This window comes from Gobio gobio (genome assembly GCF_949357685.1).
Source record: "Gobio gobio genome assembly, chromosome: 2".
NCBI classification, from domain to species: domain Eukaryota; kingdom Metazoa; phylum Chordata; class Actinopteri; order Cypriniformes; family Gobionidae; genus Gobio; species Gobio gobio.
This window is the reverse complement of record NC_137098.1, coordinates 19,062,435-19,173,698: the sequence shown is the minus strand read 5'-3', so window position 1 is coordinate 19,173,698 and position 111,264 is coordinate 19,062,435. Positions and strand designations below refer to the sequence as shown.

The window sequence follows — 111,264 nt, the reverse complement described above, 5'->3', positions numbered from 1 at the left end:
GCAGGTACTTTTCTTAGTTAATGTTAACTAAAACAGATCTTATTTTCTAATATTACAGATGATGTCAAATAGCTTAAATCAAAAGATATAGCAACTCCGTTTGTTTGTCCGAGTTAGCAACAGTAACTAAGGGGGGCGGGGCTTACCGATAGGTCAATTGCGTGCAGAGGGAATTTGAAAGACAACCGTTTATCCCGCCCCTCGATTGAGCCCTGTCAATGGTGAGTTTCCAGACCCAACATCTTGATGTGGGTCTGGCTTGTCAGGCTAATATTGTTGTGTATTAACCTTCCTTTAATAAAACCAGATTGGGTTTCAAGAATAACTTTATTCAACCTAAATTTAACCATAGTTTGCCATAGCAGATCTTAATCAAAAAGAATAATCAAACCCTGTTAGATGGAAATAAAGGACCAGATTCAAAACACTCATTTAAAGCTTTCAACAACAGATATTGTATATCCTCCCAGAAGAATTTGTAAAAATGTGTAGTCAAACCATCCTGACTAGGAGATTTATCTAAAGGCATTTTTTTTTTTTTTTTTAAATAGCAGAATCAAGTTCCTCCAGTCCAATCTCAATTCTACACCACTGCTTTCTTTAAATTCAATATCAATCTGTGGGATAAAATATTTTCTTTTCAAGAAATTCCATACCATTATAAAAAGAGTAGGTATATTTCCTCAGATATTCCTTTTGGGTCTGTGACCTTATCATTAATAATTAAACTGCAGCATTGCTTTTGTGTCTCCTCTTTTATAACTGACAAAAATATGCTGTATTCTTCTCTCCTACTATCTTGCATGAGACCATACAAAATGCGTAAATACTGTAAAAAAAACACACAATACGCAATTGGATAGTGCCATGAGCGCCACAACCAACCAGAGCAAAGAAGAAGGGGAAGCCGAGCTAACGTTATTTGATAGACTTTCGCCGTATCTGGTAGGCAAATCTTCGAACATATCTTATTTTCTTAAGAATGACTTCAGTGCCGTTCTTTGTTCTTTTCTCAAAGAAAAGCTTAACTCCAAGTCTTCCAGAGTCGCGGCCAAAGCCGATTCAAAAGACCCATCAGCTTCTTTGTTTATGAGTAGCACGCAGAACCTACGCAACTCTGCCGTGACGTGCCGTCATTATGTTAAGCCCGCCCACCGACTCTACACACGCTGTGATTGGCCTGACTAGAGATTGTTTTTCCAGCTCTCATGTCTACCGAGAGTTGCTAGACTACACTCGCAGCAAAATAAATTTTCTGCCGCTAGGGTGCGTCTAGATTTCTAGGCTTCAACAATATAAGACTTGATTTGAATTTAATTGATTAAGGATGGTGGTTTGTTTAGTTTCTTGATTTATATAAGACATTCAATACTGTAGAACATAAATTGGTCATACATTTGTTAAATTGATACTTTCCTATTCCTTAGGAATTTAGACAAATTAATTTGGCTGGCAATATGAAAAATTTCAAAATATGTTAAATATGTGGTTACTCAGAGATATCTCTATCTTTGGCAAAAATGTATTACAAAAAAAATAGGCAGATTTTTCCTGTAAGTATCTCTGACAGGTCTTTTTAACTAACATGAACTAACAATGAGCAGTACATTTGTTATGTATTTCTTTTTGTTAATGTTAGTTAATAAAAATACAGTCGTTCATGTTAGTTCACATTGCGTTAACAAATACCTTATTGTAAAGTTTTACCAGTAAGTCAGACGTAGTGAAGCCAATTATTGAGGTGTCACTATAGTGCACTGGTTCTCCTTCACTGCTACACTCCCTCACTCACACTCTGGACTACACTTCCCAGCATTGGTCCTGGTTCTCACCTGCACTCATTTAGCCATCACCCACACCTGCAACTGACCATCACCTGATCAAGACACCTCGCCTACCCTCAGGGTCTCGTTTGAGCATGGACTACTTCGACTACCTGCACTCTCTAGCTTCAGCATCTCCAATGATTATCCTGTGTGTATTTCTACTCCCTTGTGTCTTCGGTCCTGACTACCTGTGTGAGTGTAAGATTACCTATTAGCTACATTACCACAGATGAGGTGTGTGCATTAGGGATGTAGAGTCCAAATTTCATTGTAATTTGCACAATACAATGACAAAGACTTTCTGCTCTTAATTTTTACATCAGACTTGTCTTTTCTCATATATAGAAATTTTAAAGGAGAAATATTATGCCCCTTTTCACAATATGTAATACATCTCTGGTGTCCCCAGAATGTGTGAAGTTTCAGCTCAAAATACCCCCCAGATCATGTATTATAGCTTGTCAAATTTGCCCCACTTGGGTGTGACCAAAAATGCGCTGTTTTGTCAAATCTCACTCAGCCAAAATGTCAGAAATGACCAGTTGTGGAGTGTAGTCTTACATTTTTGAACCCGAGTCAGACACAGATGGAGAGCCTCAGGAAGAAGTTACAACTTTTAGACTGCATCTGGTTGTTTCTGAATGGTTTGTGGATACATTTATGTAACGTTAGTTGTTGTGCCGTTACTTTGATTCAACTAATTGACTAGCATGTTGGCTACCGTCATGTTAATCTATAAATTGTTGTATGTGCTTGTGTGGGAATGTAAAAAAAGTCTGTCACCTGACTAATGACTATACAATGCATAATAAATGTGCGTTTATGAATTAAGAAGACGGTGAGCGGTTTCAGGATAAAACTAATGACATCGTTTCTGACTGTATTCACAGAGACTTGAGCTATGGTAACTTTAGCTATATTAGCTGTACAGCATTTAGGAAAGCTCATTCAGAAATTAAATTTGCAAACATTCACAAAATTTGAAGTGCCATCCTTACTTGTTCTGGATATGAAGTTAGAGCACAAATCGTTGGTATTGACCCATCCTTCAGAAACAATCTTTTTACAAATCCATCATTGTACTGACCCTCGTTGCTGAAGCAGTAAAGCATAAAATAATTAAATAGTTAAAATTAAATTCAACCACTGTGTCCTCAGTGGCTCGGATGCCAGGAGTTTATGGAGACTCGTATGTTGGCACATCCAACAAAAGGAACATTTGTAATGTTTCTTGGTGCAGACATTGTAATACTCTAGTTAGCTGATACAGCGAGTAAACATAAATGGCTGTCTCTATGCTTCTCACTCAGGGGTGTGTCTATGCTAAAAGCCAGATCATCAACAGTCATGGGTGGGGTTTCCCTACTCTTACGTAGGAGTAGGGGGAAATATGAAACAGTGCATTATGAGAGATCAGTAATGATTAATGGGGATTGTAAGAAAAGTATTGGGTGGATTTTTACCATTAGGCTGGCACATCTGTGTTCAACACACCTTATAAAAGTGAATTTTGCAGGTCCTCTTTAATACGCCAATACATTAGGCCTATGTCAGGGGTCTCCAATCCTGCTCCTGTAGGCCCACCTGAGTTTAGCTCCAACCCCAATTAAACTCACCCATACCAGCTAATCAAGGTCTTATTAGGCCTACTAGAAACTGCCAGACAGGTGTTGAGGCAAGCTGGAGCTAAACTCTGCAGGACAGTGGCCCTCCAGGACTGACTTTGGACACCCCTGGCCTATGTGATTTTTTTTTATTTTATTTTTTTAAGTGCACCATTTTTGTATGTTCCTTGCAAAACAACACAAACGTGCACATTGTTAAACACAAATGCACAAATTCAAATGCAATTGCATATGTTCATTCAAGAATATTGTTTGTTCCGCTGTGCTGAAGCTGAAGCGGCTCTTTATTTTTTTGCTTATCACATCCCCAGCTTTAGAAAATAGTTCACACAGAACAGATGTGGTTGTAATTGCTAGATATTTACTGGCCAAAACATATAGATGGGGGTACACTTTATGGGCCTGCCAGTATTTGAGAGGGTCCTCACTTCGAGGGAGGTATGCATCATTGATGTATCTCTTGACCTCTATGGTGGCATCAGCATCATAGCAATGATGCCGTTGTGTCTCACTGATCCGTCTATCCAGGAGCTCCCACAGGACATCTGAGGATGGTGGATTCTGAGCTGCCTGAGATGATGATGATGCCTCTGCTTGTGAAACATGCTCATTGGTTAGCTGGATCATTGAAGCACATTCACCCGTCAACAGCCATTCAGCTTCACTGGCATTATCCTGGTTGCCAAGCCCAAGGGTCTTAAATCTGGGATCTAGCAATGTTTCCAGTGCAAGCACACGGATTCAACATTACTGCATCGCTTGTTGATGTACTGCTAAAGAGCCAACCCTAAGGGTGAAGCAGATACATTTCTTCCCAGGGCTGTTTTTTTTTTGCCACCTTGTGCTGAATCATCCTAATGAATGGAACGGTCTTTGAGGCTGACACTCTCTTCTCCCTGGAGAGCTCTTTATAGTGGCATACCTGAAGGATGCTTCAAGGCTTTCAGAAATTGTCAAAATCAGCACTTGAAAGTGGCATGGTGTCGCTTGACAAACTAGCCAAAGCAGCACCAACAGGCTTTCTGAGGTCAATGAGTCTTTGCAGCATATCATGCGTGCTGTTCCACCTGTTGTCCACTTTCTGGAGAAGCTTCAGGGGCTGCCTGCCCATCCTTTCTTGGGCAAGGATTAGCTTTTCAGTGGCCTTAGTGCTGCTCCTGAAAAAAGATACCACTCTCCTGGCTACTGCCCTCTTAACAATGAGGTTGATGGTATGAGCAAAGCAAAGGAGATGGCGTAGACCACAATCTGTACACCACTTGTAGTTAAAATGGTTACAATATAAAGTGTAGACACAATTCAAAAGTGTTTGTTTGGAGTTAGCCTCAAATCCAACATAGCCTAAATGTATACCGTAAATATAATATAACAACCCACTCAACTGTTGGATACTAAAATACAGAGGTTGGCAAAGGACCCACATTTCATAAACACAGGCTATTTGAGACAAGTTGGATTTTAAAAAGTAACAATTATGTGTATAAAGGTCGGTGTGAAAGGCATGCGTGAATATGAGAAATAGGTTGTTGGTTGACTTCGTCAAATGCTAAACTAAGGTTAATCTAGCAAATGGCTTTGAAACTTTGGCTATGCTATTAGTGATTTGTTTATTTGTGATACTCAGTGTTCTTATTTTCCATCTATGAAAACATGAATTCCAAAAGGGTGACTTTTCTTGTATTTGAATTACTTTATCAATCATTCTTTGTGGGGAGTAATTCGTCTTTATTATCCCGAAGGAAATTTCTTTCATTAGTATTTTTCTTTACCTTTTCCAGTTGGTGCAGACTGCTACTCTGTTGTAGGAGTCTTGTTGGCCAGAGCATTTGGATGTTTGGAGCATAGATGGCAAAGCATTGAGGATGTGTTATTAGAATAAGTCAAAGTTTGGTCACATATCAGGCATGACTGATGTCTTCCCACACTTGAGAACATTGCGTGTACACCTGTACATTGGGAGCTCTAGCCAATTTAGGGAAATGGAGCAGCTGTTTGTGTGCTTCAGAGGCGCTCTAAAGGGCTGCCAGTCACGAGGCAGAAACTATCCCACTAGATAGGGGATGCAATTGCTCTAGCTTACAAGTCCTTAGACTTGCAGTGCACTATTGGGGTGATGGCTCATTCCATCAGGGGAATGGCCTCCTCTTGGGCTTGGTCAAGTGGAATATCCATCACGGACATTTGTGCAGCGGCCGGTTGGTCCTCGCCATCCACCCTTGCCAGGTTCTATAACCTAGACATTCCTGCCCTTCAGGCATGGATTCCTTCTGCCTAGTCACCCTCAACCTTCAGGGGTTTTCTCTAGGAGACCTCCTACCCACAGGCTCCGGCCCAGAGCCTGCATTATTGGACACATTCTAGATCCTTAATGCTGGTAGCCTGGCCTCGCAGTACGGCTTCCGTTCTAGCACAGTGTTGTGCAGTGCGTTTCCCATAGTGTCAGGAAAACTTTGACGGAATGCTAGTGAACCGTATCGAAAAAGAGAACGTTCCGGTTACTAATGTAACCTTGGTTCCCAGAAAAATAACGGAAACGAGCATGCAATATGCGCCAGGCAATGCTACTGCTACTCAGTTGAAAAATTCGGACTTGAAATGGCACTTTTAGCACAACGTAAATAGCCAGTCGACTGTTTTGCCGGGCTGAAAAAACAGGCTTCAGTATTTGGAGAAAACAGAGTTTCCCCAGAGTGACAGGAAAACGCAATACTCGTTATCTCAGGGAACCAAGGTTACATTAGTAACCGGTTCGTTCCACCATTTCTCCATTAACAAACGTACTGTTTGTGCTTGTTTTTTCTACAAAAATGCGATTATTTTGGATTGATTAACATTTTTTGGTTTGATTCATACTTTTAAGGTGATTTCGAGCTATCAAAACTAAAGTGTAAATTGTCATCAAATAGGTATTATTATATTGGAACCTGATATACAAACAAAATTTTTCCCCACATAGTTGTTCTTTGTGGAATAATACCCTTATTAATAGGAAATCTGTGTTCTTTCAGGACTGGACGTGTCTGGTCCATACACATTATGGGGAAGGAAACTTGGTTATGAGGACTTTTTGTGAAAAATTCCATATTATTTGTCTTTGTTAAAAGCCATTTCTGATTGTTTAGTTTAGTTGGTTAAAGTTGCATTCATGACATGTGCTTTTCAATATTATTTGTCTTTTGTTAAAAGCCATTTCTGATTGTTTAGTTTAGTTGGTTAAAGGTGCATTCATGACAGTTTTTATTATGCCCTTCACTTGCTAACTTCCCTCCGTCTCATTCACTCAGATGTACGTCATTGCTTACGTTGCACAAGTACTGACTACTGCCGGAACCAGAACTCGTGCAAAAGGTTTAAATGGAACACCCTAAAGGCCTGTACACACCGGGACGAATATCGCACGCGCTTATCGCCAGCGTTTTTCGTGACGTTTTTCGGCGCGTCTTGAGTGTTCACACCCAAGCGATTTTCACTGGCGATGCCCCGCGTGAACGTGCACATTCAGTAGATGGCGCTCCCAGTACACAAGGTGGTGCTGCGGCACTTTACGCTTCTGACACTCGCTTGTCACACAGAAGAAGAAGAGACAGTATTTACGTGCTTGCCAAAACCACAGACATATTATGTCTATGGCCAAAACCATTCACACACTTTTTGCTAACTGGCAAGCAGCATTAGCAGCCCATCTTCTTCTTTGTCTACTTATTACCTCTTCGTCGTATCAATGTGTGCTCGGCAAGACCGATTTTGTGCTTGAGCGCCACCAAGTCGTGTTTTACTGTCACTTCAGCAGCCCCAGGCACGTGAACAAAAGCGCTGATCTCATTGGTCGGACAGTTTTTAATGCGCCGCGTCAAAAAAAAAAAACCAACCCAAGGCGTTTTTTTTTTTTTAAATGACACTTTTACGCCTGGCGTTTTACGCGTCGGTGTGCACACTCACATTGGCGGCCATTGTTTAGTCACGAGGCGTTAAACGTCGGCGATAAACGTGCGCAAAAATCGTCCCGGTGTGAACAGGCCTTTACTTTCAGAAACATTAGAGTGAAAAAGAACCTTAGTTATAGCAATATTACACAGCAGGTGAATTGCAAGAATTAAGGAAGCTGGAATTTGAAGCCAGTCTAAATAAATGAGTTTTAAACTTAGCCTTAAAGAGGCCCAAGTCAGTAATTGCACGTATATCAGCAGGGATCTTGTTCCAGAGTCTGGGCCCAGCTACAGAAAAGGCCCGTTCACCCCAGTATTTGTACTGTGTCCTTGGGACTTCCAGCAAAAGTTGATTTGCTGATCTAAGAGCCCTGTTTGGCTGACGCAAAGCCAGCATCTCAGTTATGTATGGTGGTGCAAGGCCATTGAGAGCTTTAAAAACAAACAATAGAATCTTAAAATCAACTCTAAAAGAAACTGGAAGCCAGTGAAGCGAAGAGAGAAATGGAGTTATATGCTTATGTTTGCGTGTGTTGGTTAAAAGACGGGCTGCCGCATTCTGCACCAGCTGAAGGCGCCTGAGTGATGACTGTGGGACACCAGCATAAAGTGCATTACAATAATCTAATCTTGAACTAATAAAAGCATGAATAGCTTTCTCAAGGTCAGAACGATTTAAAAATGGTTTGACCTTGGCCAATAGACGTAGCTGAAAAAAAACTAGCTTTAACCACACTGTCAATTATCAAAAGTCACACAGAGATTTCTGATAGTCGGCCTAAGCTTTGAAGTTAGCGTATTAAGGTCAGAAGTTGCAGACTCACCAAATAAAATGTATTCGGTCTTTTCTTCATTCAAATTAAGGACATTTTGCTCTAACCATAATTTAATATCATCAATGCAAGCAATTAGTGACCCAACTGCATCAGTGTTTTTTGGACTCATAGGCAAATAAATGTGCAAATCGTCAGCATACCAGTGATAAGCTATGTTATGCCTGGCTATGATGGACCCGAGAGGCAGCATATAAAGCAAAATAAAACCATCCCGAGAAAAGAGCCTTGTGGCACCCCACAGGAAAGAGAATTAGTAGAAGAGGACGAGTTCCCAATCACTACAGAAAAGGTTCTGTTGGTCAAATATGACGTGAACCACTGAAACGCAGTACCCTTAATGCAAACGAGACAGAAGGATTGCATGGTCTACTGTATCAAAGGCCGCCGTGAGATCAAGTAGCACTAAAATAACAGGGCTCTTGACATCAACAAACCGAGCAATATCGTGATGCACCTTTAACAGTGCAGACTCAGTACTATGTCGCGATCTGAATCCTGATTGAAATTTCTCAAACAGGGAGTTATTTTCTAAAAAAGAATGTAATTGTTTAAAAACAACTTTTTCTAACACTTTTGAAAGAAAAGGCAGGTGAGAAACTGGTTTGAAATTAGACAAAACTGATAGTTAGACTGGTTCAAACTGTTCAAACACAGCAGAATGTGCTGCAGTGACAGCTAAATCAGCTGCAGAGCTCTTGGTCATGAGTTGTCTGACAGACTCTACTTTGTTAATAAAAGAGTGAAGGAAATTTTCACAAGTGGAGACTGAGGCATCTGTCGGAGAACAGGTATTTGGGTTCACAACAGAATTAATTGTGTTAAACATCACCTTTGGACAATGCCCACAATTGGTAATAATATTTGACAAATATTTAGATTTAAATTTTTGTTGTTGTTTTCTTTGAGTTTTGTTACAGGAGCGGGGGGTTCTGGAGAGTGAGGTCCAGTTGCCATAGTGTGGTGTTTACACCTAGTGCTGTGTGTTTTCTTGTATCCAATCTTAACTTGTGGCATGGGCGTGTGTATTGTATCACGGGGGACTGTCTAATTGGACTGCTGGCCACCCTCCAGATTCCTCCGCTGCTGGTCACTTTGTGTCATTTTGTTTATTTTGTTTGTGTGCGCCGGATACAGATTGGTGCACGTTACTGTATAGCCAATTTTGCAGAAGTTTATTTATTCAACATTGATACAATAAAGTTGTTACTCCCTTTTTCTATATACGACCTACGTCTCTTCACCCATTCTTTAAAAAAAAGATAACGAACCTGTGCGCCCATAGGGCATGATTTCCCCGGTTTTCTGGGGTGGCGTAGTCGACCTGTGTAGGTGCCAATCATTAATATTAGATAACGAGTGTGTGAGATTGGTCCTGTGTTCTGCTTCTCTCCAAATTCAGGGTCTTATCAGTGGCTATAAGAAGCGACTACATGCTGTTATTTCAGCAAAAGGGGGCTCTACTAAATATTACTGTGATAATTCCATTGGGTGCCCACATTTTTGCACCTGTCTGTTTTTGTTATGACTCAAATTGTATTGTTTCTGTTGATTCAATAAATGTTATTTCAGAACTGAAATGTTACTGTTTTCATAAGGTATACATAATATCCAAATGAATGTGTGGCTTCGAAAGCCCAGCAGATTATAAACTGAAATTATGATGATTATCAGGGGTGCCCAAACCTTTGCATAAAACTGTATATGCCTTGGGGTTGAAGACTTGGAGGATCCTGGACCTGAGGCAGCAGAAAATGATGTGGGACCACCTCATAAAATGGGTCCTGGAGACCTGAGTGGAGTGGCTGTGAGGAACACACTCGCTCGCCAGATTTCGGCACCCAGGACCAATCTAGATGACCACAACTACTTGTTGGCAGGAAGCTGTATTTCTTTCATAATACATTTATGACATTTTTGTTTATTTAAGGAAATAATTTGCTACACATGTAAACAGTTAAATGTTTAAAACTGTAGTGGTAATTATACATTCAGACTTTTTTTTTGTATTCTTTTTATTGAAAACTTTGCAGTGTAAATAGTGAAATGAATTCAAAATATTTCTAATTCAAGAAAACATGCAAAGTCACAAATTAAATGAAATAATTCACTTAAATTGCTTTTTTTTCTCTCATCAATAAGAACTGCAATTACTGTAACTAGCCAACAAATAAACCATAATAAAAAAAAACATCATAAACCTCCTTTTTATGACAGTTTGGCAACACATCAATTAATAAAAACTAAATATTATGCAAATACAGTATAACGGCAACAATCCTTTTTTCTTTTTTAGTATTAATAGTGCTTAGAACTGTCAGCCAGCCTCTCTAGTATGTCTAAGAGGCGGTCAATCTGACATTGCAGATTCTGAAACCTCTCTGCGTCTCTGTCTGTCTCCCTCTGCATAAAATTAAGCAAATGGTCTTTCCTTCGTCTTTTGGGTGTGGGTGTTTTGGGGCTGTTTCCAGAGGAAGCAGACGGAGAGGCAGGCGAGAGGCAGGTTTAGGGATTCTGGGGCCACAGGTGTAGGTGGATCTGATATGTAAAAGGATGGCACCGACTGGTTAGTTGAATTTGGTGGGGTTGCCAAAACAGATTAAATTAAAACAGGGGGAGTAATGCAGGCCCTTGCTCCAATAGTGGAATGCATCAAATCAAACCACTTCCCCCCTGGAACCCAGTGCTCCTAAATAAGGTTTGAAAGAACAGAACACTGTTACAATTTGTGAAACTGTACCAATATAATTTCAAAGTGTACAGCAGCAACTCAGCACTTAAATGTCAGCAGCATAGATTACAGAACAATTGTATAAACATGATAGATGCTACCTTTATATATTTTTCTTTACATTTCCCAATTTTTTTTGAAGCCTGGACACCTGTCACCTTTCCTTCCAACATTATTTCTCTAACAAAGAGAATCAAGGAGAAAATCAACAGTCTGCAGATATGCTTGATGTCAGAGATATGGCCTTCATAAATAGCACACTAGTGTTCTCATTTAAGAATCTCTTTTTGACAGACACAGATCTAGCTTTAATGGCAGGTGAGATCAAGAGATTGAAATAGAATATGATTTCTAACATATACAATTGTTGGAGAGTTCCCTTTCGATTTCGGTTACTTCGACATTGCGTCGGAATATGACGCTTTGGGGAAACGCCTTTCACAGAGAAATAGTGAAACCTCATTGAATAACACCATTGTTCAACGGCCAATGACATTCAAGAGTGCAAAATAGGGGTGGGCTTGCTCTGTGACGATCCCCTGCGCCAATATCCTTCAGCGTTCCGGTGAGAACTTCGTAGATGACATCAAGCAAGTCTAGCAGTGCCTGTGCAGGTCCCGTGATTTCCAGCCAGGCATGACACTTGCATCTTCATTTTAGGCTGCACCCACAGAAGTCGGCCACAATATCTCGAGCTGCCGTACCATGAGCATGAGGATTTTCTGCCTTTGGACAGTCTTGGTAATAGGAAACACTCAAATCTTCATGTAACAGCCCTGGCTTCTCATGCTCTCCTCATGGTAGTAGAGATGCATGCCAAGCGTGAAGATAAGAGCAAGGGGTTCATACACCTGACAGCCTGGCACAGATCCCACATGTCCCCCACTCTCTGAATGTGCTCCCGATGAAAACAGACCATCAGCTGTGTTCTGTCTTGTATAAGCCCAAAGTGTTCCAGTCAAAGTGCTTCAGCCGCTCTCACATGATCTAGACAGCGCCCCATCCCAGCACAACGTTCTGTCTTGTATAGAGCCCAAATAGCTCCAGGTACATTACTTAATGGTAACATTACCTAATGGTGCTTTATATGTCGATATAACTATATAAACAGATCTGGAAAAAAGTTTTTTTTTTTAAAGTAAGAGACCACTGCAAAATTAGCAGTTTTTCTGGATTTATTATTTATGTGTATGTTTATGTAAAATCATTTTTGATTTATTCTACAAACTACAGACAACAATCTACAAACTACTGACTACTCCAATCCACACAGCCAGGTCAATCAAGGTGTGAATGGAGGACCTCCAGATCAAAACCCTGTCCTGGCCAGCCCAATCTTCAGACCTGATCCCCACTGAAAACATCTGGTATGTAAGCAAAAGGGCCACCAGCCATTAAATAAAGCCAAGCTGCTTGAGTTTTTCCACCAGGAGTGGTATAAAGTCACCCAACAGCAATGTGCATTATTCAAAGTCTGAAAACATGGCATCTTTTTTCGTTATTTTGACCAGTTGTCACTTTCTGCAAATAAATGCTCTAAATGACAATAATTTATTTGAAAGTGTATTCAGTAGTTTGTAGAATAAATAAAAAATGGGGGTCAGTGTCAAGGTTCTGTCACTTTGGTCTGTTAATTGTTGTTTGGTGTCAGAGCTCTGTTCTGTGTAGCATGCGGCTCGTGTTTACTTCAGCCGTGTGCTTTCATGTTATATTTTGTAAGCTGCATGTTCCTGTTTTGTTTGAGCACATGGCTTGCAATTGTTTTTGCTGGCCATGTGCTTGTGTTTTTGTTTTGTTAAGTGTGAGGATGGCTTATAATGTCTGCTTCTTTGTGCCATGTGTTGTCTGATCCTGTCTTGTTGTTGGTCAGGTCAAATCCAGCTGCCGGTCCTGTTTTCCCCCTCAGGGTGGCTTTAGTTGGTGTTTCGTTTTTTTATTAAAGGCGAACTATGTAGGATTTTTGCAGTAAAATATCCAGAAACCACTAGGCCAGTGTTATATATTTTGTTCAGTTGAGTACTTAGAATATCCCAAATGTTTTAAACTATTTGTAAATCGTGAGAAAATTGCTATTTTAACCAAGGAACCGGGACGTGTGAGCTATGCGTGTGAGGGAGTCGCCTGTCGATTGCGTCATATCTGCGTCACCCTCGGTCTCCGGTTTTATTCAGTGAAACACTTTACTCTCACTGCATTGTGAACAAGTGTCATAGCAGCCGCCGAGCGAACGTCATAACTTCCTTTTCAACACACTCAGATATATCTAATACGATAAACAGAGTTGGGTTACCTCAGACTCATGACTGGAAAAGAGGAAGTAGCGCCGGCAACCGTGTCATAATAAAAGTCCCGCCAGCGACTATGCCATAATAACAGTCCCGCTCTTCAATCGCTCCTGCGGCCTTGCTCAGCTCCACAACACTCGCTCCTGCTCTACTTCAGACTACAGTAATGTTAATAATCGCATCCATGAACATGATTTCTGCCCGAGTCCTATCCTGACTGTTTTCCACCGGCTGTGAGGTGAAGACCACATGTCCCGAGATTCTGCGCTCAAACGTGCCGTCATCAAACTACGCCTTTGTTTTGAACAGGCGACCTCTAGTGGACGGAAAAGTTACATAGTGTAGCTTTAAATAAAGCCCATACATTCAGCATAATACAGAATAATACAGTCGTCACCTCATCCCTCATCCCCCAACCCTGACAATAATGTATTCCTGTGATGTAAAGCTGAATTTTCAGCATTATTACGCCAGTCTTCAGTGTCACGTGATCCTTCAGAAATTATTCAAATATGTTGTTTTGCTGCTCAAGAAACATGTCTTATCAATGCTGAAAACAGTTGTGCTGCTTCATATTTTTGTGGAAACTATACATTACCATTCAAACATTTAGTAAGATTTAATAATAAAAAAAAACATTTACAAGACATTTACAATATTAAATTCTATAAGAAAAAAATGAAGCTGTTCTTTTGAACTTTCTATTAGTCAAATAATCCTGTATCAGTTTCCACAAAAATATTAAAGCAGTGCAATTATAATATTTATATGATTATAATAAGAAATGTTCCTTGAGCAGCAAATCATCACATTGATTTGTGAAGGATGTGACACTGAAGACTGGAGAAGTGATGAAAATTTTACATCAGAGGAATAAACTACATTTTACAGTATGTTTTTACTTAATTTTTGATCAAACAAATGCAGCCTCCGGTGAACGTAAAATACTTTTAAATATTTTTTTTTAGCTGATGAGCTCTGACTGGTCACTTTAGATCCACAGCAAAATTTTTGTTAAATCCTCATTTTTAATGCAACTCTGGAAAGCAAAAACAAATATTATTACTATGAATATGCATTTGTGATGTTGTGCATTTTACATTATCAGAACATTCTGCTGTGGCAAAAACTTTTCATTGTGAACTTTATCATTGTGTGTGGCAAAGAACTGGCTTGCACAGATCTGTAGGTTAGCAAATATATTTTAATATATAATATAATATTTATATATTCATTTAAGCACAATGACAAAACGGCATCATTTTGGTTTAGCTAAATTTACTCCAATAGAGAAGCCACATCTGTATATTTAACAACATTTTTTTTTCAAACTGTCAATCACTTTGTTGTTTTCACTGCAACGTAAGAAAAAAAAAAGAAGTAAAAAGAATACAGAAGAAATGCTAACAGCACGCTGCCCATGAAGGTTTAACGTTTAATGTCAGAAGAGAAAAATGAGATTCAAACATCAGCGATTTGCAAAGCGTTCCAAGCCAAAGTGTCTTGTGAAGCGATAACTGGCTGCTGACTTAGAAAAAGAAAAAAAAGAGAACAACACATCAATAAATAAATATGCAATAACCAAAAAATGCCAAAACAAACAAGTTCTTTAACAAGTGTCTACAATCAACCAAAGTTCAGTATCTATTTTCCCTCCCAAGCAGCTATTCTACCCGACCTCAGCACAGCATGGCAATCCCACTTCAGTTTACACGTCACTGCATCTCTAAAATAACTGATTTGAGCGCCTAAACACTAAGCTCAGCAAAACGTCTAGGGAGCAAACAATATTTAAATTGTATGCAAGCTTCTTATCACGAGATTCATAAATAATTCTGCATATTTAAGTCTGTTTTAAGCTTCTGAACAAACCAGAATTCAGTTGGCACTTTGTCATAGCATGAGAGCATGCTTTAGTCCTCAGTGTAAACGTTACGAGAATAGCTCTTATGCGCACAATCATTTTGCATGTGCTCTATATTTTAATGTTTTTTCTGCTACGAATGTGCATTCTATTATCAATATATGAAGTCTCTCTATTTGTCTTTCTTAATACCTTTCTATTTCTGCAGTAACATTAACTTTTTTTTATCATGAGTTATTCAGCTCAAACATTCTCTACAAGGTCTATACATTTACACCCGAATATTTTAGGAATGTAAAGTCAAGAAAGAAGGAAAAAGAAAAAGAAAGTTTGAACCAACACCACTTAATGAAGCATGTGTGAGTGAATCTCAAGAATGTGTTTGGGCTGTATTTCACCCTAAAGTCTTTTATGGTCCTAAAATACATTTCATGTTCTTCATATAAGATAATATATTTTGGGTTAAAAAATGTCCCTAACATTTCTCTGAGATACACCGTACAGAAGTTAAACCCACCCTATTTCTCTTTCATCAGTTCTGTTATGATCAATGTTCCTGTATTCATTAAAGCACAGTACTACAATCCACTCCCTCAAACTACACCATATTTCAACACCATCAAAATCACTGTCACAATCCTTTGACCATCTCATTAACAGCATCACATAAATTACTGACAAGTGTTGCCATCTCTACGCAAACCAATTCAACATTTCTCAAGAGCTCAGTCTCACATTCTGATGGGGATTTTGATACGTACATAAACGAATGAAGGAATAAAGGTTTTCTTGCATTTACAGCCAGTGACCTCTCATATAAACATTTCACAACATGACAAAGGCATGGCTACTACAACACAGTCAAAACTGTCATATTATGCTGATAAGCATTACTAAGAAAGAGAACAAGCATTTGGAACAACACTACAATAAAAATACAAAAAAGAAAGAGTTGACAAAAACACATGTAAATGATGCTGTAAAGTTATTAAAACAGAAGATTATAGAAAAGGATCTTGAGCCCAGTGTCCTATGTTAAAACCATCAGAACAGACCTCATCTGAACCATCACACGTACATTTACAATTATGAATAGACGTCCCAATTTTGTCCAGTTAGTAAACATACATCAGTACACCAAAACAAGATACAATTGCATTAAATAAATTAATTAATAATAAAACACTTTTATAAATCCACAATATTTTGTATGTACAACTTAAGAACAAAACATCAGTCATAACATAAAAAAGAAGAAAGAAAATTATGTTTTGCTAAAGATAAATTAGCCGATTTTTAGCTTTAGTTTTTTTTTTTTGCATTGTGGCATTATTTTCATGACAAATAAGCACATCCTCCCCCATTGTCATTATCGTAATAGGAAAAAATAACTATTACAGTAGTGAGAAATAATTCTATCAATCCATATTGTGTGCGTGTTTTAAGATGACCAAGTGAAAACAAGAACTGGACGTTTTAAATGTGCTGTGTTTTTTTGTCACAATGTCAAAAATCTAAATGGCCCAATCTTATATTTTTATTACATTTATTTTGAGGAGTACTTTCCGTGACAGTTTTCAACAGGTTTTATGTTTTGTTTGGCTAGATTCAGTGGCTTATGAAATGCTTGTTTTGGACACAATAAGTAAAAGTAGGATAAAACACCTTGAGTTGTGTTTCTTTTATTTATGTTATGCCAATAGTGATGAATCTTCAGCATTACAAAGCTTTTGCAGCATTATCAAGGCTGATATGTTTTAATACTGACATCCAATTTGACAATCAAATGACGTGTATATGGCTTCAGTGGTCTGTTAGTTTTTACAGTATCATTTCATTCGGCCGAACACATTATACTCTTGAGAACTGCATGTAGTGGTCATTAACAACATTGAAAATGTGTCTAGAGTTGACTAGTGTGCACAGTGCCGAATATATTCTCTGCATAGAGGAAAGGAAGTGGCATTAAACTAGAGAAAGACGCTGCAAAGAAAGTTCTTATTCCATTGAGCTCTGCATCATTTTCTGCTGGCAGAGGAAATTCATCTGAATACGCCTCTACTGTTCAAAATGGAAACATGGAAAAGGGCAAGCAATAATAATATGGCTTTTCCATTGTTCTCCAGTTGAGGCGCTGTTTTTAAAATACACTTGGTAAAATGATTTAAAGCGCAAAGCACAGTGCTTAACAGAGGCCCTTGATATGGACAAATCTATCAATCAACAAAGGCTAACCTACAGGTGCTCATAGACATGCACACAATATGTGAGCTACAGAACCACATTAAGTACGCGATGAAAACCACTGTAAATGACGTGAGGACATCTGAAGCCCTTGGTTGCTGGTCTGGGGACGTAATAAAAGTCTATGCTTGGTTGGTAAAACTAGCATAAACGTATAGAGAGCTGACCTAGAATCAGATATCACAGAGAATTCAGTCCACGGATGAAAGGACTGAGGATGCACAAAAAAACCCCCAAAAAAACATCCAACCAACCACAACGCCGCCGAACAACTAAACCAAACGAACAGAAAAACGAATCAATTCAAAGACTGATCATGGCGTGCCCAATGAGATTTGAGCATTTGGCCGTGTGTCCACAGAGACACTAGACAGGGAACATCACCAGAGTCACAATGTCACATACCGCAAAATTCACAAGATGACATTTGTACACAATTGAGAAACATCAATACTACAGCAACAACAACAACATAAAAAAAATCTAATAAATAGAATAATGTACAATCAGTTTTTGACAGGATTTTTTTGTGACTTGTCGCATATATCTGGATTTTACACTTTGAAAAATGACAAAAATGAACATTCTGTCATTTACTCACCCTCAAATCAGTATGACTTTTATTATTTCTTGGAACAAAAAAGGAGAACCGTTGCATACAATGAAAGGGGATTTGCGTGCATTCAAATATGGTACAGTACATTAAGAGGCATCATGCCAGGTTTGAAGTCATTGATACTAATTCCCAATGGTTACTGCACGACTGCTGACAGAATGCGTGGCACCACGCTTAAATATGCAGAAGTGCAAATGAGATGCTTGTCTTGTCCATTTGGGGCCTTGACCTGTCCCCATTCACTTTCATTGTATGGATATGGACATTCTACAAAATATCTCTTTTTAAGTAAAAGCATGGGTTTGAAACAAATAAACAGGCTGGGTAAGTAAATGATACAGAATTGTCCTTTTTGGGTGGCAACAACAGAAATAGAGAAACTGATCTGACTTTACAGTCCTCAAAAATCCACAGTAGCCATTTCAAGTTTGAAGTGCGACGAATGTTAAGGATAGTTGCAGTCTATCTTTTCAAAATGTTCCAGACTTCAACAAATACGTAGTTTCAGATTCGATTTAAGGTTTTGCTGAGGCCTAAGAACTTGTTTTCTTAGACTTAATGAAATCGCACAACAGAATAATAGTGTTGCAGAAACAGCTTGTAACTGAACGATGCATCCTGCCCTCGTGCGTGGGTGGAAATGCAGACGCATAAAAACACGCATGGCATGTCCTCAATAACCGTTCTGGCTTTATAATGTGAAAACAACAGTCTGCAGGGGCTAAGCAACAACACAGTGATCTAGCAAATTTAGTGTTTGAACAGTCTTTCAGCAGATGGTGTCAATAAAAGGCGTAATCTTACAACCAACGCAAAGAATATCACAATCATAATCATGATATTAATATTTGTAAACGCAGCATGATCTTAATGTGCTGTGTAAGAATGATTGGCAAAGATGTGTGTATTTCCAATCAATGTCTTATTAAAATATAGCCTACTTTTGTGAAACAAAAGACAAGTTAGAGAACAAATAGAAGAAAACAGCTAAAAATGATGCGCTGTTTAGACACACAATGTGTTCCATACAGACTTTTGGCCACATAGTGCTGCATTTAATGGATATTTATTTACCATTTCATTAATATATATTTCTTTTTACCACATCCTTGACGTAAATATCCCTGTTTTAGTCGCAGCTGTTTCCTACCCTCTATCAGTATACAAATTATAAACAGAAAATATATGTGATATCATTCTAATGTATACTGAGGCATCTGAATAAATAATTCACAGTAGAAGTAGTCGAATTTAAAGTTTTAAAAAATATATATGCCTTCTATTTCCTGATGCAAATACTGCAGAAATTGAGCTAAAAATGGTACTAAACACACATTTTTAATATATATTTTTTCATAATTTTTGTGTTCTACCATGTTCTGTTTTGATGGACTCTTCCTGTTTTAGGCTAGTTATACATTTAATAATATAGGATATAAATGGCTAATTTTGTCTCCCATATGTACTAGGATTCTATTATAACAAACTCCACTTATGTTGATATACAAGACTGCTGTGGTTTGATAATAAACAATGGTTATAATATAACTGATAATTTAATAAACTACAATTCCTAGAAGTATGATATACAGAAATATAAAAAGCAATATTAATTATCTACTAGGTAATTGCATACCCTGCAATAATGCATTTCATTTCTAAAGAAGGCAAATATTGGCTTTCTAAGTGGCAATCACACAAATTCAGAGAATAATTCTCTGTAACACTGTTAAATGTTGATATGAGTTTGTTTTTTTAAAGGGAATGTACCGACCTCAAGTCTACTCACATTACTAACAAGGGAATAAATGTGTCTAAAGGAACAGTGATCCAGTAGCTAAACCTGTTTCACAACTAGATTTACACCTTAGGCCAGTGGCACATTAAGACATCAACTGAAAACTCCCTATTACGTTGGTCTGACCAACTTCTGACAATCCCACTTAATTCTATCAAGGGTCTAAATAAACTCTCTCTCACACATACAAAATTCCACACAAGCGTCAGCGAACACAGAATGATTGTTTTTCATTCCGACACACAACCTGACCTATGACCCATTCACTGTACAATTTTGTAACCGGACTACAAGTCTTTTGGTCGCTGCCTTTTTGTCCATATCTTTGTCTTCCGTTCTAGTTTTCCATGCGTTCCATGCCTCCGTGGCGTGGGCGTGGCTGTAAAGCATCTTGGCAATCTGATTGGCTGCTTGGCTTCTGTTTGGTGGGAGGTGAAGTGGGCGGGGTGGTGGGCATGGTTTGGTGACTATGATGGGCAAGATGAAGTGCCGGGGATGAGAAGCAGGGGTCATGAACTTTGACCTTATGCTTTTTTAGGGGGAGGGGCCAGTTTGATTATCTCATCTTCTGACGGTTGGCGAATGATATCTACAACATAGAAGAAAGACACAAAGAGAACTATGTTACAGATGACATTACACGCAGTACTGGATTACGTAATCAGATTCCAAAAATTACTTGTAATTAGATTATATTACATTTTAAGATACTCATAATCACACTACAGTTACTTTCCTATTGATTACATGTTATTCTCACAATGGCATTACATTTATTCATAAATCATAAATTCTACTTTTGCTATATTTAAAATGTTCCTTTCGATAACATTCTACTGCTTATATTATACGTTCAGAAGGTCTTCCAGGTTTGTGGAATTGCACACACAGACCAGTCACTAGTCATGTGCCTATCACTGAAAACTGGGATCCACACAACATTTGATCACTGCATTTACAGAAATCATTTCACTTTTAAGATTCACTTAACATTGCAACATTGCATATCTAATCAGCTTCTAACGAACACATTACTCAACATTTGAATTATCACTCTGTGAGTCATTTAAACATGTATTACTGGCTATTATTGCTTTTATACTCAAGAGCGCTCTGTGCACTGCCATCTATCAATGATTATTGGCTTTTGTTTACATGTGCCTCGGACACCAGTCATGCTAATGGTGTTCCCCATAGTGTTAATACGAGACGCAGCATCAAAGTTGCACTGTGTGACGTTATGGACTGCCATCTATCAATGATTATTGGCTTTTGTTTACATGTGCCTCGGACACCAGTCATGCTAATGGTGTTCCCCATTGTGTTAATACGAGACGCAGCATCAAAGTTGCACTTCGAAAGGGAAAAGCAATTTGGTCAAAAAGTAAGATGCAATTCTGATAGCTTGTAATATAAATAAATGAGATTTTTATAACAGTATAGCAGACTACTAACATAAAATGCATATAAATATTAGTTGTCACTATATATCTCCCAATATAATGTCTTAGTAGGAGATTAAAATGCTTAATTTTATAATCAAAACTCTATAGTTTTAAAACATATAATTATGATTGAGTGATGATCAAATAAATGTTCCTTAAAAGCCTGATGGATCATATTTGATACTCACCTTTTTTCCTAAATAATGATTTATGGATAATAAAGTAAACCTAAGTTGCTTCAGTTCAGTAAGTGTTTTGAAATATTGCTAATATAAAAGTTAGTCTTACATTTATTTTATAAAAATCTGTACTTTTTTAAAAATTATACTAATAAGCCTTTTACTATTATTTTACTAGCTGAAATATTATAAACTATCAATCAGACCACAGAAGGCATGTAGTAGATTGTGTGCAACAGGTTTTTCAGCCAAGTTTTGATAATGTAGAGGCCTTACAATTTGTGTATCAAATACAGTAGGCTTTATACAGTTAAAGTAACGTAAGAGGTAAATGACTGCCTACGAAGCCTATCTAGACAGCAAGACTAACAGTAAGACTGTCTCTCCTTCAGAAGTAAATAGGATGAAACTGGGGAGCAATGTCAGAAATAATGTTGATTGTGTTTATTTTTATAAAGTAAAAGACACAGAGACTGTTAAATGGAAGTGATTTGTACCCTTGTATTTCTTTGCAGAGGGAATGCGTGTGAGTTTAGTGTCGATCTCGTCGTCTTCAGAGATCTTTAGCACGGTTGTGCGGTACTCAATGACCCGGGTCAAGAGGTCAGGTCGCCGTGAGATCTCAAAGATGTGCTCTATGTAGGATAGGTTATCTGTGCAAGAAAGACAAATCACAGAGATGTCATAACGGAACAAAAGCATGGAAACATATCTGTACAATAAATTCAACTGTTATTTAATGGAATGGAAAAGTCTGTCATCAATCACTCGCCCTCATGCTGTTTCAAACACATTCAACATCATTTGTTTTTTTTTTTGGTTACATAGAATGCTTGAGCATATTCATGGTGCCTCAACATGTTTCACACCTTTGTGAAAAAGAAGTGCACTTAGTTGTATTGAATGTGCACTTTTAGTACACTTCAAATCTTAACCCTTTCACGCACAAGTAAAAAAAATTCTAGCTGACCCCCTCAGAGTTATTTTAGAACGTTTCACCTTACTGTTTCCATGGCGACGCATCATGCTTGTCACGTGACTCACCGTAGCCAAAATAGCGCTGTATGACAGATGTATTTTTTTTTTTAAATATTCACAAACTTGCTTGCCATGTCATAAATTTTCTGATATTCCGATTCTCAAATATACGTGTAAAGCTTGGTACATACCAACAATGAAATGTGTTCGTTTTCTCGAGGTGGCAAGAACAAGAACGAAGTTCGTTCTGGCCAGGACATTCCATACTTCACGAGAAAAGCAGGTGACAAACATTTCCGTTTCTCTGCATTAACCCCGCCCACTTTTCTGACCAATCACACAAGTTCTTGGACACCCACAAGAAAAAAGTTCTGCTCAGATGATGTGTCGAGAACAAGCTGCGAGAACTTCCAAACCAGGGCTGCGAGAACTTTTTTCTCTATTCTTGCGGTGTATATTATGGCCTTAATTGAGTGTGTTTTGTCGTTTAAAGGGGTACTTCAGCGCTGGGAAGATGAATCTGTATTTAAATTGGGTCATTTATGTAGTAGAAATTATTTTTGAATTTGGTGCCTTCTAGACTGAGAAAAGCCAGAAAATGCTCATATGGATGAAAGACAACAACTCCCAGAATGCGCTTGCTTCACTTCCCTACGAGGCCTTTCCCAAGCCCCGCCTACCGGTTCTAACGTTAGTTGACTAGAAACTAAAAAGACACCGTTATATCGCGAGTCTCCGTGACGAGCTAGTTCCTAAAATAACTTAAACTACGAACCGAATGTGCTTGGAATGAAGAGAGCCACTCTGAAGGACACCGTGATTCCTTCGATATTCACCTTCCCAGATGACGAACAGCATGGGCAATCGGGTACTAAACGCCTAGAGGTAAGACTCTCGCTAATACTTGACACACGATTTCTGATCACACAGTAGCCTATACATAGTGATATAGTTGTTAGCAGTAAAACAGCAAAGTAACGAGCTAACTTACTTGTCGTGTTATGCTAACGTTACCACGCATATGCGCTGAGTAACTCTCCACTCTTGTCAATTATCTGAACGTGCTCCTCCTGAGCTTTGTTGATAAAACATTATTTAACGTAGAGATCCCACCCACCTACCCACCTAAGTTAGTAAACATGCGGAACTAACTTCTACTACTGGCTGTAGTCTGGCCAATTTTTTTTTTTCCAGAAATAAAATGCATAATTCTCTCGTCTCAGGGTGATATGAGGGGGGGAAGTACGATAATTTGAATATACTACCAGGTTTCTACTGATACAGAGCTTAATGCTAATTGCTGAATGTGGCGAACAGCGAGGCCGAGGGACCGTGAGGGCGGGACGAGGAGAAGTGAGGGACTATAAAGGAGGAGCGACGACAGTGAGGGACGAGAGAGGACCAGGCCTGGATTTTATGTTATGTTTTATTTTGTGTTCGCTGCAGTCGTCCGTGAGGGGCTGCAGCTTTTTATTTTCATTTGTGTTTGTATGTAGGCGGCAGTCGACCGCGAGGGGCTGCCGCCGCCATTTTAGTTTGTCTTTATTTTGATTAAACATTTTGAATGTCCGCCGGTTCCCGCCTCCTTCTTCCCGTACGAACAACGTTTACTACAGTGGTGCCGAAGCCCGGGAGGAAGGAGGGACACGCTGTCGAAGAGCCCTCGCAGCTGAGGGGGATCGCGGTGCCGCGGAGTTCGGGCAGCGCGGAGGAGAGAAGTCCGCGAGCGGCTGCCCGAAGCGGTGGTGCTGGAGCGGATGAAGGTCGGTGGGACGGAGAGCTCGCTGCCGTGCCCCTGGGTCGAGGTGGGGTGGCTGCCGTCCGCGAGGGGGCGAAGGAGTCCCCAGCGCTTGCCCGGAGCCGAAGCCTGCTGCCGTCCGCCATATTGGGGAGGAGCCGGAGCGCTGCCGTCCGCCAGGTTGGGGAGGAGCAGGGAGCGCGGGACGGGGACTCGCTTCCGGCCGCCCTCAGAAGGAGGAGCCACCGCCGGCCACCAGGGGGCGGAGGAGTGTCGAGCCGTCCACCGGCTGTCCAGTACCACCGCATGGCACCGCGAGGAAGAGCCTCTCGGCTGGCTGAGGACCGAGCGGCAGTGTGTCTGGGAACCGGACCAGAATTTTTTTTTTTTTTCTCCTCTCTCCACTCTCTCGTCTCTGTCGCTCCTCATGTTCCTCGCTCCGTTCTCTCACCTTGCTGTTCTTACCCCCAGGTCCCGCGGCCGCCGTGATCGGCCCCCCCGGGGAGGGGGGGGGAGTAGAGCGCAGGCTCGGGAGTACCCCCCGGCCTGCGAAGGGCGTTGGGGGTATGTGGCGAACAGCGAGGCCGAGGGACCGTGAGGGCGGGACGAGGCGGCGCTCATCAGGGAGGATGAGCGCCAGCTGCGCGCCGCAGCGATCTCGGCCCTCGCGGAGGAGTGAGGGACTATAAAGGAGGAGCGACGACAGTAAGGGACGAGAGAGGACCAGGCCTGGATTTTATGTTATGTTTTATTTTGTGTTCGCTGCAGTCGTCCGTGAGGGGCTGCAGCTTTTTATTTTCATTTTGTGTTTATTTGTATGTAGGCGACAGTCGTCCGCGAGGGGCTGTCGCCGCCATTTTAGTTTGTGTTTGTTTAATTAAAAGTTATTTTGAATGTCCGCCGGTTCCCGCCTCCTTCTTCCCGTACAAACAACCTTTACTACACTGAAGTAACCCTTTAAAAACCTTTATAAATGATCTTGATCTATAATGTGATATGGGCACCACCACGTTTGTTCACGCCGCAATTCAGAGACCTGTCAGTCGGATTTACAGCACGTGAATTCATCAGTTTCTCCCGAGATACATGTAAGTAAGTGGGCGGTGAACTGGGAGAAGAATAGAGTACACTTTTTAGTTATTTACACTTTGTGTATCTGATATGAATAAAACGTCTGTAAATTATATTTGAATGGATTGTTATTGCTGCTTCCATGACACCAGTGTGTATTTTACAAACTCTAAATGTATTGTTTTACTAGTACTTATGTGTATTTAAATGTTTGAAACCTAAAATAAACATTATGTGGTTGAAAACACTGCAAAGTTGTGATATATGACAAGGGCTGTGCGCTTCTGTCTCTGGCTCAGCACCAGCTAAAGCGCAGTTTGAATCTGGCCGTTATCATGTCACTGAACATTCTAAATCCCATATGTGGTACCGTACTCTCAGGGGCAATACTGAAGCCACATTTTCAAAACTCTTCACACATTCAGCAAAACAGAAGTCTATGCGGACCAAACATCATTTTTTCTTTTCTGTCACACAAAATGCATTCAATGACCACATTTTCCGAAATCCATGAACATTTTTGCCAATCATACTTCACTATCTACAAAACACTATACTGTATATTTGCAGCACATTTTTCGAATGCTAAAACGCTGCTTTCAAAAGTTATAAAAGCACATTCAAATCAGATTGATTGCAAACTCTGTGCAATTCTGCAGGAATTATATTGAACTATAAAATCTTAGCAGAATATTTACAATTATTACAAACACAACTAATTGCATTTTCAGCTGATTTTTTAGTTTCTATTGCAGTAGTCATATTTTGGTAAATTGGGATGGCTTCAGAATGTTTGTTGGGGAAAGAAGTGACAGAGAGAGGGAGGACTAGAACCCTCAACATCCATCCATCCCATCCTATCTCATCCATCGCGCTTGTCCTATAGAGAGATGCTCCCACATTAGCCAGTTTCAAGAAGCTGTTAAACTCATCTTTGCAAAATTGCTAATATAGATTGTCATGATTAGCATTCTATTGTGTTGTACTGTAATGGTTATTTTATGATTTTAGAATTTCTTTGTATTGCATTATTTTTTTATTTTATTTGTTTCTATTTGTTATTTTTTGTAGCACATTTAGAAAAGTGCATTATAAATCAAATGTATTATTATAATTTTAATATTATTATATAGGGTCGTGGGGAGGCTGGAGTCTTTCCCAGCGTTGCGGGTCATAGGCAGGAAAACATGCTGGACAGATGGCCGGTCCATCACAGGGATGACACCAGGGTTGCCAGGAGGTTTTCACAACAAAACCCGCCCAATTGCTACCCAAAACTAGCCCAGAAAAAAGCATTACGAGGGGGTCCCCCGTCAACATGGAGAGAACATACAGACTCATACAGAAAAGCCTCCTGACACAGCTGGGACTCCAATAGTTTTCTCAAAGATTCTCATTCATTCTTTGTGCAGTAATACAGTCAGTAAAATGAAAAGATCATATTCTTATCCTATAATCAAATACTTGTTTATGTGAACTTCAAAAATCAAAGTTTTGTAACGTTAAGCGCAAGTCTGGCATGTTTTCTGATCGCATATGGAAGCTAAACTATCACAGGAATTCATTGAAAAGTTAAAACACTCACTTTGCTCTGCATCGCCCGTTATGAATGTCTGTGCGGCCGTCTGTGTCTTAGGGTGTACTCACACTAGGCATGGTTGCCTTGTACCGTGCTCCCCCCCCTCCCCCCTCCCCCGCTGGCCTGCACTCACATTGCACTTAACATACCGGACCGGAGCACGCTTACGTCATTCATGATGCAAATTTTTGTTTTGAAGAAAACGGGAATAAAAGTGTTTTCGCTAATAGACTGCCTAAAACATTTATCATTTATGCCATGCAGCGATTTTCACTTGATTGTGTAACCCATATTTAGTTAAGACTTTTATTTTGGCGGGCCTGCAAACTCACAACTTCCTTAAAATGACTGGTTGCTGAGTTCACTTCCTGTTTGTCTCCACTGTGGCTGTGGTATGGTTTGTTTGGCATCCCCAAACAAACCTAAATTGTGCTTCAACTTTAGTTATTCAAGCTATGAATACTCGGTGAGTCTTTTTGCCATTCATTTGTTAACTGTAATATGTTTAATTCAGCCATGTGTTTGCTCACCGAAGTATTATTTTTGACTATAGTTGCTGCCACTTTCCAATCAGAGCCTTTGTCTGATTTTTCACTCTGTTTAAACGTTGGGTCACGCCTGGAGACCTTGCGTTGATCATTTCAATTTCAAAGGTAAACCTTTTACCTGTTATACTATGAGGGCATTGATTTGATATGTTAGCATGGGTGCTAATTTAGAGCATGATTGCTGTTTTGAGTGTGTGCTGTTACTGTTGTGACTACAGCTGAAATAGCTATATGTTTTTGGTAGTCATTTAAGCTTATTGATTTTAACGTAGCTACGTATTTTTCTTTTTGATATTGCGCAATACTTTTCACAAATACCAAACTCTGCTTTAGTGTTTTGGGTAATTTGGAGATTAACATTTTTGATTATTGGAATCTGAAGGTGCACTTTGTATTATTATTTTGAATGTTAACTTTGAGTATATGTTTTGATTCTGAAAATGACATTTAGATTAGTTGACTATGAAATTTAAATTATGGTGAAATTTCATGGAACATGAGATTAATTACTTTACTTTATTATACTTATTTCATATAAGTTATTGCATGATTTTTATTTATTGAAATGCCTTGCATTAAGCGGGTATGGTTATGCATGTATTGAATTACTTTAGTATATGTTATGGTTATTTTATTTTTGAATGGAATTCTTAATTTGTATTTTGGCCTTTTTAGGTCAGGTTTTTTTTCCTGGATCAACAAATCTCCATTCTCCAATTATGGATCTTTTGAACTCTCGACCCGTCCTAACTCAAGGACTCTGATCGAGATGGCGAGCTAAGAGAACTTTGATATATGTGGTAGGGTAACCGAACCACACATTCACTGTGATTGAACACTTCCCTATCTGGATTAACTATTGCTCAATTCGTCATTAATTGACATTTCACCAGACTTTGTCCTGGTTTTGGAACTCATTGTGTTGGGGTTAAGTTTTTTCCTCTTTTCTGTTTTTTTTTTCCAAATCATTGGCAGCGCACTAATCTGCCATTGAACTGAACTGTAATTCAAATTGTTTTGTATGTGTCATTGAAGTTATGTTGTTTATGTATTGGTCATGTTGGTTATGTTTTGTTATCTACTAAATACACACACTCATACTAAAATGACTCCAGTGTACTCATTCACAACCCAGGCTCCGTGACGATCCCTCTTCTGTTGCCAGGTGGCATCCGCAGTCAATTGCCTAGCTTCTACTTGTTACATATTTTGGCGAGCCAGCCAGGAGCCTGACATTGTGAATGTCTGTACTTGTGTCATTGTGTGATTCCTGTTTATATTATATAGAATAGTAATCAAGTAGGATCATGGATTTCTTTAAGAAAACTGGTATTAATGTAGCTAATTCTGTCATTATTAGTGGTGTGACCAACACCAAAGCAGATGACGAAATTATTGATCATTTAGGTAGTTACGGTGAAATTAAACAATCGTTTACCGTTACCGAACATGAGAGTCCATTTTATAAAAACCTGACCGTTGAATTTATTAATGCAGCAGCTTTGGCACAGCTAAAACCAAAACTGCCGTATACTTTTTCAGCTCCCTCTGCTGATTTTGTTATTAAGTTACTTAGGAGTGAGTGTGCCGCCGCAGCCACAGTGGAGGCCACCCCAGCCCCTGATTACCTGCAAGAGTTGAAACGTATCTCCCGACAGAGTGGCCAGTCATTTGACAACGTTCTTAAAGGAATGTTTGACCAAATAAGTTCACATTTGGGAATAGCAGCCACTGGTGGTGGAGAGGAAAATAGTAATGATGAAGAAGAGGAGGAGGGTGAAGAGGACACCGTTGAGGTGCTTGGAACTGCTGTGGAGACTGATCAAGGACCTCGACCCCGATCAACCCCAGTTAGGGAGGGTGGACCAAGAATCTCACTCTCTGGAAATGAACTGAATCCTCCTGAGATCCAACGAGTTGTAGTTGAGCACATTGTGCGCAGAGATGATGTTAACTTTCAGCCTATGTCTTCATTCCGACTACGCACCTTCTCAGGGAAATTTCCAAAACCACAGCATGAAGCGGATTATGAGTCCTGGAGGTCTCAAATTGAGCTTTTGACTGCAGATCCAAGTTTAGCACCTGTACACATCACAAGGCGCATACTGGAAAGTTTACTCCCTCCAGCTGCAGATCTGGTGAAAAGTTTTGGACCTACGGTTCTGCCTGTTACCTTTCTGCACGTACTTGACTCTGCTTATGCCACAGTTGAAGATGGCGAGGAGTTGTTTGCCAAATATCTGAACACTCTTCAAGATCAGGGAGAACAATCATCTTCATACTTGCAGAGACTCCAGGTTGCACTTGGTAGTGTGGTCAAGCGTGGTGGTATTCCAGCTGCAGAATTTGACAAATACTTGCTGAAGCAATTTTGCAGAGGGTGCTGGGACAACAGTGTGATAAACAAGTTGCAACTGGAACAGAAAGGAGACCAACCACCTTCCTTCTCGGAGTTGTTGTTTATGCTCAGAACTGAAGAGGACAGGCAGTTGGCAAAAGAGACATTAATGAAGAAGCACATTCCATCAGGGAGGCACCATGCAAAATTACAAACTCATAGCACTAGCGCATGTGCATGTGACCATACCTCAGACACACGTGCTATTGAAGAATTGAAAAAACAGATGTTGCGACTTCAGAGCCAGATGTCTGCCTTGTTGGCTCAGAACTCTGCTAAATCAGACACTCAGTTGAACAAAAAGCACTCAAAACCTAGTCAGGGAGCCAACAGGCCAAAGCCTTGGTTTTGTTTCCGGTGCGGGCAGGATGGTCATATAGTCCCCAACTGTTCCAGTCAGCCAAATCCCAGTTTGGTGGAAGAAAAACGCAGCCAGCTCAAGTGCAAGCAGCAATCCTGGGAAAAACGGAAACCGTTAAACTAGAAGCAGCTTCTGCCGAGGGACAAGTGGGAGCTGCAACCAGTGAATGTCCCCCCATTAAGCATTCATCACCACGTTGCCCATTGCCAAAGGGGTTGGTGGGCACAAGAAGCACCGGTGAGGTCAAGGTTAAAGGGACCACTTTTCATTGTCTTTTTGACACGGGGTCCCAAGTCACCACAGTTTCACATTCCTTTTACAACACCTACCTCTCAGATCATGAAATAAAGCCATTGAATAATCTGTTGGAGGTAGAGGGTGCAAATGGACAATGTGTGCCTTACATTGGGTATGTGGAACTCTGTTTAACTTTTCCACCTGAGTTCATAGGAGAAGAGATGGACATAGATACCCTGGCCTTGGTTGTACCGGACCTGAGAACGACACAGCCCCCTGTTCTGATTGGCACCAATACTTTAGATGTCGTTTACGACCAGCACTTTATATCACGCTCTGAGTTTCATCCTGTGCCCTTTGGATACAAGGCGGTGCACAAGATTCTGGAGATAAGGCGCAAGCTAGCAACCGATGACTATCATGGCGTGTTGAAGATGATGTCCACCACCCCACAGACTATTCCTGCTCGAAAGACTGTTGTGCTGGATGCCTATGCCATGTGTCCATTCCTGCAAGGTGAGAAAGAAGTACTCATTCAGCATCCAACCTCTTTCTCTTTACCTGGTGGTTTGATAGTGAAATCTAGTCTTGTCGATCTACCTCTAGTCCAACCTGTCCATCTCCCAGTGGTAATCACCAACGAGTCTGACCACGACGTAGTGATTCCTATCAGAGTGCCCATTGCAGAGTTAAGTGCCATTCAGACCATCCTTCAGAAAGAACAAAATGTGCGTCAACCTTCCTATTCTACAGAGCCAATTCCAACCAAGCTGAGTTACAACTTCGGAGAGTCTCCACTCTCAACTGAATGGAAGCAACGTGTAACAGCCATGCTCGATAGTATGCCTGAGGTGTTTGCAAAGCATGAATTCGACTTTGGTCGCACGGACAAGGTTAAGCATGACATCAAGCTTTCCGATCCAACTGCTTTCAAGCAACGACCAAGACCGATACACCCTCAAGATGTGGATGCTGTTCGTAAGCACATTCAGGAGCTGTTGCAGTCTGGTGTTATACGTGAATCTAACTCACCTTTTGCTTCCCCGATAGTTGTGGTGCGAAAGAAAAATGGTACAGTAAGGCTGTGTATTGATTATCGACGGTTGAATGCACAAACAATTAAGGATGCGTATGCACTGCCGAAGCTGGAAGATACTTTCTCAGCACTCGCTGGCTCCATATGGTTTTCTACATTGGACTTAAAATCTGGGTACTATCAGATAGAGATGGAGGAATGCGATAAGAGCAAGACAGCATTCGTATGTCCACTTGGATTTTATGAATTCAACCGTATGCCTCAGGGCGTGACGAATGCCCCAAGCACTTTCCAACGCCTCATGGAGCGGTGTATGGGGGATTTGAATTTGAAAGAAGCGCTGGTGTTCATTGACGATTTGCTCGTGTTTGCACCAACACTAGAAGAGCACGAGCAACGTCTGCTGAAAGTGCTTCAACGCCTGAAAGAGTTTGGGCTAAAGTTATCCGTTGAAAAATGTGTCTTTTTCCAAACATCAGTTAACTACCTTGGACATGTAGTTTCCAGCGACGGTGTGAAAACCGATCCTGAGAAGATTGCCACATTAACGTCCTGGCCTGTCCCTCAAAACCTTAAAGAACTGAGATCATTCCTTGGTTTTGCGGGGTACTACCGGCGTTTTGTGCAGGGGTATTCTTCCATCGTCAGACCCCTCAATAATTTAACTTCTGGTTATCCGCCCAGCCAGAGAAGGTCCAAGCAGGTGGCGAAATCGCATCATTATCTGAATCCAAAGGAACCTTTTGCTGACCGATGGACCCCTGCTTGTCAGCAAGCCTTTGAGGAGATAATCCAGAAGCTTACGACTGGTCCAGTCCTTGCCTTTGCCGATCCAAGGAAGCCTTACATCTTAAACACGGATGCTAGTTCTACTGGCCTTGGTGCGGTGTTGTATCAAGAGCACGATGGACGAAACCGGGTGGTTGCATACGCTAGCAGAGGCCTGTCACGCAGTGAAAGTAGATACGCCGCACATAAACTTGAGTTTTTGGCGCTCAAATGGGCAGTCACAGAGAAATTCACTGACTATTTGTATGGATCGGATTTCACTGTAGTCACTGATAGTAATCCGTTAACATATTTGTTGACTTCTGCAAAACTGGATGCTACCAGCTACCGATGGCTCTCCGCCCTTTCAACCTTTTCATTCAAGATTGTCTATCGAGCCGGGAAGTTGAATGCTGATGCTGACGGACTCTCTCGGCGACCTCATGCTGGACTGTCAGATGATGCCCTATCCCAGAAGGAGAGAGAGAGAATACTGAAGTTCACAGAACAACATCTTGAGGATCCATTTTGTGTCTCCATTGACCAGCATTCAGTCCAAGCTGTGTGTGACAGACAACTGGTGTACAGCTCATCTGATCAAGACCAAATCGTTGCCCTTGTGCAAACACTCTCCACTATTGCTGACAGCCTGCCAGATAGTTTTGTAAATGATCTGCAGTTCTCTTCTCCCATTTTGCCATCTCTTTCTGATGTTGAGATCGCTGCCAAACAAAGAGCCGATCCAGTCCTTCAGTACATCATTGCTCAGTTAGAGAGAGGAGAAACTCCGCCGCCATCTCTGAGGGAACAGCTCCCCGATCTGCCATTACTCTTGCGAGAGCTTACACGTCTGGAGCTCCATAATAATGTTCTCGTTAGGAGGAGGCATATCGGAGGTGAGCCTTCTTACCAACTTGTCCTTCCAGAAGAATATCGGCCTCAAGTCCTATTCCAGCTTCACGATCAAATGGGCCATTTGGGCATAGATAGAACACTGGACCTTGTCAGATCCCGTTTCTTTTGGCCACGCATGTCAGTTGATGTCTGTAACAAGATTAAAAGATGTGAGCGATGCATTCGGAGGAAAGCACAACCAGAAAAAGCTGCACCCCTTGTCAACATCAGAACATCAAGACCTTTAGAACTTGTTTGTATGGACTTTTTATCTATAGAACCAGATCGGAGTAATACAAAAGATGTCCTTGTCATAACGGATCATTTCACAAAATATGCTGTAGCAGTGCCTACCCCGAATCAACGAGCCAAAACAGTCGCCAAAGCCCTATGGGACAACTACCTGGTTCATTATGGAATCCCTGAGCGGCTCCATAGCGATCAAGGGCGTGATTTCGAATCACATACCATCAAAGAGCTCTGTCAAATGGCTGGAATCCACAAAATCAGAACGACACCTTACCATCCTCGTGGCAATCCTGTGGAACGGTTCAATCGGACACTTCTGAATATGTTGGGCACTCTGCAAGATCAGGATAAGACTCACTGGAAAGATTTCGTCAAGCCGCTTGTACACGCTTACAACTGTACTCGAAATGATGTCACTGGATATTCCCCATATGAACTAATGTTCGGTCGACAACCCCGTCTTCCTGTTGATTTGGCTTTTGGGCTGCCTGTGTCTGGGAAAACATCTACATCTCATTCACAGTATGTTGAAAAGTTAAAGTCCCATCTTGAAGAAAGCTATAGGATTGCAACTGAGAACTCAGAAAAGGTTATGGGGAGAAACAAGCTCAGATTCGACAAGCAGGTCACTGCTTCAGAACTCTCTGTCGGGGACAGAGTTCTGGTCAGGAATGTCAAAATACGAGGCAAGCACAAGCTCGCAGATAGATGGGAGCCAGATGTGTATGTTATCCAGAAGAAAGCCGGCACTCTTCCGGTATACACAGTCAAGCCAGAAAGAAAAGATTGCCCCATCAGAACTCTCCACCGAGACCTGTTGCTGCCTTGTGGTTACTTATCACCAGCTTCTAAGCCTGAACCAGTAAAGACCAGATCAGGAAAGTTATTGCCTCCAGTAAGTCCTGAAAGCTCTGACTTTCCAGACCCTGATGATGATCTGCAAGAACTGTTCTTACCTTGTTTATCTGAGAACTCCAGTTCCTCTCCTACTTGTATCACAACCGTGGTGGACTTACCTGTTCCAGCACCTGCAGTTCCTTCCGTTATGCCTGTGATTCCGCCTGGCCAGCGTTCACAGTCTGTCACTAATGAAACTGTTGAGGTGGAACAGAAGTCAGAGTCTGGATCTGCACTTACTGCTGATTCTGAAATAGAATTTGATTCCATTGAGTTGGGTGTGGTTGCAGAACCTCTAGATGAAACTGACTCAAATGCTGCTGATAACCTGGAGCCTTCTGGGGAAAGCACCTCCTCTGATCCAGAACCTGTGCCTGCTCTGAAACCAGTCAGCATTTCAAGTGAACTTTCTAGCCCAGACTCTGAGCCACGAGTACAACGTCCCATTCGAACACGCCAGCCACCCAATCGTCTGCAGTATTCGAAGCTTGGGAATCCATTTTTGCATAGTATTCAGTCCCTGTTTCATGGGCTCAGTACTGTATATGCCTCTGCTCTTCAGCTTGATGAGACCCCTCTGACCCCTACTCCCTGTAGCGGTGCTGTGTGCCATCAGCCATCTACATGTACGAGGCCGTACATGAGTATAAGGGGGGAACCTGTAACCCATATTTAGTTAAGACTTTTATTTTGGCGGGCCTGCAAACTCACAACTTCCTTAAAATGACTGGTTGCTGAGTTCACTTCCTGTTTGTCTCCACTGTGGCTGTGGTATGGTTTGTTTGGCATCCCCAAACAAACCTAAATTGTGCTTCAACTTTAGTTATTCAAGCTATGAATACTCGGTGAGTCTTTTTGCCATTCATTTGTTAACTGTAATATGTTTAATTCAGCCATGTGTTTGCTCACCGAAGTATTATTTTTGACTATAGTTGCTGCCACTTTCCAATCAGAGCCTTTGTCTGATTTTTCACTCTGTTTAAACGTTGGGTCACGCCTGGAGACCTTGCGTTGATCATTTCAATTTCAAAGGTAAACCTTTTACCTGTTATACTATGAGGGCATTGATTTGATATGTTAGCATGGGTGCTAATTTAGAGCATGATTGCTGTTTTGAGTGTGTGCTGTTACTGTTGTGACTACAGCTGAAATAGCTATATGTTTTTGGTAGTCATTTAAGCTTATTGATTTTAACGTAGCTACGTATTTTTCTTTTTGATATTGCGCAATACTTTTCACAAATACCAAACTCTGCTTTAGTGTTTTGGGTAATTTGGAGATTAACATTTTTGATTATTGGAATCTGAAGGTGCACTTTGTATTATTATTTTGAATGTTAACTTTGAGTATATGTTTTGATTCTGAAAATGACATTTAGATTAGTTGACTATGAAATTTAAATTATGGTGAAATTTCATGGAACATGAGATTAATTACTTTACTTTATTATACTTATTTCATATAAGTTATTGCATGATTTTTATTTATTGAAATGCCTTGCATTAAGCGGGTATGGTTATGCATGTATTGAATTACTTTAGTATATGTTATGGTTATTTTATTTTTGAATGGAATTCTTAATTTGTATTTTGGCCTTTTTAGGTCAGGTTTTTTTTCCTGGATCAACAAATCTCCATTCTCCAATTATGGATCTTTTGAACTCTCGACCCGTCCTAACTCAAGGACTCTGATCGAGATGGCGAGCTAAGAGAACTTTGATATATGTGGTAGGGTAACCGAACCACACATTCACTGTGATTGAACACTTCCCTATCTGGATTAACTATTGCTCAATTCCTCATTAATTGACATTTCACCAGACTTTGTCCTGGTTTTGGAACTCATTGTGTTGGGGTTAAGTTTTTTCCTCTTTTCTGTTTTTTTTTTCCAAATCATTGGCAGCGCACTAATCTGCCATTGAACTGAACTGTAATTCAAATTGTTTTGTATGTGTCATTGAAGTTATGTTGTTTATGTATTGGTCATGTTGGTTATGTTTTGTTATCTACTAAATACACACACTCATACTAAAATGACTCCAGTGTACTCATTCACAACCCAGGCTCCGTGACGATCCCTCTTCTGTTGCCAGGTGGCATCCGCAGTCAATTGCCTAGCTTCTACTTGTTACAATTGCACTGCACATATCAGAATATTATTACGGAGGCAGCTGACTTTGACAGAGGAATTTGCAGCTTTACTCGCAAACTACAATTCATGTTCATCAATGAGGTGAGAACCAGGACCGTTATAAACGTGAATATACTTGATTTAATTGGAAAGTGTATCCAAGTAGTAATAGTTTGGTGTTTGCTGTCGTAATGTTGATAGTAGCGCGCAGCTGTTCCGTGCTCCAGCACGGTTAGCACTCACACTGCATGCGAACCGCGCCCGAGTCCAACTGAACCGTGCTCTGGCCCACCTCTTCCAAGCGGGCCAGGGCCGGCTAATCGAGCCGCGCCCGGGCACGGTTCGGATCACTCACACTAGTCAAACGAACCGCGCTTTGGTGGTCAAACGCACTCGGGCACGGTTCAAACTGGCTAGTGTGAGTACACCCTTACATTCTGTGCGTGAGATTAGAGGGCTGCATTGGGATTGAGTCCCGCCGGGTCCCGCGGGACCCAACGTAAATCTCGCGGGAGCGGGCGGTTTGAATTTTGCTGCGGGCGGGAATGGGCGGCTAAAAAAAACACTGCGGGAATCGGCGGGATAGGGAGGTTGCCTAACGACATGATGGAGAAGATGTCAATAGATGATGTAGAAAAGAACCTCAAACGAGGTATTTACAGCACAAAAGCTAAGCAAGGAAAGTCTGACATTTGGAGAAGTTTCTCAATTGTTTTGGTAGGCAAAGTCATGCGGTATAACGTTATATGTATCCACATATTGCGCAGCTGGCAAATACAGATTCTTGATCATACCTCACCAAAAACGCTCAGCACTCCCTGCAGGTCAAGTTGACTGTTTGGTGTTTTTGACAAACAATACATAGAAGTTTAGTGAGTGGAAATGGATTGTTTCTAAATGTCCGTTTGCTATTTTGTGTTCACATTACGTTCTGTTGAAGCATGTTTTCTCAGGTTTCCTTTCAGTCGGTCACGTTCGACGGAATTGGGATCTGTTTTTTGTTTCTCAATCTGGTTTTCTGTTTTCTGTTTTGCAAAGCAGTCTATTTTTATGTGCAAAGTTTTTGATAAAAACGAAATTATATTTGAATGTATTTGTCTTTTTTTTTTTTTTTTACATGCAGGCCAGGGAAACGAACCAAACAACCCCATGAATCTCTTTAATAATATCAATACAAATACGTGTTTTTTTTCCCCTGCGGGACGGGAGAAGACACAAAATCAATGCATCTCTATTATTGTACGGGAATAAATTCTCGGAGTTTTGCGGGTGCGGGCGGGAGTGGACATACATATTGCGGGAGCGGGCGGGAGTGAAACACATACGTTGCGGGAGCGGGCGGTAATGGTCAGAAATTCGGCGGATGCGGGCGGGAGCGGGATGAAGAAAACAGTCCCGCGCAGGGCTCTACGTGAGATCTCTCCCCAATGTGCGGGTTGATAACATGCGGAACAGCTCCATCTAGTGGCTGTAGTCTTTGGCCTCTGGCCAAAAAAATCCTCCGATGACGCAAAATGACGATATTTGCGTCATCGGAGGATTTTTTCCAGAAATAAAATGCATAATTCTCTCGTCTCACGGGGATATGAGGGGGGAAAGTACCATAATTTGAATATACTACTGTGGTGACCCACAAGTTAAATAGAGAGACATTCACCTAGAGACTGTACCTTTAAGGGAGCGGGGTTTTGAGTTAAGCACTTCCGGGTTAACGTTGTGTGACTGTTGTTTACATTACACTGTAAAGTAATGAATGTTTGAAGAGGATAGTAAAGTCGACTCGACACATCTCTGTCTCCAGTCTCCTCACTTATAACACTCCACATTGGTGACCCCGACGCGAGTTGAATTATGTCACACAACGGCGGTGGTGAAAATGATGCGGCCGCGGCGCCGGCCGCTGTTAGCGGCACGGCTAATGTCGGCGCGATCTATGCGGCCACCATCAAGTTGCCGGACTTTTGGCAGAACAATCCACGGCCGTGGTTTCAGCACATCGAGGCTCAGTTTCAGTTGAGAGGGATAACACAGGACGTTACAAAATATTTCCATGTAGTAGCGGCTTTGGATGCCTCGACAACAGCCAGGGCTATGGCGCTATTAGAGGCTCCTCCGGCTGACGGCAAGTACAACGCGCTTAAAACATTCCTGCTGAACCTCTTTGAGCTGTCAGAGCTGGAGAAAGCAGACCGCCTGCTTTCCCTGAATGGCCTGGGCGATAGTAAGCCATCTGAGTTAATGGAGAGGATGCTGGCTGTGCTGGGTTCGGCGGATCCATCATTCCTTTTCGCCCACATTTTCCTGCGGCAGCTTCCAGCACCCGTGCGCACAGCACTGGCCAGTTCACCCCTCCTTTCCTCCAGAGACTACCGGGCGATGGCTGTGGAGGCAGACAGGATTTTCCTCGCCAACCGGCAGCAGTTTGTTCATGCGCTGTTACCTCCCCAACACCAGTCTGCCCCATTTCCACCCCCGGTGGACGACCCGGACACCGCAGCTGCTGTGACGGCCCGCCGACAGCGCGAGGACGGGTGGTGTTTCTACCACTCCAGGTTTGGGGCCAAGGCCAAGCAATGTCGCCAGCCTTGCAGTTTTGGAGCCCAGGGAAAAGCCAGGGCCGGCGCTCATTAGCAGCTATGGGCGTTGGCCGCGACTGCAAGCTGTTATTTATCACTGACGCCTTGTCTGGCCGGCGGCTGCTGGTCGATTCGGGGGCTCAACGCAGCATCCTGCCAGCGAAGCCTGTGGACACCATGGCTGGCGGCCATGGCCCCCCGATGGATGCCGCTAACGGCACACCCATTCGTACTTATGGCACGAGGTATGTGGAAGTGTGTTTCGGCGGGCGGCGTTTTGGCTGGGATTTCGTCATGGCCGCTGTGTCTACGTCTCTCCTGGGGGCGGATTTCCTCTGCGCTTACAGGCTGTTGGTGGATGTAACGAACTGCCGCCTGATCGACGCCCTTTCTTTTGCTTCATACCCCTGCACGCTTGGAGGGGTGGGGGCGCTTTGTCTGTCAAACACGCTGGCCACTGGAGACCGGTATCAACGCCTACTGGCTGAGTTCCCTGACATCACCACGCCCACGTTCTCATCGGCGGTGGCTAAGCATGGCGTGGAGCACTACATCACCACAGTGGGCCCCCCGGTTTATGCACGGGCCCGGCGCCTCGACTCCGGCAAGCTCGCGATCGCCAGGGAGGAGTTCACCACCATGGAGCACCTCGGCATCGTGCGACGCTCCAACAGCCCGTGGGCTTCTCCTCTGCACATGGTGACCAAAGCTGATGGCGGTTGGCGTCCCTGTGGTGATTTCCGTCGCCTGAACAATGCCACCACCCCCGATCGGTACCCAGTGCCGCATATACAGGATTTCTCTGCCCACCTAGCCGGCGCCACCATCTTTTCGAAGGTGGACCTGGTTCGCGGTTACCACCAGGTGCCTGTCCACCCGCAGGATGTCCCCAAGACAGCAGTCATCACACCCTTTGGCCTTTTTGAATTTCTACGGATGCCTTTTGGCCTCAAGGGGGCAGCGCAGACGTTTCAGCGCCTCATGGACTCTGTGCTGCGGGACATGCCTTTCCTCTTTGTTTATTTGGACGACATTCTCGTGGCCAGCGCGTCCGCCGACGACCACCTGGCGCATCTCCGGCAGTTGTTTGGCCGGCTTAGTGAGCATGGTCTCATCATTAACCCGGCCAAGTGCGAGTTTGGCCAGTCGTCCATCACCTTCCTCGGCCACCACGTCACCCCGCAGGGGGCTGTTCCCCTCCCGGCCAAGGTGGACGCCGTAGCCAGTTTTCCACGCCCACGCACCGTGAAGTCCCTGCAGGAGTTTCTGGGCATGGTGAACTTCTACAACCGTTTCCTCCCCCATGCGGCCCAACTTATGCGACCCTTGTACGACGCCTTGCGGGGTGGAAAACCGGCGGACGTGTTGGATTGGTCCCCGGAGATGAATGGGGCCCTGGAGGCTGCCAAAACCGCGCTGGCCAACGCTGCTCTGCTGGCACACCCGTCTCCGACCGCCCCAGTTGCTCTTACCACGGACGCCTCTGATTATGCCGTGGGAGCTGTGTGTGAGCAGTGGGTAGGAGGAGCCTGGCAGCCGCTGGCCTTTTTCAGCAGGAAGCTCCGTGACAATGAGAGGAAATACAGCACCTTCGACAGGGAGCTCCTGGGTCTTTTCCTCGCTACCCGTCATTTCCGTTTCCTGTTGGAGGGCCGGCGGTTCACGGCTTTCGTTGACCACAAGCCGCTGACGTTCGCCATGGCCAAGTCTTCGGAGCCATGGTCTGGTCGACAGCAGCGCCAGCTCTCTGCCATCTCAGAGTACACCACTGACATTCAGCATGTGGCCGGCACAGATAATTTAGTCGCCGACTGCCTCTCCCGGGCAGTCACTGGATCCGTCCACTTGGGTCTCGACTACGCAGCCATGGCTGAGGATCAGTCTGCGGACTCGGAGGTACAAGCCTACAGGACGGCCCCCACGGCGCTGCTCATGAAAGATGTGGCGTTTGACACAGCCAACGCTACACTCCTCTGCGATGTCTCCACTGGCCAACCGCGCCCCATGGTACCTGCTGGCTGGAGGCGAAAGGTTTTTGACGCCATCCACGGCCTTTCCCACCCCGGGGTGAAGGCCTCTACCAAGCTGGTGGGGGCCAAGTTCGTCTGGCCAGGCCTGCGGAGGGACGTTAGGGCCTGGGCTGCTGCCTGTGTGGCGTGCCAGCGCGCAAAGGTGACTCGTCATACTAAGGCACCTTTGGCACCCTTCAAAGTGCCAGAGAGACGTTTTGATCACGTGAATGTGGACCTGGTGGGCCCACTGCCCCCCTCCCGTGGTTATACTTACCTCCTCACTATGGTGGACAGGACAACTAGGTGGCCAGAAGTGGTTCCCCTGTCCTCCATTACATCAGCCGAAGTAGCCCGGGCATTCATTATGGCTTGGGTGGCCCGTTTCGGAACACCGTCCGACCTCTCTTCGGACCGGGGTCCACAGTTCACATCAGAGCTTTGGACGGCGGTCGCCGAGGTTCTGGGGGTGAAGCTTCACCGTACCACAGCCTACAACCCACAAAGCAACGGACTTTGCGAGCGGTTTCATCGGGACATGAAGGCTGCGCTCAGGGCTAGCCTTACGGACAACAACTGGGTTGACCGCCTCCCATGGGTTATAGTTGGCCTTCGCTCCGCCCCCAAGGAAGATCTTCAAGCCTCATCAGCCGAGCTGGTGTACGGCCAGCCCCTGCGCGTTCCGGGGGAGTTTCTTCCAGGTGCCACGGCCCCTTGGTCGGTTGCCGCCCATCGTGCTGTGTCCAGGAACATTGCCGACGCTTTTGTTCCCATTCCAACGTCTCACCATGGCCTCCCCCAGTCCTACGTGCCTAAGGATTTACCGTCAGCCAAGTACGTTTTTATCCGCCACGATGGCCATCGTACCCCGCTGCAGCCCCCCTACGATGGGCCCTTCCGTGTCCTGGCCGGAGGGTCTAAGAACTTTGTTGTGGATATGGGGGGCAGGCCTGAGCGGGTGGCTATAGACCGTCTCAAGCCTGCTCATGTGGACATTGGCGAACCGCTTCAGCTGGCCCAGCCCCCACGGAGAGGGCGACCTCCAGCAGCAGCCTCGGCCCCTGCCCTCTCCCCTGGCACGGTCTCTGCCCCGCCCCTTGCCCCTTGCCCTTTTCCTGTTAAGCGCAGCCGGTACGGTCGCCTGGTCCGCCCCCCTATACGTTGACTCTTAGGGACTGTTATGAGCTGGATTGTTCTATTTTGAGTACCCGTTCGGTATGGGCCTGTTATTATGGGTGAATTCTGGGGGGGCCTGTGTGGTGACCCACAAGTTAAATAGAGAGACATTCACCTAGAGACTGTACCTTTAAGGGAGCGGGGTTTTGAGTTAAGCACTTCCGGGTTAACGTTGTGTGACTGTTGTTTACATTACACTGTAAAGTAATGAATGTTTGAAGTGGATAGTAAAGTCGACTCGACACATCTCTGTCTCCAGTCTCCTCACTTATAACACTCCACACTACCGTGTTTCTACTGATACAAAGCCTAAAGCTAAATCACTGAAGTTACCCTTTAATGTAATGCTCCCTGTGGTAAGTGTTATGAATGACAATGTACTGTATGTATGATAATTGTTGCCAGTGTTATGGTGGAATGAGCTTATTTTCAGACCTATATTAAGTGTTTTGTTGGTCTGTGTTTTAGAAGTGAAATTAACTGCTTGGCCAAGATTCATTTTAGTAATGCAGACTGAAAAAGTGGCTTCATTATTGACCAATGCTTGTTACCAACTGAAAAAAAAAAAACTTTTAAAGTGTATTAAATACTTTTATTAAAAGTATGCTAATGCGTACTTCTGTTTGAAAAGGGCGGATGTCTTTTGCTCACTGACTCACCTTGTGCCAGTTTGTCATTCTTCTCCAGGTAGCTGAACCACTCTTTGGAAGAGGTGATGGCGTTACTCTGATCTTCAGGGATGTCATCCTTACAGGCCGACTTCAGCTGCTCCACATCTTCATTAGTGATGTTCTCAGACAGATCACTCAACAACGAGCTGTATTCAGACATTCTCTGGAAAACACAGACAGAATGAACAGATAAGCACAAAAAATTATGTATATTTATGTACATTATGCAAGATCTGTGAAAGACCTAAGAATGTCTTTCGGCAATACAAACAGTATTACCAAAAAGACCAGAAATCTCTTTCAAGGACTAGTACTGAATGCAACTAGCAAAGACATTTCTGGGATATCATTTTTGGCTTAATTTTTCTATGAGGAAGGATGCAGAGACACCTTGTCCATCTTTTTATTTTACAGTCTGTGGGACAGAGACCCTGAGAGTAATAGGTCAAAGTTTATCTTGTCACTGCTCTCAGTCTCCCTCTAGTGGAGCTCATGACCATCACAATTAACAAAAGCAAGATCTTCCTACTTCCTCAGAAATTTCTGCCTCACAAACAGTGCTGTTATCATCAGCACCTTCATGTTGTCAAAATACCAAGACGTGGTATGATATACAGCAAGCTCCATGTGGCCACATTTACTGTGATGGCAAACAAATCAATCTGAACGCTTTTGCTGTTGGCAGCCCACATGAGGACAGAGGTCTGAGGAAACTGTGCAGGATCCAGAGCCAAGATGGACGCCTCTGTTATTTTACAATGTATTGTTTGTGCTTTGTGGCAGCCGGTTTAACAGTGCAGACATTCTACATTCATCACCCTCAATGTCACTGCTACAATACAGTGTGTGAGTGTGTGTGTGTGTGAGTGATGGAAGAAATAGAAAGAGTGGGACACATACAAAAGCCATCCCCCACACACTCGTTATACAAATTTCATATACGTACACTGTTGACATGCTGCTGTTTATTTGCTACCGTGTGTGATAGTGTCTGTAAAACGCACTGATCTGCTGGTGACCTAAATACGGCGCTGCATTTACACAATCCACCAGCAGAGGGAGAGAAGAAAAAGATAAGGGGATACAGAGATACAGAGAGTGAGAAAGAGACAAAAAGAATAATAATAATAATGTATAAAGTTCATGGAAATGTAGTTTGACAAATCTCATGTCTCATGCAACAGTGTAAATTAGATTTGCCATTTCTGAAGGAAATGCTGAAGAGCAATGCAAATAACAGTGCTAGAGTTTCAGGTAGTTATAGATTTTGCTGTTATGACACTCAACATGCCTTTTGCACTGTAAAAAAACAAAAACAATGTGCAGCATATAAATAATAGAAAGACAAGAACAATCACAATGCAGTATGCAAATAGATCTGGGAAAGGAGACTGATCATAAAATAAAATGCAAATATTATGATTACCCTTACAAAAAGTAATGTGTGCTATTAGTAGCCTATACTTCTTTTAAACTAAAAATAATAAAGTATACTTTCAGTCTACTTTTGTGTACTAGAAATATGCTTTATGTACATTAATTCTCAGAAATATACTTAAAATTACAATTAAAAGTACAATTAAATACTTGACTAATACTGTCAGAAAAGTCTAGGTATATTTGACTTGCACTCAATCTTTTGTTCAAGATATTTTTAAAGCAGGGCTCGACATTAAGCCTCGTCATTCACTTGTCAGAGTAAAAAAGTTGCTTAGCCGGGAATTTTTTTTTTGTGTTGTAAATATTTATTCTGAAGCAATATTCTCATCAGTGTTCTATCAGCTTTGGCATAATTAAATCTGCATATTTGTGATATTTACCCCAAGGGCATTACATTACCTTTGTAGGGTTCCCCAATTTCAAAAATATTGAAAAAATACAAATAAGAAATGTTGGAAAAAAAGATATACTTCTAAACATGAAACTAAACCCCCAGTAGGTGCATTGAGTCATACATTCATATGATTCGTTAAAACAGCTGATTCATTAAAAAATGAGGCAGTTGTTTATGAATGGGTCATTGCTTTAACTCAACCGATTCGTTTACTTCATTCAGTAATGAAACAGTGTTGCTGTGAAATGTGCTATGGTTCTGCTGTGATCTTTGTTTGGAACTATTTTCACTGCTGTCGAAATAGAACAAAAACAGTCAATGTTGTGTCTAAAATGTAAGTGACATTAAAGTCATTAACATTAACTATTTTAAATTGTCCTAATTTAGTTGTGGAGGTCCCACAACAGGTTTACATGCATCAAAGGTCAAAAAACTGTTTCATTTTCTCATAATATACATTCACCACAAAGTTCAATGATTCTCAAACGACTCGATGGATGAATCAGTCTCTCTAAATCACTCCTTTCCGCGAGCCTACTCTGCTCTGATTGGTCAGATGTCCCAGTCTGTTGTGATTGGTCTACCGCGCACAGCGCATGTTTCGGAAACAACACGCTTGAATTCACTGAGCTCCTGAGAGCGACCCATTCTTTCACAAATGTTTGTGAAAGCAGTCTGCATGCCTTGGTGCTTGATTTTATGCATCTGTGGCCATGGAAGTGATTGGAACACCTGAATTCAATGATTTGGAGGGGTGTCCCAATACTTTTGGCAAAATAGTGTATATCGTTGTAATCGTATATTTATTTGGCATTGTTAAGATCTGTGTCTATTAGGGGTGTAACAATACATCGATATAGATTGATGCATCAATCTAATATCTAACAATACGATGCATCGATGCCAAGCGTTAAAAAATGATATCTGTAGGCTATTTATATATTTAAGAGGCACATTTGTTTTAACACTCTCCACATTTTTACACAATGTCAGTCTATGTATTATCGCCAATGCGCGCATTCTCGTTTAAATGACCTTTCAGAGCTTGTGAAAGACCCTTAGGGGAGGTGCTGAATCTTCACCAAAATGTATAATTTTGCTCGTGTTTAAAGCATTGCAAAAAGCAGCGCACACTCATCTCAAACAGAGCACAAATAGTCTTCTTTTATTTATTTTTTTGCTTCAGTAGATAAAGGTCTATGGTTTTGCATATAAGGAGAATGGAGCGTTATGAATCGTTCTTCACACTGAAATTTAAAACTGTTAAAAGAAAATGCTCAATGAACTGCTGCATAGGAGCGCTGCGTGCTGTGAATCTGTGTTACTTCAAGCGCATCATTCTGCACATGGGATGTGCATAAGTGCCGCTCTGTATTGGAGCCTTTCATATTATAATAGTTTTGCACAATGAAAGAATATTAATAGCATATCTTGTTTTGTCCTACCTATAATATGTTGTTGCTTCATTAAAACTCTGCGCTATACATTTAACTCGTTCCCCGCCACTGTTTAAAAAAAAAGTTGACAGCCATCACCAGGGATTTTGATCATTTACACACAAATGTAATGGCCCAGAGAATATTTTGTTGTATGAATATCTGAGCATGCAATATTTATAAAATTCCTTTTTATCAACACTTAAATATGGGTAAGTTTTTAAAAAAAAGCAACATTTTGAACAAGCTGAGAAAATCACATTTTTGTCAAAGACTACATCCAGATCAGATTCAGAATGATGATCAAACACATGGAGTAGATCGAGTCAGGGGTGCGAAAAGTGGGGGTGCAGCACCCCCCTGGTTTCACAGGATTGTAAATGCAATGCAATTTTTTGTTCATTTACATTTATTCATTTTTAGCATTTAGTAATTTATTTGTAATAACCACTTTAAGTGGCCCATTAAAAATTATTATTTATATGTTGAATTGTGTTTTTAAAACATAGCCTACATGAGGTCATATTGTGACCATTGCGGTGTGCGTAGAAAGAATGCATGGAGCGGTATTAGGCTATTTCCTCCAGAGTGGAGAGCACCTTTCTGAAGATTCTGTTCATTTCAAAAGCTCATTTCGTTCAGCGCCGCGTGCTCAACCCTCAATGCCCTTTGTGACATATGCTGGTTCGAATATATGCCTGTCTGAAATAATTAGCTTGAGCTGCCCCCGGCTAACGTTTCTTTTCGTAGGATTTCGTAGAAATTACAGCGAAGCGCAACCGTACGGGGCTCTGCAGTGGTCAAAAAGGATATAAACAGTACATTTTGAAGTGATATATTCTTGAAAACTCAGAGATGTGGATTCGGACAGCAATTAAATGACCACACGACCTTGGTGTTTGTCAAAAATAGTTCGGCCGGGGATTTTTTAGCGGGTGGTGGGAGACGGACAGGCAATAAAATCACTGACTAGCCCCTGTAAATGATGACAATACCTTCCGACCGCACAAGAAACAATTACCGGGGCTTCAGCCAACTCCTTCACCACTAATGGAGCGAGCTGGAAAATCAAACTTTTCCCGGGTTACAACATCATGGCCACCAACAAAACTCAGCAAAGATTGTTCTTGCTCCGGCTTTAACTTCTGGATATTCGGCAGCGGTGCCACAACGGAATGAATGGCTTCGCTCGCATCTTTCTCCGCTGCCATTACTGAACTACAACTCAAACTAGCGCACAACATCAACGTCATCGTTCTCAGCCACTCCCTCTGTTCGCTGATTGGACCGGTAAAAAATTGTTCTGAGAAAACCTAAGAATATACCGCAGTCCCAGACGGAGTACTGAAGGAAAATGAAAATTGAGCGGAAGTACGTAGGAGGGCGGAGCCAGGCTAGTCATGTCATAAGCTGTCATTAGATTCATGTGAATGTGAATGTTTTATTTTATTTTCAAGAGATTTTATTTTCAAAATGAACAGGCTGACTATATACGTACATCCTCAATGCATTTATAATAGCCTACTGTGCTATTATTTAACACTGCATGAAATCAACTATTTTTATAGTTGCTGTGGAGATAGATTTGCTTGAATCATACATATTTCTTGAGGGAGTGAAACTAATCGCTTTACAATTAGCGGTGATGATATTGAATTATTATTTTTAGAAAAGTCTCCACCTTCTACTGAAGAGAAATCCAAAGGTTTTGTTGCATTTTTCATTTCATGTACATACCGAAACAATCAATAATGAAACAGAAGTTATGTAAGTTTCATATAATAATGAAACTAAATTATGCCACAAGTTAAATGTGCTGGCTTCACTGTATGTAGTAAATGTGTTTCTTTGTTTGATATGTGTACGCTGTCTGCTTTGTCTGCTGAAATTAGAAGCTTGACTGTATTGTAGGAAAGGTTTAAAGGGCTATGCTTAATGATAGAGGAAGTTAACACACTCTGTTTTCCACACGGAGACGGAGTAATTGCTTTCAATAGCATCAAAACACAGCAGTGTTAATAGAAGCTAGTTTCCAGGTAAGCACTCTGAGAGCGCTAACATCTACACCACTCCCTTGATATCCTCTTTTTGAATTAAGGAGAGAAAGAAAGATGACAGATTAGTATTAAACCATTTCAGCAATTAGAAAAGCAAGTATAATTTCAAACATATTGCAAAACATTTGTTCTTTAATCATTCAGATTGGATTAGTTTTCCATGAGGAGGTCTGGGAAATGCATGTTACAGATTTGGTGATTTAAATTCAATCCAGATAAAACATGGATTTAGATCTTTTTGCTAATGTTCTAAGTAAGTTGTCATTAATAATGTTGTTTCAAGTTGTGTTGGCATCCCAACTGATGTTTGAAAAACATAAACCTGTATGATGTATAATTGCCCATTTTTAAGAATTGCCAACAAAGAAAATCCAATTTGATTACAAATAGGCTAACTTTATTTTTCCTCCAAGGGAGAAATTCACAGCAGCCGCACATAATAAGTGTACATATTTATATAAAATCCCACACAGAAATGGCTCATTTCCTTTCCAAATAAAAAAAATCAGAAATAAAGGCACCAATATTATGTAAACAGCTGCTAAATAATTGCATCTCTTCAGCACAGATCCATCTCTTACAAAGTAAGACAGAAACGTATTCATATGACCTTGTTACATATATCGTTGCCATAGAATGGTTGCATAGCAACTATGTTGTTTATAAGCTTTCGAAAAGCATTTGTCATCATGTATGCGGTCAGAAGCTCTGGTCAGATGTGTATGTGTGTGAATTCAGCCGCAAGTATTTTTCTCCTCATTTGATGATGTTAGTTCAGCGCCAGTGAAATTTTTTCATCCTAACCATGTGTAAGAGAAAGCTCTGTGTTTGTGGTTTAAATATGAGTGGAAGATATATAGCGAATGTTTTCATTATATAGTCAAAATTTGGCTAATCATTTTTAGTCTTTAGATTTGGTTTCATAATCCTCACAAGTATGGGAGCATCAAAAAATACAATAAATGTTCACAAAAATGTTTTATATAAACATTGTGAATCTACTAATAAAATTCACTCTTTCAAGCCATTTCAGATTCAGTATTGTGATGCATATTGAATATCATCAAAATGCTGAGCCATATTGAGATGTATGTAATGTAGCCCAGCCCTAGTGATGGTCAGGGCCAGTGCAATGTGTGTGCGAATGTATCGATGTGTTTATAACAACGAGCGTGATGTTTTCCCAGAAACAGCCCTATCAAGCTGAAGAGGAAGAGTTAAACAGAGAAATAGATGGAAAGAAAAAGACGAATGAGAGAAAGTAAGACTCTGCTTTTTAACAATTTTAACATTAGTTCAATGGTTTTCTTCTCCATCCAGCCATCTGCTGCGCTCCTGAAGACGTTGGCAGCCAATTGTCATTTATGCAAAAAAGTGCTATTAAACGCACAGTTCTACACAAAACACACACATCTTTTGTGATCATAAGACACATACTTATATAGGAATATTTATAATAAATAAGGGACAAAATTACTGAAATGAAATATCAGCTCCAAAATCTCATCATTTAAATTAGACTTGCGACAATATCCACATTCAAACCGGTTATACTGGTATTAGTATTGGATGGATGCAGGCTATGCAATTCTACACAATAACACAGGCCGTTCAATTCTAAAGGCTGCATTTTGCTGAAAATGGAAAGGAAATGAAATTATGATTTCATTGTGTTCTACTTGGTGTCAGACAGTGAGAGTTGATAAAGCTTCTGTGTCGCGTAATCAAGTCTTCACACCACACAATGATGAAACATAATGTTCTTTGTTTATATTTCACTGTTTTTGTAACTGCAAAAATTAAGTGGGGGATAATGCTATTTCATGCATTCTGACATATTTACACTGTTAAATAGTTGGAGTCTCATGCTAAACATGGCCAAAAAATGAGTTGAACGTATGACAGAGTATTTCTGTGCCAAAAATACGCCTTCCGGTTTCTCACAAGTTTCGGAAAGTTTTTTTTTATTTCCGAGTATGGCCCTTTATGAAATCAGCAATGGAGTTGTGCAAGTGTATTTCTGTGTTCCCGGCATTTCTGTGATGAATCCTTTGTGGCCAAATTCGACGTTGGATTTGCAGATCGGTTGAAACTGAAAGATGGTCCCAGCAATAAAACATCAGAACCGCAGGCGGTGAGTAAAACTGCATCAAATGTCTGTGTTTTGTTTTTAATCGGCACGCAAGAGCATAAAATGTAAACAACACGAACATATAGTAAATCGAAAGTTATCATGGGATAATGTGATGATGTATTGTGTATGTTTAAATACATTTGTTTAGCTGACCACCATAATGTGTCATGTTGCCACAGAAGAACTCATTGTTGTTTTTATATTGAGATGTCCAGCTGTATATCGAGATGTCTTTGTTGCTGCCGTTGTTCATGCTGTTCAATTTCAGACTCGGGACTTCTGGATCAAATATGTATGGCTGGATCTGATTAGCCAAAGTTAATTTAAGACAATACAGCTTTTATTCTCTTTTTATTTTTAAGGATGTCACTCACAGCTTGCAAACGATCGCTATGCAAAAGCTGCCCGTGCTCCTCGTTAGCTCCGCGCACTGCGCGCCTACACGAGTTTGGCTATTTTCAGAAAGAATCGGTACAGCGTATCTGTCTTTTACAAAAATTATAAAACTAAAGATTTTTTGGAGATATGAATGATGCAATACCACTCTATAGGTACTCAAGATTAACATGAGATTGGCTGAAACTGTGTGTTACAAGTTTCTTACAGTATAAGAGAAAAAAGCGAGATGTTATGCAACAAAAGACTGATTCATATGTATCAAAATCACAGATATTTTGAACTATCTGATCTATTACCATCCAGATTTCTGCACAAACTGCGCATAAAATTTGATGGGTTCAACAAGACTCTCAAGCACAGTCTGCTTAAACACAGAAACATACTAAACATTATGCTGCTTGATACTCCAAACTGGTATTTCTTATATTAATTTAATATATTGTCATAATTGTAGTGCAAATGGTTTTGCAAATATCCAGCTAAATCCAAGGGTTTTGCATGCACTGCAACTGGTCTGTACTTCACATGAAATGCATTAACAGCAGGGATAATGATTGTTGGTAGAAGAAAGAAGGGAAAAGGAGTAGTTTACGTATTGCTTCCGTACCCAGCTGCTGTTTTTTCTGCTGCCCTCTGAGCCAGCAAGGAAGTGAAACCACAGTAACAGCAGGAAGTGAGGGCCGGCTGGCCACTCACAGCTGGGTCTCCATGGTAACTACACTTTTTCCAGTTGCAATAAATAGGCAGAGTGGCGAGGGACGGGAGGATGAGTGGCGTGCTGTGTTTATGGACAGAGGATATCCTCCTCCTCTTCGTCACTGCGGGAATGTGTGTATCTACAGTGTTCGTTTTCCGTATTTGACCTTTGACCTCTTTGAGTAATGCAACCGCCCATGTGCATGCATGCTTTCGGCAGGGAGTGAATAAATTCTGCTTCGTCCTACAGTCTGGCCTTGCGCCGATGAAGAGCACAGGAATGCGATGAATGCCAGATGTGCGATGCATCCCTACAACACACAAGCACACCCTGAAACACTGACTGGATTCACCGCGTCCAGATGAGACGTGGATGTGTGCGGATCATGACTCAGGATTTCTGATTGCAAACAGTCTGGAACACACACCTTTCTTTGATGCAGTGCTTTCATACCTGAGGTTTACATGGAATATCATGGAATTTGGAAAATTTTAGATGACGAAATCAAGAGTAGGGCTGTACACTTAATCAAATGGCGGAATGGACTAGTGTCAGCATTAAAGAAATGCTATTGAAAACTGAAGTCTTCTTGTTGGTCTCAGTTTGGCCTACTACACAAACTCAAGCATGTGTGACAGTTGTGGTGTTTTCAGAGTCTGCCGTCTCACTATTACATGAACACATGAACTTTATCTCCAGAGAGTCACTTCACCAGCATTTCACCATTTTATTTGAGAAAACTATTGTGACACATAGAAACTCAAAACTATAAACCACAATCAAAGCTGTAAGCTGAAAGGGCCCTTGCACCCATGCCACCACCACCCGGTGACGCTATGACTATAACTAAATTTTGGGGTGTAGATGTCTTCAGGCCAGGGCACTTATCAAACGTGAAGTTTGAGGCAGATTGGACATTGTATGCTTGAGTTACAACAAGTTCTTGCTTCATGATGATAATTGCATGCTTTAGCACTCAGCTAAGTGTTGCTAGCATGTTTTAGAAAGTTTCTAGCATGTTTAGTACTCAATTGCATATTTAAGTATGTTGCTAGTGCATCAGTGTTAAACACGTCACTCCCTGTTGCCAGTGGGTGGCACTATGGCTAACTGAATATTGGCATGTAGATGTCTTCAGGTCAGGACTCTTACCAAACCTGTGAAGTTTGGGAATTTGAGAAAAAATAAAACAAATATTTGGGTAAAAAAAAAAAATGTCATAGGGTCCTATATACCAAACTAATAGAAATTTGCCAAATTATATTTGCTTATCCCCTCAGTACCTTAACAGAAACCAGCTGACTTTCATTTTAAGCTCAATTTGGTTCATTTATGAGAATTTAAAAATTGTGGCCCAGCTTACAAGTAACTGTTGCACAGGTTAACTATACTGTTGAGTACATTGTGGCTAGTGATGGACATTTTGGGCAAAACCTGCACACATGCATGTGCTCTTTATGTGTCTTCCTGTGGTTTGTCTGCAGGCAAAACTCATTAACAAATGTTCACTACACTGATGTGTGTGTGAACATATTTTGGTTGCTCATCAACTAATGGAGCGTTTAACTTGATGCTGACAGGAAGTGAACGCGCAGTCTGCGCAGCGCCGATGCATCTCGAACAAGCCTGGTGTGTTTGTGTTTCCCGCTGCCCAGGGTTGCCAGGTAAAAATCACATTTGGGGGTGAAATATGTGTTTTTTTGGCATGGTTGCCTTCTAAAATTCGCATTCCAGGCCGGGGCTAAATATCATATAATTGGGGTCGCTTCAACCCGCGCGCGGACATGAAAAACAGCCTGCGGCAACAGTGATGAAGTAGCCCAACACTGCGCGCTGCCTCGCTAGCTTTGCTGAGAAAGATGAGACGTATACAGTGATGCAAGACATGGCTCTGTTGTGGCTCTCAGCATGTGGAAAAGCAAATGGTTCTTAGAAGGCTCCTCAGTCGAACCAACTATGAACTGGGACTAGCACTGGCTCTGAACTAGCACCCGGTTCATTCTGGTGGAAAAGGGGTATGTGAGATCACAGCTCTCCTAAATTCAGTCACTATTCTGTATATGGACACCAATCCATATATTGCCTAAAAGCGCATGGTGTCTACTGTCAGGAGCAATTTGAATTATTTTGAAGAGCAAGAGTAACATGAATACAGCTTGGTTGTGTACAGGAAAATGTTATGGATCAATAGTTGTGTGTTGTTAATCCGTTGGTAATTTTTATTTATTTATTATTTTTTCTATGGGCAGACATGCAGTAGTTTAATTTAAGTTGAAAAAGCTATTTCAACAGCTGTGAATGATGAATGCAGACTCAAAATTAATAATCCTTAGGGGAACAATAGGGCCTTCGCCCTTCAGGCTTGGGTCCTAATTAAATTCAATTATTTTGAAAAACACAAAAATGAACAATAAAATACATAGGGAATACAGTAAAACATCAATGAAAGCATTCAAGATGTTCCATGTTGAGCATCATTATAAACAGATATACTATGCTAGCGTAACATTTGCTAGCAGACATTTCAGATGACTAAAGGTACTGTATGTAAGTTTTTCACTTAACTAAAGCTTAAAAATACCTTAATTTTTTTGCTGACTGTGTCGGAACAATACTTTGGGGATGCTCCCATCTGAAGTATGAATTAAACTATTCCAATCCATATTGGTGTTGCATCATGACGTAATATGTGACGGCATACACGGAAGGAACACTTTTTTACAAAGTCAATTTATTTTATTGCTTTGAATAAACAATGTATTGCAGTATATTGATATTTTCCTCATTGCACCCTCTTGTGGCCTCAGGAAACAAGTCAAAAGTTTCTTTAACATTTATTTAATCTTCATATAATATATAAGAAAGATGTTTGTTTAAATTATTTGTTGTTTACCTTGATAAATTGGCCAAATTAAAAATACAGTGCTTAAATAGAAAACTTTTTCTCCACTGGTCGGTCTTTGATTAAAAAAAGTTATAAAAATGCTCAATAATTATTAGGGGTGTAATGGTACACGTATTCGTAGTGAACCGTTTCGGTACAGGGCTTTCGGTTCGGTGCGCGTGTGTACCGAACGGTTCCGAATGCAATCTTTAACAGTTAACAGTCGGCTTGTTTTAAGCGCGGAACACACTTCAATCCTAGTTCCCACTCAAACATATTAAGTATTCAGTCCATTTCATCAGGAAATTTAAACGATAAATGCCGACTGATCACTGTATAGGCGCGTCAATTCAAGCGGCCGCGGCGCGCGGTGTGCGTGAGTGAACGCGATCCTCTCTTCCAGAAGAATAAACATGAATTTCATATCTTATGGTATGTTGATGATACATTAACACTTACTGAAACGTATCATATGTCGTGTAATCGCTCAATCAGTGTTTTAACCACAAAGAGGTCAAACAGCTTGTAAACAATGTCACGCAGCATCACATTTACCTCAGAAGTCCTTCAGTGTCCACAGCTGTTAATTCACTAGAGAAATCAACTCCTTCACTAAATATATGCACTATATTAGCCTATATAAATTCATTCTACTTAACCTGTTGATTATATTTCAACAACGAATTGGAGAAAAAACTAGCCTGACGTCGTCATACTCAATTCTAGTCAGAATATGAGTCTGAGACCGCTCCGTTGGGCTGTGATTATGGGGCGTGTTTCAACCGAACCAGGAAAGACCTCAATTGGATAGACCTACAACCAATCAGAGCAACGGAGCGACACATAACGTTAGTTGTCAAATGTCAACAGAACTCAACTGCACTGTGTTGCCATGTCCGCGGGTTGAAGCGACCCCAATTATGTGATATACAGACCCAGGAATGCAAATTTTAGCAGGCAGCCCTGCCAAAATAACACATATTTTACCCCCCAAATGCCTTTTTTTCCCGGAGAACCCCCCCTGGAAAGCTATCGGGCTTGTTTTGGGCTAGTTTTGAGGAACGTTAGCAATTGGGCGGGTTTTGTTGTAAAAACTTGGCAACCCTGTCTGCACGCACGCTGGAATAAGTAGCTAACGTTAGAAGAACAAGATTAGTGTAAACGATCTAACGTTAGAAGAACAAGATTAGTGTAAACGATCTTTGCCGGTGTTGTAAAAAAATAATTTAAGGATACACAGAGTACTTACCAACACGATCATCATTTCTGAGAGAAATAGTAAAGGTGAATGCATATACGAAGTTCTCCTTTTAGGATTAGAACAAATTCAACCCAAGCGGCTTTTGATGACGTGGATGATTACGTTACTGTTTATCATCTGTCCATCATCGTCTAAAGCCCGCCCTGACAATTTCATTGGTCCGAACAGTTTCTGTTCGGGCATAATTACTTCTCTACCGATCAATTCCAGACCGAACTGCCCAAGTAAAAATGTTGTGGGCGGGGCTAAGTTCGGCTGGCATCCAGGCTAAGAAAAAACTATTTTATAATTAGATTTAGTTAATGCAAAAACTGCCTTATGTGAAGTTTACATGTTTGCACACAATGTGTTATTTGAGTGTTGATTATTATATCTAAACATGAATATCAGCTGAATTTAGGCTCATAGTTTGGGCTCTGTTGTTAACCTTTAATATTATAGTAATAATGTGCAAGTAAGGGCTCCCTATATAGTTTACAACATTATCTTTAAGAAACTTTTAGTTATAATTTAATTAATTTAAGGACGGACCAAATTTTTTCAGTAAACCACTGTTTAATAAAAAATAAATAAAAAGCAATTTTTTTGAAACTGCTGTACCAAACCCGTACCGAACCGTGACTTCAAAACCGAGGTACGTACCGAACCGTCAGTTTTGTGTACCGTTACACCCCTAATAATTATCGATACCGAATGATATGAAACATTATATCGTGATACATGTTTTAGCTCTATCGCCCAGCCCTACATTCTAATAACCATTATTGTTGCATTGTCTTCTGAAACACTAAATTTGAGAATATTGGGGTCTTTTCTCTTACAAGAAACATTCACAAGGAACATTGCCCTCCATTCATTCCATTATTAGTGTCTAAGAGAAACAATTGACTTATTAAAGAGATCTCATTGGTGGGAGCGTCAATACGGTGGGGGTGGGGTAAAACTCCTGCTTGTTGCTAGGTTACAGTCTCCAGGCTGAAAGGCAAGCGGGAACGGTTGTTATGGGGACATCAGCCATGTGGAGGGTGAATTAATTTTGGACACACACACACACACACACACACACACACACACACATTCATGGCTCTCTGTCCTTGAAGAACACGTCATCACCGGCTGAAGGTAGAGTCGCCATGACGATACGTGACAGGCAACTGCAAGAGACTGTGGGAATGTGTGAGATGAATGAGAGAGTTTCACATCAGCGTTACTTTTGTGTAATTGAGATACTATTTTAGCTTTAATAAATTTTTTACATTAATATTTTTAATTGAGTTTTTATTTTTATATTTTATTTAATTATATTTTAGTTTATTCTATCTATATAGATTTTATTCCTTTTTATTTCAGTTTTAATTATTTTAGTATCATCAAGTGTCGTGTCCAGTGTAGACGGCTTCTAGCTGTTGAGGTTGCATCCGGTATACACACTGTAAGTGTGTGTGTGTTTGTGTGTGTGGTCCTGATAAACTATATGTTTTGGGGACCATGTCCCCACAAGGATAGTAATACCAGCAGTTCTTGACCTTGTGAGGACATTTTTTGGTCCGCATGAGGAAAACAGCTTATATATCATACACAATTATGTTTTTTTGAAAATGTAAAACATTTTCTTTGAGGGTTGTGTTTAAGGGTAGGGTTGAGGATAGAATATACAGTTGGTACAGTATAAAAATCATTATGTCTATGGAACTAGCCATAAAACACGGAAACCCAACATTTGTGTGTGTATGTGTGTGTGTGTGTGTGTGTGTGTGTGTGTGTGTGTGTGTGTGTGTGTGTGTGTGTGTGTGTGTGTGTGTGTGTGTGTGTGTGTGTGTGTGTGGATTGGGGCCCTGTGGAGGGGTGTTAAGAGTTTAGTCACGGAGAGGAGACAAAACACATGTGAAGAAAATGTGAAGAAACTGTCCAGACACACATGGGATCTTCACACTCTATGCATAGACAGCCTCTGTTTAACACACACACAAAGAACAGCAGACAAAAGAAGACTGTGTGTTTCAATGTGTTTGTGTGTGTGTGTGTGTGTGTGTGTGTGTGTGTGTGTGTGTGTGTGTGTGTGTGTGTGTGTGTGTGTGTGTGTGTGTGTGTGTGTGTGTGTGTGTGTGTGTGTGTGTGTGTGTGTGATGGTAGTGACTGGCTGCTGTAAGAGGACAGTGAGTTCATATGAGTGTATGTGTCAGACAAAAGGAAAACAAATGACTTGCAGGTTTTATATGGTGAATAATGTGAGGCATTCATGTCATCTCTGTAATTACAAGTTTACAACTTTTGCATCTTTAATTTTACGTACACTCCGACTACTTTTAAACATGACCATTTTTATGTCTTAAAAAAACAAAAATGTCAGATTTTAACAGTTAAAAGAATAAGAGGAAACAAATTATATCTGAGCCAATACTTTTGCACTAGTCAGATTTTTTTGTTAAGTGAACATTCATGACAAATATGATCTCTTAATCTCCTAGCTAAATACTGAAGAGAGCTAATGCTTCCACTTCTTCAGGAAATGTGTATGGTGTATTTCATACAAGGACGAAACCCCTGCAACAGATTTACAAAATGTTGTCATCAATGTCTGGAGGAGCGAAATATTTATACAGGAGGGATAAATTAAACCTAATTAATTAATTCTTAGATTAAACTTGAGCTCAACCACCGCTTTTTTTAATCAAGAAAATTCTCCTTTATTCCCAGATTGATGCTGTCACCCCACAGGATGTAGGACCTTAACTGTGGCGGGGAATGTACCACTCGAATGCTGCTGACTTAACCCTCGTCTTCTTGAACTTCTCGACAGCGGTACCAAAAATTCCCGAATGCAACACCGGGCATCAAGAAGAAAAGCTTGCTCTTTCTTCTTGAGCCCAAAGAGGTTAAACCAAAGTAGTGTTAGAATCGGCCGGTATATCCCTAAGTGAAAAAAAAAAAAAAAAAGTGAGTCACTTACATGTATATTTACATGTATATTACTCTGTTCCCATATTACATTGAGTTATTATGACTCTTGGGTAGCAACATTTCAAGTGTCTAGTTTAAAATAAGACCAGATTTATGAATATAGACCATAGGGTTTAAGAGCTGCAGACATTTTCATTTGGGTATATCGTTTTCAAAGAATTCTCAAAAATAGGGGCGCAGGTTAAGAGGTTTTAAAGGGGTGGTGAATTGAGAAAATCAACTTTCCCTTGAGCTTTTGATATATAAAAGGTCATGGTAATATAAGAATATCCTGTAAGTTTCAGAGCTGAAAACTTCCTTGTTAGTCAAAGAAAAGCTTTTATAGACACCAGGCCCAGCAAACGCTCAATCTCAGAATGTGCCCAGCTATGACGTCAGAGTGTAGTGAAGCACCGCCTCAACAGAAGAAGAACAACGCCTGATTCTCTAGCCCTGCCCACTGACTCGTGCCACTAACATAACACACGCCTACATGGAGCTAAACCGGATATAATTTCTGAACATAACGCATAAGCTTGATTCGGATTCCAATATTATGAATGCATGGTGAACTTTATTTTTAATGAATATCCAGCTCACGTGGGGAAGACATTGCGTGTCTGTTCTTTCATTTCACCGGATTTGTTTGAAAACAAGAGACTGGATTTGCAGACAGGATGAGATTAACCACACTTATGTGAGTAAAAATGTTTTTTATATGTGATAGTATTGCTTTGTTACAGATCGTTTGATATCTATTGATTATGTGTACGTGTCTAACTGAACATTAGCATGCTGTCAAAGGCTGGAGAATCCTTTATTTGTGGAGTTGTTGGTTCATTGCGAATCGGGATCAGACTCGGACATGTATGGGCCAGTGCTCGCAAAGCCCAATGCTGTGCGTTTTCCGGACGGGTTGCCAAAACGTAAGCCCGGCCTGCCAACTGGCTATCTTAAATAGTGAAATAACATTCCTTTCTTGATGTGCGTTCACTCTCTTGACTTGACATTTGAAGGAAAAATAAAATCGCGGAAGTTTTGACCATGCAGTCTGCAACGTACTTGGTGTGTGTGTGTGTGTGTGTGATGCACGGTCTGCACTTATATCCACCGATCGGGCGGGCCAAGTAATACAAAAATAAAATTTCAATCAATCGCGGGTGGATGAGAAATAAATCATTGTGTTTGTTTGATAAAGATATTTTGCGAGCCCTGTGGGACGAATCATTTCGTTTGCCGTTTTTCTCACAGGCTTTCAAAACAATTCCTTGTGTAGCCTACTCACAGGGGAGCTGAAGCTCATTAAATATGCAAAACCGTTATCCAATCCTAGCCGTGTGCGTTTCTTTCAAGTCTTCAGTGCGGCACACCCATCAAAACCCAGTGTTTCTTGAGAGAGAGCCTCAAAACCAGGGCAGAAAATAGCCTATTACTTATTCATTATGATGTTTTTGAATGTAAAAAAACACTCAAACGTCATAAGTTGACCTCAGACAACAGTATAAAAAAGGAAGCACACTCACTTAGTACATCTGTCTTGACTTCCGTCACGTCTAGTTCCTCAGAACAAGACCGGGCCAATATCATGCTGAGCCGCTGAGCGAGCTTCCAGGTCTGGACCCAAGCAACGGGGCGCAGAGACCTGGCTCCCATCCCCCTTGAAAAATGCCAGGCGAGAGCAGAGCTTGAAGTGGTCACCATGAGGGCAACCAGCTTTGACATGGTGGCACACACTTCCTGAATGCTTTGCTAGACATATTTTTCACTCCTAGCCACAGTCAAACAGAAAGTTCACACACTCAGCTTTATAGACAAACAGCTTCCTTAAGACAAAGAAGCGGATGACGTCCTCTCTAGTAGTCGACCACTGTAGCCAATCAAGATTGGCATGTAGCACACGTGCTTCAGACACTGGTTCACGAGGAGCATTCCCATAGCATCTACTATAAAAGTGTGTTAAGAATGAAGTCTTCATTCAGAATTAAGTCTTTTAATATTACCATCTTTATGTACACTTAAGTTGCCTTTTATTTCAATGTTATATTATCTAACTTTGTATTATCTGAGCACACTTCTCCTGGTATGTATTTTTTATAAAAAAAATTTTTTTACAGGCAAACGTCAGTTACTTTGTCGGAAAAACCTAGCTTAGATCAAAGGCATCTCTACCATAATGTCTGTTCTAATTCTCTACACACATGGCTCATTCAAAGCTCTGATTATGATGAGTCATCGAACAGATGTCTTCTTTATTTTCCAATTTTTTTCCCCCAGAAAAGTAAACTGTGGCAGCTGGGTTTCATAAGGAAAGCAGAATTAAATAAACTTACCGTATATCTCAAGCTGCGGTTGTTTTATGAATGTCATTAATTATGTTTTGTGATATTTTGTGAAGTATAAATTCATCTAATTCATTGAGCCATTTCTGTCCATGTGACACAGAGAGAGATGTGGCATATTTGAGGAGAAAGCTTTTACTTTATTAACACTGAAAATATCACTGCCTCAGGGAGAACAAGACAGATGTTCGCTCTGTGTGTATGGGAGAGAGAAAGAGAGTTCAAAAGACAAAGACATGAGAAATGAGTTAATATGCCAGTGAATCTGTGTGTGCAGCAATTAGACACCTCAAGTGAGTGCGAAGCGCTCGTCACATCTGTGTACCTGCTTCCTGTGAGTTATAAAGAGACTAAATAAGAGCACATTTACATCTCAGTGAGATCATCTCATCTCAGGTATCCAGTAAGCGCATCAACAACATGTTACTTCAACAGAGGAATGGGTTAAGATGGTTGACTAATTATGCAACAACCAACTAGTCGATTAATGGCGACTAGTTAGTTATCCTAATATTTTAGTTTGTTTGTTCGACAACAAACATTCCTGACCACACAGAATAGCTGCTCTAACAAACCTAGTAAAAAAGAAGTGGGCTTAATTGTGCAGATAATATAATATTAATTAAATAAAACGCCACTTAAGTGCACAAGGGATAGTTCACCCAAAAATAATTCATAAAAATAAAAAGTCATTTACTCACTAATGGAAAAAAAATAAAAATACTACGGAAGTCAATGGGTCCCATCAACTGTATGGTTAATGACATTCTTCAAAATATCTTCTTTTGTGTTTAGCAGAAGAAAGAAATTCATATAGGTTTGGAACAACTTGAGTAAATTATTTTAATTTTTGGGTGAACTTTTAAAGAGAGTTCACTTTCATGACTGTTTCTTACTTTTAAGAGTGCACTTTGTAATAGTCAAATTAAATGTTAAACATACATTTTAAATCATAATGTTTGAATGATCTTTGCTTTAAAGAAGTACACTTTTGATGTGTTGAGTTTGGTGCTCTGTCAAGTTTATTCTTACTCCTCTGTTTTCTTCTTAAAGAAAATATCCCCAATAGTAAATTATATATATATATTACTGTATATATATACAGTGAGAAAAATAAGTATTTGAACACCCTGCTATTTTGCAAGTTCTCCCACTTAGAAATAGGGCTGGGCAATTTTATCGATTCTGCGATATAAATCGATATTTTTTCTCCCAAGAAAGTATCGATTTTTAAGGCGCGAGTATCGATGCATAACTCCCATTCAAATCCCTGTGTTTACCCCCATTTGCGTTGCAGGAAGAGCGATTTGGTCAGCCAGCCGCTAGTATCGCTGTAGAGCAAGTTACCCATACTACTAACTTTACAAAAACGCCGACGTCTACCTCTTCTTGTTTACGGAGTCAGAGCGAGGAGATTCAAAAAAATGGCGGTGAATATAAATCCAGCGCCTTCATGCTTAAAAGCAGATGTGTGGGAGCACTTTGGGTTTAAAAAGAAGAAGGAAAGCGACGACTCAGACTCAGGGGTCAACAACATGATTCGCCCGCAAGGACCACAGGAGTTGCCCGCGGGTCTGTTCTAAAAAATATCTCACCATAGCAGCTGCGTTCAGTCGCTTCGGTGTTCATTTAAGCGCAGGGCTCCAGACTGAAGCCAAATATATACTAGTGTCTGTAAATAATAAACTGCAAAATACTATTTAAATATTACTCCTATATGTTCTGCGTCTGTGTGGATGACGAGCGCCGCGCGCGCACTCGCTCTTGTAGTCTCTGCCGACACGAACGCATAAACCGTCACTTCATGAGAATTTACCGTTTCATTTGAGAAAACTGGCTGCATCTCATTCTGCTCCTAGTTCAGTAGTCAGGGCACTGATCAGGACATGAGTCCCTGAATGACTGAGACGCGCACCCACTGTCATATCATCTTGAACACAGACACTGGTATTCACGTCAACCCGTCAAAATAAAAGTTCGGTTTAACGTGAAGAGATTGACTACAGATTGTAGCCTACAGTAAATTTAGCTACGTCTCTATGTAATAATAATACCTCTCTACTAATAATAATAATTATTAAATAAATAATACTAATTATATAATTATTAATGGTTGCTTATTTTTCACTTGATCTTTCATTTATAAACAATGTTTACTTTTAAACAGCATACAGCCTTTACATGTTTATGTATTATTTACTTATGATTATCATATATAATAAAACATTTATTTAAAAAAAAATAGTGGTATTGTACCGACTACTGGAACTACTACTATACTCTTTCAGGTGTAAAACAGTTTGGATAGTTGTTAATATGAGAATTATGATGCATTATTTAAGAGTTTTAAGTATTATATAACATGATTAGCTCTCTTTGACTCTCTTTTTTAAAAAGTAGCTCTCAAATGAAAAAAGGTTGGAGACCCTTGACTTAGACAAAGCATCGCGGTTGGTTTGCAAGCTGTGTGACACAAACGTGAAATACTCTGGAAATACTACCAAATGTCAGTGTCAAGCTAAAAAAGCTGTCAAAGAAACTGTTCAGAACAGGCTACTTGCTGCAATTTTTAAAACTGCACTTTATTTACTTTTCAAAGGCTTGTAAGCTACAGTTTGCACTGTTTCAATAAATGGAACTAATTTTCTCAACACATCTTTGATTCATTTTGTCCAGCATTTGCAAGCTGTAGACTCTCTGTCCCGTCAGAGACATATATTGTGTAATTGATGATTTTAGTTTTCTGTTCAGTTAATTCAATCCAAGTAAATGAAATACTCACAAGATGTCACCAAAATCACTCTGTCCCCTTTAAATCTTTCAGAAAATGATGTAAGTGTATCGAATTATATCGAATCATATCGTTGGCTGAATATCGTGATATACATCGTACCGTGAGCTGAATATCGTGTATCGTATCGTATCGTGAGATTAGTGTATCGCTACAGCCCTACTTAGAAATCATGGAGGGGTCTGAAATTGTCATCGTAGGTGCATGTCCACTGTGAGAGACATAATCGAAAAAAAATCCAGAAATCACAATGTATGATTTTGTTACTATTTATTTGTATGATACAGCTGCAAATAAGTATTTTAATACCTGTCTATCAGCTAGAATTCTGACCCTCAAAGACCTGTTAGCCTTTAAAATGTCCACCTCCACTACATTTATTATCCTAAATTTGATGCACCTGTTTGAGGTCGTTAGCTGCATAAAGACACCTGTCCACCCCATACAATCAGTAAGAACCAACTACTAACATGGCGAAGACCAAAGAGCTGTCCAAATATACTAGAGACAAAATTGTACACCTCCACGAGGCTGGAAAGGGCTACGGTGAAATTGCCAAGCAACTTGGTGAAAAAAGGTCCACTGTTGGAGCAATCATTAGAAAATGGAAGAGGCTAAACATGACTGTCAATCTCCCTCGGACTGGGGCTCCATGCAAGATCTCACCTCGTGGGGTCTCAATGATCCTAAGAAAGGTGAGAAATCAGCCCAGAACTACACGGGAGGAGCTGGTCAATGACCTGAAAAGAGCTGGGACCACCGTTTCCATGGTTACTGTTGGTAATACACTAAGACGTCATGGTTTGAAATCATGCATGGCACGGAAGGTTCCCCTGCTTAAACCAGCACATGTCCAGGCCCGTCTTAAGTTTGCCAATGACCATTTGGATGATCCAGAGGAGTCCTGGGAGAAAGACATGAGGTCAGATGAGACCAAAATAGAACTTTTTGGTCATAATTCCACTAAACGTGTTTGGAGGAAGAAGAATGATGAGTACCATCCCAAGAACAGCATCCCTACTGTGAAGCATGGGGGTGGTAGCATCATGCTTTGGGGGTGTTTTTCTGCACATGGGACGGGGCGACTGCACTGTATTAAGGAGAGGATGACCGGGGCCATGTATTGCGAGATTTTGGGGAACAACCTCCTTCCCTCAGTTAGAGCATTGAAGATGTGTCGAGGCTGGGTCTTCCAACATGACAATGACCCGAAGCACACAGCCAGGATAACCAAGGAGTGGCTCTGTAAGAAGCATATCAAGGTTCTGGCATGGCCTAGCCAGTCTCCAGACCTAAACCCAGTAGAGAATCTTTGGAGGGAGCTCAAACTCTGTGTTTCTCAGCGACAGGCCAGAAACCTGACTGATCTAGAGAAGATCTGTGTGGAGGAGTGGGCCAAAATCCATCCTGCCGTGTGTGCAAACCTGGTGAAAAGCTACAGGAAACGTTTGACCTCTATAATAGCAAACAAAGGCTACTGTACCAAATATTAACATTGATTTTCTCAGGTTTTCAAATACTTAGCTGCAGCTGTATCATACAAATAAATAGTTAAAAAATCATACATTGTGGTCTCTGGATTTTTTTTTTTAAGATTATGTCTCTCACAGTGGACATGCACCTACGATGACAATTTCAGACCCCTCCATGATTTCTAAGTGGGAGAACTTGCAAAATAGCAGGGTGTTCAAATAATTATTTTCCTCACTGTATATATATATATATATATATATATATATATATATATATATATATATATATATATATATATATATATATATATATATATATATATATATATAAGCATATATATATATATATATATATATATATTATATATATATATATATATATATATGCATATATATATATATATATATATATATATATATATCTATATATATGCATATATATATATATATATATATATATATATATATATATATATATATATATATATATATATATATATATATATATATATATGCATATATATATATATATATATATATATATATATATATATATATATATATATATATGCATATATATATATATATATATATATATATATATATATATATATGCATATATATATATGCATATATATATATATATATATATATGCATATATATATATGCATATATATATATATATATATATATGCATATATATATATATATATATATATATATATATATATGCATATATATATATATATATATATATATGCATATATATATATGCATATATATATATATATATATATATATATGCATATATATATATATATATATATATATATATATATATATATATGCATATATATATATATATATATATATGCATATATATATATATATATATATATATATATATATATATATATATATATATATATATATATATATATATATATATATATATATATATATATATATATATATATATATATATATATATATATATATATATATATATATGCATATATATATATATATATATATATATATATATGCATATATATATATATATATATATATATATGCATATATATGCATATATATATATATATATATATATATATATATATATATATATATATATATATATATATATATATATATATATATATATATATATATATATAAATAAATAAATCGGAACATTGATATCCGATTTCCTGAACATCCGCTACTAGCTTTAGCCTGTTAGCATCTATAGCATGTTCCCTGCTACCATGTGTCTTGTTTACATTTTGAATATATCCGATGTGTTGGATGCATCAAACCAGCAGCGGAGGGCACAAGCCAGGCCCCTAGGTCGAGGACCTCTCCCCAGGCCCGGTTCTACGCAAGCAAAAGCCCCCTCAGTTGATACTGTAAGAATATTGCCAAAACAGATTTGGCAGATTTGCATATTTGTGTCCAAGCTCTGGAGAGCGTCAAATGCATCTATTTACAGCGTGTTTTTGCAGCTGTGAGTTATGTAGCCAATCACAGTTGATCTCTTGAACATGATCAGAGGTGTTTAAGTTAGTCAGAATCTCACCGCTCAAAACAGCAGAGTTTTTATTCAGTGCTGAGTTAATGCAGGCTCGTGAAACCTCTCATTATCAAAGTCGAGACACAATATGAGTAAGAGATTTATTGTTGACATTTTTATAACGGAACTTAGTGAGATCGCGATGAACTGACAAAGCAACATCGTTTTAGAAATCTTGGCTCACTTTCGAGGCTACAGTCTATAAAATTATTTGAATAAAACTGTTGTTGCTAAGAGGACCGACAGCCAAAGTTTCGGAAGTGACATCAAAATATAAATGCCAGTCTGCAAGAGACGGAAATATCCTTCTGACCCAGAATAGAGGTTTTGCCTCTGTAAAGGACATTATTTAGTGAATTTCTCTGACAACATACACAGTTTTAAGTCTGGATATTCTTAGGAAATATGAGACATTTTTATGAAAATATTACTACACGTTTTTTACATGACATATTGTCCCAAAATTCATGTCTTTTAATTTTCTCAATACATGGTTCTGGTGTCCTCTACAGAGCAGAGGATATTGCATAAAGGATTTATTTTTTAATTTTTTTTTAAAGGGGTGATGAATTGAGAAATCAACTTTCCCTTGAGCTTTTGATATATAAGAGGTGATGGTAATATAAGAATATCCTGTAAGTTTCAGAGCTGAAAACTTTCTTGTTAGTCAAAGAAAAGCTTTTATAGACACCAGACCCTGAAAACGATCTTGTGCTTCACCTTTACGTCATCGTGCGACGAAACACGCCTCTACAGAAAAATAAGCACATGTAATTCAGTAGCCCCGTCCACCGACTCATAGAGCTGGTAGGATTGCTCTAGCCAGCAGCAATAAATGAGGATATCACGATATTGCGCTATTCCTGGCTGTGGAAGAACACAGTCGCTGCATAAGCTTCCCTCTGATCCTAATATTAGGAATATGTGGTTGAACTTTATTTTTAATGAAGTTCCAGCTCACGTGGGGATTTGCAGACATATTGAGATTGAAACACACTGCTGTGCCTTCTATATTGGACCCGACAGGAATGGTGCAGGACACTTATGTGAGTAAAACATGTTTTTTTATACGTGATAGTATTGCATTGTTACAGATCGTTTGATATGTGTACGATTGTGTATTGATTATGTGTAGAGAGACTTGTTGTAATGTTATGTGTGTGTCCGCGCGAGTGAGAGTGTGTCCGCGTCCGCGCGTGTGTGTCTCCGCGCGAGTGTGTGTGTGTGTGTGTGTGAATGTGTATGTGTCTGTGTGTGTCTCCGCCGAGTGTGTGTCTCCGCGCGAGTGCGAGTGTGTGTCTCCGCGTGAGTGTGTCTCCGCGCGAGTGTGAGTGTGTGTCTCTGCGCGAGTGTGAGTGTGTGTCTCCGCGCGAGTGTGTGTCTCCGCGCGAGTGTGTGTGTGTGTGTCTCCGCGCGAGTGTGTGTGTGTGTGTCTCCGCGCGAGTGTGTGTGTGTGTGTCTCCGCGCGAGTGTGAGTGTCTCCCCGCGCGAGTGTGTGTGTATGTGTGTGTGTCTCCGCGCGAGTGAGTGTGTGTGTGTGTGTGTGTGTGTCTCCGCTCGTGTGTGTGTGTGTCTCTCCCCCCGCGCGCGCGTGTGTGTGTGTGTGTGTGTGCCTCTCCCCCCGCGCGCGTGTGTGTGAGAGAGATTTAGTGTTTGTTTGATATTTTGCGAGTTCTCTGAGCATTTCCCCTAGACGATTCCTGGGACAGATGGTAGCTGAAGTTCATTAAATATGCAAATATTATCCAATCCTAGCCGTGGGCGTTTACTTCCAAGTCTTCAGTTCGGCACGCCCATCAAATCCTAGTGTTTCTCAGAGAGCCTCAAAACCAAGGCAGAAAATAGCCTATTACTTATTCATTATGATGTTTTTGAATGTAAAAACCACATAAATGCCATAAGTTGACCTCAGATAACAGTATAAAAAAATAAAAAAAGCCAGTTCATGACCCCTTTAATATCCATTTGTTTTTTATGCTCCACAATGACCTAAATAAATCGCATTAAATAACACATTAAAGCAATGTAAAGGCAGATTAATAGATTAATAGATAAACATTTGTAGCAAAATATTTTTGAAATTCCAATTATTGGTAAAAGTGATGACTTGTAAATAAATAACAATGAATTTCTCACTGTACACTGCTATGGTGGAGCTGTTGCTTAGCCTGCACTTTACTAGAGCAACCTCAGTGATTTGATTCTGGAACCGGGCCTGCCTCTCCCCCTCTTCAAGATTTAAAAGGTAAGACGCTGCTTTCATGGTGCTTATGTTCTCAATGTTTCTGTGCAGGTACATGCAACACTGAAGGGACACGAGAGAATAAGAGCTGTCGTGCAGCACGCGGGGATAAACAACATCAGGCAGGTTTTTAGGTATAATAATCAACACTCAAATAACACACAGTACGCAAACATGTAAACTTCATAAGGCAGTTTTTGCAATAACTTCTAAATCTAATTATAAAATAGTTTTTTATCCAATTCGTTGTTGAAATATAGGCTAATCATTTATTCACAGTGTCTGTCATTTTCATGACAGGTTTATTTAAACATAGCCTACATGAAATAATCAAGACATCACTAACAGGTTAAGTAGAATATAATGAATATATAGGCTAATATAGTGCATATATTTAGTGAAAGAGTTTCTCTAGTGAATAAAATTCCGTGGACACTGAATGACTGCCTGAGGTAAATGTGATGCTACATGACATTGTTTACAAGCAGTTATATTGAGGTCTTTTCCGCCGTTGAAACACTGATTGAGCGATTACACCACATATGATACGTGACAGTAAGTTGTAATGTATCCTAACATACCTTCAGATGTTCATTCATGTTTATTCTTTAGGAAAAGATGATCGATCGCATTCACAGATGATCGCGTTCACGCACGCGCACAGCGCAGCCGCTTGAACTGTGATCACTAATCAGTCACGCCACATTAAAAAGCGTCAAAACGGCATTTATCGTTTGAATTTTGTGATAAAATGGACTGAATACTTAATATGTTCGTGTGGGAACTCAGATTGAAGTGTGTTCCGCGGTTTAAAAAAAAGCCGACTGTTAACTGTTAAAGACTGTATTCGGAAACCGTTCGGTACACGCGTGCACCAAACCGAAAGCCCTGTACCGAAACTGTTCGGTACGAATACGTGTACCGTTACACCCCTAGCCAGCGGTGTTGCAACAATCTATAGATATTCTTAATGTTACTCAGAAAACAGTACATTGGTTTAATTCATTGCACTTTTTATAAAAAGTAAATAAATAAAGCTATCGTGTAAAAAATACACGATAGCTCTGGCTATCGTGTATAGACCTCATGTAGGGCTGTAAAATTTAAATTTCAAATGTTCATCAAGTTTAAAATAAAAAAACACAATTTTAGGTGTGCGTCAGCCAGCCTGATCAGTGGACCACATGTAATTATGATGATGTTGATATAAGAGTCATTTTTGCGGTTGAATGTTTTTGTTAGCCTATCCAGTTGAACCCACTTGATGCAGAGCTGCTTTGTTGTTCATTCAAAACATTGCATAAATAGAAAAGTACAATTTTGGTTGCATCAAAACCGAAACCAAGTTCTTTACATGAAAGGCGTATTCTGCACTGCTTTTCCATTGTTTTCTATGTAATAACGCACTAGACGTACATCTTTGAGCCCTGTAAAGTGAAATGAAATTCAACTTTTAGAAAACATGTCTCAAGACTGTGGGTTTTTTCCCCATTCCACTGCATTCCACTGTATGTGTGATAGGCTCTTCGGCTCTTTGTATTAAGCTATGCATAAATAGATGGTGCTGTTTTGTTCATAATTGCTTATGCAATGTACAAAATTATATTTGATTTATAAACGTTAGTTTAAATGCCAATATAGTCAATAAAGCGCTAATTGTTAGAGATTTTGACATTCACATAGATTTGGGCTGGGTGATAAAGCGGTAACGATAATTATCACAATATGATTTTCCTTGATAAAATGATAATAAAAGTTAGATAACGGTTCAATATAATATTTATGTGGCAAAAGCGGAACGAAACAACGCTACTCATTTCAACCGTGCCAGACAGACCATTTATCCGCTCGACTCAAACGGCAGCGCAAAGCGAGCTTACTAGAGCAGATGCGTTTACGCGCTGATTGGTCCCGATCGTGCAACCACTAAACAGCGCTAGTTTACATCAGATTCAATTAGTTTAAACCAGATGAAAAAGATGACATTCTCAACAGCACTGAGAAACATTGTGACATGAACGGTCCAGTTAGAAGGCTTTTCAATCTACAAATCACCATCATTTACCATGTATTAGTAACACTAACTGCACAATGGTTTTGTGGCTGAAATGTAGGATATCGAACTTTCATAAAAATTTCATAAAAATACCACAGAAACCATATTACATTTTACCATGGTAGTGAGGTGCTATATGCGTGGTTTTACCTGTGGTTATCATAATCTAAATGTATGATACTATGGATGACCATTGGTTAATTTTAATAAAAGAAGAATCCTAACTCAAACAGTCACAATATGAAAATTTGACCCTATTTAGGTTGCAACCATTTTTATAGATGTTACTGTTTTTGTTAATGAACATAAATCATCCCAACTCAAGCTACGGCTACTGTCACATCGAGCTTCTGTCGATTGTGCATTTCTAAGAGACAAAACATGTAATATTATTAATATTGCAGTCTGCACTGCAAACTGTGCTGAACATAGTCAGGCAAAACAACCTGTTTCAAGATTTGAAACACTACCCATTAGAACATGCAGAAACTAATAAATACATTTTTCTATTAAAATATTTATTTTGTTAAGGAAAAAAGACTGAAAAGTGTAAAGCATTAAAAAATATTTTGAATGTTCTACCTCAGATTTGTGAAATGTTCAGCTGTTTGGCAAGTGTTTGTTATATTCTGACAATAAATAGTAGGCCTAGTTTAAAACCACAATCAACGGTCTGGTTTCTAAAACTGCCTTTAAACTTGAAAGAAATTAAGATTTGACATTTATCGTGATAATTCTCGATATCGACTGATATGAAACATTTTATTGTGATAATTTTACAAATGATGCCATAGGAAGTTGCATTTGCAGATTTTGTAGGGTCAATCCAAACGTCCCCAGATCAACTCATCCGCTGATTACTCCTTCGTAACGTGCATGCATAATGCGTAATGCTGATATTTGCCCTATCGCTTCACGTTATCACCCATGTAGAACAATTGTAACCACTAAAGATTAATTCACAAATAACTTATCTGATCTGTCTTAACTGCTCAGTCTTCCCATAAACACAAATAAACTTGATGAAATGGCTAGCAGTATATCTTCTCTACATTAGAAACTTTTGCAGCCATCCGATTAAAAAAAGGTTAGAGAGAAAAGTACTGCACCTTGATACAACACTCGCACTCGCAAGAGAGAAACTCGTAACCTAGAGCGCAAATGGAAACGAATGGAATGGAATTAGAATCGTGTGGAAAGACAGTATATCTCACTATAAAAAGGCTCTAAAAGCTGCCAGGACCGAAATTCTCCACAAACTCATAAAAAATAAACAAAACAATCCAAGGTTTTTATTTAGTACAATAGCTAGAGATTAACAAATAAACAGATGTCACCTGAACTGAATATTCCATCAGAGTTAAGTAATTAATTTCTTCACTGAAAAAAAAAATCTAAAAGTTAAGTAATTAATTTCTTCACTGAAAAAAAAAATCTAAAGCATAAGAAATATTATTGTAAATGTGCAACCTTTGACAGCGTTTTATGATTTAGCCTCTATTAATGTCCCTCAAGAATAATTGCAGTGCTTGGCAACTATAGGACAGGAAGAGGGAAATAAACTTATCAATGCATCTAAATCAGCAACTCTATATTATTATCTAGTCTATCTCTAGGTCATGTCCCAAGACAGTTCAAGCTCTCATTAAGAAAATACAACTGGATACAAGTGAATTGGCAGATTACAGACCCATTTCAAATCTTCCATTTTGTCTAAAATAATATAAAAAGTGTCCGCTGAATTGTGTTCCTTCCTGCAAAAAAAAAAAAGATATCTATGAAGAATTTTAGTCAGGATTCAGATCCCATCATAACAGTTAAAATTCTAAACGAATAAATTATTTTTCCTAAGTGCATGATTTGTTTTATCTTAGAACTATACATTTTTGACATGCACATTACTTTAACAGATTACTCTAAATTGTATTGTAGAAACAAGCATTTTTCTGTAAAATAGCTTTTGAAATGATATGCATTGTGAATATCATACAATTAAATGCAAACTGAATTGAATTGAACTGGCTTACTAAGGAACATGTAAAGTACTTGACTATAATTTTAACTGTAGTGTGTTATATTTTAAATCTACTAAATAGAAATTACATAAAAGTGTATTGTAGTTTACCATAAATGTTCGTCAGTATTATTATTATTGTTGTTATTATTATTATTATTTTTATTATAAATTACTATATTACACACATTCACATTTATTTTATGCATTAACTACTGTTCTATACTGTGCCAGCATTTCATTCCGGACAGTCATAGGGCCCTATCTTGCACCCAGCGCAATTGACTTTGTACACCGACGCATGTGTCATTCCTATTTTGCACCCGCGCAAAGCGCGCTTTTCCCTCCACAGAAGCACGTCGCTAAACTAGTGAATGAACTTGCGCTACCTGGGCGGTTCAGCGCAAAAAAGGAGGCGTGTTCCGGCGCAAACAATCCCTGGTGCTATTTTGCTGTTCCATTAAACAATTGCGCCACTGACCAGAAAAAACCTAGTCTAAAGTCAGTGGCGCGTTGCGCGTTGTTCATTATGCTATTTTAAGGGCGCATGCTTGACCATAATGTATAGCGTGCACAACGCGCATACACTTTGCTCATGTAATCTACACAGATGCAACAGTTATTTTTGCAAATCATAAATTGTTACACTAAAAAATATTAACACATGAGATGACGGAAATCATTGTGGTGCCACGAAGATGTGAAAAAATAGGCATAAATCTAGCTTACAAATGATTCAGGCTAATTGTAATAATTAAGGATAAGACCTGTTTGCCCAATAGTGGCAAGACATATATGTAGGCTATATAAGGACATCTGACAAATTGGTTTGTCCGTCAAGAACCAGGAAAAAAAATCGACTGAAAAACTGAAAAAACTGAAAGACTGAAAAAAAAAAAGACTGTGAAATCACCTTTACCATAATGTACAACATTACAACTTCACTTCTCTGTCTTTCACTGCTCTTACAAGAGCATCAGTCTCCTTGGCTGTGAACCGCTCCTGGCGTGCGCCTGGTAAATACGCCATAATAATAGCAATCCATAATGGAACTTGCGCACCTGCTTTTAAAGGGAATGTTGGATGACGCTCGGATTGGTTTATTCACGTTACGCCCAAACCACACCTATGAATAATGAAGCTACTTCAGACCAACCCATTTTAGATTTGCGCTGGGCGCAAGAGCCATTTATCCCGCCGGGAAAATAGCAACAGCGCCGAGACCCGCCCACAAAGTTACTTGCGCTTCGAGCTTTGACACTTGCGTTTCAGATCGTTAAAATAGGGCCCATAATCTTTAAAACTTTTAGAAAAAGACAAAGAAAAACAAATTTCTTCATTGTCTTTTTGTCTCTGGTGTTTCTCCAGTCTGGGCCTTCATCTTCTGTTTATCTCCTTCTCTCTCTTTGTCCCTCCTCCACACTGGCAGCAGATATTTTGGAGGCTGTTGCAGAGTTTCGCTATATTCTCACACACACTCCCACACACACCCGCACACGTACAGAAGTCAATTTTGTGATTGATTTTTTTTTTTTCCTCATTAGGATGCTGCTGCATTTTATCTGATGGTACATATTGTGTCTTCAGCCAATTACACCTACCCACGGCCTACAACATTAAACTCACATACACAGTCACAGCTGCGCAGACACAGCGAATAGTGATGAAATATAGCCTAGAAATGTAGACGCACCCTAGCGCAGCAAATCTTATTTGCAGCCAGGGTAGTCTAGCAACTCTCCGTTGGCTTGCGAGCTGGAAAAACCAAACTCTGGTCAGGCCAATCACATCGTGTATAGAGTCGGTGGGTGGCCTTAACATAATTACGGCCATGTTGTTTACAAGTTGCCATGGTTCTGCGTGCTACTTGTAAACAAAGAAGCTGGCGAACAGCGCTCTTTCGAATCGTCTTTGGCCACGACTCTGGAAGACTTGGAGTTTTTCTTTTCTTTTCTTTGAGAAAAGAACAAAGAATGGCACTGAAGTCATTCTTAAGAAAGGAAGATGTGTTCTGAGTTTTGCCGACTGGATATGGCGAAAGTTTAATCTATCAACTAGTTCCGCTTCACCTTCTCCGTTGCTCTGGTTGGTTGTAGCACTATTCTATTGCGTGCAGAGGGAATTTGAAAGACAACTGTTTATCCCGCCCCTCGGATTGAGCCCTGCCAATGGTGAGTTCCCAGACCCAACATCTTGATGTGGGTCTGGCTTGTCATCTTGATGTGGGTCTGGCTTGTCAGGCTAGATGAAATATGAATTTTAAGAATTAGCTCCCAATGCCTATTTTTTCCAAACTATGGCTGCAAACAATATTTGCTCATGAGATGTTTATATGACTGAGATATTCATTTAGTTTTGAATATCTGACAACAAACTAATAACAAATGTAATCACTTTTTGAATTAGAACCAGAGTTTCCTTACGATTTGTATTCTTAAAATCAAATCTAAAATTCGATATAATTTAATATCACACACAGATATAAAGCATTGTACCATGGTTTATCTAACTAGTCATGTTGGAACTAGATAGTAAAATGTGTAAACAAATGTTAATGTTGGCTTAAGAGCACAGTATAAAAGTTTAAAGTAGTTTTAAAAGATAGATAGTCAGAAAGAAATTAAAGTTGTGATTGTCTTTTCTTCCCTAATGTGACATATATACAAGTGCAAAGGCTTTTGGAGCAAGAACAAATGTAAGGCGGAGCTTGATTTTCTCATGTGTCTGACAGGTTGCCCCGCCCTTGTGCCAGTAAACACGTCATCAGAGAAGAGAAGTCACTGCAAGAAGGAGGGGGAAGTTATTTTGATTAAAGATTATGAGCCACATGAATTACAAAATATATCACTGATTCTTGAAATAATGGGCAAAAAATATTTCCCAAACACAAAAGCCCTTTTTAATGTCAACAAGTAAGAATAGCAACACAATAAAAAATACTTAAAAAGTTACATCTAAGGAAAATTTGTATTTCCTGCTCGTTGTGGATCTCACAGTAGGACACAAAGTCCTAGAAATTATTTTTATTTTTAATATTTGTAAAAATATTTTAAACAAACAATATTGAAATCTCTGCAGTCACAGCCTTAACATGTCAACTTCGTCATCGCAGTGTACTAGTTTCTGTAAATAGTTGTGGAATAAATCTTGCCATTTTGATAAGTTTATTAAGGCAGCTACAACTGAGACAAAAACTAAATTGCTCCACTGTACAACACGTGATTAAGGTGGAAAAAAAAAATCAATTTTGTCAACTCTGTCAGGTTTTATGTCTGATGGTTGACAAGTGCTCTCAAAAAGTCTATATAATGTGATTAATATGTTTTTTTGCATATGGGGAATTCTTCTAATGCTGTTTCATGATTCTATTTACATATACTGTATATTTGGCCTAAGCTCAACCTTTGTCAACACCGTCAGTATTTGTCAACTCCATCAGCATGTCAACTCCGTCAGTATTTTACACCGTCAGGTGAAGGTTTTTGTTAATTTTAAAAGAAATGTCTTATTCTTTTTTTCAATTTATTGTGTAAAAATGTTAAAACATCAATGGAACTGCATGATATGTCTTAATAACCTAAGAACATTGGTGATATATGTTTAATATTAAAAGGAGGGAGGAGAATTAAGGAATTTAGAAACTGGGCTGTTCATAATTGTGTGAAAACAAACAAAAAATAAACAAAATGTATTTTATGACTTAGCTCCTTTAGTGAAAACACCAATATTACATAACTGACTTTACATTGTTTTTGGATAGTTTAAATTAAATAAGCATGCTTTTTAGTGTGTCTGACGGAGTTGACACAAATTAAGTTATAGAGTGAATAGATATACATTTTTAGAAAAAAATATTTAGAAATAAACCTGTTGCCTTACATGGTTCATTATCTGAGACCTTTGTCTACAAAATACCAATTTTGTAATAATGAAGTTTAATTTTTTAACATTAAACATGTTTTGTTCCTTATCTCAAGAATCAGTGTATATGTATGTATATATATATATATATATATATATATATATATATATATATATATATATATATATATATATATATATATATAGCTCACTGATGTGTGTGCATGGATATATCATGTATAATAAATACTGCAATATTATTCCATAACAAAAAAACAAAAAAAAGATTTGTCCATTTTGATTTCATGGTGACTTTAAATCAAATAACATAGTATGTTGGCTCTCTCATGACATTCATGATGCATCTCCAACTGTTTAAGTGTTTTGAGTAATTCTGCCAATGTGAAGTGTAAAATCTGAATGATTTCAGGCCAGATCCCGTAGAGGACACTACTGTGTGTCCTGATGGCTCTCTCTCTCTCTCTCTGACTCAGTGCCACACAGGGGATTGTGGTTAATGTAGTTTGCGTGGGAATCGTGTGCCATTTGGTCAGATGGTTTGTAGGCTGTCAGTTTCACACAGCTCAGGGTTCATGCTGAGATATCAGAGAGTGAGATGTCATACTGCTTTATAGGTTAGAGAGTGTGTGCCTGGGCAGTGATAGTCATTACACATAATCGTGATGCATTTTAATCTACAAACACTTACAGCAGAGAATGGCACACCTACACAAACAATATGAATGTGTCATTCATAATCTTCTAGTTCATTTATGCATGAGTTTATTTTAATTTTTTTCACTGTCCATCTTTTATTTCTATAAATATTACCATATTATTTATCATTCTTTCATTTTGCTCACAATTAAGATTATTCTTGTATGATTTTAATACTTTACAATAAGGTTTCATTTGTTAACATTAGTACTATTAGAAAACATGAATTGCTTCTTTTCTTCTTTTTATTTATAAAGCACATTTAAGTGCTGTACATAAAACAAGCATAGAACACAAATAAATTTGACATATTTTTTATGAACTATGAAAAATGCTTTTCATAGTTAACAATGAAAAATACTTCCACAGCATTTATTAAGCTTGGTCAAATGTATACAACATTTACTATATTTTTAAAACAACAAATGTTGTATTTGTTAACATTAGTTAATGCACAGTGAACTAACATGAACAATTAGATTTTTATTAAATAACGTTAACAAAGAATAACAAATGCTTTAAAAAAAATATATATTGCTCATTGTTATTTCATCTAGATCATTATCTTTAGTAACACTCACTCCCAGTCAGAATTAATGTCCTTTTAAAAGGGATGCTGTGCCTCCAGACTAAAGATCAATTCATCCACACATCATCAGAACATGACATCATTGAGGGTATAGGAAAGCCGTTGCCATGACAACCCCCATCCGCTTCAACTGAACACAGCCGAGTTGTGGAAATGAAAGCTGTTGTGAGTTGCGCTACAGCTCAAAATAATAGGCCATTTGATCAAAGCCTGAAGGGAGAATTCACACACATAAAAAAAAATGAATTGAAGATTTTATTTTTTTGGTCCATACAATAAATGTTCTTTAAGCCCCCACTGAATTTCATAGTATGGATAAAAAACATAAGACATTTTACAAAAATATCTTCTTTTGTGTTCCACAGGACAAAAAAAGTCAGATCTGCAAGTGTGGATTGTGGGTGAGTAAATGATGACTGAAATATCAATATAAAAAATACTATTCTTCTATTAAAGGGCTAGTTCACCCACAAATGAAAATTAGACCATTATACTACTCACCCTCAAGTCATCCTAGGTGTATATGACATTCTTCTTTCAGACAAATAAAATCTTATATTTAAAAAGTCCTGGCTAATCCAAGCATTATAATGGCAATGAATTGTTGCATCATTTATGAAGTCCATAAAAGTGCATCTATCCATCATATAACTGCTCGACACGGCTCCGGGCCGGGGGTTAATAAAGGCCATCTGAAGCGAAGTGGCGCATTTGTGTAAGAAAAATATCCATATTTAAAACTTTATAGACTAAAATAACTAACTTCCGGCAGAAAGCTGTTTGCAATTCGACTTAGGGCAAAAGAGTAACCCCTGTGAATGTATAGAAGCATCGCAAGCTTTGACGCCTCTCGCGGATAGTGCCTAGGATGACTTGAGGGTGATTAAATCATGGGCTAATTTTCATTTTTAGGTGAACTAACCCTTTAAGAGTAGTTTGTTAAATGGATAAAGCACTTTTTTTTTTACAAAAAAATGTTTTTTTTAGTTAACTTTAGTATATAGCCCTGTAACATTCTCGACAATCTAATCGATATGGGAAGAGACAATTATTTGAATTCAATGTTTCAATTATCTGAATTTCAAAAGCTTTTGTGACCTTAAGTTCTAACGCTTTGATGTTACTCCCATCTAAAAGACAACAACAAAAAATCAATAGCAGAACTGGCAGACACTAACACCAGAACACTGTATTCCATTAACCAACAGAAAGATCAGTGCACCACATTTAGTAAACTAAAAATCCGTTAACGATTTAACAGAAAGATAGGTTCAGTTTTCTGTAAATTAACAAAGATTAGTTTGCAGTGTGCTGGAAAAAAGTCAAGCTCACACTATTCTATAAGATGATAAATAGATGCTTATATATGTAATTGTTACCAAATAAAACAGTGGGTGGTGCATCATGTTGCCTTTACTTAAAAACTCCCACTTCAACACCCACCATCACTCAAACACACACACACACACACACACACACACTGTGCTTCGGTCCTTGGCAGATGCTTTCAGTAGCACCACAAATTGAGTGCAGAAGTCTGAACTGAATCAGGTCTTATCAAATCCAATTATTCCCAGCGAGACATTTCATTTGGCTGAAGAGGGAGTGAATTATGAGGGTGCTGTGTGCATGTGTTTGTGAGTGTGTACCTGTGAGCATCTCAGTATGTGAATGTGAGAGAAACTGCAGAGGGCAGATTGGTTGGCCACTCAGCAATTGTTAGTCCAGTTTTTATATATATATATATTTTAAATATATATATATATATATATATATATATATATATATATATATATATATATATATATATATATATTATATATATATATAAAATCCTTTGATGTGATTGCAGTCTTTAACTTCCTAAAGATGTTCTACAATGCACATTTACTATAGCTATGTTTCCATCCAAAATTGGAATTCAACTTATGCATAAAAAAATGAAATATTGCATTAAAAATTTGAGAACAAAGCACAGTTTCCATCCCATGTATTCAAGAGAATAAAACTGTCACTTCCAGGGAAATTGGCACAAAATATGTGCTGCAATCGGGGAAGAAAATGTGGCCCTTTTTTCCTCCATCATAAATGCCTTGCGGCTCCACAATAAACACTGTCATGTTATCTTGCATTCAGATGCCTGGTGTTTGGGATCGCAATCATGTGAGATGGTTCTGGGAGGGAATTAAACCAAATAATTTTGTCAACAGACTTTGGCTCAGGAATTTCAGAATGACTAAACAAACATTTGAGATGCAGTGTGATGCAATCGGTCTGCTGGTTAGTCCAGTTATCCAATCACATACACTGTTGAAGCAAAGTCATGTGAGATTTGCAGCCTTTCATGTCAAAATGATAAATTATATTTCATTTGTTATGTGAATAATTCTAGATACCTTATTGTCCGCATTGTTTCGATTGTTACAATGAACATTAGCTTATTCTTCATCAACTGGTTAAAATGTAAAAAAAAAAAAAAAAAAAAAAGGTAAATCCACTCTCTGAGTCAATTCAATTCAAGTCACCTTCATTTATATAGCGCCTTTTACAGTACAGATTGTTTCAAAGCAGCTTTACAGTGCTAATAGGAAATTAATGGAGATTGTTTTGGCTGTACAGCAGCTCTAGAAAAAAGGTATTGTCCAGTCCAGCTAAAGTAAGTTTTTGATTGATTCATTTCCGTTTAGTTATTTACTTTGGGGCCACTTACATGACACCATTTTCAACTAAAATAGAAAATTTGTAATGCATTCTGGCCGTTCATTTGCATGGCAACAGTGTTTGGTGGCTTGAGAAAGCAAACTTTGAAATAGGTTTACACGATGATGATAATGGTAATTTGAAGTGCCAGTTTTACGTTATAATACAGTCAAACCTGAACATTGCATTAGAAAGAGAAAAATTTGAAATTATTTTGTTACCCATTGTTTTATTTGATTCATTGATTTTATTTCACATATTTCCACATTTCTCTGTTACAGTGTCACCAGTCTCATATTTCCCTATGTGTGTTTGTGTGTGTGTCTATTTTGCAACCTTGATGGCTTACAGTCACATGCTTTCATTGCTGTGCACTTTATTTCTTACATTGATGAATAATTGCTTTTATTTCACACATTTCCCAAAATTAGCTTTTGGAATGACGCGCGTTCATTTGTGTGTGCGTGTGTTTTTGTGTGTATAAGTGTGTGTGTGTGTGTGTGTGTGTGTGTGTGTGTGAGTTTTTTAGTCTGTTTTAGAGATTCACCCCTTCACTGTTGAGTCTTTTTTTCTGCATCCTGGCTGATTTGTAGATTGTATGCACAAAAAAACTCTGTATTTTCATATTTTTGCCAATTTCCCATTAATTTCCTATGGGGGTCATTTTTGACCCGAAGGTCTTGAGTGTGACTATTTTTTTTACGACCACTTACAAATCATGTCCCCAATTGTTTGGGGTGTTCATATACCAAGTACCAATAAAGTCACCAAGTTTCGGACCATTCCGATGAAGCTACGATTTAAAAAAATATATATATAAAACACTTCGAAGTACCCCAGAGGGTTAAGAATGAAATTAATCTTAACTGCCAATTTCTTCTTATTTTCTAACTTAAGAAAAAATATAAGACTATTTTCTATTCCCAAAAACTTTTCTTAAGAATGTTCTTATCTTTTTTCTTATGATTGTTCTTAAGATAAAATTTAAGAAGTATTCATATTCACGAAAAGAATGTTCTTTAAAATCATCTTAAATAACTTCTTAAAGTTAGGATAACCAAGCTCCAACCTATCTTAAATACCAAAATGTAAGATGTTTAACAAATGTATTGGGTTGTTTCAAATAGTAAGCATTACAACATAACAGTAGCTAGCTAAATATAATATTTATAACTAATAGTACCATATAAAACCAGCAACCAGCTCGCACCAACCAGCAATAGCGGAAGAGAAACCCCGTGTAATTTAAAAATGCTACTATGTTAATGTGTCACAAATTGTAGTTTTAAAGGTCCTGTTCTTCGTGATCCCATTTTTCAAACTTTAGTTAGTGTGTAATGTTGCTGTTAGAGCATTTATAATACCTGTAAAATTATAAAGCTCAAAGTTCAATACCAAGCGAGATATTTTATTTAACAGAAGTTCCCTTTCAAAGCCTACAGCGAACGGCTGGTTAGGACTACATCCTGGTATTTCCTGCTTTAATTACGTCAGTAGAGCAGTATGTCGACTAACCTCCGCCCACAAGAACACGCGAAAAAGGGGGCGTGGTCTTGTTGCTCCCGCGTGGAGAATAGGAAGTGTTGCGTCCGGTTGCGTTCGTATAGTTTGTTTGTTGCCATGTCGTCAAGACGCTGTTATTTTCATCCCGGAGTCAAGTCACCTTTGTTTGGCTTTCCCAGGGACGCTGTACTTAGAGATCATTGAGCGCATGCATCCCCGTTATGGTGAGAGGCGTGACCTTTCCGGTAACGTGCGCTCTGCGTGCCCTAAGCTGCTGTCGAATCACAACACAGGAACCGCTGGCACAATCAGAACTCGTTACGTATTTCTGAAGGAGGGACTTCATAGAACAGGGAAATCTTTCAAGCCGTTTTGAGGACAGTGAAAACAGCAGTATACAGATAAGTAAATTGTGTGAAAAATACTGTGTTTTTTTACACGCGAAACATGAACACATGTTATATTGCACACTGTAAACACAATCAAAGCTTCAAAAAAACACGAAAAACGGGACCTTTAAGACTTTTTCAGGCGACAATGTACTTGTTTAAAGATTAAATCTGTGGTTTATTTATAAAGAGAGCGCCTATTTTACAATTTTATCTGCCGTTTTTGGAGTTGTGAGATCCAGGCGATCACCGGGTGTTCAGCGCTCGTTAACCCCGCCGAGAGCAGCCTTTCCTTGGCTAGTCCTTCTGACGTCTGCCACGGGCTCTGATGTCTATGAGATATGATTCGTCATGTGTAGATCTAACGGCCATACTTTGGTACCCGAGCAGCGTTCTTGATAAACGGCTAGGCTTTTATAAAATAACGATTTTACAGACACGGCACATTAAAAACACGACATTGAGTGATCAACTCCCGTCAAGCCAGTCACAACGAAAATAGTGCACACTTATTATGATAGTGTTTGGTAGTTTTATTTTTTTTTATTATGATAGTGTGAGGTGTTTTTCATTCATTGAGTATTCTGTAATACCTTTCAATAAAATAACACCAAATAAACCTTTTATTTTCTTCTTAAGTAAAAAATTAAGATGATCTTAAGAAAATATTTGAGAACTTCTTAAGAATTTTTCAAGAATTGCACTTAGGAACATTCTTACGAACTTCTTAGAATTTAACTTAAGAATTTTCTTAACTTATTTCTTAAGAAGATTTTCGTGAATCAGGCCCCAGGTTGTCATAAAAGCCGAAATGTGCCCAGATGTTGGCTTTTAAAGTAGTTGGATCATTTTAATTATTCACACTCGCGTCTCGCCTACCTCTGCACATACTGTACGTGACAAATGACGTCAGAAAATAATCAGTACATTATAATCGGTTATGGTCTATTACTGAAACGATACCGAATCGTCCTTGTCTGCATTGCGATGCATCGAAGAAACTATTAATTTCGACACCCCTAGTGTGCAGGTGCGTAGTTTTTACAAAATGACCACCAAATTACTTGTCTGGCATGCATAATACAGTATTTTTTTTTATTCCATGTGATCGGGAATCATTTGTTTGATCCAGGTGAACAGGAATAATTTTGATAATGTTTTTATCTGCACAGAGATGTGAGTGAGCTGTTTCCCTGGTAACGGCAGTACACAATGCAGTGGTGCTAGTAAACATTACTTTATTAGGCATTACATGCAGTTAAGATAAAATATGCTTTAAGAATATGCTATTAAAACTTTTTTTAAAGACCTACACTGCATGGCATGCTACACCTGTGTGAGACTGTTTCTAACTTTGCTTAATGCAGGACAGTATTTACAGTGAGTCTTTCAAATGGCAGTAATAAAATATGGTTTTAACCCTTAAATGCATGACTGCTTCTCCAGTCATTCTTACATATTCTTACATATACCGGATCTATATCTAACACGGATGGATCTCTACCAGTCGCGATAATATAAAACCCTCCTGAAATTAGTGTAACAATTACAGAAGAAAAAAATAAAATAAATTTTGTTACCTTTTGGAGCTTGTACGGGTTCAGTTTGAGCAGATGTTTTATACCATCACCACTGTCCTCGTCAGAGCTCATTTCCCTGTACATTCAGCATCTGCCTCATATTTGCGATCTCAAACATATTCTCAGAACTATCATTTTCAACATCTTCAAAATCAATATTTTGATCACTGACAGCTTCTTCACCAGATCCATATATTGTTTTATGTGAATGAGTAGGCTCAATGATTCTCACATCAGTTTAAAGCAAAAACTCTACACAAAAACACCCAATAATCAAAGGGCTTGTGAACACGTATCTATTGTGTGTTTTGAAGCCTTAATTTTTTTTTAGTTTTTTCAAAAATTATGCATAAACATTATTCTCTCAAAAATATAAGCATGTACATACATGTTGCTCACATATTATGGTAGCCCAGTTTGTGCTGAATACAGTGTAATTACACCTTTTCCATTAATATGTTTATAAGCAACTGAAAAATGCAAAAATGTCAGAGCATGTCAAAACTTCTAAAGGGCCCCAAAACAGCTCAGACTCCTAGGATTATTACTCAAAGCGATGTATCTGAACCATAGCTTCACTTGATCTGTTTGTTTGAGTTAATGTGTGTGTGGGCGTCGACGTATGGATCGCCTGTATTTGAATCTGAATGAGTGCGCGGCCATGGGCGTGGCCGCATTAGCGGGTAATGAGGCAATAATGAGTTGACTGATATCTCCCACTTTTCACACAAATTACATAAACACAGAATATTTGTTTTCGTTTTGATTTACATGATTTAAAACCTGACATTTAAACATTTCTTTAGACATATGGCTCATGTTTGTGTGTCAAGTTCTCATTAAGCTAGAGGTCATTTTCTGAAGAGAATCAGATTAGACATCATTGAAAGAGAGGCTGAAGATCGCGAATCATGTTTGTTTCCCTTATTTTGCAAAAAGCACAACAATTTGTTTTTATTGTGACTGTACACAAAAAAAAATAGAAACTTAACAGAATATAATGATGTACAACACTTGCATGAATGATAAAGAACGAGTTATTTGAGTCTCTTTGGCACTGATAAGAAAAAAAGCAAGCCAATCACGCCGGCGCGACGGCCGACTCGAGAGGGTTAAGGGTATTTACTGCAGAGCAAGTACTGAACGCAATCTAATATTAGTGTCACTGTCTTGACACTAATATTAGATTGCGTTCAGTACTTGCTCTGCAGTAAATCGCTGAGCCATTTCAAGTTTTGCAGATTATACTTATTTTGTGTTTACTTTTCAGTCTGCGGTAAGTATGAGTGAAACGTCTCTTCATCATTGTGTATCAGACATTGCCACTTTTTCCATCATTAGCTTCAATTATTGTTGTGCAGAAAAAAATATACGTACACTCTATATTTCACATTATATTCAAGTCACATTACACGCTTTTAACATTAAATAAAGCACATAAACATTACCTGAGATTATCATTGCCATGTTTTGTGCTGATGTTCAAGCAGCAACAGCGCAAAAAAATAGAAACTGTTTCTAAAAATAGAATCATCGCGTGTCACTGTCGCGGCTGGTTAGGACAACAACTCTAATTAACATTGAAAATATACCTTTTATCGCGTGACGCAGAATTGCGTTGCGTGTAGCCATAGACAACAGATCAGACGTTGATTCCATCTTCCGCCCTTCACTCTTCCGTTGATGTAAGTGAAGCTGCTAGTGTTCAAATATGGCACTGACATCTTGGGTCTTGAGTCTGTGCAGTAGTGAACGCTAAGATGAGCCGCGATATCAAGGTCCCGCCTACACTCCTACCTAATCAAAAACTTTTTGTGAAATAAACAGTTATGGAAATGTAGAGATTAAAGTTAAAGATCCAACCTTCTCCCGAAGTTCCCGAAAAATGTATGTTAGTGCCTCAGTGATGACTTCGCTCAGAGAAACTGTCAATCTCAGCTGTCAATCATGACGTCACTACCCCGTTTATATAGCATCAAAAAACTAACTAAAACCAAACTTATTTAAAGAACGAACACTTGAACTAACATTGTGATAAAAAACAGCCTAAATGACAGAAACCAGAAACAATTTATTTGAAGAGTAATTTGATTGTTTAGTTTGTCTATGACCCATTACATTTCATTAAGGCGTCGGACGAACAGTAGACAGATGTCTACTGCCATGAATGCCGACAGTTGGTTCTCAAACACTTGATCCAAGATACAGTTTACCTAGGCAGCATTACTTTGCGAGACAAGAACTCCCGCGACTGTACACTACGAAGAGAGAGCGGCTTGCTTGCTGGAGAAGGTTACTTACTATGCTCTTGATTTGAGTTGTTTTATTTTTGAATGAAAAATTATTTGCATGCGTTTTAAAGCCTTGCGCATAGGGCACCATGCGCTTTCCCGAGCGCGCGCACTAAAAGCCTGTCAAACAAGTGATTACTGGACTAAATCTTACTGCACTAATACTGTCAAATACACACAAGGTTAACAAACACAGTCGGTTATGTCTAAAGTGAAAGTAAAATCGGCGTGTGTCTGTATATTAGATGCGTGAAAGTCTTAAATTGACAAAAAAGCCTAGTGAACACGCTGCCGCTTGTCCTTAAAGGGACAGTTCACTCTAAAATTATGTCATTATTTACACACTCTAATGTTGTTCCAAACCTGTATTAATTTCTTCTGTTGAACACAGACAGCTGATGGTAGCGATTGACATTCATATTATTTCCTACAATGGGGACCAGCAACTGTTTGGTTTCCAATATTCTTCAAAATATATGTTATGTCCAACAGAAGAAAGAACTTTATTCAGGTTTAAAACAACTTGAGCGCGAGTAATCAATGACATAATTTTCATTTTTGAGTGAACTATTCCTTTAGTGGTTAATAAAATAACAAAAGACAAAGACAAAATCACTCACGGCTCTTGGCTGAAAAACTAATACAGTAGCTTTAATAAGAATCAATGTATATTTTATAGGGAAGTCTATGTAGTGTTTTATTTTTACATTTATTAATTCAATTCCATACTTAAATGCTGCTGTACAGCTCTGAGCTGCCAGTGTAAATCTTTATAAATATATATTTATTTTATATTATACAGTACACTAGGAATGTGTACAAGGTTTTTTAAAAGTAAAGTTTTAAGTTTAAGTAAGGTTTTTCAAGTCTTTTAAGTAAAATAAAGAAAGAGTATTGCAATAAAAAAATAGTATTTTTTTCCTCCTTAAGCTCTTGCTGTTCGGCTAAGAATAGAATAGCAAAAATCTGATGCGACTAGCCATCAGAACCGAACCGAAAACCATGGTAAAAAAAACTGAGGTATGCATTGAACTGTGGACTTACTGTATTGTTGCATCCCTACTTTGTTCCTACATGAACTGCCTACCTCTTTGCACTTCAATAAAAAAAAAAGACTTTGTGGTATTTGGCATATTTGTTTTTGCAGTAGTTTTTGGGGGGTTATTTTTCCTGTAAAGATATCGAGATATATATCGTATATCGAGATATAGCAAAATATATCGAGATATATTTTTTGCTCCATATCGCCCAGCCCTAGTTACAACTGCTGTGAAAACCCCATGCTTTACAAGATAACTATTAGAATGTATATATGACAGGTCATAAAGTTTGGGCTTATTCACACAATCATGTAAACTGCATCTGGGCTAAATTTTGTTTTGATATCTCAAAGCAATCAAAAGTTATGGCATTTGGAACCATGGTAGCCTTTTTATCAAAAGTCAAAAAAACAATCCAAACAAGTGATCTGAGTGTTTAATGCCAAGTTCAGACTGCCCGATTTTAGCCCCGATTTTGACTCGTCAACAGGTTTTGCAAATTCGCCGACAAATGGCAGAAATCACAGGCAAATCGGTGCTCGAGCACGCGAGTGACAATTACGCAGTGTGAATGATCAAAGATCCGAGATAATCGCAGATGAGTCGCCGACGCCCGCGAGATATTTGGCATGCTAAATATCTGAACATGTCGGTGATTCAAACTCCTGCTGTGTGAAATGTGTTCTGACTGAAAATTACATCGGCGATGACCAACAGCCAATGAGAGAGCAAGATACAGCGCAGCTGGAGGTTCAGGGAGGAGTTATAGACCAAAATATCAGTATTTTAATAGATATACAGTTATATCAAACAGAAACAAAGCACAAACATTTGCTTGACCAGCCGCAACAGCAGCACATTGCAAAATTATTTATTTACCTCAAACTCTCTTTGCAGAACACAATCCTTGCTCCCTGTGTCTCCCCAACCATTTCCACCTCCATAATCTTTTTTTCTTTCTCTCCTTTTGCTGAAAATCAGTGCACAATTTGGATTGCAAGTTTCTGCACTGCAGTCTATATTTTTAATAACAATTCCAGTCTCGAGCGAGAACTCCCATCTGTTCTCACGTGTGATCTTGCATTGTTTCTTTCTCAATTCACTTCTCACTTTCACGTAGTTTGCGGACGGGACAGATTTGTCGGTGATTTTTCCTCTTGTACAGTTATGCAGTGTGAAACCCCCTGTCGCTGATCCATTGGTCAGTGTGAACACAGCAGTGACTGAATGCTACCCCAGATAGTCATGCAGTGTGAAAAAGAACTGTGATCCGACGAGTTTGAAAATCGTGCAGTCTGAACTAGGCTTTACTGAACAAAATAACTACATGTAAATGCCACCAAGCATTAAATATATATTACATAGAATAAGTACCAATAATAAGATCCTATTTGATGATCAATGATTTTCCAGCTCTGTTTAAGCTGTGCGCTCTTATTCTATGGCACACGGTAAATCAAGACCTGTCAATCTGAGCAATGAATCCAATCAAAGCGTGCTCCAGCTGTAAAACACTGTCAAAAGAGAGCTTACATATCACTTTTTATAAAGCTTGATTGATCGAGATCAGCCGATCATGATGACAAGGAAACGGTGGTCGGTACCGGCTGGGGGGGGGCTAGAGATCAGAGGTGCTGTGAACCTTTGACTGTTTAAATGAGACTCAACAGAGGATAGATTCAGCTCGACCTTGTGAGTGAGAACGGACCGGATGTAAAATTGCACGGTCATTATATCACTCAGGAGATTGAACAGCAGGACTAAGATTTACCAGAGAGACCCAAACACACACACACACACACACACACACATATTTACAGCAAACCTGAAACCCCAAATGGATCTTATGTAACAGTGCTCAAGAGAGACTTGCATGGCACTAGAACACTCCTTATCAAATGCTTTTGTTTGCAATCCAGTGTCATTCAGTATTATGCCGAAATATATAACATTTCCAGAATTCCAGCAAAAACTTTCATGAACAAAAGCAACAGTGACAGCCTTACTAAAACTTCAGTGAAAAAGCCTCCACAGAATAAAGGTACCAAAATTGTGTATTATACAATAAAAACCTGCCTAATTCAACTAGATTTTACCAAGTAAGTGTAAGAGAAGAAAAAGTGTTACTTAACATACATAAGTAGCAAAAGATATGGAAGGCTTTTTGCATATCCCTTGATAAGTACCTTGCTATAACAACTATGCACGATTCGTTTATTATTATGTGCATTCAGATTTTTTTTCTTTTCCAGAACAGATATGCGACTCATTTTTGGGTTACAACACACAAGTTCACAAACTGCTTAAGATTATTTGCCATTTTTCTGTTTTGCCTGTCATTTCATGAGTCTGTTTGTGAGAAAGAGAGACTGAAGACTGCCAGGACCAGAAGAAAATAGTATTGCTGGGGATTTGGTTTGTTATTGGTCTAACGTTTCTGTTAAAGAAGGTTTCCAGCATCTTTTTTGGCCAGCAAACAATCTCAGCCTGAAACACTCTTTACACACACACACACACACACACACACACACACACACACACACACACACACACACACACACACACAAGGACAATGAGGGAGGTGTATTCTGCTGAGCTGCCTCCTTTCCTTACCACAGGCAAAACACAAATCAATATATGAGATAGGAGAGCAGAAACCATTTGCCAGGTGCAGGAAACACACACACCTGTGTGACAGCCAGATACTGCATCTGGTTATGCACTTGCACACTCGGATCTGGTTTTACTTTGTTCAAGCAAGAAGAAAAAACGTGAAGGGAACAGGGAAGCACTAGACTCCAAGAGGAAGAGGGTTTGTGTCATGAGGTTGCATTATGAGTTAGTCCAGACTGTTTCCACAGCAGTTTTAATGAGCTCCTTTAGCTAATAAACACGAATGTTCAATGACTGCCAGATAGTGAAAATAATAAAGGGGCGGTGGTGAAAGCAGACATTGTACAGGAATTTTAATTAATTCCCGGATTTTTTTATCAATTAGCTAGCTACATATGATTAGCCTATGCAACCCTATGGCTGAATTTAAACCACAAAAAAAAGATTTTTCAACATGGCACTCTGACCAACCAAGCAACGTTTTAGTTAAAAATCAGGGATGAGTCATTATTCAAATTGCTTTCGGGTTTTGTTTCGTCGACAAAAAAAAAATTATAAGTAGCCTACATTATTTTTTTAATACGGTGCACATTCACATACCCGAGGATTAAGCCGGACAGATCTCAATCGAGCCCATGAAAGCGGTCTGGTTGCGTGGCGAACTGTGCGCCCTCCGCTATTCGCGATAAGAATTAGGCTACTTGAATCGAAACAAAACCGATACCAAATTAATTATCACAGCACAGCACAAAATAACAGCCTAGATAGATAGATAGATAGATAGATAGATAGATAGATAGATAGATAGATAGATAGATAGATAGATAGATAGATAGATAGATAGATAGATAGATAGATAGATAGATAGATAGATAGATAGATAGATAGATAGATAGACACTATGGTAGGCTACGTAGCCATTTGAATGATGGCCAAGTTTTGTGATTCAATATAAGTTAGGACTTCAAAGAATGTCATGCGAATCAAGAATGTGACTTACTCCGGGCGCTCGGGAATCCAGCGAAGATGGTGATGATGATGTTCTCGGTGTAGTGATGGATGAGATCCGCTGTGCGCTTTCACCACCCAAATACAAAGTCCAGTTCACCACAAACACAGTTCAGTCAAAACATAAAGGAAAAGCATCAAAACTAGACTGCGAATGTAATATGATGAAGTGAGGTTATAAAAGAAGACGCCACGGAAACTTTAAGCGTCCGTTCACTCGATCGTGCTCGCGCGTTTCACGCCGGTTGAGAATGGAAACGCCTTTTCCTCCCTATAGCCCCCTCCTCCTTCCCTCTCTCTCTTTCCCAGTCACACTGTCTGCAGCCTCAAACACACACACATACACACATTTTTCGGGCCTGATGTCATTTTGCTATCCGGTCAGATAATCCCTCCTCCTTTTTATTCTCCACAATCCCAGATCATCATGCGCTCTCTCTCTCTCTGGCTGCGATAAATCCGCTGACCAGCCACCTTATCGATCTTTAAAAGAAGAAGAATTACAGTATAATATGACAAGAATTGTTAATCTACTGAGAACTCCAGTGGTTTACATTTGGGTGGAGAATGGTCTCATCTGCGCCCTGCAGTACTGTATCTGCCCACAAGGGGAAGTACAGTTAGCCAACAATGTCAACAAAAGACATGTGCGATTGTACGTCCGTCCATCCATCCATCCATCCATCCATCTATCCATCCCTATCTATCTATCTATCTATCTATCTATCTATCTATCTATCTATCTATCTATCTATCTATCTATCTATCTATCTATCTATCTATCTATCTATCTATCTATCTATCTATCTATCTATCTATCTATCTATCTATCTATCTATCTATCTATCTATCAGTGTCTGTGTTATAGGCCCTATTATCTTTTCTGAGCATCCGCTTGCTTGTTTATTGAGTTTTAAACAGCACTTGATCTTGCGATGCTATGGACATGATTGTACAGCTCTCTCTGGGACCAGGCCCGGATTAAGAACATGTAGGGCCCTGGGGCTATGACAAACCCAAGGGCCCCCATAGTAGCTGATCTTAGTGCCACAACGTTTTCTACCACAGAAACAATTAGTATTTTTCAAAAACGAAATCTTCAAAGCACAGAGATACAATGAGTATATACTGTCTGAATTTTCCATTTTAATATTCAAAAGGCCTTATATATAAATATTCCAGGCTGCAACACATTAACAGCATAAATGCATTAACTCCAGATATGAGGTCAAAGTAAACCGGTTTCCAGAAAAAGCAACAAATTTTGAGTATATACAACTGCCTTAAGGAGTTTTAAGACCTGTGAGGTCCCAAATAAGAGGTATTTTGGGGGGTTTGGGGGGCATGGTCCCCCAAGAAAATTTTGATTTCTCTGATCTATATATGTTCATTTTAAGATGTTTGAAGGCTAAAATGTAATAATAAATAGCTTTCAAAACCATGTTAGTGGGCAGTAGATTATCTGTCATATACCCATAGTTGCCAAGTCTGCGTATAACAAGCGACTTTGGGCTTCTTTTTATGGCAGGTCGTGTAAAAAAAATTCACGTGTTGCAGTTTTTTGGGCTTATTTTAAAAAATGTGGTTGCTTGTTAGGAAAATATGACAAGCAACTTCGTTTCGTTACATTTATGGTCGCTGTTTTGTCCAATACATTGACTGACACTGTCTTCTCTCAGCTAATAGCCAATCAGTGCAATGATACAAGTGCTGTAGTAATTTGACCTCACATCCTGCCTCCTTCTCCCCCTCATTGAAGAAAAATTGCGTTCAACGTGCAGGCATGTGACGTTATAAATTCACGTAATGATAGTTAGTAGACGTAAATAGACGTATAAATTTCCACAAACAATGCCACCAGGAGAGATGCACAGAGATGGAGAGGAAACAGGGAGGACAGGCACCTCATTTAATTTTTTAAATATTTGTATAACATATTTATCATTACAGGCTATAATAAAAATAAAACAAGTATACTAACAGTAGGTATGGTTCCAAATTATTTTATTATAAATATGTGGCTATATTGCAGCACTCCCTTAGTGCTTGCATGCATCCCAATGTGCATACTATCCATCCTGAATAGCATGTGACATTAGTAATTTTCAATACTATTTAGGGCAGATAGTATATGCACATTGAGATGCAGGGCTTGTCTTTTTCACGGTTTGCAGTGCGTGTTCACTACTCTGCACCTATGTGTGCACTAACTCGGAGTTAGTCGGAGGATATTTTGTGCCCTTTATTGCAATTTGATGATTTTTGTAAAATCACATCTGTTTTCAAACTCAGAGAGGTTTCAGTTTAATATGTTGCAGGCTCATTTATTGATAAAAAATAATTGAGAATAAATGATATTGATGATAATAAATAATATAATAATATTGGGCTTGTTTTTGAAGCTGTGGTTGCTTATTTGTCTTGCGAGCGTTGGCAACACTGGTCATACCTGCTCTCTCCTCATTTAATCACTCTCTCATTCTCATTTCCATTACTCTTTCTTTTTCTCTCAGTCTCCTTCTCTTGCCCTCTCTCTTCCCCTCCTAAAGCTGAGCTCTGGCTGATAGTCTTTTCCTTGTTTAACATTTCTATCCTAAAACAGCTGTCAAATATGAAATGTTTAGTTTAGCTATACTTAGCCTACATCTCACACTGTTTACTGAAGCGTCGCGTGACTCCCGCAGCAGCTTCTGTGTACATAAAGCACTCTATTGGTGGTCAATTATTTCACAACATTTATTAGCTATGCAGCCTACTGCTCGGAAAAATACAAAGGTCCGGACCTCGGAGATCTCATAGCTGGCTACGGCCATCGTGTAGACAGCCTATATTTACCTCAACACTTCAGACATGGTCGGAGCTTTTCAGTCTGGTTCAGCCAGTTTCACCACAGAGCCTTTACTGTACACATGATGTTGAGCTTGTATCAAATTCAAATGGATAAAGCGACTGCCTGGTGCTCGTTATGACTTCAAAAGAGCGGCGAAAGCGCCAAACGAGTTCGTCAGCGCTGTGCGTGAGACGACCCAGCTGCTCTCGCGCTGCGACTGCTGGATGCGCACACGGTTTATTCAGCGCCGTTTCTTCACCTGGCTTTTGATTTTCCCATGCACTCGCAGCACTCCAGTAGCCTAAATAATATAACAGCGCTTAATATGTGGGGGCGTGGTGTGGTTTAGCGAGCGGCCCAAAAGGAAAACTTTAGGTGCTCCCGATCGATTGTCAATCATTTCCTCGGCCAATCACGGGCCCCTTCCGTGCTCGGGCCCTGGGGCTTCAGCCCCACCTAGCCCTTATGTTAATCCGGCCCTGTCTGGGACTATAAAAATCTGCCACGAAATACACATCCAAGTATTGACTTTACATTTGTGAAGATTTAATACACTGCAAATCCAAAGAGAATAGAGTTTGAAAGCATTGCAGAGTTTAATAAAGAACATGATTGCATGTCTTTATGATAGGCCTACTTATTTTTGAAATCCTATTTCAGCTGTTCAGTTATAAGCTATTTTCTATGTTGTTTAATGCTTTGGCAGTATACAAAATATACTAACCCTATTGTCATGCCAATTAAAATATATTAACTGAACTGAGAGAGAGACTTTAGCCACTTAATCACAGTGCATCAGTACATGCCTATTGTAATATTTTGCATATTTCAGCAGTAGGCAGTTTTATGGAAATTTCATTTGTACATTTGAAATGCAAATTCCTGCTGTTGAGAATGAAGTTCATTGGTATCAGTGTAGTATTAACACAAAGTTAGCATTTAATTTGGTTTTTGAAAGGGATTTGTAAGTGCAGTGGAAGAGGATTTAGTCGCTGTGCTGACGGTGGCAGTCCGCCATGCTGCCGTGACCCAGTTTGCTTTGACTTACATCACACGCGTGAGTCTGCCGTGGAGTGAAAAGCCAACCAGATTCTGCTCTGCATCTGATGCACAGACGATATTTCTACATGAGGTCTGATCCTCGTATGCACAATAGTTGTTTTGTCATATATAGATCATGTGCTGACTTATTTATTCAGTATTTTTCATGGCCTCGGGCATATGAGCGTGCATGCTTAGTTTCTCATGAACATACAAAAATACGAGTGCATAGACAGAAAAACACATTCATGCAAATGAGAGCAAGACCCTGACATCCATAAACCTGATATCAAAGCAGCGTATTTGTGAGAGCCCCAGGAAATGCTCTAATGGGGAAGTTCTTTCTCGCTGTCACAAGACCAACTCGTTCACGAAACCGAGAAGAAAGAGACTCATAGAAGAACTTCTAAAAACATCCTGAGGAAACACAGAGACAAAGAGAAAGCAGAGAGGGAGGGAGGGAAACTGGAGAAGAAAAACAAGTTTTTGGACCTAGTCGATTCGTTAGGCACTTTCCACAAATGGGTCCCATTAAGAGCATTAAAGGCACAAATCCCATGTATATATTAGATAATGCTTATTATGTAACATAAATCTAACCCATCACAAAAAGTAGATCATGTAGAAACGCATAGAAATTCGCATTTCCTCTTATCATGAGAATTTAAGGCTGTTAAATCTCAGAGGTTCTGGGAAATTAAAATGACATAATATTAAAGGAACACTCCACTTTTTTTGAAAATAGGATCATTTTACAAGTCCCCTAGAGTTAAATAGTTGAGTTTTACCGTTTTTGAATCCATTCAGCCGATCTTTGTATCTGGCGGTAGCACTTTTAGCATAGCTTAGCATACATAATTGATTCTAAACAGTCCTTTAGCATCTCATTCAAAAAATGACCAAAGACACTTTCAATATTTTCCCTATTTAAAACTTGACTCTTATACAGTTACATCGTGTGCTAAGACAAACTAAAAATGAAAAGATGCGATTTTCTACATCTATGTGGCTAGGGCCTACTTTCTCATTCCTGCGTAATAGTCGCGGATCTTCGCGGCTGTACCATTGCTGCAGCGGCGCAATGATTTGTTGGTATTCTGTGAAACATGGTGGTAGTATACACCTTCGACTTACTATCACAGCCCTTTACAACACACAGAACCATGGCTAATCACACAGGTAAATCCACAACACAATTTGTCGGCTGCAAGCCTGAAACTTTCTCTGCAACTACACGAACTTAGTGCCGGTCACATTGAAAATTACCTAGCTGGGGGCTACTTTCAGGCGCTGTAATATCATTGCGCTGCTGCAACCATGGTACGGCCGCGAAGATCTGCGACTATTATGCAGGAATGAGAAAGTAGTTCCTAGCCATATAGGTGTAGAAAATCGCAACTTTTCATTTTCAGTTGGTCTTAGCACACAATGTAACTGTAGAAGAGTCTTATAGAAAAAAGTAGAAGTTTTAAATAGGAAAAATATTGAAAGTGTCTTTGGTCATTTTTTGAATGAGATGCTAATGGCCTGATCAGAATCAATGATGTATGCTAAGCTATGCTAAAAGTGCTACCGCCAGATACAAAGATTGGCTGAATGGATTCAAAAACTCAACTATTTAACTCTAGGGGACTTGTAAAATGAGCCTATTTTCAAAAAAAGTGGAGTGTTCCTTTAACATATAGTACTAAACAGATATCATTTTGTGGAGCAGGGAGGATTTTGTATTTGTATGTATGTTATTGCCATTATCCTAATTTAGAAAAAAAAAAAAAGATCAATGAGGAAAACATTTGGTTGCTAGCTAGGAAGTTAAAGCTTATCTTAGCCTAAATCTGCAACTCTGTTATAAAATTGATCTTAAGATGAAAACAGGATTAAGAATCAACTTGACGGAGCTCCAAACTGAAACCACGCAATTCCTTTTTTGAGTGTTTTTGACCCTATACAGTTTTTCTTAATCAATTTGACATTTTATGTTTTATTAACAAAATTCGGGAGGAGCACGTTCAGATAATTGACATGAGGATAGCACTCAGCCACTCAACAATAAGAGGTGTGTATATATATATATATATATATATATATATATATATATATATATATATATATATATATATATATATATATATATATATATATATATATATTGTATATATATATATATATATATTGTATATATATATATATATATATTGTATATATATATATATATATTGTATATATATATATATATATATTGTATATATATATATATATATATATATATATATATATATATATATATATATATATATATATATATATTCAGCAGTCTTGCCTCCGTTTGTTGACAGTTTATCAGCATCCCTCCACCACCCCTTCTCCACACTTTTAGTTCTAACCACTTACATACACGGGGGGAGAACTCTGGGTTCGGGTCAAATTCCAAGCTCAGAGCCCTCCCCCCGGACAGCACGCCAAATACGCATTTAAATTGACTCTCTAAATTATATGTAAGTGTGAACTCGTGAAATTTCTCCAAACACAGGTCACTGTTCTCAAAACAGTTAACATAGTAATCTGAACACTTTGTAATTGTCCTAAACAGGTTGTACATTTTCCTTCATTTCATGCAAATTCCCAAATCACGTCATTTTAATTTCAAAACATTCTTAATGTTTCCACAGTAGTTCATTCAGCCAACCAAAACTTTAATATATCAGAAAAAAAATAATTGCAGCTCTTTTTATCGGTTTTACAAAAATCACAATCATTTGTGGGGCATTTTTCCAAACACAAAAAAACTAAACTCTGTTATTTGTTAAATTCTCAGTTGCACTTGGAATTTTCTCAGTTATTCCCAAATAAATATCTGCTGAGTTAGTAAAACTCACAACACAGGACATTTTTTCTAATTGTTTGCACAGCTATATACAAAAACTATAAAAAAGAAAAAGAAAAACAACAACAAAAAAAGAAGAATGGGAAAAGGAAGCAGTGTAAGAGTGAAAGGTTTTAGAGAGGATAGAGGAAGGGTAATATTGAGAGGAAGACGAACAGTGGAAGAGGTAGAAAGAGATGAGGGGAAAGGAAAATATGGTATAGGTAGAGGAGATGGAGCAAGAAGTTGAGGATTTAGGAGGATGTAGTAGTGCTGGGCGGTATACCGGTTCATATCGAATAACGGTGTTTATTTTTGTTATGATAGGAATTTTGATTATACCGCAATACCGGTATATGTCGCTTAAACAACGTTCGGAACGCGGCGTAGCGCGACACTGTTTGAGAAGGGTCCCTTTTCACTGTTGCACTGTAGTGAGGACACAGCTGAGATCGCATTACAGCCTATGGCTGAATCCGAAATCACCCCCTATACCCTTAAATAGGGCACTATTTGAGGGAACACCCATTTGTAGTGGTGTCCGAAACCATAGTGAACGTTATGAAGTGCACTCATTCAATCCAACATTGCATCGCAATAATAAGTGTACAGCCGATGTACACACAGCGGCTGTCCGAATTGGCTCACTTGTTTTCATTCACTCTTTCAAGTGAACTGTATAAGTGGACTAAAGTAAGGAATAGTGATTAAGGGTTTAGGGGGCGATGAGATGAACAATGCTCACCACAGGGCTCATATATAGATCCTATACAGACCGGAGCGAGCATGTTTAAGTTTTTTTATGGCCATATTTCATATACTCTAGTACTCTAAACATGAACCAGCAGCGTAATGCGCACATATTTCACTTTCATCACGTCATATATGTGCAAACAAGGACACTGATACAGCCGTACATCTGATCATGACCGCGATGTCACGATGGATTATTCTGCTACACTGAAGACAATGATGTAAGTTAACAGACTGACAATTCAAAGAAGAATGGGCAAAAAAGTAACTGCTTTATTATTTCTGTGTTAAACTGATGTCTTTTTTTCAGAGACTGTAGTGCCCTTAAATGTATTGAAAATATCCTTAGACCTTTTAAATGTTCTTCCGCGTTTCTCCCTCGTTTTGGCAGTTTGTTGTTATATAGGGTTAGATTTTTAAAATGTGGTCATATTTTAATATTCATGTGTCTGTAATGAGTGTGTTGCAGGTCTGTGTTTTATTTGTTGTCTCCCCACAACATCATTAATTTGTGGGGCTTTGCAAACCTGTATTCATTCTAGTGTGGTATTTTTCTACAATATCCATTCATCATGACAGTAAAATAGGGCATTTTAGTCAATCTACTGCAGCATTTCCTCTCTCAATCAGTAGAAAATGTGGTTAACACCCTGTCATGCATAGGGGGAAAAAATACTGCCATATACTGCGAAACCGGGATAATTTTGAAAAATACTGTGATATAAATGTTTGGTCATACCGCCCAGAACTAGGATGTAGGAAGAGGAGTAGAGGGAGAAGAGAGTGGAGGGCAATGGTATTAGTGGAAAGAGCCAGGGAAGAAAATATTAAAAGACATGGATAGAGGGAAAGGGGAGAGCAAGGTGCAAGAGGAGGGAGGAAAGGGTACCGACAGGTTTCAAATGAAATCAGAGCCACCCATAATTAAATAAATAAAAGCCCTTCCCTTTGGGGCATAGGCTGCGTGTACCGCAGGCCAATAAGAATATATACAAAAGATAAATTGTTCCTTTGGCGGTGACTGTGTTAAACCAAATTCTTAATTAAGGTACTGAGGTATATTTATATGGGTAGGTGCTTGTACACATATGAGAGAATGCATGTGTTACATGCATATACATATATACTGTAATGGAATGGTATACAGGGACTAATGTGTTTTATGTGATTTTACTATGTGAAAATGTGGATGTATAGTATTGCCAGTGTCAAAGATAAATTTCTGTCCAGGAAACTGAACAGACAATAACGTTCCAGTTATTTCATGTTATTATGTACAACTAAACTAAACTAAATTAATTAACCATGCCATAAATTGATCTTTCCTTGAAGGAAGCTGTACAGAGTTCAGCCTAATATAAACATTGTGCCAGTCAATGTCCCTGGACAAAAAGTTTTGCAATACAGTTGTGGCACACAGCGCTGTCTTGGGGCCGTTCAATACAGAAAGGCTTCTAATTTTTTTTAACTCCCTCAATTAAATCCACTTTCAACAGGGTGATAAGGAGCAAATTGAGCAAAATTGTGTAGTTGTTTACAACCAAGTAAGTCTTCTTCAAGTGATGGAAGAGGCCTGTGGAGAAGTTGAGGAACAAGGATGGATCCACGTTTAAAGAACACGATTAAAGAACACAAAAACATATATTTTCATTCATGTATTAGTGTAGCTCCATTTGTCAAATCAACAGAGAACACACTTGTAGTTTTGATGTTAGTATTTATTTTTGATAAATGCATTACTAGAATAAAATGAAGTGCTTCATTATTCAGTATATACTGAAATGTTTTAACATAAGAGTGAAATACTGAAATGTTTCAGCATAAGAGTGTTTAGTTTGCTGTGTTAATTGTTTTGAAAGAAACTACATTCAGAGAAATATGTCAAATCGATTGAGAAAAGCTGTAAGTGGGCTTAAGTACATCTTTATACTTTCATAATTACTTCAATTGTCTTTTGAAATATGGTTAAAGTGTACTGCTAAATGTACTGACAAGCATTCCTTTTTTTAAAGTGTACTTCAGTGTGTTAAGAAACAGTCAGAAAAGTATACTCTTTTTAAGATACCCTGTTTTGTGCCCTATTTGTGGAAAGCACCATTCAGAGAGCACATGCCTGTGTCATCTGATGGTTCTGGAAAGCTCCGTTCCACTGGACTCATTCTGTGATGTCGCTGAAAGGAACTGGTTGTTTGTGTGTGTGTGTGCGTGTGTGAGAGAGAGAGAGAATGGAGGGTGAGTCAACAGAGAAACAAAGAAAATGCAGAGTCATTTTACCTCTCTCGCTCTCTCTTTCGCTCACTCTCTTAGAGTTTTTTCAATAAAACTACAGCAACTCAAACTATAGTTGCAGAAGTGCTGAATTAGATTTGAGTTGGAAAAAAAGCAACAGACACAAAACAATATGGACACAGCTGTCGTATAAAGATATCTTTTGCCTGCATACCCTTACGAGAACAAAAAAAGTTGTGCTAATGGTATACTAATTTTAAACTAAAAAAAATGTACTTCTCATAAATATACTTTATGTACTTCTTAGAAATAAAGTACTTAAAAGTATAATTAAGTATTCTAAGTATTCTTGGCTTGATTGAGTAGCCTATTAAATATTTTTATCACATAGTTTTTACATAAAGTCTTATAAACTTTAATTGTTTGAAAATCTTGTTTGAAAAATAACTTCAAATCTTAAATTTACTTTAGAAACAAGTGATAGAAGATTGTTTACGCAAATGTTAAACAACATGATCAAACATAAAACAGAATATGAATCAAAACTGGCCTAATGTTGCCAAATGAAATGTAGATCTGTAGATGGTGAAATGTAGATAGTAAACAATACTTGACAAGGAGACACGGGAAACATGAGGGCTTAAATACACAAAGACTAATGACTAAACAAGACACACCTGCGAACAATCAAGACAATGAACCAATGACAGAACTGAAATGAGAACACATGACTAAAACAACCAATGAGAACACATGAGGACAAGGGAATCACATGACAATGATCACATGGAAAACAGGAACACATGACAAGACCAGGAAACATGACTGATAGGAAAACAAGATAACAACATGAAACAGAACCAACACACTAGACATTACAGACCCCCCAGGCTCAGGCAGTTCTTGGAGCCATAGCGGCTCAGGAAGTTTAGGGGCCATGGCGGTACAGGCAGTTCAGGGGGCCATGGTAGCACAGGCAGATCAGGGGGCCACAGAGGCACAGCCTTCTACCCATTGCCCCCCCAAAACATTTTCTTGGGCGGAGCTATGGGGTCATGGTCTGGAGCCGTCTCTGGACGCTGGTCAGTGGCCGGAGCGTCTCTGGACGCTGGTCAGTGGCCGGAGCGTCTCTGGACGCTGGTCAGTGGCCAGAGCCCTCTCTGGACGCTGGTCAGTGGCCTGAGCCCTCTCTGGACGCTGGTCACGGGGCTGGAGCCCTCTCTGGATGCTGGTCACGGGCTGGAGCCCTCTCTGGACGCTGGACATGGTCAGGAGATGTCGCTTGGCTCTGGACATGAACAGGAGACGCCTCAGGACTCCGGACGTGAACAGGAGATGCCACAGGACTCCGGACGTGGACAGGCTGTGGCAGGGCAGGCATGATGTGAACAAAATCAGGCGTGGCAGGTATGACGTGAACGAAATCAGGCTTGGCAGTCGGGGCATGGAGACACTCTGGTGTGGAGGATGCTGTGGGATTCCTCATCTGCAACACCCACAGTAAATGAAGAGCCACTCAGCAGAAGGGCATGGTCAATGTACTGGGCCAGATTCAAGTGAATCTTTCCCCCAGGGAGCTGTGAGCACAAGGGCTCGTTTAACCCATGCCTAAAAATGTCCTTAAGGGCAACATCTTTAAAACCAACGCAATGGCAAAGTTCACAAAAGTCCTGGACGTAGTCCTCAATGGAACGCTGTCCTTGACGGAGGCACAGGAGGCAAACAACTGCTGGGTTCATGCTATAGGTTGAGTATTCTGTAATGTAGTGATCCACTGAAAGCAAGTTGAAGTGAGAACCCAGTGCAGTTTATTTACATACATGAAACGATACAAAACAGACAATGACTTGAGCTAGACTTGACCTGAACAGACTTGACTTGACACAGACACTCACCAACCGTGGTTACAGGAAACAATACTCAACAAGGACACATGGCAAACATGAGGGCTTAAAGGGTTAGTTCACCCAAAAATGAAAATTCTGTCATTAATTACTCACCCTCATGTCGTTGGACACCCGTAAGACCTCCGTTCATATTCGGAACACAAATGAAGATATTTTAGTTGAAAGCTGATGGCTGAGAAAGGCTTCACACAGGCCTCCATTGGCATTCAGTACATTGACACTTCCAAGATCCATGAAAGGCACTTAAAACGTCGTTACAAAGTCTATCTCACCACAGTGGCTCTACAATAATCATACAATGCGACGACAATAGTTTTTGTGCGCAAAAAAAAATCAAAATAACACCTTTATCCAACTTGTTCTCGACTTCCGTGTATGCCTCCACGACGCATGCGCGAGAATATGACGCAGATCCGGCGTTCGGACATATGACCCAGAAGCGATTTGTTTACGAGCAGAGGAAGACGCGCGTGTCTAAGCTGTTGGATTCTACATTGATCGTGCTTTAGGTCTCGGCGTAGTGCTCAAAATGGAGCTTAAGTGTGTATTTCATCGATTCCCGAACACCGGCGCTACGTCATATTCTCGCGCATGCGTCGTGGAGGCGCACACGGAAGACAAGAACAAGTTGGATAAAGGTGTTATTTTGATTTTTTTTTGCGCACAAAAACTATTGTCGTCGCATTGTATGATTATTGTAGAGCCACTGTGGTGAGATAGACTTTGTAACGACGTTTTAAGTGCCTTTCATGGATCTTGGAAGTGTCAATGTACTGAATGCCAATGGAGGCCTGTGTGAAGCCTTTCTCAGCCATCAGCTTTCAACTAAAATATCTTCATTTGTGTTCCGAATATGAACGGAGGTCTTACGGGTGTCCAACGACATGAGGGTGAGTAATTAATGACAGAATTTTCATTTTTGGGTGAACTAACCCTTTAAAGTCCCTTTAAAGTCAAAACTAAACATGTGTTCTGAGTTCCTCACATCACAGATAAATGTGTTATTAACCACCCAGCCAAATTTGAATCATAAAAAAATCCGGCAAGTACATAAAATAGCATATCAAAAACTTGAAAAAATGAGCAGCATTCTCTGCTCTCAAACGCTGGGGGTGTGTCCGCTGTCGGCGCCGGAACCACGCCCACTCACGGGAAAGCTGCCGTAGTACACGTACTGATCACGATGCACCAGATGTCGGTGGGACGGGAGGATAAGGCCTGGGCAGGGGATAGTCGGTTCTGCAGCGGATTATCAGTGAATCCCAGTTGTCTCAGATGAAAGTTTGTAAAACTATCCGGTGTAAAGTCACTGCAGAGGCAGGTGTCGGTGGTGATCCTCAGCTCTCCATCAAGGTTGCTGTTCACAAAATTAATCCACCTCTTCTTGATCATCATGTTTGTTTTGAAAGCTGTTTTGTAAGTTGTAGGCTATAGTAACTAACAGTCCTGACAGTAAGATCGAGCGGACAAACTGATGCGACTGTGCTCTAGTTATGATCGTGTTAGGGGAGGAGCCAGGCTCGGTGGCTCCAGTGCGTCATCGAGCCACCGTTTTAGCCCCTCCCCAGAAAATCCTGAACACAGCAACGGTGAAAAACTGTTTAGCGGTCTAACTTCTGAATTCAGTACTACATAGTTCACAGTCTTTGTAATGTGTTTCAGCAATACATTTCTAACATTTATAATGTGTTTAGAAACAAATCTAAGAATTGCCTTTACATAGACTTTAAATACACAAAGACTCATGACTAAACAAGACACACCTGTGAACAATCAAGACAATGAACCAATGACAGACCTGAACTGAGAACACATGACTAAAGCCCTATTCGGATGGGGTTCGTTTTACATTGGGAGGTGGGGGTAAAGTAATTTTACCTCAGGACGTCTGTAATATTAAAGGAACACTCCACCGTTTTTAGAAATAGGGCTTATTCAACTTCTTTCCTACAGATATGTGTTAGATATGTGGGCAAATTAATTTTTGTCTAATTTTTGTAATTTTTGTTTTAGTTTGGCAGGGTCGCCGCTAGTTTAGCATAACTGTGCGTTCACACCGCCGCCGGCGAGAGCGTCAAACTTCACTCTGGCCGCCCTGCTATCGACGCTGTAGAAAGATTCGTGGACGCGCTGCCGCTCTGACGTAGATCGAATGCTAGGTCTTTTTTAAAACTGCATTTAAAGGGGCTGCAAAGCAAACACTCATGTTGAACGGCGTTTGTGCAGACTGACCACAGGTAGGGTATAACCGTATAAGATAACCTCATGAAATCATTTAAAAGTGAAAGTTAAAAAAAAAGCAGATCGATGGAAAGAACTTAACAATTATAGTTACATGTTTGCTAACGAAATAAACCAATTAAAAGCAATTTGTGTGGTGTATAAATAATGTTGCGTGCCTTCTTATCAAACCCGCTGCACCAGCAGGGATCAACCTCTCCTCTATTTTGCTTGGGAACTAATGTGGTCGGAACCAAAGTTTACAGCACTGCATTCTCTGGAATCACCTCAAGCGGAGCACTTCTACATTCCGATTGGTTGCTGCCGGACCGCATCATAGCTCATTACCATAAAGTTGACCTGATTTCAACTCTCCTCGACGCCCAAATTGTCCAAGACGCGCCGCGCCGCTCTCGCCGGAGCTCGCCGCCGGGCTCCCATTGAGAATGAATGACTTCTGGCCACTTTGACGCTCTCGTCGGCGGCGGTGTGAACGCACAGTAATGAATGGAATCCTATGTTACCAGCTAGCATGTCCCGAGTAAAAGTGATCCAAAAAACAAAACAAAAAAACCCTAATTACTTCTTGTGGCCTGCGTATTCACAACAAGTACAAATAGCGATGCAGATTAAGACTAGGCGATTTCCTAGGCAGATATTAACTTGGGACTATATTATGGGGAAGCACAGGCGAAGCACTGCTACTTGGGTGCAGAGATATCACTAGGATTTCATGTGTTGCGTGATATCTCTGCGCCCAAGTAGCAGTGCTTCGCCTACTCGGGACATGCTAGCTGGCAACATAGGATTCCATTCATTATGCTAAGCTAAGCTAGCAGCGGCCCTACCAAACTAAAACAATGCCTGCACTGAGACAAAATTGCATTTGCCCACATATCTAAATGTAGGAAAGACGTTGAATATGCCCTATTTCTAAAAACGGTGGAGTGTTCCTTTAATGGCCAATTTGCACGGGATAAGACATCTCAGTAAAACTAGCAGAAGTGGGAGGGGTAACTCGCTTTATGCACCACCGTAACCTCCTTGTCGTCATGTGCGTATGATTTTGCTTCCTGTTTTCACATGAGCAAACACACAATAGGCTTGAGTTGAGCAAAATCTGCACAAAACCGATCACCGGTGATCAGCGCGAGATGCATGCCAGTTAGAAATGTGTCCGAGGGCGGTCCGCCTTGCTCTGATGTCATGTTGACGTATGTCAAAAAACTCTCGCGAGCGAAAGGCGGATGTGTCGGATTCTGCAGTCGAGCGCAGTTGCTCTCCACCGACTGCGCTGAGCAAAAGCATGATGGGAAAAGACTTGCTGACGACACAGCTTAATGCTTCTTGGTTTAAACAACCGTGGTGTATGGTTCTTTTTTTAAATGTTTGATTTTAAAACTCTGATATCATGTTTTTATATGTGAATATTCCCAAACTCTCTAACAAAGTCGATCTCTCTGTGGGTTATGTGATTGTTGTCATATTATAAAAAAATATATATATAAAAACATGTAGGCTATGTAGGCCTAATTAAAGTAAAAATGTTTGATAAACACGTCTTTCGAATGGAAATAAATAACAAAAACTTTGGGTGTCTTGTTCATAATATTTATTTTCATATAAAAGTAACAGAACTTAAATTACATCCAGTTTATCAGCAACAAAGCGCACGAGTGTGAATCCCGCGATATCCGCCTTTGATCTCGCAGGTGTCTGATCCACTACGAGAAGAGAGAACTGTCCGTCTTACCTGCACTTTTTTCACTCCTCCCTTCACTGCAGCCGCCTAGTCTCAGCTGAATTTCGGGCGAGGCAAGGCGCATATCAAACAAGCCTAACATATATATATATATATATATATATATATATATATATATATATATATATATATATATATATATATATATATATATATATATATATATATATATATATACACACACACACACACACACACATTAAAGGGTTAGTTCACCCAAAAATGAAAATTCTGTCATTAATTACTCACCCTCATGTCGTTCGACACCCGTAAGACCTCCGTTCATATTCGGAACACAAATGAAGATATTTTTGTTGAAAGCTGATGGCTGAGAAAGGCTTCAGATAGGCCTCCATTGGCATTCAGTACATTTATACTCCCAAGACCCATAAAAGGCCCTTAAAACGTTGTTACAAAGTCCATCTCATCACAGTGACTCTACTATAATTTTACGATGCGACGACAATAGTTTTTGTGCGCAAAAAAAAAATCTAAATAACACCTTTATCCAACTTCACTGAAAACCCTAATAAGTTGATTGAACTCATTTGATTTGAGTAAACTCGTTGCCTCAATTTATTTGTGTGATGGAGTCTCTCAAAACTTGTATATTTAAGTTCACTCAACTTGGTGCTCATGCTGACTGTACTTAAATTGTTAAGTTCACCAAACTTGGTGTTTATAAAATGTACTTAAACAATTCAGTCCACTTAACTTGGTGTTAAGTTGTCCTTACTTAAACCGTTTAAGTTTAGTCAACTTAATTCTATCTGGGATCTGAGGAAGTGTACTCCCAGAGTGCATTGTGGCATGAATAAATTAATTGCTTCGTTTTACTATTTTTGGCTTTATTTTACTATTTGTCTTTTGTCAGTATAACCCCAATAATGACAACAAGTAAAATAGTAAAGGTCGTATTAATAATAAAAAAAATAAAAAAAATAAATAAAAAAAAATCCTTGTTACCATTGTTGTGTTTTGCATGCTGATTGTTGAAGTCTGTGTGTGAAACACTCAAGCATGGTCAAATGATATTGTGACAAATATAGAGGGATTATATCAACTCAATTAAAAGGTTTACCATAAATATTAGCAAAAACAATGTTATAAGATCATTATTTGAAATGAAATGTAGTTATGCTATATATCATTAATGGACAATTATTATATATATATATATATATATATATATATATATATATATATATATATATATATATATATATATATATATATATATATATATATATATATATATATATATATATATATATATATATATTCCCTTCTTTTGAAATCATACAACTATGATTTCTTGTTGCATTGATGTATTATTAAGAAGTCAATTACTACAATATGAATGAAGTTCCAAGTGTCCAACCAAAGGGAACACTAATCACAATTATGGTGAGAGGAAGTGGAGGAAATGAGTGATAAGTCTATAAAAAAAAATGCCCCACCTCATTTAACCAAACAATATTGACTTCTTCTTGCCATTAAAAATCAAACAAAAAAATAACTTTATATCTAAATATTTTTACTTACCAAATGTAAGATTGCACACGATGAAAAGGTCTCCATCTTGATTTGAATCAGCAGCAAGCAACAGACGAGGCGAAAAGGACTGCCTTTTTAAAATATCCTCCAATCAGTGCATTACTTTAGTTATTGCCAGGCAGAACTCCTTGCATGGCCAATCACATCAAAGCAAGAACAGAGTGAGCTATTTTAATTAATTATGATTTTGAGTTAATTAAACTTGAAATCTTAAGTTTATGTATTTTGTAGGTTAACAAGTTATACTAACTTATATTTATGAGTTTCTTGACTAAACTAGAAATATTTAGTCAAGATTACTTGATTGTTTAAGTAAAGACAACATTAGGGTTTACAGTGTCTTCCGTGTGTGCCTCCACGACGCATGCGCGAGAATAGTCGAGAAGAATATTTATAAATTGTGGCAACAGCCTGTTAACATGGGCTCAATTAGAAATAATATGTTGAGCCAATGGAAAAATTAAATTTACCAACACTGTAAAACATGTCATGCCTCTCCAATTTAAAATTTTCTATTGACCGATCACATATAAATTTTTCAATTTGGCCAACTAAAAAATTTAGATGTGATCGCTCACTAGAAAATTGAACAGTGAAACTGTGAGGTTGGTCCAATTAAATATTTTAAATTGTAGTAACAATTGTTTATTTCTCACTGTCCCAAAAGACAAAAATTACTGAAAACATAAATATATTAAGCAAAATACAGAACACTGACAACAGGGTTGACATTTTATCACATTACTTTATTAACAAGTAAATTCCAACACAGGATATTTGGTGAAAATACCTTATTTTCAATAAGGAAAACTCTGAATATTCAATAAGTCTTCTGCATAACATAAGACCTTTATTCCTTATCTGGGTTCATTTAAAGCCCTTTGAAGCAGCACTGAAACTAATTTTGACCTTCAGCCATTTGAGGCCAATTGAAGTCCACTATGAGAAAAATCCTGGAAGGTGTTCATCAAAAACTTAATTTCTTTTCGACTAAAGAAAGAAGGACAAGAACATCTTGGATGACATGGGGGTGATTCAATTATCAGGAAATTTTATTTGAAAGTGGACTAAACCTTTAATAAACAGCAATGTGATGACCGATCGATACAGGCAAATACAATTGCATTGTTTTATTGTAATGCATTCTTTGAACCAGAAAAAGACAACACTCATGCTAAAGTAGATCATGATAGTTTAGTACCCACACTCAATGGCATTGTCATGGTAGACTTCACTCTGGTCATATGCTCTAGTCACAGTATCCATCTAGTATCCACCACTTTTAGACAACAAAAAATAAAATTTGACTTTGTGTCTTATCTGTCTTCTACCTGTCTGCTATATTCATCTCATTAACTGTTTCTCTGACCAAAATCTTGATCTTTTTTGTCTCCACCAATAGAGGCGTGATGAAACCGAGGGGCACACTGAGCTTGGCAGTTGCCCACTGAAAATGTACATGTGCCATCAACCCAACACGATTGGGATTATCATAGAAGGACGACCCATGGTCAGAGGTGTACCAAACCTGTCGAAAGCATGCTGCTTCCTGTTTGGACTTACCTATGCCCTCGACCTCAAGTAACCCCAAAGCTGATGTATACTTTTGAGACATATCAGGGGCTCTTTGTGGGACTGATACTTAGGACTTTGGACTGTGTTCTGTGCTGATCATTACCTCATGAGGTATATACTCAACAGCGTAGTGTATGTGATGTTATAGCTTACATTTACCTTTATCTAAACATTGCAGATTGGGCAGTTTGGATATTTTTCTTTACTGTTCAGAACAGGTTGAAAATACACTTATGCAGTGTTTGTTTTATATTATTGTGTATATGTGTAGCCACATTTATTGGCTGTTTTGTAGTCACTGTTAAAAGTGAGACTGGTTGATATTGAATAAATATTATTGTCTTCAATCTATCTACCCATTTTTTTCTTCAATTGAACTTGTAATTTGTATTGACAAAGTCTGTTTATGTTAAGTGGTTCACTGAAGTGCTTAGAATATAGACATTTAGATTTATTTTCTGAGGTTATAGCCAGAACTCAATTAAAATGTTTATTCACATGTGATTAGGTTAATTTTACTAAGAATATGAATTTCATAAAACCTAATTAAAATGAGTACAGGTTACTTGTAGCAATCCATAAATAAGTTACCTGTACTAAGAAAAGTAGGTTTATCTAACTGAGTAATACTATTATTATTAGTTAACTCAACTTGATTTTGATGCGTTTGTATTAAGTAATGTTATAGTGTTTATTATACTTAAAAAAGTTTGCAAGTTGGCTCAACTTAAAACATTCAATGCAGCCACTTGCCTCACTTTTTATCAGTTAGATCTAGGTATTACTTTTTACAGTGTAGCAGGAACAGACATCATCATGAACTTGAGCATTCATGGCCACCAATAGAGATCACAGAGGCGTTGTTTGGTTCTCACCTCTCCCTAATGTCCTTTGTGTGCTTTGGAGACCAGTACAGAAGAAGAGCAGCAGGTGCAATCAGCCGTGAGCCTCAGGAGATGAAGTTGTCCTTAACAGACAGTTCCAGTGGCAGTTTATAGTACACTGTAAAACCTAACAGTTGTATGTACTAAATGAAAATGAGTTCACTGCACTCAAACATTACCAAATGTTGTGTGGACACAATGACTGAAACAGAACTCAAAATAAATGAGTTATAGAACATTTCTAGTTCCCAGTATGATAATTGTATAATAATTGTATTGTTAAGTGATTAAATAAGTGATAATTGCGAATTGGTGGTGACACCTGATGATGGTAATGAGCAGAATCACTGAAGGAAATAGAAACACAAGAACTACAACTGACTACAGCCACAGCTTTAGATAAAATCAACTGAAGATAAAATAAGACATTAAATCTCTGAAGATCTCAGCAGAGGAGGATTAAACAACTCCACAAACAGCATTACCAGCTTCACACATTACTAACCAGACTAACTTTATTTGTCATTTCTGTTA

At 39.3% G+C, this 111,264-nt stretch overlaps 1 protein-coding gene across 1 annotated transcript; it reads right to left on the bottom strand.

Annotated features, from left to right (window-relative positions):
• Positions 1-14,471: 14,471 nt before the first annotated feature.
• Positions 14,472-94,263, bottom strand: pea15 (proliferation and apoptosis adaptor protein 15). Its single transcript, XM_079810763.1, has 5 exons — positions 93,945-94,263; positions 91,102-91,177; positions 42,677-42,851; positions 21,870-22,025; positions 14,472-20,337 (listed from the first exon to the last, which is right to left on the bottom strand). Exons 1-5 carry the CDS (start codon positions 93,959-93,961, stop codon positions 20,273-20,275), a joined length of 489 nt encoding a protein of 162 aa, XP_079666889.1. The 5' UTR covers positions 93,962-94,263; the 3' UTR covers positions 14,472-20,272.
• Between the last annotated feature and the right edge of the window lie 17,001 nt (positions 94,264-111,264).

What these genes read in the sequence shown, in the direction of transcription:
- pea15 (XM_079810763.1), bottom strand. An exon ending in GAATGACAAACTGGCACAAG is followed by an intron (nt 22,026 to 42,676) that starts GTGAGTCAGTGA and finishes TTTCTTGCACAG; the next exon opens with ATAACCTATCCTACATAGAG. An exon ending in CTCTGCAAAGAAATACAAGG is followed by an intron (nt 20,338 to 21,869) that starts GTACAAATCACT and finishes TCTATGTTGTAG; the next exon opens with ATATCATTCGCCAACCGTCA.